This window comes from Sphaeramia orbicularis, chromosome 21 (genome assembly GCF_902148855.1).
Source record: "Sphaeramia orbicularis chromosome 21, fSphaOr1.1, whole genome shotgun sequence".
In the NCBI taxonomy this organism is placed as follows: domain Eukaryota; kingdom Metazoa; phylum Chordata; class Actinopteri; order Kurtiformes; family Apogonidae; genus Sphaeramia; species Sphaeramia orbicularis.
This window is the reverse complement of record NC_043977.1, coordinates 41,508,733-41,652,911: the sequence shown is the minus strand read 5'-3', so window position 1 is coordinate 41,652,911 and position 144,179 is coordinate 41,508,733. Positions and strand designations below refer to the sequence as shown.

The following is a 144,179-nucleotide window of genomic DNA, read 5'->3' as shown; positions in this document are numbered from 1 at the left end:
CTAAAGAGTAACTTTTCAGTGAGATATAAGAACTTTATGTTTATGTTTATGCATTTGGCAGACACTTTTTTCCAAAGCAACTTACAGGGGAAACCAATCAAATCACTCAATCAATCAAATTTTATTTATATAGTGCCAGATCACAACAAAAAAGTTATCTCATGACACTTTATATATAGAGCTGGTCAAAACCAGACTCTAAGCCAATTTACAGAAACCCAACAGAAACTTATTTTTAGACAATAGTTCTTGAAAATCTTATTTCAAGAAATCTTACCAAGATAATTTTCATTTGTTCCATTGGCAGATTTTCTGGTTTAATTATTATTATTTTTTTTTTTTGCTTAATTCAAGCAAAAAATCTGCCAAAGGAACAAGTGAAAATTATCTTGGTAAGATTTCTTGAGCTAAGATTTTTAAGATCTATTGTCTAAAAATAAGCTCTTATATCTCACTGAAATGTTACTTTTATTGTCTTATTTTTAGTGTGATGAGAAATTTTGACTGGAAATGAGAAAAATACACTTGATAAGATTTGGATTTTTGCAGTGTGGTCATAAGAGACTAAGACAAAGCTGAATCCTTTTTCTGTTATTTTCTTATTTCTACTGGTGGACACACACATATTTACAGTTCCTTATCATGAAGCCTTTCTAACACTGTCCTGTATGTGTTTGATGTGTTACGCTGATCCTGTGTCAGCTCATGGACATAGATGAGTCTTATCTCCAGACTGACTTTCCCAGCATGTGTTTGGCTGTAAATACTGCAGAACCTCACACTGACAGGGTTCCTCTGGTCTTTAAAATGGACTCTGACATACTGTTCCCATTATGAGGAGGGTGTTTGATCCCCCTCCAGGCCGAGAGCAAATGTGACTTTTTTCTATTTATCTGACAGTTTAAGATACATAGTGTATGGAAAATTACAGAATATTTGCTGGATGTTTGTTTCCATCTTTTAAAAGTGAAAGCTGCGATTTCACCCCTGATTTCCTGGTGGGTAGTCTTTTTCATTGTCATGTGCTGTGGGTGATCAGGACGCAACGGTTTTTCTGAACACCAACACAGCAGGACTATGGAGAGATATTTGTTTCTTTATTAATCAATCAAATAGAATAGATTTGCAACCAAAAAAGAGATTTGAGAGCAGAAGACAATGGGTCGGATCTACACTCATATGCCCCGTTTCCACTGCGTGGTATCGGCTCGACTTGACTCGGCTCGGCTTGGCCTTTTTGCGTTTCCATTACAAAAAAGGACCTGGAATCTGGGACCTGGGACCTGGGACCTGGGACCTGGGACCTGGTACTACTTTTTTGTTATCACCTCCGCCAAGGTTCCAGGACTGGGGACCAGATACTAAAACATGACGCGTAAACACTGCAGACCACTGATTGGTCAGAGAGTTTTCTCTGTGACCCGCCGTTTTACAAAAAACAGATGAGGAATTGGACAGTAAATATTACATTAATTCACATGATAACAGCCCAAAACTACACCATGGTTTGTCGAGGAGATTCAGTCTTTGGTGGCTGACATAAAAATTCAGACGAGACAACACGCAACGAGCGAGTTTATCAGCAACTCTATGAGCAGACGACACGGAAGTAACGCGCCACATCGCTATGACGACCAGGTACTGTAAAGTGGGTAGTATCTTGTAATGGAAACAGTCTCCAGGAATACTGAGTCGATCCGAGCCGAGCCGAGTCAAGCTAGTTCCATGGAGTGGAAACGCGGCAATAGTCAATGAAAACTTTGAGACAATATTTTTCGACATAATTTTTATTTTGAAACTCTAAACTTAAAATTTTTTCAAATGAATCATTTGTTTAGGATATTGGCATACAGAAATAAAAATCTAAAGTTTCAATAATAATTTCAAACCAAAAACTTAACAAAAGAAAATGGCACCTGCCAAACACAAAGTCACAACAGTAGCGGTCCTGGTCGGGAGTTGTCACTCTCTCTCTTGCCCTGGACGCGGTCTATCGTCAACAGAGCCTGTGGTGTTGTGGCGTTCAACCAGGTTTCTGATTGTGGGTTGGGAACAGCCCATACATACACCTGGCTATATCACTGTAGCTCAAACCGGCCTCCACCATACCCAGTGCCCGGAGACTTTGTTCACGTGATAGACGTGACATGATGCCATTCACTGGACTAACAATGGTGGCCTTTTTTGGGCCTTTATATAGGCCTTCAAAACCAATCCTCAAATTATGCAGATACCCACTGAGTATTGCTCAATGTGTATTTGGTCCACTTTTGCGAAGAGACCAACCCATGTGCAATGAACAACTCATCATTATCTGAACTACCAGAGCACTAAGTCATCAGTAAATCCACAATGAATAATTACAACCCCCCTACAAGTACAAATATGCATACATTTCTACCTCACAGTTTCTACTGACAGTCAGTATACTAAAATCCCAATTTGCATGCACTAATTTGCACGTGCAATCTAGAATTTTGCGTGACGGGGTTGAACCACGGTTTGCGGCAGTTTACTAAGATTGCTTGAGCAAACTACAACAGGTGCAAAGTCTTGGAGACCGCTCTGTTTAAAGGAAGATTTTGCGTGCGTTACTGGTTGTTGTCATGGAGACAGTACACTGGAAAAACTGCTTTGGGATATGAGACGGCCTGGGTGTGAAATATCTGGCAACCCGGGAAATGCCAGCACTAATAGCAACAGTGCGCTGGAATGATAAAGACACACGGGCAGCGGCGCTGAATTCATTTTACAGGTGGGGGGGCCGTGGGGGTTGTTGGATGGAATGACTGTCAGGCGCATATCATTTTGTCACACTGTAGCCTAATGTCCATAACTGAACTATAACTCACCCCAGTGCCATTTCATTTATGTGCAAAACAATAACACAGTGCAATATTCAGCCAGTTTTATCACAATTACAATGTGCAATAATATGTTTACATTTTCCAGTCACTTTCTCCTCACCATCTGTGCCCATTTATTTGTAGTTATCACTATCTGCAGTCTACTTTTGTTTTTCTATTTTGAAAAAAAAAAAAAATTGTATGTTTTTGTCTATTTAAATTGTAGATTTTTGTCTATTTAAATTGTGCATTTTTGTCTACTTATACTGCATGTTTTTGTCTATTAAAATTGTGTGTTTTTTGTCTATTAAAATTGTCGGTGTGTATTTTTAATCAGTCAGTACCATAAACACAAAGAAGGAGTGGGTTTAACGCTGAACGTGTAGCCAGCGCGGGAGCTAGGTCAAATCCACCAATAGAAACTCTTCTCTCATCCATCAGTGTAGGCCCCGCCCACTAAGTGCAGTTTAACTCGCAAGTAAAACTTTTGAACTTGCAAGCAAAGAGGAGTGATTTCCAAGCAAAAAAAAAATTTTTTTGATCGCCACTTATTGTCTTTTGCTCTCACATCTCTTCTTTGGTTGTGAATCTATTCTATTTGATTGATTAATAAAGAAACAAATGTCTCTCCATACAGGACAACATACCACACAACTTCATTTAGTGATAACCTTTATTTATGGAACACTTTTCGAAATCCAAGCCACAAAAAGTGACATAAAAAGACAATTCATGAATGAAAACACATTTTTAGAAAAGGTGTGATTGACTAGAGATACAAGTTAGTAGATAAAAAATAAATCCAATATCAGAAATGTCCATGCACTGATCAGCAAAAAAAAATTGGAAGTGAAACAGGGTTGTGAAAACTGCAAGATTAATAATATTAAAAGGAAATCACATAGAAACAGCCCAGGCATTTGTTTGTACATCGATGAAATGACAAAGCCACTTCTGCATATTGACGAAGGAGGAACCTTCGATCTACAGGCAGTTAGTGAGTCAAAGACGCCACTTTGGTTGGAGTTGCATTGAGTAACAAGATTTGTGGCTGCTGAGAAATTATGTTTGGTAATGTGCGCGATAGCATCTCTGAAACACAGCCAACCCAGGACACACCCACGCCATATCAATAACATAAAATGTACCTGGTGCTTTAGACGAAAATGTATAACAGTGACAGAAATAAATACATAAGGAGGAGAGTTGAAAGACAAGTAAATCCAACAGTAGATCTAAGTCTTCTAATGGGATTATATAAGAGTTTAACATGTAAAATCATTAAGGGTTTAGAACAGGGCCGTCAAACTCATTTTAGTTCAGGGGCCACATTCAGCCCAGTATGATCTCCAGAGGGCCGGACCAGTAAAATAATAAGTGAAAAAAGTAACATTATATAATGATCAGGTTTACATTTACAAAGTTTCCTTAAAATCTGAATAAGATGAACAACTTGGATTATCCTAAGAAAAATTTTAACAATGCCTCGGTTTATCAGTTTATCATTTACACATGTGCGTTACAATCGCACAAAACATTTAGAAACAGGCAGAATATTGGTAAAATTGCATTAACTTTTCTTGAGACATTTCCGTTTGTTCATATTTGTTCAGGTTATTCAAGTTTTTTGTAAAAGTATAGTTTGGTAATGTCAACATTTTCATGTAATTTCATTTTTTTACACCAAAAAAAACAAAGAAAGCATTTGGGGTTGTCATTATTATATGATATTTTACTGGTCTGACCCACTTGAAATCTAATTGGACTGTATATGTTTGTACATGGAATCTGAATTAAAATGATTTTGACACCAGTGATTGTTAATATCTTCAGTATAATTTTTGCATTTCACAAATCCATCCCGAGAGCCAGATTGGACGCTTTGGCGGGCCGGATTTGGCCCCAGTCTGCATGTTTGACACCTGTGGTTTAGAAGGACCACTCTGGGTTGTTGTGTTTTATTCCATCACAGTTCTTCAACTCCATGGTGCAGGATGAGCTTAGCATTACTAATTAGCTCAGCTATTCCCTAATTCCTAATGTGACTCTTTTCTTGCACAGTGTGTAACACAGAGCACACAGACTTCAAATGAGTTCAACAAAGAACCCTGCTTAAAACAGGTCTGAGTGAACCTGTGCTCACCTGGATTAGATAAAAGCAATGGCAACAAATGTAACTTATTAAGTCTAGATGTAGTTAATTAATGATGAGTGGAAACATCACCTTAACCCTCATATCAGCTGTTACCCAGACGCAATAAGACTATACAACTCAAACCATAATTAAACAATAACTCACCCTGGTGCCATTTCATTTATGTGTAATACAATAACACAGTGCAATATTCAGCCAGTTTTATCACAATTACAATGTGCAATAATAGGTTTACATTTTCCAGTCACTTTCTCCTCACTTTCTATGCCCATTTATTTGTAGTTATCACTATCTTACGGTGGCCCAGAGGTGCAACAGGCCAAAAAATTATCCACTAGACGAAAAAAATTATCTACTACAAGAAAAAAAAGAGAAAAGAGAACAGCCCAAAAAAATGATCCACTGTAAGAAAAAAAAGAGACCAGCCAAAAAAAAATATCCGCTAAAAGAAAAAAAAAGAGAACAGGCGAAAAAAATTATCTACTAGCCCAAAAAATTATTCACTGTAAGGAAAAAAAAAGAACAGGTGTAAAAAATTATCTACTATGAGAAAAAAAAAAGAGAGCAGCCCAAAAAAATATCCACTATAAGAAAAAAAAACATATCCACCTTTTCAATTACGGGGGCGCTGTTTTCCCGAAAGGTGTCTTGCTTTAAAATTAAGGCCACCACAAAAAATCCACAGCCACAGCTCGGTTCTAGGTACCCCAGCATGGCACCGCATACCATGGCTGACATCTTTATCTCCACAAAATGTCCTTCTTGAGCTAGTGTTAGTGAAGACACTCCGTTTGAGTTGAGGAGGAGAGGTCTACATGCAAACAAATGGGCAATGCCATGATAGTGGAGCTCCACAGGAAGCTCCTCTTCTCCTCCTCTCAAAATAAAATAATTTTAGAACTTCTTGTAGTGAATATTCATCAAAAATGATATTGAATGTCAGGCAGTTGAACAATTCAACACCGTAATCACACAATTGTTTACTCGCACTGGTAGTTCACAAAGTTGCTGTCAACTTTTCGCGTTAGCATTAGCTTAGCAACGAACCTTCACACAGTGCACACAAGGGCCATTTACCACTGAAAACTAACCCCAACCATACCCTAACCCTAACCTTAACCATTTAACGCCCATGCCTAACCTTGAGCAGACACTGGAACCGTATTTAATCATTTAACTGCTTTGCAAACTATATTAATGTAAATATCTATATTTTAAAATAACTTTATTTTTTAGCGCACAACCTCCACTTCCAGTGGGGTACTTCCTTAGCATTAGCCACATTAGCCAAAAGCCTTAAAATTTTTCATCCTATCCGTTTTTTTTTTTGTGGTGGCCTTAATTTTAAAGCAAGACACCTTTCGGGTAAACAGCACCCCATAATTGAAAAGGTGGATGATGTTTTTTTTTCTTATAGTGGATATTTTTTTGGGCTGCTCTTTTTTTTTCTCATAGTAGATAATTTTTTACACCTGTTCTTTTTTTTTTCCTTACAGTGAATAATTTTTTGGGCTAGTAGATAATTTTTTTCGCCTGTTCTCTTTTTTTTCTTTTTGTGGATAATTTTTTTGGCTGGTCTCTTTTCTTTATTATAGGGGATTTTTTTTTCATCTAGTGGATACTTTTTTTAGGCTGTTCTCTTCTTTTTCTTATTGTGGATAATTTTTTTGGGCTGTTCTCTTTTTTTTTTGCAGTAGATAATTTTTTCATCTAGTGGATAATTTTTTTAAGCTGTTCTCTTTTTTTTCTTGTAGTAGATAATTTTTTTCATCTTTTTCATCTTTTTCTTTCTTTCATCAGCACCTCTGGGCCACCGTACTATCTGCAGTCTACTTTTGTTGTTTTTTCTATTTTGAAAAAAAAAAATTGCATGTTTTTGTCTATTTAAATTGTATATTTTTGTCTATTTAAATTGTGCATTTTTGTCTATTTATATTGCATGTTTATTGTATATTGTATATTGATGTATATTAAAATTGTGTGTTTTGTCTATTTAAATTGTGTGTGGTTCTTTTTAAATGTCTGATTTGCTTCACTATCGATCCTTTGGATTGGAACTTTGTTCTACATGTCATAAATTGAATGACAATAAAGAATCTTGAATCGTGAAAACTGCTGACCAGGATATTCAGTCTGGATAGGGTACCTGCTTCTATTGCAGTTTTGTTACAACATGATCAATACAAATTTTTCCCCAAAGTCATTTAAAAGCAGGTCAGAAGTGAATGTCATATTAACTGTATAGTGCAGCGTTAGCCTGTCACGTGCCACAGTTTTAATTCCAGTTTCAGATTTTTCTGTTTGATTGGAACCAAAGTTACACAAGTGAAACCACTCCACGCCTCAGTGCCACAAAATTTTGAATCCTTAACCCTATAACGCTGAACGTATCATATTTGATACATGAGTTTTGAAGCCCTCTACATGATCAGTGTGAAATGTTTTTTTCTTGAAAAACCTGATGTATACAATTAGATACATGCAATACATGAATAATCCACCAGGGAAGAGGAATTCATTCACCAGAGGCCTTTCCAGTGACACTACAAGATTAAATTAATGAGGAAGGAGGAAGAACTTTGCCAATTTTATAAAGGAATTACCAATTTGTTAGAGAGGTTTGTGTTATATTATGTTTTTGTTTGTTCAAAAATAATAACATTTGAGCACTGAGACCTGATGTATCAAATATGGCACAAAATTGAAAGTCATACATGGAAAATGATATTGGAAAACATTTTTTTGGTTGTTCAGAAGGACCAATAAAGGCTCCAGTTTCAAAGAACTGGAATTTTCTGTCAATGATTTAATGGTTCAGGCTTTACAGGGTTAAGGCTCATTTATGTACATAAAATAGGTACGTCCGTTTCTAACATTGTCATGCATCACTGCCTTCATACTCCCGAGCATCCAGTGCATTAGAATGAGCGTTTCTCAATCAATCCACCAGAGGGAACCACTCTTAATTAACATACTGGGCAAATATCCCAAAGAAGAGTAAAGTTTTTTGAGAAAAAGGAGAAAGTTAATAATAACAAATGTGGCAACAACAGAGGAGGTTTTACTCATGTGGATACTAATGTTGATTCTCAGAAGGGTAGCTGTCGTAAATATGTTGGTAGTTTTTCACTAACTCACACAGTTACACTTTGAAAAGTTCCTCTATTTATGGAAATTATTCTCTTCAAGTTTCAACGCTGCCTTCATGGTTCCTGTGGTACTACTCCCTATTCTCCATCTGGGAACGCATCTGCAAGCTCCCGGAAAATGAACAGAATTACGTTTGGAATGTATGTGGAGGATGGACTGAACATATGATGATAATGGATTAGATTTCTATAGCACTTTACATTATTGATCCATTATTCATTCACTCTCACGTTCTCACTCTGGTGGTGGTAAACTACATTTGTATCCAGCTGGGGCTGCCAATTCACGCCAGACGATCCCTCTGACCACCACCAAACATTCACATTCAAACACCAGTGTCAGTGACTGGAGGCAAGGTGGGTGAAGTGTCTTGGCCAAGGACACAACGGCACATGACTAGGACACAGTGGGATTTGAACCACCAGCTCTTCAGTTATTGGACAACCCACTCTACCTTCTGAGCTTGTATCCATCTACGTCTGTAACGCAGAGCATAAATGAGCCCTTAGTTGGACCGAAAGGGGGTCTCTCAATGTGAATCAAACTGCACTGTGGTTTGTGTCATCAACAATGTGAAAACACTTTTTGGACACTTTGCACTTTGGATCAATTACAGGAAGTTACACAAGGCCCAAAATAATAAAAATAAAAAAGACAGAAGTGAAAAATGAGCCCAATTAAAAACATGCGGATGTCAAATACGCAGCTGTCTGTAAAATGAAACACAAATGGTGCATCATACTAAGTTGTTAAATCCACTCCCATGTTGCAATGTGAAAACTAACACGATAAAATATGTCGAGTACAATGTGAAAACCACAAACCTGGGTTCAGCCTTTCATGTGTCAAAATGCCCTAAAAACCTCATATTTAGATTGGATTTATAGACTTTAAAGACTTGAGCAGAAACCTTGTAGTGAAGTACAGAGGTGTGGAGTACTTGTGAGGACTGTGTTTGTAGTCGATGTTTTACAGCTGCTGATCAGTCACACTGTCTTCACACTTGATGAGTTTGTCACCACCAGTTAAATGGAACTAATTTCTGCGATAACTCATGTTGAAAATCGTTCGCCACTTCCTGTTTTCAGTCCAACTATGTATGGTCCTTGGGGTCTGGGCAGATTAGTTGGTGTTTGGCTGGATTTCCACTGAAGACCTCGGGCCTTTCCGTCCTGTGTTGGAGGTCCGTTAACGTGCGGCGACTGCCTGGACTTTGACCCGTAAAGGAAGCGTACTAGCATAAAAAAATCAAAACTATGAGAAGTCGAGCAGCTTGAATAAACTGTCCACGTTTCTCGGGCATTATAGACAAGCTGCACAAACACCCCTCCCCCTGCACGTACGCACCAAGGTCCTGAGAAACAGGTGGCGGCCGCTGAGTGGAATGTGAAGGAGGGTTGAGCAACCTGTGGCTGAAACAGAGAAAAGAGACAAGTCAGCATGTTCTCATGTACCCTTCAGTGCACTGGTGGTTTGTTTCCCAGAACGCCTTGCAATAAACTTCTTCCCCTCCTGCATCATCACCACCTCTGCACCACCTTCTACCTGTCAGTGTATGCTAAATATACACTCACACCTCCACATATCCTGCACCAAACAGGATGTACTGAACATGCCTGTAGTCCAGGGGTGTCAAACTCATTTTCTTTCAAGGGCCACATTCAGCCCAATTTGATCTGTAGTGGGCCAGACCAGTAAAATAATAACAGAATAGCCTATAAATAATGACAACTCCAAATTTTGTAGTCCAAAAAATAACATTAGATGATGAAACTATAAGTAAGTAAATAAGTAAGTAAGTAAATTTTATTTATAGAGCACTTTTCACAGACAAAGTCACAAAGTGCTTTATCAAATCAAATCAAAATCAAATCAAATTTACAGAAACCTAACAGAATCCTCCAGGAGCAAAGACTTGTGATTGGTGACACTATTTCTATCCAAAACAAAAAAGATGTGAATAACTGGAAAAAAAACTGACATTTCTGAAGAAAAACAAGTACAATTTTATCAATATTATGCCTCAACTTATGATTTCTACATGTGCATTACAGATCAGATCTACCAAGGCACAAAACAGGCAGGAAATTGTTAAAATTGCACTTATTTTTCTAGAGACATTCCAGGTTGTTCATATTTGTTCAGATTATTGACAGTTTATTGTTAAAGGATATCAGAATTTAATGTTCTTTACAATAAATCAAAGAGAAAAATTGATTTTGTAATTATTTAGAGGCATAATGTCATATTTTTTTCACATTAAACCAAGAAGAAAATTTGGAGTCATCATTTCTAGGTTATTATGCTGTTATTTTTCAGTTTGATCCTGTTGACTGGTAATATCTTCAGGGTAATTTTTGCATTTTGCACTTTGTAAATTCATCTTGTGGGCCAGATTGGAGCCTTTGGCAGGCCGGTTTTGGTCCCCAGGCCGCATGTTTGACACCTCTGCTATAGTCTGAGCATTTCACATATATGTTTTATACCATCAGACTCATTTTACATTACATATCTGAGTGCAGTATCCAGATAACTGAGGCCAGAGCAGCATATGTTTGGCTCTAAATGCTGGATATCTTTACACTGACAGCTTTCCTCTGCACTTTAAACCTTACTCTGACACACTGTTTCTATTATACTCCTTCCAGTGAACTCTCTTCTGTCACAGAGAATGTTTGATCCCCCTCCAGGCAGAGGAGAAAATCTTTTAACACCATGGCTCATCTGCAGAATAACTTACATAGGTTAGATTAACAGTGTCCCAAAATTCTTTTTCTCAGGACACTTTTTTTTTTTTTTTAAAGATAACAACCCATCATGATCTAAATGACAACAGTTCTTATCTATAAATCATGATGTATTCAAAGTGACTCTGCTCTAGTCAAGTCTGCAGACACTTAGCTGTATGAGGCCACAGGGGCTGAAATCAGGGGGAAAGTACAATTTAAAACAGAAGATATGGGTGACATAATATACATGTACAGTCTACTCTCATTAAACCGCCCGCCGTTATACCGCCATTTTTGCTCACCGCCGACCAAAACCATTGCACAAAAATCCCCAATGCATTATTCCATTAGCTACCGCCATTTCTGCCTATCGCCATCCGCCAGCCCAGTTCCATGCACAAACAACACTTATACCATTGATTTCCCGACCGTTATACCGCCAGCGTGATTGCCATCGAGTACACATAAATTTTAACAATAATAACAATAACAATAACAATAATTTTAATGGGGGGCACTGATCTGCCTTTGCGGAGGTCTGCGTTCTCCGAGTGCTCTTCTGGTATTTCCACTGTGGCTTTTGTTCCTAAAAATGATTATGAAAAATAACAATTTTAGAAATATTATGCCCCAGCTTCTCATTTATACATGTGTATGGCTACAGGAATAATATTGTTAAAAATTCAGGTCGTTCATATTTGTTCAGGTTATTCCCATTTTTTGTGAAAGGAAAGTTTGTAAATGTTTGGGAAGTTTCTAAACATTTTCACATAATTTTTATTTTTTACTCAAAAAAAAAAAGAGAAAATTTGGAGTTTTCATCATTTATAGGTTATTACCTCCGCCAAGGAGGTTATGTTTTAGCCTGCGTTGGTTTGTCTGTCTGTCTGTCTGTCTGTGTGCTAGATAACTCAAAAAGTTATGGACGGATTTGGATGAAAATTTCAGGAAATGTTGATACTGGCACAAGGAACAAACAATTAAATTTTGGTGGTGATTTTGGAGGGGGGGGCACTGATCTGCCTTGGTGGAGGTCTGCGCTCTCTGAGTGCTTCTAGTTATATATCTATCTCTGATCATTCTTCCTGCCATTTCTGCATCACTTTACAATATTATCTTGAGTTGGTAAATTGGAAGATCTGCATTTGATAAATCACATCTTTGTTTATGCAAGTGGTAGAAAAAACCTTAAATACATTTTAAATACTTTATAATCATTCCAAGATATATATATATATGAAGATATGACATAACAGATGTTATTGCTAGTTTTTCCTCTCATCTATGAAACAGTAAGAAGGCCTTTCATTCAAGATGGATCATCATCATCATCATCATCATCATCATCATCATCATCATCATCATCATCACAACACAGTCAGTCAGTACTGACAAAAACTTGTTACTTGAGGAAAATCTTGTGAAATACAGATTGAACCTGAATAAAATCTCCTGTGACCTTCTTCAGGGCCAACTCCCAGTGTTTAAGAAAGGATGGGTTAGGTCAGGCTTTCTCAAATAGGGGTACGCGTACCCCCAGGGGTACTTGGGGGAGGCTCAGGGCGTACTTGAAATCATCATGTACTGAATACAAAATAAATAATGAGAATTAATGCTGAAAAATATAACCCAAAAAATACATTCAGTTATAAAACTGACACTCCTGACCTGATTTCATTTTAATATTTTTAAAGCTTTAGTAACATTTTAAGAACATTTCTATTTTATTATTCAAGGTGAGTTTATTTGGGTAATCAAGCAATTATTCTTTGTTGATGAAAGGTTTATGTATTCATTAAGGACCAATTCATTTATTTTTCTTATCAATGAAAGAGGACACTTTTCAGTTTATATTTTGCACACAAAATTTACTTTTAAAGATTTGTTATTTCTAATCCATTTTTTCAATCGAAAATGCTGAAGTGACAGTTGGGGGTACTTGGCTAAAAATATATATGTATATTTCAGGGGGTGCTCCACTGTAAAAAGTTTGAGAACCACTGGTTTAGGTAATGTATCTGATGGCATCTCAGTGTAAAGTGTACATTGTAGTTTTCCTGTTTTATGTTCCAGAAGTGGATTTAGCTCTAAACTGAAGTCATGTAAGTTCAGCTGCACAGAAAAAAACATAAAATTTGACTTTTTGCTTCTTTAATAAAGAATGACATGCATCCAGACCAGTGTCCAAATTACTTACCTGTTTATGTTTTCATTACAGTTACATCTGCTCCAGTTTCACACAGGAAATATGATCAATCTGGAATCCATCGACTGGGTTTCATCTGCTCCCTGCAACGCCAAACCCAGAGGAAGGACATGTTTCACTGTTCATGAGTTTCTTTTCACCTCAGATGCCTGTGAGTTTTATTTGCATATTTTGAGTTTATAGCAGCCAGACTGTCAAGTTCATGATGTTCCAGGTTAAGCTGTTTAAATTTACATCCTCTAAGCTTTATGGCGAAATTTTCTTTCTGTTTCAATCCTCTCCACTGCTGTGTGTTTCAAGTAAAGAGATTGGATTCCTTCATTCAGTAAAAGCTTAGTATTAACTTCAGACTGCTGATTTTACGCTTCATCAGGAGCTTACACTAACTGGCATTTCAGTATTATTTTCCGACTGAAAAAAGATGAAAACATACACTTACCGATTCTCTTGTGTTCTTTCATTCATTTCATCAGTAACAATGAATTTTGAGCGATTTAATCACTGGTCAGGAGGTTAAAGCTGAATATTATTGATGTTCTACAGTTGAAACCCTTCATGTTAAAACCAGTTGAGGATTATTACTGTTGTGGTGTCATTGATTTAAGTGTTAAAGACCCAAACATCCACTGACGACCGCAACTATCTACTGATCTAAACTGTTTAATACCTGTTAATGCACTATGTCTATTAATCCATGTAAATAATTGGTGTAAAATACAGTTTGTCATCTTTTCATGGTCATCAGATATGACCCATTTGGATGTTCAGAGGCTCAATAGTGAACGTGGAAACACCGTCATCTTCTACAACATTGATTCACCAGTAAAACCCATAGAGTTTGATAAATGACAGTGGATGGACACACTTATTTTATGTTCAGGTAATCGTGTATTTTTCTGAAAAACTAACTTTTTCTTCAGTTTTCTGTGTTTCTGATATAATAAGGCTCAACTTTAACATGAGTGTTTATGAACATCTACAAGATCAGTAAATTAAATATAGGAAAATGCATGATTTGCTCTGAAACAATGCAAAACATAGAAGGTAGTATTACAACAAGTGGTGCCAGACACAACAAACCCCACCCATCGCACGTACTGCAGCTTATTTCGGCATCGATCCAGCTGATGTCATCTTGTCTATGCATGTGCTGATGTCAGTATAACAACTGCTTCTATATATGTGCCAAGTTTGAAGTAAATTGAAACAAAATGTATGTTTTTATAGACATGTGAAATCTCCAATTATAAATAAATGGGAGAAAAAAAAAAGATGTAAAAAATTTGAACTTTGACCTACTTTTCCGAAAATGTAATCACATCTGTTCTGGGTCACTTGTAATGTATAAACCAAATTTGTGAAATTCCGCCCATTATAAGTAAAGGGGGAAAAAAAAGATTTGAAAAATTCATAAAAAATTTGAACTTTGGCCTACAGTTCCCAAAATGTAATGAGATCTATTCCGAGTCACTGGCAATATATAAACTCAATGAGACTTTAAAATAACCAAGCACGTTATGTAGTTGAACTACACCCACTTTACAAACCACCGTAGAACACTTAAATCACTGTCACTTTATATCAATGCCCTGAAATGTGAAAATACAATTAGAAGTCTTTATTTACAGTACTGCACAGGAAGCCCTTTTAGCATAGTTTCTTTAGCAAATGTCTTTTAGAGTGTATATATTAATCTTTTAGTCAACCTGGTACTAACCCACTTTTGTGTTGTGTGTTGTATGTAAGCTGCTGAATACTTGAATTTCCCCCCGGGGACACAAGAGAAAATCACCGAAAATGAAGACTTGGTGCCAAAAAGAAAAGCAACGTCAGTTACCTGGAATTATTTCGGCTACAAGAAGGATGATATTGAAACACGTGGTCTGTCGATAGTGCCTTGCAATTGTTGCCACAATGAGAGGTAATGCAACTAATTTGTTTGACCATTTACGTCGACGGGTGACACAGTGGTGCAGTGGTTAGCACTTGTGCCTCACAGCAAGAAGGTCCTGGGTTCGATTCCAACACCAGTCGACGGGGGGTGGGACCTTTCTGTGTGGAGTTTGCATGTTCTCCCCGTGTCTGCGTGGGTTCTTTCTGGGTACTCCGGCTTCCTCCCACCATCCAAAGACATGCACTGATAGGTTAATTGGTTAATCTAAATTGTCCATAGGTGTGAATGTGAGAGTGATTGTTTGTCTCTATATGTTCAGCCCTGAGATGAACTGGAGACTTGTCCAGGGTGTACCCCGCCTTCGCCCCTATGTAGCTGGAATAGGCTCCAAGCGACCCCCGTGACCCTAGTGAGGATGAAGATGAAGGATGAGGGTTCAGAAAATGAATGAATGAATGCATTTATGTCGACACCACACAGCTATTATAAGTATTTTTTTTATATTGCAATATATATCACAGGGTTTAAAAAAATCGCAGTGTCAGTTTTTTCCAACATCATACAGCCCTACTGCTTTATTTTCTGTTTATAGTAGAACTGGACGACGCAGCCAAAAAATACAACTATATTATGGATGATTAAGAATTTAATTAATTGTTTGCGGATTATGAGGGAAACAAAGACAGAGTCAAAACTAGTCTCTTTACTAAAACTATATGACAGGTTTTCATGTTGATGACAAGAAATGACTACAGAAGAATGAGCTTCAGTTTGCATTTGAACTGTTTTTCATTATTTTCATGATGTGAAATATCAATTAATTAAATAAAGTCAATATACTGCCCAAGTCAAATGGTCATTCCTGGTCATAAACCTATTTTCACTCTGCACTTAAATCAATCAATCAATCAATCAATCAATCAATCAATCAATCAATCAATCAATCAATCAATCAGTCTGTCTGTCTGTCTGTCTGTCTGTCTGTCTGTCTGTCTATCTATCTATCTATCTATCTATCTATCTATCTATCTATCTATCTATCTATCTATCTATCTATCTATCTATCTATCTATCTATCTATCTATCTATCTATCTATCTATCTATCAACCCAATCTGGTTTGAATTCAACCAATAGTTTTGCTGCTAGGGTGTTGACAAACAAACAAAGAAACAAACAAAGGAACAAATTGAACCAAAAGCAATACCCCTTGCCTCACCTTCTCGGGGCGGGGTAATAAATGGTTATAAATCACTTCAGAAAGGTTCAGTTTAGAGGAAAAAGTCATATGGGAATTGCCAAAAAAGTAGCACTGGGTCTTTAGGGGTTAAAAATGACTGAAACAAGGAGCATCATTTGCGATCATTGTGACGTCTACAGTGTTGTTTTCCTTCTAGAGCCACATTCTTCTCTTGCATGTTGAGGTATTCCATTAACAATATCAGAACACATTTTTGCTGTTACTGTAAATGACCTTAAAATGAGAACATCCTGTCCCCTGAGACCCACCAAAAAAACCTCAGAAATTTACATAATGAGAAACAATACCTGAATGGTTTCTTACACTGATGAACACTGCATGGGGAAGTTTAAAGTTACAGGATCATTTTAGCAGCAGGAATATCATCCAAATGCATTAGTATGGCTCTTTAAATGTTTTAAATAAAAATGAGGTAATAGACAGATTCTTTCCTCATCTTCCACTCCTCAGACATGATTTATGTGGCCCTGCATACTCCAGGAAGTCACTTCCCAAATAATTTCATCATCTCCATAAATGAGGGACAAAAATGTTATGGAACTGGATGGGAAACATTTGGCTTCAGCTGATAAATGCTGCAACATGTATGCTATTAAGTTATTTTACATTATTTGGAGGCTGGTGAGTAGTATAAAAATGTACGGGGGATTTATTGATACTTCTTTGCTGAAAACAGCTTCTACGAGCGAGGTTACAGGCAATTTTTGACAGCAAAATGAAAACAATTATCCAACAGATGCTAGAACACAATCCAGGGAGTGAACAGTCCTTTCACAGGTTCTTAAGTTGGGAACACTGGGCAGTTGTTCAGTTCAGACAAAATGGAACCACACTCCTATAATTACATTTGAGACATCTAGGATCACATTTGTTCTACTCAGTGTATTCTTACTGGAGTAAGTCTTTTTTTCTGTAAGACAAATATTTACCACTCAGATTGTACATATTAAAACTATATTCAAGATGTCTAAAAATCAATAAAAAAGTAAAAGTGGGTTTTAAATATTTATTTGTGAGACTAGTGAGCTAGCTATCTTTAATTTCTCCTGATCAAAATGAACATTTCTGAATAACATTCTTCTATGGAAAATAAATTCACTTTTACTGTCCATAAATATTTTTTTTTTCTTTTTTTGGCATCAATGGGCAAAAATACAATACAATATATACTTAAGTATATTTAAGTATATTTCAGTTAAAGTGGCCTGTGGCCATGTCCACACGAAACCGTATCTTTTTCTTTGTCGTTTGCAAAAAAGTGCTCTGTAAACATGGAGTCATTTCAGGAAATATCTGCGTCCACATGAAACCACTGAAAACCACTGAAAATGATGTAGTACAAATGCCAGGCCTGTATGTGGCGCTGTAATGCTCTTGCAATAAATGGAGAAGAAGACGTGGAGCATGTGCATAAAGCTTACTTGGTTCTACCAGGTCTGATCCAATATGTCTTCCATGTTTCCCCTCGCCACGGTAGATCCAAGAGCATGTAGTGAAGATTGTTGCCATAGTTGTTTGTTGCTCATTGTAATGAAAGAGTAGCCGAAGATTTTGATTCAATATTTTCAATTAGCTCAATAGCTGTTGTAGCACGAGCACTGCTCTGTGGTCCGCCATTGTTGTTGTTGTTGTTGTTGTTGTTGTTGTTGTTGTTGTTGTTGTGAAGTGGTGTCTTGCTTCTGGGGTGAAAGGTTAGAGAGGTGGGGCTATGACATCATCATTTTAGAAAAGTTGTGGTTTGGTTGTACAGACAAAGACGCGAAACCGGCGTTTTCAAATGTATCCACTCTGGGACCCGGTTTCAAAAAGTTGCGGTTTCAGTGACTGAAAACATCGGTTTCATGTAAATGAAAGGCCTATCTGATACAACATTTTGGCAGATACGACTGAAACCGTCTTCGTATGGACAGGGCCTCAGTAGAAAGGGGACTTGTGCACATCCTATAGACTCTGTCTGTAATGGACAAAGATCTTGGAGCAATAATTCATAAATGAATCCCCAGAACACTAGTCAGAGGGTTCTAATACGATACATGAGAGTAGAATGACACAGAAAATTGGCTTTATTTTTAAAGCACAGTTCAGTGTAAATTCTGGGAGTTTGGGCTTTTTGTGGCCACCATCAATCAATCAATCAATCAATCAAATTTTATTTATATAGCGCCAAATCATAACAAAGGTCATCACATGACACTTTACATACAGAGCTGGTCAAAACCAGACTCAAGCCAATTAGTGGTCAAATAGTGGTAATTAGCTGTATTACAGTTTAGGATTCTTCAGAATTGGTTTCCTTTTGGGACCATGGTCCATGACCATTGGATTAATCACATTTAATCACACATAACGGGGAATCTGTGTCCTGCCCTGTCCTGTGTCCTGACCCCCTCCCCCACCTGTCCTGGATGGACATCCTCGGCCTCACCACTGTGGATGGGCCTCCTCGCTCCTGCCTGTCTCATCCAGCGGGATAGACCCCCCATGTGCCCACCCTACTGCATCCTTGCAGACTAGAACTACATCTGCAAATGGACGTCCATCAGTCCTGGTGCATCTATAGCCTGTCCGTCCATGGGAGTGGATCTCTCCTTCACTGTGGTTCTCCCCGAGGTTTCTCCCTTTTCCCACTGGGTTTTGAGTTTTTCCTTGCCGAGAAGGAGGGTCTAAGGACGGGGGATGCCCTGGACACTACTCATTTTCTTGCTGTTTATTTGACTGTTGTTTACTCCAACTGCCTCTGTAAAGCCCTTTGAGATAACCTTGTTGTGATATTGGGCTATACAAATAAAGTTGAATTGAATTGAATTGAATGAAATTTGTGATTCGACAGCTTTAGTTACCCAGATTCTCTCAGGTGTGATTCTACGGATTTACTCTATGACTCAACACAGAAGCAACATGGCAGCTCCCATCACCATGATAGTCTTTTATGTGGACAGAGCAGAGAACTGCAGAGGGGAAGTGTGTTTTCAGCTTTCAGTTGTGGATATCCACAGCTGCACTTCTGGATATCTGTAATAGAGAAGAAACTGTTTCAGAAAGTCACAATATCACTGATATGTTCACTTGTATTTTTACTACTCATAATAGTCAATAATGGAAAATTTTATATTATATTAAAACTTTTACAAGTAAAAGATGTGTTTTAGACATCTGAAATGGGAGTGTTTCTATTGCAGATATTCAGAAATGCAGTTATGGATTCTGAAAGATCAAGATGAAACACACCCAAAATAGAACTGGTTGTGTCTAAATATGTACTGGTCACATGATCACTCTTCATTTACAGCATGGTTTTATGGCCTTTGCACTATTTTTGTGACTTATTTTCCAACTAAAAAATACCTCAAATGCTTTGAGAAGCAGAGGAATTTCCTTCAGAACAGACCAGTCAGATTATGGAGGCCTTTCTGGTGTAAACTGTGTGAACAAGTAGGCGTTTCACTGTTCTGCCTGTTATCACGGTTTTAAGCTGCTTACAGTGTCTACAGTCGTCCTGTAATGTACACAGAAGTCATTCAAGTGTTCCAAATACATCGGCAGCAGATTCCTTGAAAACAGACACGAACAGAGATAATGTGTATGCACAGCTAATATCAACAAGTCACAGATGTTGGACTGGAGTTTCCATACAACCCATGACTTATCTGTACTATTGATCCAGCTGCAGTATCTGTGTGTACTGCAGCATGCCTCAGCCTCCTGAAACTACTGCACGGGAAATGTTAATAATAACAAAAACTAATAAATGATTGGATCAAGGTTGTCATATTAGAAAGACCAAGATGGCCAAAGAGCAAAACCTCCTGGAAAATACACTTTTTTCAGAAAACTAAAGAAAAAAAATCATGTTTGTTTCTTGCAGAATGCCATTTGCCAAATAGTAATAGAGTCCAAAAAATCTGGATAATTTATTAGGTATTTATTAGGGAAAATGTGTCAAATTTGTCAAATAGCATTTTGCTCACAAACAGATGTTTCGTTTTGGTTTGCGTGTGTGTGTGTGTGTGTGTGTGTGTGTGTGTGTGTGTGTGTGTGTGTGCATTTTTCAGATAGGAGGTTCTGCTCTTCAGACATCACAGCTGTTGCTCATATTTCTGTGTTTTATCCTTTGCTTTCACTCTCTTCACCTTATAGACATAAAGTCACTCTGATAAAGACACAACTATTTTAATAAGAAGTAGAATTTTGTGCGTTTTGCAGAAATGGCAATGTTGGAAATGTTTGAGGTTTGGAGGTTTGACCAGTAAAACTGAGCACTGTGAAGTTGACATATTCTGATCTGAGACATTATAAGAGATGTTTACTTTGCTTATTTTTGGAAATAATAGTTTATTCAGATCGATTTTACAACTGATTAAGAAAATGCAGATTAAAACTTCAATATGATGATTTAAAAGGATCCAGTTCCAGTGTTGGATTATAATATTTATGGTTATGTTTTCATTATTGTATAATCACATGAAAATGAGAATTGTGTTTTCATTACATTAGAATGAGTCATTTATCTCCACAGAGTGAGTGGGTTTTCACAGTATCACTGGACAGCCTCCCTCTTTTCTCCTCCTCTTCTTCTTATAATTTTTTCCATTTTATAGACAACATCCGGTGTCAAGATGCATTATTGTCACCTACTATGTGTGGACCAGAGTTAACCCCTTACTGGCCAAATATATTTAAAATTATACAAAAATAATAATTATGTGTGTTGGTGCTATCAAGCAAGTACTAAATTAAATGGAGACTGTCAATGTGAATATAGCACATAGAATATACAATAGCTATGATGCAAATTAGTGACATTAGGCATAATTGGCATAATAGTAATTAAACATATTTTCCAGTCTCAGGTATGTAGATTATTTTACTGATGCTGTTATTGATCAATCCTCCAGTCAGCAATACAAACAAACCAAAATTATTATTATTTTTTTTTTAATTAAAATTATCTGATATTATTAATACTGTTACTGGTTACTGGTGATATTTATGGTAATGTAAAGTTATATTAGATCATTTGTCATAATAATTTTGTTACTGATGAACAAAACATGAACATGAATCTTACCAAGTGTATTTTTCTCATTTCTTGTCAAAATATTTCATCACACTTAAAATAAGACATAATCACCTAAAGAGTAACTTTTCAGTGAGATATAAGAACTTATTTTTAGACAATAGATCTTGAAAATCGTATTTCAAGAAATCTTACCAAGATAATTTTCACTGGTTTCTTTGGCAGATTTTTTATTGTTATTATTATTATTTTTTTTTTTTGCTTAATTCAAGATTTTTTTTTTTTTTTTTTTTTGCTTAATTCATTATTTATTTTGGAATAATGTCCAGTATCAAATATTTGTTTATGGTAAAAAATAAAAAACATAAGTGAATCTATATCTTCAGTAACCTGAATATTTACAGTAAGTGTTTATCCTTATGCATCAGTTTGGAGGGATGTCAGCCCCTTCCCCCTGTTACTGCAGATTAAACTCACAGTGAAAGTCAAGACTGTGATTCAGCTGCACATGCTTTAACCATTTCATGATCATGTTCTGGACAGAAAAACACAACATTCACATTCAAACATACGTATAAACACCCCTGTAAGTGTATTTATCCCCCTGGTGGTCACAGCTCTGTACTGTGTTCTGACCCTTTTGTACCCTCCAGCATTACACAACATACAGACCTGCAGACCCACAACCATTTTAATCAAGCAAACATGCTGGGTTTGATACACTGCCACACTGTTGGCCTATGTGAAATAAGACTAAGTGGACACCTCAGTTCACCGAGACACACTGACACAATGCAAGATGCCAGCACAGAGTCAGTTAAACTCGTAGCTTCCTGCTCTGTGAAACTATTTTCTGCAAATATAAAATATTGCATCCAGATGCAGATTAAACACCATGTGTGTGGGTGATTTTTTTTCATTTTCACAAGCATTCTGTGTTTTGTGGCTTGCCAGGGTAGATTGTAGCATTAAGATCAGTTCATTTCAGGTCACGTTTATTATTTATGTTCAGTTTTACAACAGTCACTTGTGCAATGAAATGTGTTGGATGAGAAAAAAATCTAGTCAGCTTAGCAATGAGAGCAGTAAAACATAAAATATAAGATAAAAATAGAGAAAGATGGAATGAAATATAGTAAGTAAAATATAAAGAGGCAACTGCAAATTTCTTCAACTGAACCCCACTGGAAATCTCTAGAATATGTAGAGTATGATCACAAGAATGACAGATGGTAACACACTGTTAAACAAAGCTGAGGTTTTACATTTTACACAAGTCAGAATGAAGCCTGTTTTTGATGCATTTTTTCTCAAACAGCAACCATTTAAAATCCATTTGAAATCTGACAGGCAACATACACCAGCGGTGCAGTCCAGGGTTTACAGTGGTATATGGAGTAGACCTACTTATTTTTCAGTCAGCATTGGGTATACCCACTTCTAAATCCCCCTGATGTGCACCATTCAGTAGTATCTGAGCCAAACTGCCCATGTTTTCCCCTAGGATGGTGAAGCCATGACCCGCCCTACTCTGCCTCTAATTGGCTAGTACTTGGTACCTTCACTGATTAGATTGGTTAACTTTGGCATGAGGACTGATGAGCCAATCAGAGGCAGAGTAGGGCGGGTCATGCAGAGGAAAATATTGCTAATGTAGTGCCAGAGCCAGGGCTCTGCTTAGCACTGAACACCTCTGGAACCTGACTGGACACCTCAGGTGCCAGTTCCACCCCAGTTGATTGACAGGTCACTGCATGTCTCGTTGAAAGATGTGTGATTATTGGAAATGTGAACAAAAAAGGCAGAATAAACGGCTTTCAAATGAGTGACACATATCAAGAGAACCTAGTTTCATGGAATACATGATTCTAAGGGAAGTTTTAAGGTGGTTTCAGAATGATTTAGTGTTTTAAACTACTGACCATATGACTGCACATTTAGAGAAGAAGAGATTTTGTCGCCAAAGGTTAAACTGTGAGAGCAGGCTAACGTTATGAAAGGCTAACGTTATGAAAGGCTAACGTTATGAAAGGCTAATGTTATGAAAGGCTAATGTTATCCTGTGTTTGCCTCATACTGAATACATTTACATTCATGCAGCTGCTTGTGTGACTAGTAAAACCTACAAACTAAGTAAGTAAGTAAAGCTTTATTTATATAGCACTTTTTAAAACAACATGTTACAAAATGCTTCACATAAAGGAGAGACAGATCAAATCAAATTTTAAGCCAATTTACAGAAACCCAACAGAATCCTCCAGGAGCAAACACTTATGACTGGAGACAGTGGCGAGGAAGAACTTCCCTTTAACAGGCAGAAACCTCGAGCAGACCCAGACTCCTGAAGGATGGCCATCTGCCTAACTAAACTGTCCCTGATCAAGTCCTAATAACTTTATAATAGTCAACAAATACTACTGACGGATATTTGGGGTAAACTAGAGTAGTCTTATATGTTATTCTAGACTACTTAAAAAACAAAACAAAAAAAAGGTGGTGGTGGGGGGGCCCAATGCCTAATGACAGGACCACTGGTAATAATACTGATTATTTCACTATACTGTCCCTTTTGTTGGGTTGGTTTAATATATGAGGCAGTAAGTGACCATTTAGTCCTCAAAGCTGATGTATTGGAAGCAGCAAAATGAGCAACATAAGGAACTGAGTGACTTTGACCAGGTCCATATTGTAACAGTGATGACTGGGTCAGAACATCTCCACAACTGCAGGTCTTGTTGGGTGATCCTGGTCTGCAGTGGTTAGTGCAGAACAAAAATGGACTAAAGACGGACATCCCTATCTCATTTGATCATCTGTGGGAGGTTCTGGACAATTATCCTCTCTACTCCCAGGACTTCTGGGACATCCTGGTCCAGATCCCACAGCACACCTGCAGAGGTCTGGTTGAGTCTAGGCCTCACGTCAGAGGGGAACCTAGACACAGGTGGTGATAATATTCTGCTCCCACAGATGCTGGATTGTTTGAGATTCAGTTGTTGTTCTTTAGATACTTTTTGTAGGTACTAAACACTTTATTCTAGGAATGAACAAGAAGATGTGGAGATGATTATCGTAATTTCTTCTTTGTCAAAGTTGCTCAGATCCCTACTCTTTCCCATTTTACTCTTTCTAGCACATTGACTTTGAGGCTAAATATTCACTTGCTGCTTAACTCATAAAAACCCAAACATCCACTGTCAACCAAAACCATCTACTGATCTAAACTGTTGATACACTAATCTCATCAATCCATGTAAATAATTGGTGTAAAATGCAGTTTGTCATCTTTTCATGGTCATCAGATATGACCCATTTAGGCGTTCAGAGGCTCTGTAGTGAACACGGAAACACCGTCATCTTCTACAGCATTGATTCACCAGTAAAACCCATGGAGTTGGATCAATGACAGTGGATGGACACACTTGTTACCTCAGGAGGTATTGTGGTCACTTTGCTTTGTGTGTTTATGTGTTTGTTTATTTGTTTGTTTGTTTGTTTGTTTGTTTGTTTGTTTGTTAGCAAGATAACTCAAAAAGTTATGGACGGATTTTCATGAATATTTCAGGAAATGTTGATACTGCCACAAGGAAAAGCTGATCAAATTTTGGTGGTGATGGGGGGGGGGGGGGGGCAGATCTGTCTTGGCAGAGGTCTGCGCTCTCCGAGTGCTTCTCTTTTTTTTTTACATTAAGTTACTGCTATGCTTGCTGAAAAATCACTTTTTCCTCAGATTTCTCTGTTTCTGATATAATAACCCTCAACCTTAATTTGAGCTTGAACATGATCAGTAAATGAAATACAGAAAAATACCTGAATTTCACTGAAAAAAAAAAACGCAAACTACAGAGGATCATATTACAATCATTGATGACAAATCCCTTCAGAAAGGTTAAATAGAGAGAAAAATTCATTTGGGAAGTGACATAACAGTAGCACTGAGTCTGTATGGATTAAGCAGCAAATTTTGGAAAAATAAAACATCATTCTATCAAACCTTTGGCCCCAGCTGTAGAACAGCACCCTCAGAATGACCCGGTTCTCATTGAAGCTCTGTCCTTCTGCAGATGGTGCTGGTGGAACATCTTGGTTGGACTGTGCGTTCATTTGACCTCAAAGCGATAGAGCCCTTTGTGTCATTTATTGTCTGTGCTGAAGAGTGGGATTGACAAGTAAAAATGAGGTTTTTTCAGGCCTTTTTCAGTTCTTGTTCACAGGTTTAAAGAACCAAAATAAGTCTTTTTATTTTGTTCCTGCTCTTGTGTGTCCCCTCAGTATATGACACATCAGATTTTCCTCTGGTTTTTGTGCTATTTGCTTCTGTAGACACTTTTTTTGACTGTGTGTGCATTCTTCTCCTCCTTTATTTTATTGAACAGCAGACATCATTTATCAATCCAGACTACTGATGGGTCCAATGGGTCAGACTGTGGTTTGCGATGGTTAAAATGGACAAACCACTAGTTTGGATGGATGACAGTAAATAAAATCAACCAAAAGAAAATGAGTCATGCCTCTATGGTAGGGTTAGTGTTTAAACTGCACAAAAAACAGGCAAAAACATCAGCAGTGGAAAATGTAATAATCCACATCTTTCCCTCTGAGGTCTCATTAGTTCATCCACGATTTGTTTTTATTATTTCTTTTTAGTCTAACTGATTTTGACTGAGCACACATTTGTCAAACAGGTCAGAACATCACTGCTTACTCCTGCTTTCTTCTTTTGCTTTGTTTACTGCGACTAATTATTATTATGTGCGGATCTCTAGTTCAGATCAGGCCTTCTTTGATCAATCAGAGGTCACGAAACACACTGCCTCTTCAAAAGAAACCTCCTAATGGCTATGAGCACATGCTGGCCATCAGACGTCTGATTGTGTCCATACATGGATGCTGACTGCGTGGGGAGACGTTGATTATTTTTACTTTCACTGAACTATTGTACTGCAGTTTGTCTTTGATACAGGCGTTTAGTATAAGTAGTATGTCATTGGTTCATCTTTCATTCGGATGTGTATAAATGTGTGGACCTTCTGCTGCACTGCATGAATCACCCCGGTTCATGATCACTCATTAGTTGTGTGTTTTACTCCTTACAGGTGCTCCAGCTGGTGTGAGAAGGTGGAAGGAAACATTATCATGTGAAACAGCTGCATAACAATCCGGGCTGCGGTCGACCTCCAGGCCTGATCTGAGTCTTTGCCGAGCGTTTCCATGGTGATGACAGGACAAGCTGAGAAGGAAATTTCACACCTGTAGTTTTGCATCCGTCACTTGTCTGTAACCTGAAGAACAACCCATAATGCAGAGGTGGCTCGTCAATAGAGGCCACTAGGGCAGATGAAGAAGAAGACGATAGGAATCACATAAAATAATTTGACAAAAACATGAATATTTAAATATATGAGCCATTCATGATACAGTCTGTGGATACGGTGTATAATCTGCATTCAGGTGTAGTTTAAAATGTTCAAACATTCATGGGAAGGAATGCTTCTAGGACTAAAAGAGAGTTTTTTCAAGGTGCTGTTTGGAAAAAGGGATTCATAAAGTGGCTGACCAACTGGAAGAAAACTCCAAGGCACTCTCTTTAACCCTTTCATGCATGAATTATGAAAACCTTAGTCAAAATTTTTTTCTTGAGTGTTTTTATTCGTCCTTAGGCATGAAAAAAACAATGTGATCGAGGTTTTTTTTTTCTTTTCATGGAGTTACATAATGTCCATGCATTTAATTTTTGAAGTAAAGAAACATGTTTAAAACCCAATATCAGAAAGTGAGATGAAAACAACAAAATAAAAACATTTTAATGCTCCTAATCTGATGTTTTCTCACATTTTAACATATTCTAATGCTAGTTATTACTTCATGGAGATAATATGCAAAAAAAAAAAACCTTTTTGTCGAACAAATAACAATTGATTTACATTAAAACATGTCACTGCAGATCAGGTTTATCAAGAACAGCAAAGTTACAGTAATGGTCTGAATTGTAGTGTTTGGGATGGTGCTTAAGTGTCCACTGTGTTGGCTGATATGGAGCTAAAACAACAAAACCCATGAATATACAAGAGAATAGCTGTAGAATAACTGTCCACTGTAGTGACCACTATGCATGAAAGGGTTAAACATAAACCCTTTCATGCATAGTGGTCACTACAGTGGACAGTTATTCTACAGCTATTCTCTTGTACAGTCACAGAAAAAATTATTAGACCATCAAAAGTCATCAAAAACAATGGTTATGCAATCAAGTACTAACTCCTGTGTGTATCATGTGACTAAAACACACAGAAAAGAAAATATGGAATGCCTAAAAGCACTGTTTTTGTCAGTACAATGCCATAGATATTGATGGAAGAAATGAAGTGATTTTGGTTATTATCAAGAAAACATGTTAAATGGATAGATATCAGCTCTGAAATTAAACTACTATGAGCTATTTTTGTTGTTAGCATTATATTTGTTCAAACAAATGTACCTTTAGCTGTACCAGACATTAAAATGAACAAAAAATTGAAGAAAACAAGGGTGGTCTAATAATTTTTTCCACGACTGTATATTCATGGGTTTGGTTGTTTTAGTTCCATATCGACCAACACAGTGGACACTCATGCACCATCCCATACACTACAATTCAGACCATTACTGTAACTTTGTTGTTCTGGATAAACCTGATCTGCACTAACATTTTTTTTTTTTTTAAATCAACTGCTACTTGTTATAATTAATAGTTTTCTTAAACAATTTTTTTTTTTGCATATTATTTCCATGAAGTGAGTAATAACAAGTATTAGAGTATGTTAAAATGTGAGAAAACATCAGATTAGCTGAATAAGAAAAGTTTTTATTTCATAATTTTCACACTGTTCATCACTTTCTGATGATGGCTTTTAAATATATGTTTCTTTGCTGAGTGGACTCCATGAAAATAGGTTCATCAAAAAAATTCAATCGCATAGTTTTTTTTCATGCCTAATTAGGAATACAAACACTCAGGAGAAAAAAAAAAATCTACATTAAGGTTCTCATAATTCATGCATGAAAGGGTTAAAATGCCTTTTTTACCATGGCATGGTCATAGCTAGACCTTAAAAACACTACGCGTTTTGGCTTCAAACCTTCATCAGGAAGTCTGAAGTTTTTTGTTTTTTTGACTTCCTGATGAAGGTTTGAAGCCGAAACACAGTTTTTTAAGGTCTAGATATGACAGTGCCATGGTAATAAAGGCATTTTATGGTTTAAAGAGAGTGCCTTGGAGTTTTCTTCCAGTTTGTAATCTAGTTTAAAATGTTTTTGGTTGTTTAGTGAGCAGTTAAGTCATATGCTTTGTGTTTGGGGCGCAAAATTCTGCAACCGAGGCTCTCTCATTATAAATGGTGCATGTGCAGTGGACCCCCTTCAGTACAAGAGGTAGGAGAGCTCCAAAATTTGCGCCCAAGCACCACCTACAGGAGTAAACATCGCAACCCAAAAAGAATCAAGACCTTCCCCAGAAATGCAATGTAACAAGATCATCTAAACTGGGGGGGGGGGCGCACTTTATCCGCTTGTGAGCTACTTTTAAAATGACCAAGACAAAATGATGTACCTCCACGATATATTAACCCATACAGACCCAAACCTCCACCGGAGACCAAAACCATCATTCATTCATTTTCTGAACCTGCTTTATCCTCACTTGGGTCGCTGGAGCCTATCCCAGCTAATTATGGGCGAAGGCGGGGTACACCCTGGACATGTCGCCAGTTCATCGCAGGGCTGACATAGAGACAACCAATCACTCTTACATTCACACCTATGGGCAATTTAGTTTAACCGATTAACCTATCAGGTGCATGTCTTTGGATGGTGGGAGGAAGCTGGAGTACCCGGAGAGAACCCACGCAGACATGGGGAGAACATGTAAACTCCACACAGAAAGGTCCCACCCCAAAACCATCAACTGAACTAAAACGCTCCATAACGGTTGATCCATTAATCCTATCAATACATGTAAATAATTGGTGTAAAATGCAGTTTGTCTTCTTTTCATGGTCATCAGATATGACCTATTTGGACGTTCAGAGGCTCCATAATGAACGTGGAAACACCATCATCTTCTACAACATTGATTCATGGACTTTGATCAATGACAGTGGATGAGGATGCCTATTTTTACATTCAGTTATTGATGTATTTACCGACAAAGTCACTTTTTCTTCAGTTTGCTCTGTTTTGATATAATAACCTTTATTATTATTATTATTATTATTATTATTATTATTATTATTATTATTAGCAGTAGTAGTAGTAGTAGTAGTAGTAGTAATAGTATTATTATTATTATTATTATTATTAATAATAATAATAATAATAATAATAATAATGCCGACAAAGTCATTTTTTCTTCAGTTTGCTCTGTTTTGATATAATAACCTTTATTATTATTATTATTATTATTATTAGTAGTAGTAGTAGTAGTAGTAGTAGTAGTAGTAGTAGTAGTAATAATAATAATAATAATAATAATAATAATAATAATAATAATAACAATAAATTTCAATTATAATGCACTTTACATTTTTAGCTAAAAACCTCAAAGTGCTACAAGCAGGTACAATAAATATGATTAGAAGGGAAGTTAAGAAACAGAAAGCAAGTCAGACAGATAAAAACAGTTCAAACAGGTAAAGCATGCACAGACCAGGGAAGATTATGGATATGCTTTCCTGAAGAGAAAGGTCTTCAGACCTTTTTTTTTTTTAAAAATGTCCTCCGTCTGTGGGGCCCAGAGGTGGTCTGGTAGGACGTTCCACAGACGGGGAGCAGCGGCCTCGAAAGCCCTGTCACCCATGGTAACCTTTGAATTTACTCTGAGTTTACATTAACATCTAAATTAAATATCTAAAGTAAAATATCTAAAGTAAAATAAGTATAGGAAAATACATGATCTACAGTGAAAAATGCAAAATACAGAAGATAATATTATAATAAATGGTGATAAATCACTTAAGAAAGGTTGAACAGAGAGGAAAATTAATTTGGGAAGTGCCATCAAAGTATCACTGGGTCTTTATGGGTTAATATATATGAGCAGATAGGTCAGTAGGATCATCAGTGTCCCCCTTCCATCCATCCATCCATCCATCCATCCATCCATCCATCCATCCATCCATCCATCCATCCATCTATCTATCTATCTATCTATCTATCTATCTATCTATCTATCTATCTATCTATCTATCTATCTATCTATCTATCTATCTATCTATCTATCTATCTATCTATCTATCTATCTATCTATCTATGTCAGTGTCATTCCATTCCTTTTTCCTCAGTCTGTGAGCTGAAACGTGTCCAGAGGTGATGCACGATTTCCTGTTTTCTTCTGCTCTGTCTGCTTCATGCTTTGACCAGCTAATCCTTGCCTGTCACAGACTGGGGGCCATAAAAGATGGATTTGCTCCTCCGCTCACCACAGCTCTTCATTTACAGAACAGACAGCAGCATCCTTCCAACCACATCCCCTGCTCAGCACTTTAATCCACCTCGGACGAATAAAGAGATTAAAAAGGCGAAGATGAGACATGATGAAAGAGGGTCACGTTGGTCAGCAGGATGTGGGCAGCTGAACAGACAGGAGGTGTGGAGGACGGAGGGGAGAGGTGCATGCTGGGGGTTTTAATCAGCATGGGGCCACTTCTTCACTTCCTGGAACATGATGCTGTTTTCTGTGAAGAGGTGACACTGGTGGGAAAAAAAAAAAAAAAAAGAACACTCTTTAGGTGCAAACACCTGCTGTTTTATCCTTCTAAATCAGCCATTTGGAGGTGAAAAAAAACAAAAGGATTGATGGGTTTTGATGCCCGTCAAATCTTAACGGGTCAGTGTCTCACACCAGGTTCAACATCCTATAAAAGAAGAGATTACCTGCTTTTCAAGGACACTTTTATACAGACACGTGACAAATGGAAAAAAAGACTACGTAAAGTATCTTAATAGGATGCTGTGCCACTGCATGAACTTGAATCTGTGATTTGCATCATTTTCATTCTTAAAAATGCATTCATTCAGCCCTTGTTTCCTACAGATATGGTCATTTTCCTCCTACAAGTATCAAGACAGATTAAAGATATTTTAGCTCAAATATAAAAAAGAAAGAAAGAAAGAAAGAAAGAAAGAAAGAAAGAAAGAAAGAAAGAAAGAAAGAAAGAAAGAAAGAAAGAAAGAAAACACAAAATAAGAGTGGAGGAAGAGAATAAAACCTCCAAATTTCCCATAGTCAGGCTTTTCTATTGTGTTTATTATTATTATTATTATTATTATTATTATTATTATTATTATTATTATTATTATTACCTCTGCCAGGAGGTATTGTGATGCTTTGTGTGCATACGTGCGTGTTTGTTTGTTTGTTTGTTTGTTTGTTTGTTTGTTTGTTTGTTTGTTTGTTAGCAAGATAACTCAAAAAGTTATGTACAGATTTTCATGAAATTTTCAGGAAATGCTGATACTGGGACAAGGAACAAATGACTAAATTTTGGTGGTGGATGGGGGGGGGGCAGACCTGTCTTGGTGGAGGTCTGCGCTCTCTGAGTACTTTTCTTGTTGTTGTTATCATTATTATTTTTATTATTATTATTATTATTAGTAGTAGTAGTAGTAGTAGTAGTTGTTGTAGTAGTAGTTGTTGTAGTAGTAGTAGTAGTAGTAGTAGTAGTATCACTACCTCCGCCATAAAAATTTTTTAAAAAGTATCATTACCTCCGCCAAGGAACAACAGAGGTTATGTTTTCATTGGGGTTTTTCTGTCTGTTTGTCTGTCTGTTAGCAAGATAACTCAAAATGTTATGGATGGATTTTGATGAAATTTTCAGGAAATGTTGATACTGGCATGGGAACAAGTGATTAAATTTTGGTGGTGGTGGTGGTGGGGACTGATCTGCCTTGGCGGAGGTCTGTGCTCTCTGAGTGCTTTTCTAGTTATTATTATTTTACCTTGCATTTACTCATTCATTCCTTTTCAAAACTGCTTAATCTTCTGGAGGCCCATTCCAACTACCAATGGATGAAGGTCGAGTAAACCCTGGACATTTGTTGCTTTAATTTATCGTTTTCAATGTTTGGTTTGAGATCTAGATTCATTTGTTGAATCGTGTTTACATTTTCTCTTCGATTCTTGTTTTGCACTTCAGTCTTTGACTGAAGTGCGAACACTGAGTGTTTCTAAATGTGCTGTTTATTTTATTTTATTTTATTTTATTTTACCTGTATTTATGCAGGTAGTCCCACTGAGACATGCAGTTTTTTGTTTATTTATAACACTACAGTACATACAGGATATAAATTAGAGCTCATCTAAAAGTGCAAGGCATAAATAAACTTGCTACACCTTTAAATGCCTTTTAGATGTAAAGTTAATTCACATGCAACTCACCACAAATCCGTCTATCTCATCTTAAACCAGACTGATATGACTTTACTTTAGGACTTTACCTGTATATTTGTCCAATATGACTTCCTATTTATACAAGGGGGTTTTATGTGTGTGTGTGTGTGTGTGTGTGTGTGTTTCCCTGTAAATTTGCTGTGATTTTTCACAAAATAAGCCCTTTTTTTTTTTTTTTTTTTTTACTTTTAATCTTGAATGTATTGAGTTTCTTTCTTGAAATAACCCACCTCCAACTGCTTGAAATGTTTTTGTTGTTTTTTTTTTCAAAATTATATTTATTGTCATTTTTGCTTTATACACACACTTACAAAATGACAATAAACAAAACAAAGAACATATCAACAGAACAACTAAACAAAAACAAAAATTGGTCCATAAAAATTATGTTTTCATGTCAAAATACAAATGCCCTTTTAACAGTTGTCGAAGCTTCCAGTCCCATATAGGTAAGAAAAAGTTCCCAAGTCTTTAGAAAGACATCATCCTTATGGTGTAATCGACAAGTGAGATAGTCAAGGGAAACATAACTGAAAACTGTCTTATGCCATTGTGTCCGGATGGGAATCTGATCTGAGATCCAGTTTACAAGCAAACATTTTCTGGCACAAAAAGTAAGCATTCAATATAGTTTTTTGTGATATTTGTTGAAATGTTTGTTTTTAACATTTTATCTAAAATGAATCTATTACACCTTCATATAAGAAAGACCTTTTCATTTGTCACGTGTTTATATCTCCAACGTAAAGGTGATATTCTGTTATTACACCAAAACCAATGAGTCAGTACACTCACATGCAAACTAATATTACAGTAATATTACACTATTGTTACAATCAGCAGAGACAAAAGAGAAGAGGATACATGAGCTGCAGATGCATTTCCCCTTTTTACACAGGAAAACTCAACTGAGGAACTGCACAGCATCAGAAACATATCAACTTCCCCACTGTTGATATGTTTGGGGATTGTCACTGTTACACTGTTATTTGTGTGTCTGTAACTGTTATGTGACAGACATTGGATTTCACTTATTTTTAAAGCCCTCCCTTGCCTTTTGCCATCCTATATTAACTCTTTAGTGTCTTTTAATTTCAGACCTGAATTTTAAAAACCACATACAAACAATTACAAAGTCAGCTTACTATCACCTCAAGAACATTTCTAGGATTAAAGGACTGATGTCGCAGCAGGACCTTGAAAAACTTGTCCATGCATTTATCTTTAGTCGAGTTGACTACTGTAACAGTATCTTCTCTGGTCTGCCTAAAAAGTCTATTAGACGACTGCAACTGATCCAGAATGCTGCTGCTCGAGTCCTCACTAAGACCAAGAGAGTGGACCACATCAGTCCAGTTCTGAGGTCTCTACACTGGCTCCCTGTCTCTCAGAGAATAGACTTTAAAATTCTCTTACTAGCATATAAAGCACTGAATGGTTCAGGCCCAAAATACATCAGAGACCTTCTAGTCCAGTATGAACCATCCAGACCACTCAGGTGGTCTGGTGCAGGTCTGCTCTGTGTTCCAAAAGTCAGAACTGAAAATGGAGAATCAGCGTTCAGTTTCTATGCTCCGTATATCTGGAACAAACTACCAGAAAATATCAAGTCTGCTGAGAGTCTGAGTTCTTTTAAGTCAAGGTTAAAGACTCACCTGTTCACTGCTGCCTTTGACTAAAAGGATTTGACTTTTTAAACTTTATATTCTCTTTGAAACTCTGCACTGCAACTCTTACTTTAATATGTGTGTGTTTTTATTTTTATTTTATTCTTTTTTTTTTTTTTTTGATTTTATGTGTTGTTTTATTACTCGCTGTTTTTAATCACCTTTTACATGTTTCTTTTATAATGTTTTAAATGTGTTTCTTTTTGTTTAAGCACCTTGAATTGCCGTGTTGCTGAAATGTGCTATACAAATAAACTTGCCTTGCCTTTTAAAGCTCTACCGTATGATGTGGCATTTTTACACTTTTCTTTTGTCATCTTAAAATGCTCCTAATAAGTGTGTGTCAAACTAAAATGTAAAAGAAATCCACCAGGTATTGAAACTCAAAAATGTTTAATTCTCATATATTTCTGATAACAGTCTGACCAATCATTTTAGTCGGTCCGAATGAAATAATTGGCCGAACCTGGCTGAGCCTCCTGTCAATCATCCATTATGGCCGTCCAGCATCCGATCCATTATCGCCGCCTCACATCCGATATGTGTCCCTCTGAATCTGACGCTGCTTCTCCTGTCACTGACCACAGTCTACTGTCTAGGATGTGTTTGGATAGAACTGACATGCACATGTGGAAGGAAAAAACGGATTTATGAACAGAAACAACAACTGAGGGGCACAAACGGGAGTCTGATGAATGAAGGATGGAGATAAAAGTCCGGAAGTCAGCTGTACTGGACTGAACAGGTCTACATAAAGCTCAGCTTTTCTGACGGTGGGACTCATACAGGTACATGTACATGGTGTCACACATGTAAGATGATGTAGGATGATAATTGTATGGACTATGAAACTTCAAATGTCCACGGAAAATTTGCGGAGGCCGCGCGTTCACAGTGCGTGCGCCCATCCCCTGGGCACTGCAGTGAAGACACTGACCCAGTACTGCACAGACCAGGTCTACTGATGGAACAGGAGCCGCGGGCCCGCGGCAGGTGGATGATGCATCTGATTACTGAGGGAGGGGTCCGCGGACACGCCAAAACGGACCGGACCTCCACCTCTGCTTCCTCCTCTGTTTCCATCACGCATCAGGTGAGAGGAGGAGAGAGGAGGAGGAGCCTCAGAGCTCAGGCAGCGGGAAGGGGCTTTGGAGGGAGGCGGGTTGTTCATGTTCAAACTTTTACTAAGTGCTGTGAGAAATGCCACATCGGTAGGTATAGCTTTAAGGCAAGTTTCTATCATACACACTCAAAGGACTGGCTCACACTGCAGGTTCCATCAGTGCATACTGAATTCAGATGGTCCAGTTTTTAGTTTACCATTATAAGAGATAGGAAGTGGATTGATACAATAAATCAGTAAGTATCAATGACATCAAGTTGGAATCTGAGTTTTTTACAGATCTGATTGGAATATGACCAAAACATGGTAGACATATGCTAATTCGCTTGGCACCATTAAACTGGATTCAAATTTGCTGTTTTTGAGGTATCCAAATTCTTACATGTCCACATGTTTCAGACGCATGTGTTTGATTGTTTACAAATAACATCATTCAGGTAAAGAAATCCAGTCACGCTATTGTCAACAACCAATTGCCGACTGTACTTCCTTCGGGCATGCGCGGAGTGATCCTTCGCACATGATATTTGTTTAGAAATAACCTCGTTCACGTGATCAGAAGAGGATTCCCGGTGACATCATCGCCGGGAATCCTCCACATACACATAACTGGGCGAGAATAAATGGCATCTGGATACTTTTCCCAAAGCTTTTAATTTGGCCGGTAAGCTACAGGGCCATTGGTCCTAATTTTCTTACTGTGCACCTGCCGCCTGGAACACTGCAAAACCATCTAAAACTTACCACGCATTTATCATTCGGACAATTTAAATCCTTTATTTCATCTTATTGTACCTCCAGCTTCTCCTGTTTTAATTAGATTTATTTGTTTTCAGTTGATCTGTCATTTTTACTTTTTGATGAGTTTGTTGTATGTTTCAAATGTTTTGTGTTTGGTCTCGGCTAGATTGGAAATGAGGTTGCTTCCTAAATATATCTCGGAGTTTAAATAAAGGTTATGAATGAATGAATGAATGAATGAATGAATGTGTTTTATCTGTTCTTATGTTTGTGTACAGCACTTTTCGAGCCAAATGTGTTGTTTTTTAAAGTGCGTTATAAATAAAGTCGGATTGGATTGGCTCATGCAAAAGACATTTATATATACATTTTCTGTTTGGATATCATCACTTCATCCTCATTCCACACAAACCTTATGATAAAGACACGTGGAATACAATGAAATCGTTCACATTTTAGGGCATTCTTTAAACATCTCTACAGTGCCTCCAGAACATGCATCTCTGTTGAAGTTTTTACATAAAACAAGTTGCACAGAGTTTTTCAGGCTGGAGTCGAGATACCATCATTTCAGGTCAGAGGGAGAAACACACCTCCTTTTAACCATTATGAAATAGATGGATATCAACAGATTTTTGGATTTAAGAAACCATCATGATGCCAACTTTCCACAGGGTAGCTAAAGGAGTGAAAAAGGGAGTAAAACTGAGAGTTTTGCGCATGTAAACGTAATGATTGATCCCAATAACAGGTACTATTTGTGCATGATTATTTTAAATATACCGTTCACTATGATGCATACCTAACTGTCTCTGTACAATAGTGTAGTTCAAGATTTTATTTGTCACATGTAGATGTACAGGTACACTTACAGTGAAATGGAATTGGAACAAGCACCCCAGTACAAAAAAAAATATATTAAATATAATATAAAATATAAAATGTACATATGAATACACATGTACATAGTAAATTTAATCTCAAATAAATTTAACTCATGCAGACCCAAACATCCACCATCGACCAAAAACACTTACTGATCTAAACTGTTGATCCACTGATCCTATCAATCCATGTAAATACACTGAACAAAAATATAAACGCACCACTTTTGTTTTTGCTCCCATTTTTCATGAGCTGAACTCAAAGATCTAAAACTTTTTCTATGTACACAAAAGGCCTATTTCTCTCAAATATTGTTTATGAATTTGTCTAAATCTGTGTTAGTGAGGACTTCTCCTTTGTCCTTTGCTGAGATAATCCATCCACCTCACAGGTGTGGCATATCAAGATGCTGATTAGACAGCAGGATTTTTGCACAGGTGTGACTTAGGCTGGCCACAATAAAAGGCCACTCTAAAATGTGCAGTTTTACTGTATTGGGTGGTCCAGGGGGGTCAGAAAACCAGTCAGTATTTGGTGTGACCACCATTTTCCTCACACAGTCTTCTTCATGAATTCTCTGAAACAGCTTTGGAGATGGCTTATGGCAGAGAAATGAACATTCAATTCACAGGCAAAAGCTCTGGTGGACATTCCTGAAGTCAGCATGCCAATTGCATATTCCCTCAAAACTTGTGACATCTGTGGTATTGTGCTGTGTGATAAAACTGCACATTTTGGAGTGGCCTTTTATTGTGGCCAGCCTAAGGCACACCTGTGCAAAAATCCTGCTGTCTAATCAGCATCTTGATATGCCACACCTGTGAGGTGGATGGATTATCTCAGCAAAGAAGAAGTGTTCACTAACACAAATTTAGACAGATTTGTGAACAATATTTGAGAGAAATAAACCTTGTGTGTACACAGAAAAAGTTTTAGATCTTTGAGTTCAGCTCATGAAAAATGGGAGCAAAAACAAAAGTGGTGCGTTTATATTTTTGTTCAGTGTAATTGGTGTAAAATGCAGTTTGTCTTCTTTTCGTGGTCATCAGATATGACCCATTTGGACGTTCAGTGGCTCCGTAGTTACCGTGGAAACACTGTCATCTTCTACAACATTGATCCACCGGTAAAACCCATGGAGTTGGATCAATGACAGTGGACGGAGACACATGTTTGATGTTCAGTTAATGACATATTTTAACTGAAAAAGTCACTTTTTCTTCAGTTTTTTTCAGTTTTGATAAAATAACCTTTGAATTTACTCAGTGATTTCATAAACGTCTACATGATTAGTCAGTTAAGCATGAGAAAATAGATTATTTTCATTGGAAAAAAATGCAAAATTTAGAAGATAATATTATAACAAATGGTGATAAATCACTTACATAGTGATAACGGACTAGTGATGATAATGATGACTTCAATAGGTTAAACAGAGAGAAAAATTAATTTGGGAACTGACACAAAAGTCACACTGGGTCCTTATGGGTTAGGGAACTGTTAATTTCTTTAGAGAGTTAGTTACTGTATTGTATTTTCTATTTCGTGGTTTTACGGGAGAATCTGATATGAGTCTGTGGATTATAAACTGAAAAGACACGAGATGACAATGGAATTCATTCAAAATCTAAGAAAATAAACTTCTATTTTAATTTGTTTCACACAAATATTTTTTGTACAGTGAGCAGCATCTGCGGTGTTGGCTCCGTCTTTCTGACATGTTCCAGCAGACTGTCTCAGATCTGGAGCGTTCAGGGCGTACAGTATGTTATTCATCATCTGTGAGTGATTGGTCATTTTTTTCCCCTTTACGATAAAGGGCTGAGCCGTGTCAGGGCCAAGCACATGTTCTAGGGTAGAGTTTATTTACTAAATATATGCCTGGACGTGTTTCTGTACATGCAGACTTCACATCTTCTTCTCACCGCACGTGTAGATGTCACTTTAGTTCAGTTGGTTCAAAGCAGGTGAACTGGAATAAAGGAAGAGCTTAATATTTAAGCATCACCTCTGATACATTTACACTATAACAGAAAAAAAACCCAACAAAACACTTTTTCACTGTATTGGAACATAATTACGCAATTTCTCCACTGATCAAAGAGTGTGTGAATCTGTCTGAAAAGGGCATTTATAATAAAAGTTAAAGGCTAACTCACTTTTTTTTAATCCCCATAGGACAACTCTATGTATTTTACTTTTTTTTTTTTTTAATAACCTTTATTTAATTGAAGGTAGAAAGGTAGAAAGCATTACAAAACACAAACATACCTATCTATATTTAATAACCATACAGGGTGGGGAAGCAAAATTTACAATGAACATTTAGTTGTTTTTTCTCAGCAGGCAATTGTTTTGAAACCAAACATATATTGATGTCATAATCATACCTAACACTATTATCCATACCTTTTCAGAAACTTTTGCCCATATGAGTAATCAGGAAAGCAAACGTCAAAGAGTGTGTGATTTGCTGAATGCACTCGTCACACCAAAGGAGATTTCAAAAATAGTTGGAGTGTCCATAAAGACTGTTTATAATGTAAAGAAGAGAATGACTATGAGCAAAACTATTACGAGAAAGTCTGGAAGATACTATTAAAGAAGAATGGGAGAAGTTGTCACCCGAATATTTGAGGAACACTTGCACAAGTTTCAGGAAGCGTGTGAAGGCAGTTATTGAGAAAGAAGGACACATAGAATAAAAACATTTTCTATTATGTCAATTTTCTTGTGGCAAATAAATTCTCATGACTTTCAATAAACTAATTGGTCATACACTGTCTTTTAATCCCTGCCTCAAAATATCACAAATTTTGCTTCCCCACCCTGTATATATATTTCCCCACCCGTATATACATGGCTTGTACATGAAATGCGCTTTATGAATCAAGCTGAATTGAATTAAATAATACACACAGTACCTACTATCAGCATTAACATTACGGCCTGATCACAGTCAAGGTGTACAAGTATATTTGCATCAGTTATTAATCAGTATTGCAAAAAGATCCCCCCAAAACCATTCCCAAAATGTTTCTTTGGCCATCTTATTACTAGATCTTGCAATCCTCCAAATTTGAAGAAAATCGGATAAAAACTGATAAAATGGCGACCCAATGAGTGTGAAAACGTGCACAATTTTATTGTTATAAAAGAGCAAAATTCTTGTACATAATGTTTTGTAACACAATAAATAATTACTACTCAACTCCTGTGTCTTTTTTATTACAAAATACACACATGATTGCTTTTCATTTATTGATCATTTTTGTTGAACAGCTGTTTGATGATCAATTCTTATTTTCAGTATTAAGAAAATCAACCACTTTGTTGTGAAAACCCTTCTTTTACAGCCCTTTAATTGTAATAATAGAATGGGAACCTGTTATTTCAGTATTATTAGGACTAAATATGCACAACTACACAGATTTTGCTATGCTCCCTGGCTGCAGAAAATTTGGTAACAACGTGTCAAACGGATGTTTACATCGAACCGCTTGTTTTCAATGGTGCGTTGTTCACCAAAATTCATGTAGTGTCCGTACACCAATATACTTCCATCAATAATATCACTTATATGCCTCATAAATATATTGTTTTAACTTGTTCACAAATGTTTATTTCCTCCTGTACCAGGAAGACTTAGTTACAGATCTAACAGAGGTGCGACCATGTGGTAAGACAGATTTCCATTCCAGTCTTGTAGAGTCCGTACACCAAGTCGTGTCCGTACACCATATTCAAAATATGTGGGTCTAATTTTATTGTTTCTGTCAATATATGGAATTTTTCAGCACGCATGCTTTGGACACGACATCTATGCAATAAACAATGCATGATTCTCCTGAGTGCTGAAACATTTGTGTATCTTTGTAGGCATTAAATATGGAGGCGATTAGGCTGGAGTGTCCGTACACCCAATAATTTCTGATTTGACAGGGGCAAGCCTGAGAAATTTTTAGTAGACACAATAATACAAAAATATTTTGACTTTAAAAGAGAAAAATCAGACAAATAAAATGGCCTGTCTGATTTTTTGATAGAGCATTATTATTTTTTATCTATATGTGCACCCTTTCTGGTACCCTTGATTGTGATCAGACCGTTGGCACATTAGCTGCTGTTGAAGATGCTCAGGGACCAACTCCACATCTTTATCAGCATCAGCAACAGCACTGACAGGAGAATTAACCAACAGTATGGATACATATTTTTGATGAACTGGAGGAGACCTGGGTGGGGAGAACAGGCAAATTCAATACAAAAGCTCCAATCTGACTGAAAATCCAACACAGAACCTTCCACCTACACCACCACTGATGACGTACTGGACATTCTGATGAATTATCTATCCATATTCTTTCCTTATACAATAAATAATGTTTTTTCACATATCACTATAACTATTATTGGTCACTAGTGTTACTCTGAAGGGCTATACAGTTTGGTGAAGTCCGACTGCGATTACTGTGGGTAATATTGTGATTTCTGATAGGATTTAGGGTATCAAGGAAAACGGACTGGTTACTTTCTCAGTTTGGAATTTGTGTGTTTCACCTCAAACATCCAAAGTTAAAGAAAGGGACACAAATAAATCAGTAAAGTAGCATCTTTCCTTTTACACCAATATCTGCTCAGTGTTACTGATTCCAGAGTAACACCAAACAGATTGGGTTTATTTTCTTTCTCATTTCTGCATTCAGATCAAACCACTGCAGACACTGATAATACTACAACAATATGAGTCTCAACTCTATAAACTCTTTTTCTCTGTTGATTTTTGACGATTTATTGATGCAGTATCCTCTGCACTGTGTTGTGTGCATCTTTGTACCTGATGTAACTTGTGTGTAATCTATCTTTGTAGAATAAAACAAAAAAGGAAATTTCCTCTGCTTGTTGACAGCCAGCAGGGCTGTGCACTTTTTCATCTTTTCTGCTTATAAGCAGGACTTTCTAAATAAAGCATAGAACATGTTTCTTTCATTCTATGAACTCATTCAACTTCAGAAACAAAGTAAAACTACTACTGGAACCACCTAAAACACCATTGAAATATATAATACACAGAGTAACACGTGGCCAAGCCAACTAGTTCATCTCAAAACTCCTTGGATCATACATAACTTTTGGTCATAAAATAATTTACATCAGTGAGGGAAGAAAAATTCACCCCTGGACAGTTGTCATTAACAGGGAAAAATACTATGGAGGCCAAACTATTCACAGTGGGGGGGGGGGTTTGTTGTTACAGCCTTATCCCACAATAGATTAACTGATTTAGTTTTCTTTGTTGTTGTTGTTGTTTTTTGTGTAAAACAAAAAACAAAAAAATAACATGTACATAAGTATTCACTGCATTTGTTCAATACTTTGTTGATGCACCTTTGGCAGCAATTTCGGCTTCAAATCTGTTGGAGCACTTCTTTGCTTTTCATTACCCCACCCCCAAAGGGGAGGCAAGGGGTAAGGTTTTTGGTTTGGTTTGTTTGTTAACACTTTAGCAGCAAAACTGTTGGTTGAATTCATACCAAACTGGGTTTATAGATTACCAGTGACCCAGAAGAGATATCATTACATTTTAGGAAAAGTAGGTCAAAGTTAATCTTCGTTCATCTTTTTTTCCTCTCATTTACATCGAACAGGTGAAATTTGTAATGTTTAAGAAAACATCAATTTTGTTTCAATTTCCTTTAAACTTGGCACATAGAAGCAATTGATATGCTGACATCAGCACACGCACAGACATGATGACATCAGCTGGATCGATGCCAAAATAAGATACAACAAGTGCAAATTTTTTAAAATAATTTTTTAAAATCTCCCCATTTACTTATGATGGGCTAAATACATGTGAGGGGCGGGGTTTGTTGTGCCTGGCACCATTTGTTTTTAATAAATTAGTAAAAGTTTCAGAGAAACTTTTTTCTCTTTGTCATTATGAGGTATTGCGTGTAGAATTTAGAGGTAAAAATGAATTTAATCTACTTTGGAATAAGGCTGTAGCATAAAATGAACTTGGTAAAACAGCTTTTTCCTATGATGGACCTTGGTTATGGAACAATTTGCAAAACTCACTTCAGCTTCAGCATTTCATTACCTTGGGAGAATTCAAATCTCTTCTGTCAAACTGTCTAACAGAAGTGTGTAACTGCTATTCTTAAACTGGTTTTCAGCTTTTATGTTTTTAGCCATTTTATGTTGTCTTAATTGTATGTCAGTTTTATACTCTGTTAGTTTATGTGTATTGTACTGATGTGCCTGTTGGTCAGGTCTCCCTCAAAAAAGAGGTATCATCTCCAGAGACTTCCTGGTTAAATAAAGGTTAAAAAAAAAAAAAAAAAGATTGATAATAAAAAATGGTTGAGCTGTGAATATTTTCTGGATGCACTGTATATTTATTTGACTGTGACAATAAATGAATGAATGAATGGAGCTGGCCTCTAGTGTCTAATCCTGGCTGACACTTTGGCGTTGGATTCATTTTTCAGTCCTGGAGGTTTCCACTTTAAGAAATCCTGACCCAAATGGCAACCTTCTGAATACTTTGGATTACTTGTTGATGCATGTTATACATTAGAGGGACATATATATTATGTTAATAATATTTTAGGGAGAGGGGGTGGGATTAACCCTTTCATGCATGAATTATGAGAACCTTAGTCAAGATTTTTTTCTGGAGTGTTTTTATTCCTCCTTAGGCATAAAAAAAAAATGCAATCGAGTTTTTTTTTTTTCATGGAGTTACAAAAATGTCCATGCATTTAATTTTTTAAGTAAAGAAACATGTGTTTAAAACCCAATATCAGAAAGTAAAATGAAAACAATGAAATAAAAACATTTTTAAGGCTGTTAATTTGATGTTTTCTCAGATTTTAACATATTCTAATGCTAGTTATTACCTCATATAATATGCAAAAAACAACTCTTTTGTCTAACAAATAACTGATTCACACTTAAACATGTTAGTGCAGATCAGGTTTATCAAGAACAACAAAGTTATAGTAATGGTATGAATTGCAGTGTATGGGATGATGCATATTCGTCCACTGTGTTGGCTGACATGCAACTAAAACAACAAAACCTATGAATATACAAGAGAACAGCTGTAGAATAACTGTCCACTGGAGTGACCACTATGCATGAAGGGGTTAAATAAATTGCACTTCGTCCCACCCCTTTTCGGGCATGGAAATGGAACTATTGTGCTGTTCTTCTGTCTAAGATTGTTACAGCTGTTGATATTTGTATTAGTATGCATGTTTTGCTTGTTCGAATATATCCTAAATTTCATTGCATGTTCGGAATAAATCACTAAATCACAAAAAATCATACATTGTATGACTACTTTAAATAAATGTTATTTCATTATTTCTAGAGACTTAATGGGGATTTGCTTGAGCAGCTTCCAGTGTCAGTTACACAAAGACACAACGTCTACAGATTCCATCAGTGGTGATTTTGTGAATGACCATCTATGCCATGGGTGTCAAACTCATTTTAGTTCAGGGGCCACATTCAGCTAAATTAGATCTGCAGTGGGCTGAACCAGTAAAATAATAACATAATAATATATAAATAATGTCCACTCCAAACTTTTCTCTATGTTCTAGAGCAAAAAAAGTTGCTTTACATTATGAAAAGGTTTACATCTACAAAAATATCCTTTCAAACAATGTGAATAACATGAACAAACTGAAAAAAATAAGTGTAATTTTAACAATATTCAGCCTCGGTTTATCATTTACACATGTACATTATAACTTACAGATCCCAGTGGATCTACAAATACACAAAACATTTAGTAACAGGCAGAATATTGGAAAAACTGTACTGACTTCTCTTAGGACATTTCAGGTTATTCACATTTTTTGCGAAATGATACTTTGTTTTTAGTGTAAATACATGAAAATATTTACATTTACATTGAGAAAAATTTGGAGTTGTCATTACTTATATGTTCTTATGATAGTATTTTACTGAATCCTGCCCACTTGAGATTGAATTGGTCTGAATGTGGAACCTGAAATAAAATGATCGTTAATTTCTTAGTGTAATTTCTGCATTTCACACATTCATCCCAAGGGCCGGACTGGATCCTCTGGCGGGCCAGATTTGGCCCCCGGGCCGCATGTTTGACACCTGTGATCTATGCTGTATTTCGTGAGAATTAAAAACTTGCACAATGTGAAACCTTAAAACTACTGTACATTATCATGATTTTAACACATATTTCACAGATTTACCTTTAGTTTTGAATTTCCTTTTTCAAATCAGTCTCATCGTATAAAACATCTCAGATCAACAGGAAACATCAACAGAGGGAATACAAGTCAATCATTGTGTTAAAAAAAACAGTGACTTTATTGTGTTCACACCTCTTACTGACTTCCTCTCAGAAATCATGGACGACCAAAGCTTCATTACTCCAACATAAAAAAAAGATAATACATAATTACAGATAAACAAAATTTGGCTCATTATTTATATACATTCTGACACAATCACAGCTCAAAGTGTACACTAATGACATGAATGATCTGAAGATGATTTTCAGGTTTCTACAAGAGACAAACACTAGAGTTATGTTATATTATGACATTTTGGAATATTTAATTAAATCTTTACTTTTGTTAAAGCATGTGGAAAAATAAGCTGGAGGATCAGAGGAAGTTCATTTGAAATGCAATCTTAGGTCACAGAGTGCTTTCATGCACCGTTTTTTAGGAAATAATAAAGATTTAAAGACAGCTTTTCATTCTCTTTGTGTTTTAATGTGTGCATTTCTTCACGTGTTCCCAGCAAGATGATTGTTTATTGATTTACAGACCACAGAAATCACTGAAACATCCTTGAACATTCTTCTGTTTTGAGTCTGCATACCCAGCAACAGGCAAGTTAAACATAAGACGCTTCAGTTTTCATTTTAATCTGTATGACAGTATCACATGTTAGATGTGGAGGTCGCAAAGCGCTGATGTTTTCTCAGTAAGGACATTTAAGGACGATGAGGAGCTGTGAACTTGCCGTCAGAGTTGAAATGACGTACACATGTGCAGAAGTGTGTTGAATAGCTGTATCCAGAGCACTGGCTACAGAACAGCGGGTAAAATGTCCTCATATCAACAGTTCCAGACAATGGTAATAGTGTTAATGCGTCTCAGGTAAATAACGACCACTTGAACGTGTACAGAATCAGAGGAATGTTAACAAAGTTTGGTTCTTTATATTTCCTTTCAGTAACTCTGAGATTAAACCATTTGTGCACTGTGAAAACACCATATTTAGTGAAGCAACCTATGCTAAAGCAGACACGCAAACATCTAGTTTGACTGACAGCCATGGAGTTGAGACCTCAACTAATTATTATTTTCAATATTTACTCTGAAAAAAATCTAAATCTTACCAAGTGCATTTTTCTCATTTCTAATCAAAATATCTCATCACACTTAAAACAAGACATAATCACCTAAAGAGTAACTTTTCAGTGAGATATAAAAACTTATTTTTAGACAATAGATATTGAAAATCTTATTTCAAGAAATCTCACCAAGATAATTTTCACTTGTTCCATTGGCAGTTTTTTTTTTTACTTGAAAAAAGCAAAAAAAAAATCTTGAATTAAGCAAAAAAATCTGCCTATGGAACAAATGAAAACTATGTTGGTAAGATTTCTTGAAATAAGATTTTCAAGATCTATTGTCTAAAAATAAGTTCTTGTATCTCACTGGAAAGTTACACTTAAGGTGATTATGTCTTATTTTAAGTGTGATGAGATATTTGGACTAGAAATGAGAAAAATACACTTGGTAAGATTTCAATTTTTTTCCAGTGTAGCCACTTTTACGTCAGTGAAACACATGGAGTGCCAAAAGTGCAGTGTCTAAAACCCTCACTGATGTCTTCAAATTGTTTTTTATTGTATTAAATGCCAGAAGCATTCAATTTATCAGGATATGAAACAAAAAAAACAAAAAGTCATATTTCTGCTTAAAATTTGACAGATATCTGATGTTGCGTCATTGAGCTGCAAAACAAAATGCATGCTAATAGGCACGACACCAGCTTAAAGGATTGGTTCTAAACTCTTTAAGTCTGTCCTAAAACTCCCGTTGGGTTCTCACGCTGAGGTGTTTTTCATGCTGTAAACATTCTTCCTGCTCATAGTGGCTGTTAAATGATTCTCTCCTACCACAAAGTAAAGGATGGTATCAAGTATCAATCTGAGGCTAATGAGGCTTAAGTGCTTCAAGTTACTCCAGTCAAATGCATAACTTCCCAGAGTTGAAGTAGAAGTACACCATTTTGGTATAACATTTCCAGGTTTGTGTTTTCCTGTGGATGTGGACAAAGACAACGTGGTGTTAAAAACACTCCGGAAAAACCACTTGATTTGAGTAACTTGGACTCATTAGGTGTCAGTAACTTTCCAATGCTATTAATTTGTACTAATGCATTTCTATAAAAGTTTACAATTTTGATAGAGTGTAGGATGAAACTGCGGTTTTTGCATTGGTAAAATCTAATTTATTTATATTTAATTAGCAGTCAGGGGTCTATACCTTTATTTACTTTAGAAATGAGATCAATCATTTGTAAACAGTAATAATTAGGTTTTTTTTTTTAATCTTTTGTTTCTTTGGTTTTTTGTCTCTCTTCCTGCTGTCAGTGGTTCATTCTGGCTCATGCTTTCTTCTGCTACTGAAACTGAATCATGTAAAAATACATAACTGGAGATAGAGGAAGAAAAGAAGGACCAGTTATTACAGGGGTGTCACACTCACTTTAGTTCAGGGGCCACATCCTCCCAATATGACCTGAAGTGGGCCGGACCAGTAAATTAATAACATAATAATATATAAATAATGCCAACTCCAAACATTTCAATGTGTTTTATAGTGAAAAAAAGGAAAATTACATTATGGAAACGTTTACATCTATAAACTGTCCTTTTAAAAATGTGAACAACCATGAAAAAACTGAAATCTATTAAGAAAAATAAGTGCAATTTTAACTCTATTCTGGTTCTGCTTATTTATAAATGTGCATTACAACTCACACATCACAATGGATCTGCAAAATACACACAATATTTTTTGTAACTGGCAGAATGTTAGTAAAATTGCACTTACTTCTCTTAGGACATTTCTAATTTGTCATATTTTTTTGTGAAAGGATGGTTTGTAAATTTACACATTTTCATGTAATTTAACTTTTTTACACTAAAACAGAACAAAAATTTGGAATTGTCATTATTGTCATTATTTGGTTTTTATGATAATATTTTACTGATCTGACCCACTTGAGACTAAAGTAGGGCTTCATATGTCAAGGATTGACAGTTAATATAATTTTGGCATTTCACAAATTCATCCTGCGGGCCGGATTTGGCCCCCGGGCCTCATGTTTGACACCTGTGAGTTATTACTATTGTAGCTAACGTATGATTTTATCTTGAGTGTGTTTTTAATGTTGTCAGTGTGGAGAACAGCCTCAGTGATGGAGATGCAGGGTCTTATCAGTGTGAACAGAGTCAGTGATTAGTTAAAGAACATCAGAGTAAACACAACCATGTGACTGTTGTTTGAAGTCACGTTTTCCTGTGATCCTATCCTTTAAATCCACCACGACAGTTTCAGACGTACAGACTGTGTGTCACCAGTGTGCTAACACAGACCGACACAAGCTGCTGCTCGGAGAGTGGTGTTTTCTTTTTCCTCCCAGGCATCAATTTTACTTCCCTGGGGTTTTCCCCGAGTTTGACTGAAGAAGAACACAAAGTGTGTTATTACAGCCTACCAGGTGGAAATTGCCAACTTCCGGCTGAATGAAACCGCGGCACTGGTCTTTACTTCGTCTGGAGTTTCTGCAGTCCGGTGTGGCACAGCATAATAAAGAACGCAGCAGTGTGGGAGTCCAGACAGACGAAACCTTCCACAGCCCCCTCCAGCAAATCCAACACAATATTCTGAGACATGGTTGAAGGTGTCTGATGTGACCACACAACGGAAGTGATTTTAAGTGCTTGACATAATACTTCATATTTAGGGATGTTTGAAGAAACTGCCGAATAAGAACTCTCAGTGTAAGGCATTATCCAGAAACCATCGGAGGCCCATAAATAGTCCGTGGTGAGGGAGACGTGACTGCTCACTGCGGCCACATGCTGCTAAATGTGGCCTGTGAATGTTAATTTTGTCCTTTTGGCAGAGACAAAAAACACAAGGAGAGGTTCCCCAACTATGGTTCAGAGCCTCAGGAGGATGTCACGAGTTCAGTCCACAAAGGCAGCACCGCGTCCATAAAGGGCTTCGGCTTGACACCAGTACAGACGTCCCACTGGTCACAGACCGGAAGACTGGGAGGGATGGTGAGGTCCGTTCACCTGAGATGGAGAAGCAAAGTCGGATTAAGTCAAGTAAATGGAGTACAAGTCCCTGCCTTCATCATCTAGTCTGTTAAAAGCCTCTAAGACAGATTTACAAATCTGCCTTAAATCAACTGTCCGGTACCCAAACCAAGAGTGGAATCAGACTATTAAAGGGCTCATGTTTTGCTGACACACTGTTTAGGTTTTTGAGGATTAATCACTGCAAATTTGAAAATGCAAATTTAACACCCTCAGAGTTGAAATTAACACCAAGCCAGGGTTTATATGGGAACCACCAGTTAAGTGTTAAATTAACATTTTTCAAAGTGTTAAAATGATTAACACTATGACGGTGTTCAGACAAACTCTTTAAGTGTAAAATATTAACACCACAATAGATGAAAAGAACACTAGATTAGTATTCAAAGTTCATTAATTAGTGACACCAACAGAGTTAACTATTCAACACTGCACCAGTATTCAAGTAACATTCTATGGTGTTAAATGTAAATTTAACTAGTGTTTACTATACTTCTCATAAGGTGTACATTGTCCACTGGGATTAACACTATTAGAGTTAAAAATGTACAATCTGTCAGTGTTAAGTCTAACCATCCACCACACATGTACAATAATCACTCCAAAAAGTACTGCAATAAAAAAAAATAGTTATTTTTCTTTAACAGAGCTCCTAATGCAGATCTGCTCCAGGTGTGACAGGTGCCAGCAGGTGAAGTTGATAATGAGTCTGAGGGAGGGGTCTGTGGCAACGCAGGAGTGCACCATGACACTTACTATTTGTTCAATAGCTTTGCTCTCTACTCTTGTATGAATTGTTTGAATTACCTAAGACTACAATGCAAGAAGCCGTCGAGCTAAAATTAGCATGTTCGACGTTCTATATTTGCAGCATAATTTTAGCAGCTGGTTAGCAAGTTGGTCCAAACAGAAATATACACATTATGATACTGACAGAGCTGACAGACAAGTTACTTCAGCCTAATAAATAGCCTTGTTTCAGAAGTAAAATGGTACTTATACGACGACTCATATGTCGTCCATAAGCGCACTGGTCTTCTCTGTTGCTCTGTCCAGAAATCATCACCCATTATGGTGTTCAATCATGTTCCTCAACACCTGGTAAATGTACCCCAAAAAAGGACACCATCAAAGACACAAGCTGACTCTGCGAGTGCAAGTTTTTATGGATCAAACGTTATATTAACTCTGAATGGTGTTAAATACAAGTAACACTGGAAAATCAACACTGGCAGATTTGCTGTGATAGTCTGATATTTTTTCACTCAAAAGTTATAATAACCTGTGACTTTCTGATGAAAATGTACAAAGTAAACCATGGTGTGTCTGCAAAAAAAAAGTAAATAAATAATGAAATAAAGAATAGGACTATCTTTTTTCACGTTAAAAGGCTTTGAGGTCCAGAAGGACGCCTCTAGAGACCCTAATAGCTTCTATGTTCAATGATACTTGGAACTGAATTCATGTTGTTTGCATGTGTGTGAGATTGGGCCTAAACCCCAGAGTGGATCCACTGTGTTATTATAAATTAGGACATGATGTAACTGCTAATTTTGGACCTAATCTTTATTTCATTGAGAATCCCTAATTAAAAACACAAGATTAAAGCAATCTATGTCGAATCACAATGGGGGATGATGATCTCAAACCAAAATCTGCAGGTCTGTCCTGACATTAACTAGCACCGACAACAATGAAGATGAATTCAACATGTGGATTTGGAAATCTGTTTGCAACAATATTGTTCCCATTTGCCTGCGTGCAGTCCAAAAAACACCGAAGCTGATTCATTTCAAAGAGGCTGGTACGTGATTGTGGTTTTCACATCCCAATAACTTGCAGAAGCTTACTGTAATGTAGCTTTAAGGGCTTTTGAACTGTCAGTATTAAAATAAAACCCTGATCTGACATCTTGTCTTATTATAGAACTAAACTGAACTAACTGTCTGTGAGGATCCTGACATGAAAACTAAATGAGAGCTGAGGTGAACTAGACCAATCTCAGTCCTCATTCAAAGTGGTCTAAACATGGGGACAATGGGGTCATTATTATTATTCAGTGTTTGCTCTTTATCCAAATAAAAATTTCAGACTTCTTCCAGTCTTATTCAAAACTTTTCCCCAAGACCTTGACTTTATGTACTTTTATACTTACGTGCCTATGTTTTTGGTTGAGATTGTACCTGTTGTGTGTAGTAGAGAAGTTCATTTTAATAAATGTATGAATGAATGAATGCAGAATTCGCAGTAAATTATGTTTTACTGACAGAAATGTTTTCAAAACTTATGAAAATCACAAAAAGTGCATGGATATCACACAAACAAGTTTCACCAGAATCATTGCAGTACCAACCAGTTAGTGAACTCATATCAAGTTTTTTATGTTTTATAAGTGTTATCAGTTATATTTCCTCTAGCTCCCTAAAACAGACAGAAAACAAAACATGGAATGCCAAAAAGCACTGTTTTTGGCAGTACAATGCCATAGCTATTGATGTAAGAACTGAAGTGATTTTGGTTATTATCAAGAAAGCCAGGGAAAATAGATCTATCTATCTATCTATCTATCTATCTATCTATCTATCTATCTATCTATCTATCTATCTATCTATCTATCTATCTATCTATCTATCTATCTATCTATCTATCTATCTATCTATCTATCTATCTATCTATCTATCTATCTATCTATCCATCCATCCATCCATCCATCCATCCATCCATCCATCCATCCATCCATCCATCCATCCATCCATCCATCCATCCATCCATCCATTTTTCATGTTTTCTTGGAATCCGTTTAATTTCTGAAGACTAAAGTAGGATTACTTTGTTTTGTTGCACATTTGAAATAAACTAAAACTAACTACTATGCTTTCCTCATATATTTTCATTTATCCTATAAGATTATGTGCCTTTGACCATACTCTAAAATTCAACTACAAGAGAAACTTTTTTCCATACTTTAAGACTTTCATAGAAAATTTCACACTTTTCAAAGTCTAGAAAACAGTGTTTCAAAATTCTGTACTTTTTAAGACTTTCAAGACCTGCTCTATTACACTCTGAATGTCTGGACTATCTGGCACTGACATTAGTAGCAGGTCCTTTAATGTGCAACATGGGGTCTTCATGGATCGCATTTCTTCAGTTAGGTTGAGACCTGGGTGTGGTTCCGTTGACCACCGCAGAACGGGTGTTGTCATGGTACGCAATGAAGATGATCAGAGCAAACCGATCTGCTTAAGAAAGTCCTTAACTGAAGCGTTGAGGCAGAATTTTGGCGAGGTAGAGTGCAACACCAAGATTTTAACAACACATGCACATGGCTCAATGAAAAGCTTTATTAATCCACTCCCCGAAGGGAAGGGAAGGCAAGGGGTATCGTTTTTGGTTTGGCTTGTTTGTTTAACACTCTAGCAGCAACACTATTACTTCAATTCATACCAAATTGGGTTTATAGATTGTCAGTGACCCAGAAGAGTTCTAATTACATTTTGGGAACAGTAGGTCAAAGTTCAATTTTTTTTTATTAATTTAATTTTTTTTTTTTTGCCATTTACTTATAATGGGCAAAATTTCAAATGTCTGTAGCAGCAAAAATATTGGGTAAATTCATACCAAATTGGGTTTATAGAATGCCAGTGACCCAGATTAGACATGGTTACATTTTGGGAAAAGTAGGTCAACGTTAAATTTTTCTGTGAATTTTTAAAATACATTTTCTTCTCCCATTTACTTATAATGGGCAAAATTTCAAATGTCTATAAATGCATCAGTTTTGTTTCAATTTACTTCAAACTTAGCATGTACAGGGTGGGGAAGCAAAATTTACAATGAACATTTAGTTGTTTTTTCTCAGCAGGCACTACGTCAATTGTTTTGAAACCAAACATATATTGATGTCATAATCATACCTAACACTATTATCCATACCTTTTCAGAAACTTTTGCCCATACGAGTAATCAGGAAAGCAAACGTCAAAGAGTGTGTGATTTGCTGAATGCACTCGTCACACCAAAGGAGATTTCAAAAATAGTTGGAGTGTCCACAAAGACTGTTTATAATGTAAAGAAGAGAATGACTATAAGCAAAACTATTACGAGAAAGTCTGGAAGATACTATTAAAGAAGAATGGGAGAAGTTGTCACCCGAATATTTGAGGAACACTTGCGCAAGTTTCAGGAAGCGTGTGAAGGCAGTTATTGAGAAAGAAGGAGGACACATAGAATAAAAACATTTTCTATTATGTCAATTTTCTTGTGGCAAATAAATTCTCATGACTTTCAATAAACTAATTGGTCATACACTGTCTTTTAATCCCTGCCTCAAAATATCACAAATTTTGCTTCCCCACCTTGTATATAGAAGCGATTGATATGCTGACATTAGTACATGCATAGACATGATGACATCAGCTGGATCGATGCCAAAATAAGCTACAATACATGCAAGGGGCGGGGTTTGTTGTCACTGTCATGCAAATATATGGTAAAGTTCTGCTACCTCTGAAGAACAGAACAGCTGTGAGAATGCGCTTCCTTATATACTGTATATGTCTTGTGCTTCCACAGGAAAAGTGTATTTCAAAGTAAAGAATGATCTATGACCAGTCCAAAGACAAGTTGGGGTGTGTGTGTGTGTGTGTTCAGTGTCCATATGGAATACGGGTTATTTTGAGGATGGATATGAGTTACAGACATACGGGGTCATTCGGTCATCCATGTAGCGTCCTGACATCACTAGGACCACCCACAAACACCTGCAGTTGTGGAGATGCTCTGACCTGGTCATCACTGTTACAATATGGCCCTGGTCAGCGTCGCTCAGATCCTTACTCTGCCCATTTTACTGCTTTCAACAACTCAACTTTAAGGGCTAAAAACGCACATGTTACCTAATATATCCCATCAGCCATTGTAATGATAATCATTATCATTAATGCTTCACCTGCACGTGGTCAGACTGTTATGGCTGATCAGTGTCCACCAGAGATGTCTGATCTGATGTCCTCATTTGTCTTCCTCATATGGTCTAAATATTTTCAGCCACATTTTCTCTCTTTTCTTAGTGTCTCGGTGAAAAGTGAAAACAATAAACCAGTGATTGCCAATTTTACTCCTTTCCGTTACTCTTTTATATCCTCTAATCTGGTTTAAATCACTCACACAAGCAAAACCAAATGGAGATAAATGACCAGGTCTGTTTATTTCCCCCCACATTCCCTTTCTGCTTTTCCTCCTCTAAAAAATAGCAGATGAATAGTGCTAGGAGTAAAACACATATGGCTGTAAACATGATTTAGTGTTAATATTTGGAAAGGAGTGGGAGGCCAGGTTTTCATTAACACACATTAAGCTGCAGAGCGGATGTGTGGCCTTATGGTAAACAACCTTATGTGTTCAACTTGGCTAAATGTAGGGATTATATAGTCAATTTATGGCAAATATCTGAGCTAACATTAATTATTTTGCAAAAATGTGATAATAGCCATTTGTTACCACATTTCAGCCATGTATTATTAATCCCATTTACTAATAAATGACTCACTTTCATTTAATTCTGCTTATTTTCTGCCTTTTTAAAATTATTTTTGCAGTTGATATTTCTTTATCTAATGAGAGAATACTACAGACTTCTTAGGTGTTTCAACCTCACCTGCACAATCTATCATATTTTGATCCCAGATCTGTTATTCTGTTTCACTGTGCAGATAAAAAAAAAGAATAAAATAGGGTTGTCAAAATTAACACATTATCCATCATCATGATTAATCTGATTAAAAATTTTAACGCAATTAACCCATCTGCAGTGCAGAATGACTCTGAACGTCTCTGGCAACACATTTCGGGCAGTTTGTCCAAGTAGAGTGAACAAATGTGCAGTTGATCTGGTAGTGACAGGCAGCAGAACCAACCCATAAAGATGGAAGATGCCAAACAGCACGTTGGTCCTCTGGGTGGAAATATGAGATAAAAATACTCAAGACGGAACATTCAACTGACATAAAGTATTATACACACTCTGCAGGAAGGAGTTTTCTTTTTACCAAAGCACTTCCACTTTAAAGGTGCGGGAGACTTTCGTGACCAATTTTTCATCAAATCTGTAAAACCTCAGCCACAGCTTAAGTATCATGAATCTGTAAGTCTTTCTGTGATTACTCACCTGAATCTCTTACATTACGGTGAACAATTTCGTAGTGTCATCCACCACAAACAAACCATGTGTTTACAAACAGAGCTGGGAAATGGCTGGAGGAATATGCAGACGGAAGGGAGCTCCTGCCATTTCAGCATCGTGTCTGTAGCAGCTGCTGCTGCGCGAACCTCTACGTCCCACAATGCACATCGCGACAAAATTCCGAAGATGCCCGAGTTACCTCCCAGCTCTGTCTGTAAACACATGGTTTGTTTATGGTGGATGGCACTAAGAAATTGTTCACCGTAATGCAAGAGATTCAGGTGAGTAATCACAGAAAGACTTACAGATTAGTGATACTTAGGCTATGGCTGAGGTTTTACAGATTTGATGAAAAATTGGTTATGAAAGTCTCTCGCACCTTTAAAATACCACATTAACGCAAAGCATATGTTAGTCTGGGATTCTGCTGGCACTTCGGCTAACACGTCGCCCAGCTTGCGACAAACATGTTATGTGCATATATATTCCCTTCTTTCTAGAGTTTGTTTGTTCCTGCAAAATGAAACATGATTAAAATAGATTAAAAATGAATGATATTTAATTGTGATTAATCAAATTAATCCACAGCAACCCTGTGATTAATCTGATTAAAAATATGAATCGTTTGACAGCACTAGAATAAAATAAAACAGGTCACCAGCTGCATGAAAATAACAAAACTGTCATATATTATCACAATTTGCAAAGAATTAACTGCATATGATGAAGTCATTAAGTCAAACAGTGGACTTAATGACTTCATCATATGCAGTAAATTCTTTGCATATTTATGTTATTTATGTCAAACTTGCCTTGTGGAGTGTGAAGCGCAAACAGAACTGTAATTTTTATTTGTGTGTTCTAGCCAATAAATGGTTCTTCTTATGTGACAGCCATAGTCTCCCATATCCAGACCTCCAGACGTCCATATTTCATTATCTCTGTGCCAGTGCTGTAAATAAGTCTGGCACCATCCACTATCGTACTGGTCAAAGTCATCTGGGATGCTTGGTTAGTTTGTGGGTGGTACTGAGCGCTGGATACTGCACTAGTAAAAAAATAATGTCTGGAGAGAAGTTAAGGTGAACTTGACGCAACTTGGCATAAGAGACTGAATTGTGATATTAAAATTACAACATACCTACGTAAAAATACACCTGTCATTGTCCAAACCTGTCATTTTCATTGTGTAGTTACAGCTGGGATGTTGTCGTTCTTTCAAGTAGTAGGTGGGGCTTTCAAAATGATAACAGATAGGGGAACGAAAGAGAAGGACAACCCTGACACACGATGGAAATATTCACCCATCATTCCAACAGAATACTTTCAGCGAACAAGACTACGACAACAGTGACATAAAACTGATAATAAAGGCAGCTGCAATTATATGTAAGACCTTTAACCATCAACTAAACTGTCATTACTGTGACTTCCCTATTGCCACACGAGCTAAAATGCAAACTGGAAAGGTTAACCCACAGAAAATACGACCTCTTTTGTAATCATGTACACAAAGTCAGGTGTTAAACATATTTTCTGCTTCTAGAGGTACAGTGTCTCAGTCAAAATACCAGCAGATTATGATGCTCTACATTACAGATTCAACTCTTCTATTATCACCTTATGCAGTAAAATCAATAAACCTATAGACTGCATGACTAAATTTAATCACTCAGAGCATTTCACTAAGATGTAACTTCATAAATCAACTTATGCGTTCAGTCATGCAGGGTATATCCATGTTATGTTATTTGATTATAGTAAAACAGACCAGTAGCATTAAAAGTTACCAATAGGCTACTACAGGGGATATGATACTATTGTCATGTGACCAAATGGAATGGACTATTACAGTGAATAAACAGATTCCTCCACATTTGAATATTTTTGGAAAAATTTGATATAACATAAGTGTACAAGTCAAGAAAATACATATAATAGACCTAGCTGCATAGATTAAACATTTTAATCAGGATTTGATGCTGTGGGTTTAAAGCAGTGATTCCCAACCTTTTTTTGGCTCGTGACCCCATTTTAATATCACAAATTTCTGGCGACCCCGGGCATTCAAAAATGGAGACTTTTTTTTTTTTTGCTAAAATGAAAAATTTTTTGATCATGTAATAGTTTGCTATAATATGTTGCAAATAAACATTAATTTTAGATGACATTTAGTCTGTATAATGTATATTATTATGGACGGAGGCAGAAAAGCCAGGTGTAGATTACTGCACAAAGTGAGAATTTCCTTTTCCTTGGTCAGGATATGTACAGTCAGTCCAGCTTGGATTTACAAGGCTGACAATTAATACTGAACAAACAAGAACTGAAACTATGAATTATGAAAGAGCTGCAGCACCTGAAACCTACCACAATGAACATTTGAAAGATAAACAGTACCACAGTGCGTCAGTTTCAGATTCACAGTTTGTCATGTCTTTTATGGATTGGGATTGTCTCTGTCAACTCACCATATACTTTTTTTTAGTAAGTTTGGTTGTTTTTTTCTATCAATTACTAGAAATTTCAGGCGACCCCATTTGAATTCCAGGCGACCCCACGTGGGGTCCCGACCCGAAGGTTGAAAAACACTGGCTTTATATTTAAGCATCACCTCCAATACATTTACACTATAACTGTAAATACTAGTAAAAAAAAAAAAAAAAAAACTACAAAAAAAACCCCACTTTTTCACTGTATTGGAACATAATTACATAACTTCTCTACTGATCAAAGAGTGTGTGAATCTGTCTGAAAAGGACATTTATAATAAAGATTAAAGGTTGATTAACTTTTAGGTTATATAATGTAAATTTTTTGATAGTAAGTTTTAATTAAAAAAAAAAAATCTTATCAATTACTAGAAATTTCAGGCGATCCCATTTGAATTCCAGGCGATCCTACATGGGGTCTCGACCCTAAGGTTAAAAAAAACTGCATTAACTGCTCCCAATCCCCTTTTTAAGTTGTGTGGTACAGTCTGTTCTTTCTCAAACTGATAAAATCTTGCACCACAAACATCTGAAACCAGTGTTCAAGGGGTTAAACTGAAATGAAGAGGAAAGAGGGTCTTATTTAGAGGCTCACATGGGGTGTAAATCCACCAGCAACACCAAAGTTTGCATTGTAATAACATCGATCCTTTTACAGGGAAACCTTGCCACTTTAGTAAAGTTTTTTTTGTCTTTTTTATATCAATTACTAGAAATTTCAAGTGACCCCATTTGAATTTCAGGCGACCCCACCTGGTGTCCCTACCCCAAGGTTGAAAAACACTGGTTTAAAGGTTTTTTCTGGCTGAATGGGATCTACCTGTTCAGTCAGTTTTGTGGTGGTTTTACCAGAGCATATACTCGTAAAACAACTCAAATGATTTGTCTTAATTAAGCTTTGTCTAAACGTGATGATTTCATCGGGGAATGCGATTCCAAGGTGATGTTTGACTTTACACAGACTTTGAAAAGGTCCAGAAATCCTTTACAGGAACCAGATACAGCATTTCAATGTCATTTATCATTACAATAACTGAAAATGCTTTGTGTTAAACAGGCTGGAGGAATGATAAGAGGTGTGACGGTTAAACCACCTTCCAAGTAATGTGATACTAGTGAATTGCGGTCCAGTAAGTCAGTCAGTTTTTGTCTAAAACCTGGACTTTTCAGATTTCATGGGGGTTTGTAATGATTTTATAAACATACTTTAGATAAGATGGTAGTGTTTTTACTGTGATTGCTCGCTCTTATGCTTTACAATACATTGAATATTGAAGTTACATGCATTGTTTCACTGTATTCTCTTCACGGACAATAAAGATGATATATAGAAGCTATAACCTGTTGTTTGGCTCAGGACACAATGATAATAATAATTTATAGTGGTTTTCCAAATTTTTTGAATAATCCATTGAATTAGTTGGGTAGTCATGTGCACTTCAGAATTCACTTATTAAATTTCTTTATTTAATGGGTATACTTATGGTTAAATACTTGGTGTTAAGATTAGGAGTGTTTCCTTTCAACAGAAGCCATATCATCACTGCAATACTGAGTAATGTACACCTCTGTTAACATGCAGACCTGAAACAGCATGTTTTTGCTGATGAAATACACACGAGTACCCAGTCAATTTAGAGGAACATGAAAACACATGGAAAACAACTTAAATAACAAAATGTTTTTTCATATTCATTGTTTTTCAAGGAGTCTTTGTAAAAGGTTAAAGGTAAAGAAGGTCTCGCTTTAGTATCCCTGTAGGGAAATTTAGTCTGATAGTCCTAAAACCTTATTAATGGAGCGTTAATTCAATCAAGTACCACCAGATCACTTATTAGAGGGTCTGAATAAGATGAGACTGAGAAAATCCCTGTAAGTCTATAGGAATCAAAGGTTTGATCTCACCGGCCGACAGGCCATGAGCTATCTGTAAAGGTGCTGTGCCTGTCGTCGTCTTCATCATCGTTGTCTTTGTTGTTGTCGTCTTCCTTCGCAATTTCTTCAAACGTCTTCTTTGACTAAACTACTGGTCGGATTTAGTTCAAGTTTTATATGTAGCCGCCATGAGATAAGGTCTACAAAGTTTGCTCACAGTTTTAAGAAATTTAGATTTTTGACACATTTTTAAAAATATTGATAATTGGCTTTCACGTATAATGGTCCATGGATGGCTTATAACATTGAAATTGTTAGAGATATTAGTATAGTTACTATTGAGCACCGATAGGAAGTCATATATGGATTTCATTTAATTAGTTGAGTTCTCCTCCAGTCCACTTCTATTGGGAGATTGATCTCCTGCGTTAAGACCTCAGGACTCTAACATAGCAGCAGAACCAAATTCAAGTTATTATTGATTCTTGATAGAACATGGCAATGGGATACAGGGACAATGGTCCTTTTTTTAGAACCTACATCCAGTGGTCTTTGTGGTTTTGTGCTTCAACATACTGACCCACCCACCAGCACCAGTGTGAATCTCTGTATGTTATGGGCTAATCTGTCGTTTTGTGTATTTGTGCGTCCCTCTGCTTACCCGTGCATCATACTCCAGGACAAAAGGAGGGATGTCTATCTGCTCAGGTTTGATGCAGGTGAAGAGCTGCTGCAGGTTGTCCAGGTAACGGACTTTGTCCTTCATCCCCGACACGCTGAAGGTGGTGAAAAACCACGTTGAGACCTGGAGAGAGTTGACAACAGAGAGAAACAATCAGTTATAACTAGTGTTTGATCTGACTGTGTTGCTTAGATATTAACATGGTTTTAAGTGACAAAAGAAAATTGGACCCACATTATCAAAAAATCACAACAGAACTAGATTAGGTCTAATGAAGCTTTAATGATCCCTACGAGTATGTTTGGCCATCGGCATAAAAAGCACTGTAGTTCCAGTAAACCACAAAGAAACAGATATAAACCAGAAACCACTCAGTGCACATACTGATGCCAAGACTGTACAATTCTCTACCACTGTTATTTTAATAATGGACAAATATTTGGATACTTTGAATCTGGTTGTGGATTACCTCCAAATACTAAGTACCAGACATTCATGCTGATTTGTGGAAAATACCTGAAAGCCTTCGACAAAAACCTGGCGTTAATTATTAAAAATTCATGGGAGGCAGACTCATGATCACTGAGCTGTTTAACACAATCATGTTGTTGTAGCCTGGCAACATTTGGAGCATCACTGTTGCCATTAAAATTTGGCTGCAGTTGCACAAAACATCTAAGAGCATGCATGATATCTGCTAACTCATAGAGTGATCATCATGCCTCAGTTCACCTTAGCTGCCTTTCATTCTTTGTTTGTGCCTATTTACTGTATTAAAAGTACTGTTGTTTTGGCAGAAATATAGTGGAGACTGTTCAGTGCTCACATTTGTTCCAGAAGAAGAAGATAATTATTATAACCAAGTCCCAGTGATAATGAGGTTTACTTATTGTGAACTGTTGGTAGTGGAGCTTTTGGAGATTCTTTGATATCTATTAAACTCACAAATGAGGGTGATGATGTTGTTACTGTGAGAAATTCCCAATATTATTATTATTATAGTCCTAGAATCTGAAGAGAGATGGGTATTTCCCACTAGGCTGCTCAAAATAAATACTCAATGGATGTGACATAAATGTGGAATCAGCCTGAATATGTGATCACATCTTAAATATACAGGGGAAAAATTTTTCTCCATTGTTGGAATTTTCTTCTGGTTTACTTGGTAAATTTTGATATTTGGTAGAGTTTCTGTGTGTTGTGACCTCTTTACATGACATATGACCAGTGTTATATGTCTTAACTCTAGTTTCACGTCATGATGATGATTTTCTGGAGTCTAGATTTAATATTGATTTTAAAATAATGATCAGCCATGGTGTCCTTTTGATGGCCACTTCTACATTTTGGACTTCACTAATAGTAATTTAGATGGCCCCTGTGATTATTTATCTGTAATCAATACACTGGCCCTCCAAAAATAAAAACAAGTGGTGCCAGGCGCAACAAACCCTGACCATCGCATGTATTATAGCTTATTTTGGCATCGATCCAGCTAATGTCACCAGGTCTATGAGTGTGGTGATGTCAGCATATAAACTACCTCTATATATGTGACAAGTTTGAAGTAAGATGAAACAAAACAGATGGTTTTACATGCATTTGAAATTTTGCCCATTAAAAGTAAATGGGAGAAAAAAAATGTAAAAATTCATAAAAAAAATTTGAACTTTGATCTACTTTTCCCAAAATGTAACCACATCTATTCTGGGTCACTGGTAATCTATAAACCCAATTAGGTATGAATTCAACCAGTAGTTTTGCTGCTACAGTCAGGTGAAATTTTAATGGGAAAAAAACACAATTTTTAAAAAATTCATTCATTCATTCATTATCTGAACCTGCTTTATCCTCACTAGGATCATGGGGGTCGCTTGGAGCCTATCCCAGCTACTTACGGGCAAAGGCGATTTTTTTTTTTTTAAATTCATAAAAAACTTAAACTTTGATCTACTTTTCCCAAAATATAATCAGATCTTTTCTGGATCACTGACATAAACCCAGTTTGGTATGAATTCTACCAATAATTTTGCTGCTAGAGTAAAAAAAGAACTACAAAGTAACAAAAAAAGAAACAAACGAACCGAATCAAAAACAATACCCTTTGCCTCCCCTTTGGGGGGCGGGGTAAAAATTGCATTTGGGACAGTCCTAATGGGGTATTACTGCAAACCATGGCATGTTAACATGGTTGGCAACAATAGTCCATTAAACTCCAAACTTCCCATTTGATAAAGTTTGTGTATCAATGTCACACACGTTACCAAATGTGGGACTTGCCACGAACTAAGGGATGTAGGAAGTATTTTGCTTTTAGAAACAAACCTACAGTGTCTTTAAAAAAAAAGTAAAACTAAAAGGGAAAGACAAATTCATCTTCCTCTGGTCTGACAAGTGCTACTTCTATCATTACTATATCAACAGCCATTCATTTCTGTGTCTGCTGGTGAGAGCTATGTAAATATTGATACAATCCTCTAGGGTTGCACATACTGTATGCTCTGTTGACATTTTCTATTAATCATGTTAAATACATAAAACATAATCCTTACCTTTGAGCGAAATGTCGGGTGTACAAAGTAGAAGGCCTTCAAGTTCTTTTTATACCTGCGAGACATAAAATACAGAATAGAATGACGATAACGGTTATGTAAATTGCTCATCATTCCTCAAACAGATCGGTGAAGAATGTGAAATGGTGTGAAAATGATTGGTTTCTATTCTCATGAAGGGATTGTGGAATGCATCGACCCCAAGGATGAGGACACAGTCGGAAAAGGAAACTCGGCGTGTGTATTTGTATTCATGATGACTGAAACTCAGTACAGCTATTTACTTTTCGCCTGCAAAGTCCCTTCATTTCATTTCACAGCTCACTATTCCTGAATTTAAAAGAACATTTATTTACAGTATCATCCCTGTATCATCTGTGTTTGCTTAGATAGATTTATTCTGCGACTACATTTATGTTAATTTAAGTATCAACTAAAAATGAAGATACGTAATTGAAAAAAATAGACTTGGTGGAAAATAAAGTTTACTTTTCAATGTCTTAAAATGACTCTTTCTTATTACATATTATCAAATATTTCCATCATTGTTCATTCAAAGGAAATATGTAGTTATATTTGGCTGTCATTTGTGTCACACTACATTGTTGTACTAAGATATGTAGTTGGTCAATGACACAATATCAAATCATGATCTACCTTATTTTGTCAGATCCTTTTACTTTTCAGAGGGATCATACAGATAAATAAATGATGGTGCTTTTCTATTTATTTATTTATTAATTTGATCCCCATTAGCTGCTGCACACCACAGCAGCTACTCTTCCTGGGGTCATTAACAACATAAAAACAAAGCATCACAATTTCCCACAACTCGCTCAACAAACAGGATGTACATACACTCAACACAAAAACGTGCAAACCAAAATTCAACAAGCAAACAATGCAAAACAATTACAGTAACAATAATGATACCAACAACAACAGAAAAAAAGAATAAATAAATAAACCCAAAAACCAGAAACAAAAAACAAAACAAACAACAACAACAACAAAAATCAAGCTAACCTGTGCATGAAATGGCCTGATTACCAGTGTAATTACAGTACTTTGTTTTGCTACATCTTTGTAGCATTATTGTCAGTAGTACATGTTGCTAGTTTAGTGAGTGTATTTCAGTCTATTTATAGCAATATTTTAGTGTGTGTCTGTCCGCGGTAAACTGTTCATTTTTAGTCTACTCTAATTTGGAGACTTTGTGTAATGTGTTGTTGTGTTGCTGCGGAGGAAATAATGAACAATTACAATAAATCCATCAGCTGCAGGTATGGATGTGCAGTGAGTCCAATTTACACAGCTATGCTTATGTGAAAACACTTTTAATTCGTTATAAACCTACAGCCCAGGTAATGAATGGAAATACTAATGTATCACAGATGTACATACAGGAAATGTGGACTTAACTGTTTACCTCATAAATATTGTCTTTATTGTAATGATGTTAATCTGATGTGGAGAAAAAGCCATCACATAGAGCCTAAGCCTCCAGAAACTAGAGAAAGCAAAAGGAAAACTTATAACTGGGTTTAAGTCGCCTGTATTTTATAAGAGGGGACGACATTGCGATTTAGACCATGGATTGTGATTCTATCTCCAAAGATCCTCCCTCATATGATATGTTACAAGATAACTCAGCTCTACTGCATTCATATTTAAAAGCACTTACATATATTTCACTAAAATCACATTCAATAATATGAAAAAGCATGTGTCTGACAGCAGAAACGGCATATTGTGCATATAAACAACACCTTCCTGAGAATTCTAGTTTAGATTCATGCTTTGTTTACCAGCCTCTAGAAAACAATCAGCTGCTGTCAATTACCTCAGAATGGTTTTTAATCAACCTGATGAATCTCCTCGGTCTACCACTACTTCACAACAAACATCTGGTCCAGTGCAACAGAAAACCCACAGGTCCACAACCTGCCTCTAGATCTCACATTATACCCTCACCCAGACCACAAGACACTTGAACTCCTTCATTTGGGCTGCGACTAGCTCCGAACCAGCAGGGAGTCATCCATTATCTGGCAATGAACTCAGATTTGAAGGTGCTGACCCTGGTTCCGCCTCTTTAACTCTGGGCTGAAAACCTCCCCGCTGTGTGCTGGAGGTCACACTCCAGTTGTACTGTAAAACTACATAATTGGCCTAAAGCAGACAGGCCATTCAGGGGTCACCAAAACTGGTAGAAACTGCAAATTAACATTTTGTTGGAGCACATTTTCTCCCTCTCTCTCTCTTCTCCTCAAATTCATGTTCTCTACTGTCATATACAACAACCTTGATAATAATGATAAGTGGCGCCAGGCACAATAAACCCCACCCCTTGCACGTATTATAGCTTATTTTGGCATCGGTCCAGCTGATGTCATCATGTCTGTGCATGTGCTGATGTCAGTATAGGCATAGACAGCATACAGACATTTCTGCCATTCTAAGTAAATGGGGGAAAAAAAGATCTTAACAATTCATAAAAAAAATTGAACTTTGACCTACTTTTCCCAAAATGTAATCACATCTATTCTGCGTCACTGGCAATCTATAAACCCAATTTGGTATGAATTCAGTCAATAGTTTTGCTGCTGCAGACGTTTGAAATTTCACCCATTAAAGTAAATGGGAAAAAAAAAAAGATTGTAAAAAATTCATTAAAAAAATGGAACTTTGACCTACTGTTCCCAAAATGTAACATCTATTCTGGGTCACTGGCAATCTATAAATGCAATTTTGTATGAATTCAACCAGTAGTTCTGCTACTAGAGTGTTAACAAACAAAGAAACAAAGAAAGAACTTAACCGAACCAAAAACAATACCCGTTGCCTCCCCTTCGGAGGGTTGGGTAATAAAACATTATTATCAGTAATGAAATTATTCAACTTTGTATATGAATTAACACTAAAAAATCTTGCAAGAAAAATAACAAAGGGATAAAAACCATCTCCAAATTTGATGGTTCAGGTCCAGATGCTCTTAAAAAGCAAAATGCCTCAGAGATAGTCGTCAACACTTTATCCACAAAATTTGGACCAACCAGGACCTACATGTCTGTGAGCCGTCAATTATAACATCTTCAGACTGTATTCCAAGAACAGTCACTGTTCCTCATCTGTACATGATAAGGAAAAGGCACATCAGTGTGACAGGGGAAACACTACGGGTGCATCTTGTTTTCATCCGACACCTGCAAATCTAAACTAAATCTGACTTTGACACTCTGACAGTTATCATCATGAAAGTGTAGTGCATGTATCATTTTGCAAGACAGGAAAAATAAATTATTTGCTGTGAATTTACTGTAGAAACATTAACAGCTGAGGCAAATCATCAACTCACAGTGCATCATCTGTTTGCACTGTTTATGTATTAATTTACCCAGGATTCAGCTGCATTGATAAACCTTCTTATGTGGGTGAGACACCACACAGGCTTCATGTGTACGTGGATAGAGTACCTGCTCCAGCTGCCTCAACTTTTTGTTGACAAATCGGGTAAAATCTGTCCAAAGACATAAAATAATCTCACTTCTATTGAAAAATGCTGAAAAATGTTGACCCCAGGCCCCCACTAATGTACCAAAGGGAAAATGCTGATAGAAATAATAATATTCTTATTATGGATGCACTAATCCAATAGTGGTATCAAATACTGGTCTGATGTTGACCCAAGTAATTGGATCAAGTATCCAGGATGTTGGCTCTGATCCACAGGATCTACGCAACAGCCGTTTGTACCAAGATGCTGATGCTTTACTTATTTTAAGAGTCAATAATTATTTATTCATTTATTTATTTATTTATTTATTTATTTATTTATTTATTTACAGGGACAATGCAGTCTAACAGTTACAAGTTTGCAGCTGATTTGATGCATATAAAGTTTATAGTTGGTGCTAATTCTCAACTCCAGTCCCCAGTTGGGCTCTTCCACAACACTGCAGTACAAGTATAAAATATATATATCATTTAAAACGATCATACCATACATAAAAATATAATATAGAAATAAAATATACACAATTTAAAACAATCATACCATACAATTTGATAATCCAGTGTTGCATTTATATATGAGGCATTCATTCACTAATTCACTCTCCCACACAATATACACAATATTTACAGATGAGAACAGTTGTGTTTTGTCGTTAAGCAGGTTTTGGTTCTGTTGGTGAACATCTTAAACTCTGAGATGGATTTTATTTCTGATGGCAGTGAGTTCCAGAGTTTAATACTCAGTTCAGTAACTTGCATGCATTAATTGATTCATTCATTCATTCATTCTCCTTAGTCCTCAAGAGGGTCGTTGGGGTGTCGGATCCAATACCAGCTACCAATAGATGAAGGTGGAGTACAGCCTGGATGTGTCACCAGTTCATTGCAGGGCTTCAATAACTTTATTTACTGTATATGCATTATTTGTTGCATTTGTTTTTACAATGTTAGAGAGCAGTGTTTAATCATTTCTGACTTTGCTTTATACATTCTCTTCCACAAAGTGACGCACATGGTTAGTAATCAAACATTGATATTGGATAAACACTTGGTAAACAACACCCAAAAGTTTGGGAATTGGTGTTTCAATGGAAAAGTTTGGTTTGGTGCATTCCTATTTATTCCACAAAAACCAGAAGGATAATGGTTGACAACAATGTGAAAAAAGCTACAGAAACAAACTAATAATAACACAGAGCACATATGTTCTCCGACAACCTGGGGAAAACCTTAGAAGTTGGCAAGACTTCTTTTATTTACGTTAGCCGATATACACAACCGTGATATTATGATACAATTAAAGATATGGTGGAACTTGAGGAACGCTAAAGCATGAAAAGATCCACTGTATTGTCCAACACCAAACCATGTCGGGACAGAATAATCAACCTCACCGTCTCCTGGAGAAAACAATCCTAAACTCCCCACTTCAGTTTTGGAAACTTTTATTGCCATGTTTGGCTTCAGTTTGCTGGTTAAGTTGTCTGGAGCCAAAATGCATCTGCAGCAAATCAACAGTTCAATGGGCTGAACAATGCCAGGTCAGGGTTAGAGGCTCAACTTGTCTACCAAAAATGCCTGTCTGAGCCAAAAAAAAAGATGTATTCGTAAACTTATGAGACATGGGACTGCAGTAAATTAGTCACACAGTACAGTGTTGGGACATGAGCAAAAGCTGTAAACCTTTGCAAACATTTACAGATAAATGTTATGTTTGTATGAAATTTGATTCATAAACATGATCTGAAATCCATTAAGAGGTTATTGCTTCTTGCTGTGCAGGGGATAATATGCACAAAAAGTCCCAAAACAAAAGGGAGTAACATTCACTAGGGAGCTCTGCCATCACTGTGTTTTTAATCTGTTTTCATTTAACGATTTTAGATGAAGTATTTTTGATTGGGTTAACTTATTGAAATGGTCCACCAGTTTAATGTCCGTTCATCTGTTTGGGCAACATCGAGCTCTGTGTTAACATGTGCTTTATAAATACACCTTTTGTTGTTGGTGAGGTGCTTTATAGTTACTAATCTACCTACAACTTGTGTTAACAATCAATCATGGAATAAAGATCAAGCAATGACTGTAAAAGACAACATGGAAAGCTATGGAGTCTCCTGTAAATGGCAAAACTTTAAAAACAACAGACTGGATGTTTTGTCTGGTCAAACTATAACCTACAGGCAGCGAAACACAAATATGTTCTTGCAAATCAAACCAGCATTACTGCCTCATGAATGATAAATATCACTGTCTATCCACATTCATAACATCTGACTTCATGGAATTTAATAAAACCTATTGAGGGTTTTTTTCTGGTGAAATAGATGTTGTCACTTTATAGACTGCATGACAGAAAATTATTCTAATCAAATCTAATCTTTCAACTTAAGTTCAAATGTTTGTGCCAAATGTGGAGCAAGTCCCTCAAGGTCTTTCAGAGAAACATAAAAACATTCCTCTGGGTGAGCCTAAACACTTACGATGAGTCAAACCATCCATGTTTGAATTATTTTGACGTATTAAGGCAATGGCTGTTGACACCCGGAGCAATGAGTCTTAAATTAACACAGTGTACAATAATAACTCTGTATTTCACTGCATGGGGTTTCTCTGCACTGATAAAATGCCAACATCAATTAATGGTTATCACCTCTGTCTAATGTTTTAAAGGTCAAACACGAGGGAAAGGTTCCTATATTTTAAAGCCTCTTTTATCTCTACCAAACGCTTCAACTGTTGATCAAAATTTCAAGACAGAAAAGGTGAGGTGTGGTAAGGTGGTAAGGTGTGGTGAAACCAACTGAATGACCAGTCTCAGAAAGTAATGAATGGAGGGAACATGGGGGTTGAAAAGTACATAATGACTGTATGGACTTTCCCACTGACACAGGAAGTATGTTTAGTTTTGGTTACGAGACACCTGGCAAAAAAGCACTATGAGTCTTACTAAACAGTCACAGAAAAAATTATTAGACCACCCTTGTTTTCTTCAATTTCTTGTTTATTTTAATGCGTGGTGCAACTAAAGGTACATTTGTTTGGACAAATATAATGATAACAACAAAAATAGCTCATAACAGTTTAATTTCAGAGCTGATATCTAGCCATTTTCCGTGGTTTTCTTGATAATAACAAAAATCACTTCGGTTCTTACATCAATATCTATGGCATTGTACTGACAAAAACAGTGCTTTTAGGCATTCCATGTTTTCTTTTCTGTGTGTTTTAGTCACATCATACACACAGGAGTTAGTACTTGATTGCATAACCATGTTTTTGATGACTTTTGATTGTCTAATAAATTTTTCCATGACTAAGTACCCTTTTATGCATTTTTAATGTCAGGTAAATAGATTTTTCCCCACAATGTGAAATTTGCCACACTAGATTTATGTAGAGGGTGTTTATCATTAACTTTTTAGACTTCTTGGCTAAATTCTGAATTTATATAGAAATAAAATAAGTGAATAAATTAGGAAATCTGACAAGGGTGTCAGTTGTTTTTAAAGTGGGATTTCTCTCACACATTTGTCTCAGTAATATCTGCTTCAAACCACTGCTAAATGAGGTCGAATGGATTCTGGTTGCTGATGTACTCCTTAAAAAATTCTCAACAACAAAGAAAAGCCAACAGCAGAGTTGCTGAGGCTGATATTGTGACTTGGCCGAGCCAATCTGCTGATTGTGATGACATGGTTTGTCTGGGTTTCAGCACTACTGCAGCAAAATGGATGACTGCAGGGCTTCCCCGTGCTGTGAAGGCGGAGTGGAAAAGCATTTCATCTTAGGTCAGCGGGGTACAATGTGGCTAAAATGAGCCACCCCACTGCCACAGCTAATTCTGAAAGTCATCACACCTGAAATGCTATTTAAAAAAACTCATATTACACATATTGTTGTTGCTAATTGCAGCATCTGGTTTAAAGTGCTAAGTTTCCCTGACTTTCCGGGTTGACAGAAGCTACCGGTAACTTTTAAAGGAGTGATATTTAGCTTTTTTTTAAATGGAATTCTGCATTTTAAAACATTTCCCTACATAAACTGTAAATGCTCTGCTTGGGTCTGAATTCTTCATTAATTCAACTCCACAGGTCCATCTTCAATCCTATTTCTGAGTAATGACACCAGAAAGGTTGTTTTGAGCGCTGGCCCTTTAAATGCACATGAGCCACTTCACACCCCACCCCCTCCAGGTTGTTGGCTGTGCTGCTCTGTCCCATTCAACCAACAACTGAACATTTTAGGTAATCAGCTTGAAGTTTGGACATATTTTCAGCATGGACTACAACTGCTGTTGCTGACAAACAATTATGGCGTACTTGGAGAAACGTTCGTCGGAAGCCTTGACCTTATATATGCAAATGTCGTGACGTAACCAGTTCTAAGACGTAACAAATTAAGAAGGAATTGAAACAGGTTGTAGAAAGCCACTCTATTTTTGCCAAAATGCATATATAGATAACTTGGCAGCACCTGGAGGGTTCAAATTCAAACTATTTGAACTATTAGGGTCCAAATACACAAATAAATGTACCAAAGACTAATAAAAGTGGGTTTAGCAAAATATGACCCCTTTAAAGGTGGAGTGTGTTCTTGTCTGTGACTGCTAACCCATTGTGAATCACTAAATGTAACTGAAACACCAATATGACCTATCTGTTTTTACTGGCTCCTCTATGACACACGCTTTGGTTAAAAATGGTCTTGAATATAAAGTGGAAACTACACAGGATGCCCCCATGTCTCTCTGGGGTTTTCAAAAAATTTCTTGCAGGCAGCTCTTCAATGTGGTCCTGGACATAATTCTATTAACAGTGCATTGACATGGCTAACATTTGTGCCTCTCCTCTGCTTCTCTTCTACAGCGGTAACACTGGCTTCCATTAGCTTAAAAATGATGACTGTTAACATCAACAAACAACTGGCTCACAACTCCAACACATACTGATTTTACCAATTGTACTTTTAAACCATGTCTAAAGAAGTTTGGTTTTGGTTGGAACATTTTCCTTCAACCTTAATACGATGATGTATTCAAATATCTGTGGCAGGACAATACCCAGTTTTTCAGCAGTTCAACCCGATACATTTTGGTAAATACTGCACACTGTGTTAAAACAATAGACCCACGACCAGGTCCGAGGGGGTTGAGTAACATGATTATCACTATGCAAAACAGAACTGTGGGTCTCCTCTGATGTTTGAGAGTAAGCGTAAACTATTCTGGTTTTCATTTGGAGGATGTGGTTTCTATTTGGCATGATGAAAATATTCATCAATGGTGAACATCACAGGAGACCAGACCATTAGGCTGGTATTGATCCTGGTTATATGTGACTGATGGTTTTGGCGTTTCGGATGTGAGAAATGTTGCTCAGGAGAATCGCTAATTTCGATTCATGTTGGACTTCTGGACTACATCTGTGGGACCTCTGAGGCTGTGATGCTGACATGTCTATGACACACTGTAATCCATATGTTGATCTTAAGACAAAACCAACAGTTCAGAACAAGAATCAGCTTTCAAAACTTTGGAACCCTTGATTAACGCACAGTCACTGCCAATACATCATCCAGAGGACACAATCCAAGTTTGGGTTTCCTGGTCCAAATATGGCTGCAAGATTTCCAAAACCCACAATGAAACAAAAGAGTTTCACAGTTCATTTGGCTTTTGTAAAAGGCTATATACCGTGACCTTGGTGGTGTCATACAGTGGCCTGAGCAATGTGTTTGAACGTCTGCAGGAGTCAGCGCAGAGAGACGATGACCAAGGCTAACGGAAGGCCGAATGACAGACAAGGCACACAACAGATATCGATTCCAGCAAAACATCATGTCCAGCTACACATCGAACAGTGACGAGGCGAAAGATCATTCTCATATTGCACTTTTATATCTGAACATTCTGCACCTGTAGGAAATTTAACATGAACAACTAAAGGCCAGGAAGCTGTCACAGCATGTCAGACCTTTATTCCATTTGGATGAATTTTCTGAAGCCTATTGTTTATTTTCTTAAAAAGAAACAGACCTTCATGCTTCATGTTTAATATGCAGTTTTTTATATTAAATACCAGAGGCAGGGAAAGGACTGTATGATGAGGGTTTTTTTTTTTTTTTTTTTTAAATATGATCTGCTTTTAAGTGGAATTATGCAGATGCCATCAGTAAATGGACTTACATTCATATAGTGTGTTTCTACTATATACAGTCGGAGAAAAAATTATTAGACCATCAAATGCCATGAAAAACAATGGTTATGCAATCAAGTATTAACTCCTGTGTGTATCATGTGACTAAAACCGACAGAAAAGAAAACATGGAATGCCTAAAGGCACTGTTTTTGGCAGTACAATGCCATAGGTATTGATGCAAGAACTGAAGTGATTTTGGTTATTATCAAGAAAACCATGGAAAATGTCAAGATATCAGCTCTGAAATTAAACTCTTATGAGCTATTTTTGTTGTTATCATTATATTTGTCCAAACAAATGTACCTTTAGTTGTACCAGGCATTGAAATGCATAAGAAATTGAAGAAAACAAGGGTGGTCTAATAATTTTTTCCATGACTCTAGAAACTCAAAGTGCTTCACTCGCCTTTTGCATATACAGGCACACACAGATTCACCCACCAGTTAAGCAGCCTCTGGAGGAAACCTGGGCTTCATTGTCTTACTTGAGGACACTTTAGCAAGTTAAAAAAAAGTCAACTTTCTTTATTATCCCTGTAGGGTAATTCAGTGTCTGTATTTTACCCATTCTAATACACACAGTACCTGGCATTAGCAATTAACATTAGCACGTAGCACATTAGGAGCAGTGAGCTGCCATTGAAGGTGCTCAGGGACCAACTCCAGATCTTCATCAGCACCAAGGTCAAGAGCACCGACAGGAGAATTAACGTATAAGTACCTGTTTTTAATGTGGACAAGAGACCAGAGTCCAACAACCAACCTTTCCATTTATAGACAACCCAGTCTAAATAGATTAAAAAAACTGCCAAAACTTACCAAATTAATTTACATTCTGACAAGTACCAGTGTGATTTATGTATGCTACTGAGAGCCTTGCATCATGAGTTGTATGTAACATTAATGTTGCTAGGCTAGTGAGTGTACTTAAGATGGTTTATAGAGATTTAATCCACTTTAACCTGCAGGAGATTATAAAACGTGTTTCTTTGCTACTCCTGGGGACATGATGACATGACAGTACTAATTCTGAACTGCTGGTCTGGCTTTTGCACTCCAGTGTACAATAAGCCTGGTTTTATGCAGATTATTTGCTGTGGCAACAGCGTAAAACAGAAATTTAGAGATATTTTATGTTATTATGAAACTGCTGTGGAAGATGTGGACTAATGTTGACATTATAAATCAGAAAATCAGTTTGAGGTTTCAACTAGCTATTGTCTAAATACTTCACTCTTAAATGATGCCAAATTGCAGATGTTTTAGTCAAACAACAACAAAAATGCCACACCAAAGCCAATGAGTGTAGAAACCTATGGAAAATCTGTACTAGTTTGATTGAAACTAACCTACATTTAACAAGAGTGTAAGAGAAAAATTGTGGTTCAGATCATAGATGGTGATTCTACCTCAAAAGATGGTGATATGAACTATTGGCCTCATCACCCAGTCATAGTGAGGCAGAGGGATTAAAGCATTAGAGACTTAGGCTCTTTTTTAACTGGCCCTTCATTTGACTTCACATTAAGCAAATTTAACACACAACATGCTTTGATCCGCCATGAAAAATTATGGATTTACATTCATACTGGGCTTCTGGTCTGTATCACTGGGTGTTCGGTGCAGTGAGCTGACGTCTCTGTGACAAACTATAATCAAATAAAATAATAGGTGCTTTGATCCTGCATGAGGAGTCCAAAAACTGGAGAATGTGAAAATACCCAGTCTAATACAAATAAGAACACAGCGTATCCCAGCATATGGCATGGGTATGTGCATATGAATTTTTGATCTGTTAGTACAAGCTTCAAGGAGGCTGATCCTCACAGAAACAGTTCTAACAAAGAGTGTAAAAGGTCTCACATACTTGGCATCAACAATGTCGTAGAGGTTCTTGAGGAAGTCGGAGTCCAGATGGTTGTGCTCACCAGTCAGCGTATGGAAGTAAACCATCACATACTCCTTTACTGTGATGTGGTCCATTACATGGATGAAGTAGAGCAAGGCCTGCCACAAACACATACAGAAACAGGGCACATATAGTTATTAGGTTTATTTCACGTTGACATTTAGATGCAGCTTTAGGGTTAATTTTGCAGTTAATTTTCCCTTGTTTCAAATCCCTGGCAGAGGGGGTACGTTAAAAGTACAGGGAAATAACAGAGGTACTGAAGACACAGCAACATGGGGCATTCAATGATTTTTTTTTTAAAACTGATCTCTGTATTGGTCAGAATAGTTGTTTAACATATATTTTAACTGCAACAAAAGGTCAGAGTTTGAATTTGGTTGAAAAGTTGTATTTTACTTGGGTTTTATAAAACTTTCCCAGAAAAAGAACAATTCACACAAATAGTTTAACTCAATAAGGCTAAAGACGTTCATTTTGTCTTCTGTTTATGTAAATATACTATTTTCTTTTGTTCAGACAAAAACTATACTTTGTCTGAACAAAAGAAAATAGTATATTTAGTTTAACTCAATATATAGCATTTTTGGATTAAAATAACGAATAAAAATGCCTACACCTATGTTACATATTTTCCTGACATACTATGTTATATTGAATGTTTCCAGAAATCCTGAAATTTGTAATATAGTATATGTAAAGCTATGTTTCTTTTGGTTGCCGTTGATGCTGTTACATCCTGTTTTTAACCCATAAAGACCCAGTGCTACTTTTCTGGCAGTTCCAAAATGAAGTTTTCTCTAGATTTAACCTTTCTTAAGTGACTTGTCATCATTTATTATAATATTATCTTGTGTATTTTGCATTTTTCAGTGTAAATCATATGTATTTTCCGATATTTAATTTACTGATCATGTAGATCTTCATAAAAGCTCAGACTAAATTCAAAGGTTATTAGATCAAAAACAGAGAAAACTGAAGAAAAAGTGACTTTTTCAGTCAAATCTATCATTAACTCTTTCATGCATAGTGGTCACTCCAGTGGACAGCTGTTCTCTTGTATATTCATGGACTTTTTTTGCTCTTTTCGTTGTTTTTTTTTTTTTTTTTTTAAGTTTTAAGGTTTAAAGTTAAGTTTTAAAGTTTTAAGACACTACATATCTTTTCTGACATGAATTGGTAACATTATGTAGCTCTCTCCTGAGCATAAACCCTCAGAATCACCAGCCCTTCCCATAGTTTTCACACAATTTATCAGTAAATACATGTTTCTGTGTCAAAAATTAAACGTGTGGTATCCAGCTGAGTGGGCATTTTTTCAATTTCATGAAAAATAGAAAAATAGGTTCAAAAGAAAAAATTTTTCATTATTATTTTTTTTTATGTATTTAAAAAAAAATTTAAATTATTTTTATTATTTATTTATTTTTTATTTATTTTCAGAAGAAAATTTTCAATCGCATTGTTTTTTTCATGCCTAAAGAGGAATAAAAACACTCAGGAAAAAATTTTGATTAAGGTTCTCATAATTCGTGCATGAAAGGGTTAATTGAACATAAAATAAGCTCCTCCAGCCACTGTCATTGATCCAACTCCATGGGTTTTACTGGTGAATCGATGTTGTAGAAGATGACAGTGTTTCCATTTTAACTATGGAGCCTCTAAATGTCCAAATGGGTCATATCTGATGCATTTTACATACATTTTTTACAAATATTGATGGAATTAGTGGATCAATAGTTATGAAACAGTTTACATCAGTAGATGGTTTAGGTCGGTGCTGGATGTTTGGGTCTTTATGGTTAACATTACTCTGTGCTTTTATACTAGACTCAAATGATTTAGCATGAATACACACATACATGCACACGTATGATGTATGAAAATGCCTTTACAGACACAGTAGTTACAGTGCAGCGTGTTACCTTTTCAATGTCAATAAGCGTCACTGGGATGTTTCGTCCAACCACAACCATCACAGTCCTACCACACATGTCCACACCTGGGGTTAAAACAGACAGAGTAAAAGGTTGGACAGAAAGTTCAGACATCATACACTCAAGGTCAAACAGTGAAGGTGCAACATCTGCAGTGGATTACAGGTACACAACATATCAGTACAAAAAGTCAGATAAAGTAGATGAAATTATTTTTAACAATCAGCTTCCCAAGAGACTTATAGGGACGTATTCTTACTTCTAAAATACAAGGACTGTGTATTTCTCTGGTTTGTAAACTAATTAGCTTTAGAGCAGTTTTTGTCTCCCAATAATTGGCTCAATGTTCAACTTCTGTTTACAGTGTTGTAGACAATTGTAGACTTCCATCCAAATACCAAGCAAAGGTTAACCAGAAACCTGGAGAATGAAAATACAATTTGAAGTATGCTTCCATCTGCTGTTATACAGTCATTAGAGGCCGGATTTGTGATCATCATCATTATTATAAGAGGTTTTATAAGTTAGATGTGGTACCTCATATAATAACATTACTTACTACACGACCTTCATTAGTGACTGAGGAGCTTATAGACTTATATGTGTTTTGACAAAGGCCTGAAGCGGCTGACATCTGGACTGACACCAAAATGAACCAGTGTCCTATAACAGTCTTCCACAATTTGTCTAAAGTTTTGTTGTTTCTGTAACATTTCATACATCCTGTCATGACATTCCTATACAAACCACACACACACACACACACACACACACACACACACACACACACACAACTGTTCACTAAATCTGCATTTATGTTGTACTGACAAACCAACTTTCCCCCTCTCCCAAGTATAAAACATATGCCATACTGTATGTGTGTCAGGTTTTCAGTGACTTTTCAATCTTTCCACTTGTTTTTTTATGGGAACATGAATAAAAACATCTGGATGAAAATACATTAAGATATTTAGACAAACATCTGGAGACAGAGGTCAATGACGGATCAAACCTTCAGAATGTGTGAAAATGTCACAAATCTCTTTTGATAATATTTCTGTACTGTAGATGATGAGATATTCAGTGTTCCTGCAATTTCATATTGAGCAGCATTATTCTGAAATCACTCTGCAATTTGTAGACACAGTTTATGACAGACTGATGAACCTCTGTATATCTTTACTTCAATAATGCAGATATTTGGCTGAACGGATATTTATGTCTTCAGTTGAGACTCTCGTCCACATGTAAACATCATATTAGCAGTTTAGAAAACAATGGCATCACACCCCATTTTGCTCATGCCTGTCATTACTTTCTGTAATGAAGTTGCCCCTAAAACATCAAATCCAGGAGTGTAAATCAGTTGATGACCCGTAGGAGATTGAGGTCAGCAGTCAACATCTGGACTAATCCACACAATATAAATAATACACTTCACAATTTGTTACTGCTCACCTTCATGACAGACTAAAAGGTTGTAAAATATTGATTTGGTGTGAACAGGGCACAAGATGTTCTTTTTATATCCAACCAAGTTACTGCACTGTTGCCAGTTCATTTAATTAGTTGCAAAATGTTCCTCCAGTAATTTCTTTTTGATACCACTTACTTTTCCAGCCTTTTATTTATCCCAACTTATTGGAGACATAGTGGTGCAAATTAAAAAAAAAAAAATCACCTTTACCATACCATTATAATTTCTCTAATCATTTGATATGCTCTTTGTGTTCTATTGAAAAATATGGGTTCATGAGATTAGGTTTTTATGTACATTTTAAACACCTGTATCTTTAACTTGCACTAAGAAGTGTAAAATTGCTGTTGGATGTTACCTACCACTATAATACAGGGTATCCACAAAGTCTCTTAACAATTAAAAAAAAAAAAAAATTAAAAAAGCAATTGATGAGATATGTTAATCAGATTTGTTCTATGTACTCAGCAGTTATCAAAGTTTTTAATCTCATTGCCTTTGCATATTTCATGGTACCCTGTTGATGACCCTGTTAAATAAACCCCTAAAAAAGGCTGCTCCTCAAGAAAAGGCACCATGTGTACCATGGTTTATTGAAACACAATCACTTACGCAGACTCAGTGAAGCTACAGGATTAAACACCAATCACTCAGATGTGTGGGGTTATATTAAAGATACTGTGTATTGAACAAGGATACGGGACATCAATGACCTGAAGAAATAGATCCCTGATACCATTGATGAAGTTATGATATAGCCAACACAGCAAGAAATCCAGTACCGTCTGGATGTGCTTCATACAACTAATGGTGCCCATATAGAGGTGTATCAAATGAGACAAAAAACTTCAATTTCTATGTTTATTTTGTACTAATTTCCACAGATTTGTCTATTCATTTGCTGTTGAAATAAACATGTTAAATTTTAAAGAGACTTTATGGACACCCTATATCATCACTTGTCCCAGGTAGTGTAAAGTGCAATAGTTTCCAGAATGCCAGTGCATTAGCACATTGCACACACCCTCCTCAGACACAAACACTCTGCATAAAACCTCAAACACAGTGGAGCAGAGCAGATGCATTATCACCCACAGAACATGGTTCCACAATAGCTTCTTCCCTGCCACAGTGAGACTGATGGCGGGAGGAAAATACTGTTAGCATGTCCACCTATCTCTGTTCACGGACACTAGAGAAGGAAAGGGAATGTGCAATGTTCTCATGAGCAATATCCTTAAGTGCAATTTGTGGATAGTATTTATGTTTTCAAAGTGGCTATTGACACGGTACTGTGGCACGAAATATAGCTAGGTAAATCCGACATTGATATAAATCAGCCACTGGGACAACATTCAGAGTGCAGAATTCCACAGGACCACAGCACTCAACTGACACAGAACTGAGAAGGCACATGGAACACTACCACATCTAACATGTAGCTCTACCCACCTTCTCCAACCTCCAGAGCAAACAACACCATAAAACAACATTTAGAGTATTTAGAACAATAATTTCTATTCTATACTATATACTATCACCTATTTGTCATTTCTTCCATCAATTGCCACTGTGCTGTGGTAGCAAAATGCACAAAAGAATGCACTGAAGTATACTCCATATATCACCACAGTACTATGGCAACAAGAGGATAATGAGTTCATGACACACTATCTGTGATTGGCTCTAGTACAAATGCTAACATTTGATTGGTCTGCTGGCAATAGACAGACAGATATTTTGTACCAGAGTACTGTAGCAGTAACCATGGCCTTATTAATTTTTAAAGATATTTATTACAAGTCACTGTGCTAATGTCTTTTAACTGGTTTTACATTGGTTTTATGTTTGTATGTGTTTTTAATGCTTTTATACTGCTTATATCTTTGACTTTTATTTGATTGCATCTTTTAACCTTTATGCTTGCACTCTAAGAGACCAAAAAACTATCTATCTGTCTGTCTGTCTGTCTGTCCATCCGTCCAGCCACCCATCCACTCATCCATACTGCAGACATGACAGTATCATTGTAGAAGTCAGTGACAGTGGTTGATATTAAATCAGCTAAGCTACATTTCATATGCATTTGATGTTCTTGATTTGTTGTTTGTATTCTGTGGTGCATGTGATATTCTTTTGAGGGCTGTGCTTTGTTTAAACACTTTAATACTATCCTTTGTGTCCAAGTTAGTGGTTTTTATTCTGTATCTGGCCTCTTTCTAAACAAAGACAGGCCTTTCATTCTTGTAAAAAATCCATGAACATAAACAAACCTACATGAAAGAGCCACAAACTATCCATGTGTTATTAAACTTAGTCACAATCTGTCGCTGCATAAACAGACAACTTTAAACTCTTTATTTTTCATCCTTGTTTCTTCTCTGTTAATTTCATACACTAACCCTCTTTTTCCAACATAGCTAACATTAACAATAAACATGAAACTTATTATCAATAGGATCTGAATTTTCTAAAAACATAGAAGCCTAAAGAGATGACACAAGTTTACATACATACATTATATTAACTGATATCAAAACAGAAAAACAGTCCTGTGTTCTGGTGATACTGTGTTACAGAAATGTCAAGGGATCAGAAATATGAAGTGAAAAAGAAAGTTAAAACCTCTAGTCACTGTTTCTTCTTTCATTGTGATAATTATTGTTAGAACATTAAACTTAAATCAGACTGAAAAACTGTCAGTAAGTTCAGATGTTTAACCATTTACCTGCTTCCACATGTATTTAGGGATGGGGTTATAGTTTGAGATGTTCTGACCCATGATCACCAAAAACACATTAAAAAGACTGTAACAGCACTGCCTCCTATTGGTAATTATACTGAATTACACCGTAAACAGTTGGAAAACGGGAGATTTAATTTTCATTTGCTGCTTTTTTTTTTTTAAATGAGAAAATTAACATTTGTAGTCCAATATTTCCCCAGGCTCAAGAGAAGGGAAGGCAGGATTTCCCACTCTCACACTTCTGTAAATGTACTCCTGTTTCTCTGGTTTCTTTTCATATTTGTATAACAAGTATGTATTTGACACACACAAACTCACAATCACATACCGGTCTGATATAAGGCTTTTAGTGCAGCGATGTCTGACAGATCCTCTGCTCGTGCTCGACACAGCCAGCGATTATAACTGTAATAGGGGCAACACACAAAGAAATGGTTTTAATTCATGCTCTGTGTAATCTTTTATACAAAACTAAATAATCCTCCTTGATTACATTTTCACAGATGGGTAAGTGATGAATATGTGGCAATCCAATATAAAATATCAACCAAAACTGGTTAATCTGAAAACTTTAAATCCCCACGATCTTCATGTGCTCTTCTTTTCTGCATTTGAGGGGAAAAATACTAATTCCTGCTGCCTGTACTAATACTGAGGTTCATTGGAGGACACTGAGCTGATCACAACCAAGACCTGGAGCGATTTTTCAGATCATCTGTCCCCAAACAGACAGATTTTATTTGTGTCGACAAATGAATTTGCATTTCAAAAAAGATTTGACAAGATATATGTTCTTAATAGAACTTAATGTTAGTGTTGTGCTCATCAGTATCATCTAATACAATAATCTGGCATATATTATGTTTGTTTTGACAAAGAAGGGGAAAAAAAACCTTCAGTAACAGATGCATTTAAGTGCATCAAGTATTTAGCAATAACTGTATATTTCTTCTAAATGATTATATGGTAAAAGCTTTAAAGAACATTTGTGTATAAATTTGCTTCTCCTCTATTGTAATTTGTCATTTTAATTCAAGTCAGCAGCAAAAAAACACTTTTTAATGCTAAACGTCATCTTCCTGAGAGAATTTCCCAGGTATTTGCCAGTGTGGTTGGACTCTTACTTTCGCTGGTGCTGTTTCTGTGCGGCTGCCTCCGACATCTGACCTTGCAATATGAGTTTGCGTTGTTTGTCCACGTCACCCTCCATTCGAGCAAAAGCGTGATTCCCCACCTGACCCAGGTCCGACTCCAAGCTCTCCTCCTCTGAATCATCTACAAAACACATAAAACACAGTTTATGTTCTGTCACATTAACTACAATAGATATATTACAAATCTTTCAGTGAGACATCTGAAAGTCCGGAGCAAATGAGGTAGGTGTGAAAGAATCCTAAAAAAGAAAAAAAAAGGAAAAAAAAAAAGCTGCCTCACACTTTGCAATATGCATTTTTTTGTTTCAGGTTTGAGTCACACATGGAAAACTCTCCCAGAATGTTTCTGAATATATTGTTGTACTTAATTTTACTCACACATATTATGACATACATTTATTTTCAGTGTTGTACCTCTAGATTTGTGAAATGTTCCTCAATATTTGTCTGACTGTAACAAATCATTTAAAAGAACCAAACAAAAATAACCATCTGGCCTCTTCAACTTTCACTCACCACCAAAAATCAGCCTTTAAAGTTAAGATAATTCATGATTTAACATTCACCGGGATAGTTATTAACTGATATGAACATTCAACAAGACATTTTTGGCCACGCATATTTGCAACCATGACATCAACACTGAGGTTAAAAAACTAACTCCAGACTGAGGTTCACATCAGTTTCAGCTTGTTTCTCTTAAACCACATGCATCACTGTATGCATGTGCAGCCCCGTGTTTTAATCCCCATCCAAACGGGCATGTGTATCTGGCAGTGTCTATACACCAGACTGTTGTTATTGGGTTTCGCTCGCGGGCCGCTTGCTTGCTTACTTTGGATCAACAGCATGAAGCCACATCTCACGTCTTTGAAGCATCACGCCAGTAGACATCCGGCTGGAGGTCAGCGGAGAGGCAACACATTCAATGCATAACCGTAACCACAAACACTCTCCAACACACATGGCCTCGCTGTCACTTATGCAGCAACATTTACAAGAAATTCAACCCAATGCTGCAACTCCGAAGGACATAAAAATACTGTTTTATGGAGGTTTAATACGTACAAAACGAGTCAATAGTTCAAAATCAATTATGAAGCAGCGTCACGATAGAAACTGTCATAAATACTGGGATTCCCTCAGATTCTTCTTTTTTTATCTAAACATTCAAGGTTCAGTGTAAATTGGACATCATATCTCTACATATCTGAGGAAAAAGGTGCCGACAGTCATCGTTCATTTAACCTTCACTGTGTGATGAATATGGAGTTCAGTAAATTGCAGTGTAATGCAGCACTAATATGCAAATCTGATGTAGAAACATGAAGCTTCAATTGAACAAAACTGAGAATGTACATCTCCGGGGACGAGGGAAACATCTTGTGTCCAGCAGTTAAAATTCTCAACAATATTTACCCTAAACTCTAACAAAGCAGGGCATTGTTTTCACTCATGTCTGTCTGTGTGCGATCAGCGTAACTCAATAACAGATGTATTGATCTTTATCAAACTGATATTGTTTGTTGACCCAGTGAATATCTGGAATTATTTAAAGCTTAACGTATTTAACTGAAAATTTAATGAAATGATATGTGACAAATCATTTTGCCCATATACGAATCTGTGTTCCTGTGAATATTGTTTTTCTGCTCGTAGGTTTTATATCCCCTCTCTGTTGCATTTCATTAAAGGTGAAGGAAGAATTCAGACTTTACAGTATACTAAAGTCAAAGTAATAATACACTGCAAAAATCTAAATCTTACCAAGTGTATTTTTCTCATTTATAGTCAAAATATCTCATTACACTTAAAATAAGACATAATCACCTTAAGAGTAACTTTTCAGTGAGATACAAGAACTTATTTTTAGATAATAGATCTTGAAAATCTTATTTCAAGAAATCTTACCAACATCATTTTCACTTGTTCCATTGGCAGATTTTTTTGCTTGAATTGAGTAAAAAAAAAAATCTTGAATTAAGCCAAAAAAATCTGCCGATGGAACAAGTGAAAATTATCTTGGTAAGATTTCTTGAAATAAGATTTTCAAGATCTATTGTCTAAAAATAAGTTCTTATATCTCACTGAAAAGTTACTCTTAAGGTGATTATGTCTTATTTTAAGTGCGATGAGATATTTGGACTATAAATGAGAGAAATACACTTGGTAAGATTTTGACTTTCGCAGTGTACCATGCTGTGAAAACACTCCACTACAAGTAATGGTCCGCACTCACCACCTCACATAAGTACAAGTAATAAAGTGTAATCAGTAAAAAGTACATAAGGTACAGAAAGTGAAAATCCTAAGTAAAAATAAAATGATCCCTGTTTGTGTTTTAGCAGCAAACTGATGCTTTTGATTCATTTTACAGAGTTATTAACATATAATATATTAAGACTCAGGATAATTCAACTTAACCCATACAGATACTGTGTGTGTATTAAGATGGGTAAAATGCAAAGACCAGATAAAGCACATTAACCTATAACCTGTATATTAACACTTACAACACAAATATTTAAACTCATCACATTTAGAGATGTAGACATGTGTTGTACTGGAATATTTATTTACATTCCACCACTGCATTTCATTGCATAGTCCCTGGAGTAGAACAAATTCCAAAAATCTCTCAGCACAAAAAGAAAAAACTTGAATTCATTTTGGACACTCATAAAATATGTCCTGAAACAACCCCTCGCTTTGGAGAGACTGGTTATACCTGCTGGTCAACAACACTTTGTAATCTGCAGCAGACAGATGATACTCTTTGGTAATTATTTAGTCATCTATGAGTGCACGGCTCACTGAACACATCAAAACACCTCTGAATATGTGTGTGAGAGTTTGGCCGAGTAAGTGCGAATACAAGCTAAATATCCATGCAGCCACTGACCCAGTTAAAAAATTACTTCGCTACACTCGCTGACAGACTGACTTCACAAACAATGTTCTCACAAGTATTTCATCCTCATCCAGACCGCCACATTTGGAAACAATTGGATATGCTGACTGACAGAGTTTACTTATGGATTGTTTCAGTAATAGGCTGTCAGACTGGATGGGTTACTAACTGCCAGTTAACTCACTGTGTGTTCTATTCAGAATGTAAGAGCTTCAGTTCATTAATCTGACACTTAAGTTTGGACTGTAATTTGCAAGAAATTAGATTGAATTTGTGACCATATATTCCACAATCCGAAGATATTCAATTTAATTACTCACCTTAAATAGTTGGTGATTCATTTAATAGTTGACAACAGATGCAGTGTTTAATAGTTGTGGGATTAACAATAAGAATAACTGACAATAACAGCCTGTCAGAATGAGTTGCTATGGTCAAAACAGGTACTAAGGTACAAAGATAATTTGTGGCTTCCTGATGTGGAATTAGGGGCAGGCGATATGGCAAAAATATCATATCACAATTTTTAAAAAATAAAATCACAATCTCGATTTTATCACAATTCTTTACATTGATCCTTGAGACTAATTTGCAAGTTTCTGAACAGTGCAACCAAACAATTTCAAAATGTAAAACATAGCCCTGAAAGAAAAAACAGACAATTTAGCCCAAATAATCTTCCAGAACATTTTTCATTTAGCTAAACAGTTTGTGCAATTTTGCCAACATGTGCCAAGAACCTAAACATACTAAAATGTGAACAACACTCTGATTAAGTGCACTATTGCAACATAAAAACTAAACTGCACTTGGTTTTTGAGGTAGCTTTCAAAATACATGAAAAGTTAAAAAAGAAAAAAAAAAACGAACAGAATATCAGTGAGGAAATGCTCACTTCAAATAATACTCCAGGCTTACAGAATAGGTGGCTGGTAATTTTGAAAATTATTGTTGTTTGCGCTTTGTTGTTTGTGTAAAAGCCAAATCAATTCCATACGATGAAAGTGGAGTTCATTTTAGGAAGCAACTCTCCCATTTTGCTGTCAGCCATGACTCCCGCTACACACCGTTTGTGAAAAAAACATGACGTGGACGTGAACTGACGTGATGCGTCTGTGTGTCAGCATATAACTACATCCAGAGCTGTTGAATACTCTGTGGCTCTGACTACATCATATTATAGAGGATTCCATGATCTCTCTGCTTTGTCGCATCGTCAATACGTTCTAATCTTTCATGATCTAATATCGTCATATCACATATCCCTATGTGAAATCAATGCCAAAGTGTCATTAAACTATTTATTTTAGTGTCTGTCCGCCAACTGTTGCTCTCCAAGTTTAGCATAATGCTTTGCTAGTTGCAGCATTGATCGTACTCTGCACATTTTTTACTCTAGGCTTGAACAGTTATGCTACAGGTGACATACAGCACATGCAAAAGTATTCATCCCCTTTAACTTTTGCACATTTTGTCACATTTCAACCACAAACTTGAATGTATTTTATTGGGATAAGCATGCCACACTTTTCAGATTTTTATTTGTAAAAAATCTTGAACACCACATATCATTTATCATAGTCTATTACATGCAATCCCATGCATCAAATACATACAAGTTTGTGTTTGGAATGTGACAAAATCTGGAGAAGTTCAAGTAGGATGAATACTCTTGGAAGGCACTGTAAGAGATGCTTTAAATCTGTACGGAGCCTCTAAAGCATCCAGAGCCAAAACTATTCTGACTGGAATCACATCATTTGCACCACCTCCGTGTATGACTTTCATGTTTTTTTAAAAAAAAATTTCTGCTTTAAATCAATCTGGATGCAATCTGGATATGCCAAAAAACAGATCTGAGCTGGCAGCCTGAAGAAAGCCTAAATACTTCTGTGCTTTGTTGAGTCATTTGTGGACTGATTTCCAGGCTGATCGACTGTTTGACTTTCTGTTCACAGAGAAACAACAACTTGACAGACCAGAGGGTGAGAGGCAAATGATATGAAACACTCACAACCAAAGTGAGGCTCTGTTCAATTTACTTTCACTGTCCATTACTTATGTGATATCTGGATCTAACTGGATATCTGGAAATTGAACTATACACAGTTTAACAAATATCTCCCTGACTGTCACAGCCACAGATGTGTGTAGATCAAATTATATATTGACCATCTGGAAAAGAAAACCCCAAAACATCCTCATACAAATGTATGTGGTAGAATAGCATCTATTATACAGTTGTGTACCTTCCAGGCTGCCTGGTTTCTCTGCGATGCGGATCTGTCTCTCAGGGACCACAGGTTCACCCTCAGAGTTGCCAATGTCTGCTGGGATGAGCGGCAGGCAGGCTTTCTCCTCGTCCTCAGAGCGAGGGTAGTACAGACGCAATAACTTTTTGTACACCGGCTACAAAGGTTCACACACAAACAAATACACACAGTTATTTGCAAGGTTTATCTTCAAGTCCTGAAACTTTCAGAGGCATGATTCCAATCTGTTAATGTATACTGAACAAAGCACCATCTGCCTTTGACGGTCAGAGAGGAGCCCAAACTAAATGACTGAGCAGTGAAAAAACTAACACATAAAAACGAGGCTTATGTTTCCATCGGGGTTTGTTTGTTTGTCTGTCTCTTAGCAAGATAACTAAAAAGTTATGGACAGATTTTAATGAAATTTTCAGGAAATATTGATACTAGCACAAGGAACAAATTATTAAATTTTGGTGGTTATCGGGGAAAGGGGGATTTTTGTTTGTTTGTCTGTCTGTTAGCAAGATAACTCAAAAAGTTAAGGAAGGATTTTGATGAAATTTTCAGGAAATGTTGATACTGGTGGTGGTGGTGGTGGGGCAGGGGGGGGCCTGATCTGCCTTGCTGGAGGTCTGCGCTCTCAGAGTGCTTTTCTAGTCTTAAATTGAGATTACTTTACAAATGGAAAAACTTGCTTGACACTGTACTAGATGCAAATATTAATTCCCATCAAAAAGATCTTTTGAGTTAGCCTATTTCATAATGTACACATTTCCTGTAATCCATTCTGAAAAATACCGGGCACACGAACTGAGGCTGAAGTCGTACAAACCTCTTCTGTCTCTGACACTGCGAACACCACTGCTTCAATGCTGTTTCCATGACTCTCAAGGAACCTGCGCACAGTTCCTGTAAAAGAACACAAACACACACTTATCTTATACAGTAAATTAAAAGATGTCATAGGTTATATGATATATATAATGTCAGCAAACTTGAAAAATGGCTATTATAATTTCAAAGAAGTTTTCAAATTGTTTATTTTGTCTGAAAAACAGTGGTCCAATACTGCTGGAAAGGTAATTTGATAACTGAATGAATATGATCAGTCACAAAAAGCAATTCCTAAAACTTTTGGCCATGACTGCAGAGAAAGTCTGACATATTACCTCAAGTATGTCTATAAGTTGTATATTGTGCAATATTGTACATATCCAGAGGTTTTTATATTTATATTAGTGGTTTTTGTAGTAGTTTCTATTCTAGTGTATTCTATTCTATTGTTCTTGACTATTTTTATCCATTGCTGTCTAGTTTTTCTTATCCTGTAAATTGATGCTGCACACTGAGACCTGGGAAACTGTATTTTGTTTTGATCATGTATGGTGATTGAATGACAATAAAGCTGAGTCTGAGTATATATTGCATTGGCTGTGTTTGTGTAGTGTTTATCTTACTGAAAGCTATGTGAGTTGCTTCCTCCAGTGGGTAACCTCTTTTGGTTGTGTTCACCACACAAAAACCAACAGACACCATCGACTGCTCTCTGTAAGGAAACAAACATGTCACGGACCAAAAACCACATTTACACCTGAAAATGACTAATCATGATCACATGATTGAAAATAACCTGCTAGAAATCAACATCAAAACAATAAGTTTGTGTATTTTGGCACATATACAATGCTATTTTGTAATTTCTCATGTCCAAATATGCTGAATTTAATCTTTTTTGGTGTTACCAGCAGAGTGAGCAGCATGAGGCTTGTGATGGTCTCACACTGCGAAAAGTAACACTATTAATGAGTCAATCCTTTATTTCTTACTTCTAAAAGAATGTATTTTATAATTCTACAGCTCTGGTTATTTATCTGGAAAAGATTCAGATATTAAGTGTGAAAGCAGATGCTGATTTTCTTCAAGCAGCTTTTTGACATATTTGTTCGTCTTTCAAAAGCAATTTTAGAAATAACATTCAATAAACCTTGAAATATTGTTTATCAAAGTGAATTACATCAGACTTCTGGAGGAAAAAAAAAAAGACACATTCTGGACGAACAGTAAAGGACGTTGGTGTGTTGTGTGTTTGTCCATACATGACTAACTGCATGATGTTCCTGTAGCAGCTGAACAGTGAGCTCTCAGCCGCTGTCCTGTACTTTGCCTTGTACTTTGGTCCTACGGTGTGAATGATGAATCTTGCTGCCAGGTTGAAGCCTTTGGTCAGTTTTGCTTCCCCTGTTCGGCATCCTGAAAAAAAAGAAGTGAAATTTGCGGCTGTTGGGTGATGCAGTTAAAGCACAGCATAACATTTTTAAAGCAAGTAAAAAAAAAATAAAATGTGTTAGTCACTTGGATTTTTTATAAAGATTTTTTTCTTCACTTTATCACCACCAGGATGCAGCCATCATGAAGCAAGCTAGACAATGACATCAGAGGGTTGATTCATCTCTACTGTTAACTTGTTTACTGGTTAATGTGACAGGTCTGAGCAGGTCCAGTTCAGATTATCTAAAGCAACTGAACACTGTGTGATCACATTATAATCTGTTATTAGGATGATTATGTTAAAAAAAAAATCAATTCAGCCAGTGATAGAGCTGCACAAAACTCCTGAGAGAAGTGTAGCTGAGGAAGTTAAAAGGAAAAAAATGGATCTTTCATCATCTACAGTGATGCACTTTTATGATAGCTATGGTAATTAACCATGTGGAGTTGTGTGTGGGGTTTCTTCTCCTCAATGCAAACAAAAAAAAACAATGTAAACTAAACAGACAATGATTAAACACACAATATTATGACTTAAGGTTTCCAGGTATTCATTTGGGTTTGTTTAGGTTTAGACTGAGGAAAAACAAAAACTCACAAATGGCTAATTAGGCTAAAAAAAAAAAAAAAAAAAAAAAAAAAGCTAATTAGCATATATTAACATGGACAAGCAGCTAAGACTTAAGCTATACCCCAAACAGACATACTGTCTATACCTGGGATCTGTAACGAAACCCACTAGAGGTCCATTAAGTCAGCCGTCCTCTCCAGCTGAGGTCTGAACAGCCACAAATGCAACGATGAAGGCTTGAAGCTGAAACGCGTTGAAGGGATTTTTAGGTCTATACATGACCATGCCATAAGAATAAAGGCATTTTAATGCTTTAAGAGAGTGCCTTCGGTACAGATACAGACAACTTTATTAGTCCCCAAGTGGGCAATTCAGTTCAAGCAGTTCCTGAACACAGAAGAACACACCACAACAGCAGCAACAACAATGACATCAAGCAGAAGACAACAGACAGGAGTACAACATGTCAAAGACACCCCATCAGAACATAACCAAGGCCACAAGGGCCAAAGGACTAAGAAGAGAGAACTCACTGGCACTTAAACCACTGTCCACATGGTTGGTAGAGTGGCGGCACAATAAAGTAACTGAGAAGAAGATAAATAATTCTAGTAATAATAAATAAATTTAACTAGAAAAGCACTCGGACAGCGCAGACCTCCGCTAAGACAGCTCAGTCCCCCCCCACCCCTCAATCACCACCAAAATTTTATGATTTGTTCCTTGTGCCAGTGTCAACATTTCCTGACAATTTCATCCAAATCCATCCATAACTTTTTGAGTTATCTTGCTAACAGACAGATGAACAAACAACCCCCCCCCCAATCACCACCAAAATTTAATCATCTGTTCCTTGTGGCCAGTATCAACATTTCCTGAAAATTTCATGAAAATCCATCCATAACTTTTTGAGTTACTTGCTAACAAATAGACAAATCCCAATGAAAACATAACCTCCGCTGTTACACTTGGCGGAGCGTACAGAGATGCATTCAGCATTAAGTTACATAAGCAACGGTCCTCACTCCAAAGTATGACCATGGCTATCCCGGTTTAAGAGCCTGATGGCAGATAGGATGAAATATTTAGGGAACCTATTTGTCCTCCTGACAGGAGTGATGAAACAGCAGCCTGAAGGCATCACCATGAACTCCAAAGTCAGGATGTGGCCATGTTAAGAAGTTATTATCCCTTTAGCCTTGGTGTTTTCTTCCTGTTTTTCATCCACTTTATGAATCTCCTTTTCCAAATAACACTTCGAACAAACTCTTTTTTGGGTCCTGGAAGCATTCCTTCCCATGATTTTTTGAACCTTGCGTATCTGGTTTTGAACATTCATCTTGGGTCCTGTAGTCAGTGCGATCAAATGATTGATTGATCATCGTGATTATAAATAAAGTATCTGCATGTTTATACCATGTATGTTTGATAGTCTAGATACATTTTGCTGAAAGCTGCTGAAATGCTTTAAAATGGGCTGATAACCTCACAAACAGAAGAATAAACACCCAATATTATAACTAAAGTATTCTAGGTCCTTGTTGTTATTTAGGTTTGGATTAAGGAGAAACAAAACCCACCAAACCACTTATTACATTAGGGGTTACTTTACATCACTCTTCAGGAGGCACTCACAGCATCACTTTGCTTTTTTGTGGATCATAGAAGCTTTCTAAAACAATATACCTCAGATAAAATTAAAATTACAAATCTTTCTTATCAACTTCCAGATGAGCGACTTGTTCCTGTTTATGTTCATGTAAAACGTAAACCGATAAACAAATATTTTTCTTATTGACAGTCATATCCTCTTCCAAATCCATATCCTTTCCAAACCAACTTTGTTTTGGTGTTTCCAGTTTTTCTCTACCTTTCAGTTTGAGCAGCTCGTCTTTGAGCTCTGGTCCTGCCAGCTGATGGATGCTGTCAGACACTGGGTTCTTGTCGTTCAGCGACTCGTTGCTCGTGTTGATGATGGCGGTGCAGTTCAGCAGGGCCACATCACCAGTGCTGATGGAGAGAAAAAATATATGTTACTTTTGTAGAGAATGAAAAAAACAACAGGTATAATTACTTTTCGATTCTGTTTCAAATCTTGAATGAATGTCTAAGAAACAATTATTCTATTGTCACACCATGAAAATGTGACTATTCAGCATCATCTCTGATCATGTTCCTCTCATATAGACATTTTGAGTTTCACACCATCTCAAATGTGTTTTCCACACTCCTGTTATTAATGTACACACATGTGGACATTATCTAAATAAAAACAGGAAAATTACCAAAAATTCCACTTGCTACAGTGCAACAATTAGTGTCCTTTAGGGAAAGACCAAGTAACAGTGGTAAACTGTAAATGTATCAGTCCAAACAACTGAATGTGCTACAGAACAAAATCTACATTTTGCCTTTACTACATAAAAGGACACATATTAGTTTTTAATTGTTTTAGAAAATGTCTCATATTTGGTGTATTTTTACTTGAGTGATGAGTCTCCAAAACTGAGCAGAGAAGAGGTTTAAATTCATTAATGATTGATTAATGTACACATATTCAAACAAACCTTGAAAATAGATCATTGAGTTCATTTCAGATGTTTATTTGATTGGTTTGGTAATGTGTTTCCTCACTCTGAAGTCCTGTTTCTGGTTGTTTGGAAAGAACAATGAGGAACTACTCGAGCGTGTGTTGAAAGCATTTGGTCACAAGACATGTTCAGCCTCTAGAGCCATTATTTATTAATTTATTTATTTTATTTTTACATCATCCCTTTAAGGCTCATACTGTAAAAGATGAGTCACAAACTAAAGGGAGCCAGAATTTACATTTCTGAGAAATAAACTTCTGTGGCTATTGCAGCCTGTCAGAAACCATTTCACCAAGTTCTATGTTGAGCCATGACATGAAGAAAACAGCAAAAAGTATCTATCACACAGCTTATAGTTTACTACAGCTTATGTTTATGGTTTTATTTTCCTGTTGTTTAATGCTCATTTTGTTCATTTTGATCGAATGTTATGAAAGCAAGCATAGATGTAAATTTTTATTTTTTATGTTTCAATGCTTATTTTATTCTTTTTTTTTATTAAGTGCCTTTTCTGTTAACGCTCAAAATTGGGAAAAATTAAACTATTGGCGAGGCTTACAATACACATATGCAGAATCCCAAAAACAAAGTTAAAGAAAAAATTAACAAAGGATGATTTTTACAAAGTTCAATGGATTTAATAGAAGTTTTTACATGTTTTTTTTAACTGGAGGGGCCTTAGCGTTGGCACGAATGACCCTTGGTATAGAAATTCTGGGAAATACGTTTATTTACTTTGTTGTTTAAGACACGTTTCTAGGGTAAGTGAAATAAGAAAGTCGATTAATCATAGGACATGGATCTGTGGGGGACATACTTATCTTAGCATGGCATAAATGAGCAGCAAAATTAAGAAAAGCAAACTTCAATTCAGGAAAATCGTAGTCAAATAATTTTTTTTCACTCCATTTAAGTCAATTAATCGATTAATGGTTTCTGTTCTATTTCCTTCTGAAATACAGTTTGACTTCATGTAGCAGTGATTCTAACAAACATGTTGTAACAGAATTAGACAGATTACAGATCGCTTCATGTGCAGTGGTCACAAGTGAGAAAGGTGGCTCTGCCTGAGGGTCTCTGGCTCCTGAATCAGTCACATTAGTGCGGCAGGAATGTGTGTGTTCAATGTGAATGAGCCGAGCAGAGAGGGAACAACAACGGAGCTCTTATGAAGGAGCCGCCGCCAAGCTGAACTCCAGGTGGTCATGTGTTCCTCCACAAAGAGGATTTATGGAGTGAAATGGACTCCGGGCTACTTCTGCTGAGCACGTGGTGAAACACAGTCCAGCTTTCACACTATCGACTAGAGAGCTGCTCACACATGGATGGAACTCCAACCTTATCCTGTGACATACACGGCACTAATCTGAAACATACAGTACATGTGGAGGGTGGCAATAATCACTGACAGGACAGCTATTACGTACACATGGTACACATATCAGTAAACAGCTGAAGCCCAAACAATGACCTGAGCTGACCTGAGATCAGTTTAACTATGTCACAGGTGTCAAACATGCGGCCCGGGGGCCAAATCCGGCCCGCCGAACGGTCCAGTCCGGCCCTTGGGATGAATTTGTGAAATGCAAAAATTACACTAAAATATTAACAATCCTTTTAGTTCAGGTTCCACATTCAGACCAATTCAATCTCAAGTGGGTCAGACCAGTAAAATACTATCATAATAACATACAGTATAAATAACGACAACTCCAAATTTTTCTCTTTGTAAATATAAATATTTTCATGTATTTACACCAAAACGAAGTAGAATTTTGCCAAAAAATGTGAATAACCTGAAATGTCTTTAGAGAAGTAAGAACAATTTTACCAATATTCTGCCTGTTACTAAATGTTTTGTGTGTTTTGTAGATCCACTGTGATCTGTAAGTTATAATGTACATGTGTAAATTATAAACTGAGGCAGAATATTGTTAAAATTATACTTATTTTTTTAGTTTGTTCATGTTATTCACATCCTTTGAAAGGACAGTTTGGAGATTTAAACCTTTTCCTAATGTAAATTACCTTTTTTCGCTCTAGAATATAGAGAAAATTTTGGAGTTGACATTATTTATATATTATTATGTTGTTATTTTACTGGCTCGGCCCACTTCAGATTAAATTTAGCTGAATGTGGCCCCTGCACTAAAATGAGTTTGACACCCCTGAACTATGTGATAACCCCAGAGTATGCTCTCTCGCGCTGTCTGTGGGAGTTTATTTGTGCCTCCAGTCTCTCCTGCTCTCCTCCTGTTTCCGCCTCTTTCTCTCCTCCTCCTCACAGGTGGTTAACAATGTCAAAGATAAAACAATATTAAATTCCAATGCACACAAAGATCTCTAACACAAATCCAAATGCATTACACTGTAAAAAATTATAACATATAGTACTGCGCAAAAGTTTTAGTCCAACATTCGGTTTGTTGGTGTAGTGAAGTTCTAATGACCGCATATGCATTTCTCAGCCTCTCCAATCTGGACATATATGATGTACGTACAGCAGTAAAAACAGAAAGTTTCAGGGAGAAAACAGCTTTTATAAACCAAAGTGGTCATATTTAGTGTGACCTCCATTTTTCATTTAACATGTCTTTAACCCTTTTGTTGAATAAATGAATGAATGAGTGAATGATTTATGTTTTATTTCGTACATATAAAAAGTACAATACAACCACCAACAAACGCAAATGCATGAACCAAATTAACAACATAAGACAACCAAACAGAAAAAGAAATGCATACTATTATACAAAATAATAATGATAATAATAATAATAATAATAATAATAATAATAACAATAATAATTTATAAAGCACTTTTCATTCGGTGGAATCTCAAATTGTTACAGAGAGAAGACAGTCCAATAAAAAACAAACATATAAAACACAAAAGAAATCCTTAATCAAATTTTTGTTATTTACCCATCAGAAAAGGAGCGGGAAGAAGCAAACACTTATTTCAGACAATATGAGATTTACTGCATTCATTTTCTGATGTTTCATTCAACACGTCAGATGTTTTTAACTGTTTGTGCTGCTTCTTGTCATGGGGTCAGAGGTCACACCAAATGCTGACTTTAACCTTTAGAACCCAATTAGTTCAGTTTTGTGTGTCTTTTTGCTGTTTATGAAGAAAAGAGAATAAGAAATACATATGTAAGCTCATTTCAATCCTGCAAACAACAGAGTTAAAGGTGATCTAAGACTTTTACAAACTGTTGTATGTTTACCTCCTCTTTATGGGGAAAAAATTTCAATCGTCTTCTTCTCCCAAACTACAGTTCTGATTGACTTCAAACTTGGTATACAGCTTCTTTATGATGATGTCAACACAAGGTATTGAAATTATTTCAATCCGGATCTGATTCTGGATTTGGTGTGACTTTGAAAAATTTTCCCATTGTAAGAGATATAAAGTCGATTGATCCAATAAATCAGTAAGTATCAATGATATCAAGTTGGAATTTGAATTTTTTACAGATCTGATTGGAATATGACCAAAACATGGGCTATTTCTGTAATATAATAAATACACATAACTGGGTGATAATAAATGGCATCTGGATACATTTCCCAAAGCTTTTCATTTGGCCGGTAATTATTAGTTGGTGCCACTAGTTAGTGGAAGCGACTATGGTTCTAATCTAGTTATTAAATCAAGACATCATGTCCCACATCAGGTCCAAAGGTATTCACTTCTCTGTATAAAAACTGCTGCAGTTCTGTGTTCCTGAGTGCATAAAACACATCCAGTTGTCATAGTAACCCTTTACAAGTGATGACAAAGAACAGAGGAAGTGGATAAAGCTGATAAGTACAGTTACAAGTCTTAATCAAAGGGGAAAAAAAGGTTTGGTGAACGCTAACATCAGTGTATTAACTACCTTTAACTGCACTGATAACTGTATTCGATGTAAATAAATAGATCTAGCCTCTTCTGAACTCTGACTGGTACCTCATTTACAAAAGAAGTTGTATTAAAGGAGGATACAGAGTCCACTGGAAACTGACTGGACCAGGACATGAGTTTTACACATCCATGAATTCAGATTCAACCAGAAACAGCATAGAGAGAAGTCCAATTGCTTCCAATATCTTATTTGGGAAAAAAATTTAAGTACAAGCTTTGGATCCTGTATTTGTACTATAAACTAAACATATGAAATTTGTCTATTTAACACAGAATTTTACAAGTGCATGTTTGGCATGTTTGATCAAGAATCAATAATAATGGATTAGATTTATATAGCGGTTTTCTATGAATGCATACATATGTAGCCACAGCTGCCCTGGGGCAGAGTAACCAAACATTCAAACACTTTCATACACCAGTGTGAGTGACACTGGAGGCAAGGAGGGTGAAGTGTCTTGCCCAAGGACACAACAGCACATTTCTAGGACAGAGTGGGATTTGAATTGCCAACCGTTTGGTTAAATGGAAGCCCATATATGACTTCTATCAGTGCTCAAAAGTAACTATATTTTGACAGACATCACAATGTTGCCCATTATAACTAAAGGCAAATTTGTAATCATTCAAAAGTCTAAATTTCTGAAAACTGAACAAACTTTGTAGACATTGTCCCAAGGCAGCTACATAAAAAATTTGAGATAAATCCAACCAGTAGTTTTGGAGAAGAAGATTATTGAGATCTAGATACTGGTGACCTTGGGTTGGACCATTCAAGGTCAGTAGTCACAGACTCATATAAAAGTGCATATATGACTTCTTATTAGTCCTCAATAGTGACCATATTAACATCTCAAAACATTTCCATGTTATAAGCCATCACAATATAGTCCATTTTAAGTAAAGGATGTCCTTTAATATATAAAAAATTCATCAAAAACTCTAAAATCAAAATTTCTCAAAACTGTGAACAAACTTTGTAGGCATTGTCCCAAGGAAACTACATATACAATTTGAAATGTTTCATCAGAGAAGAAGTTTGAAGAAGTTGCTGATGAGGACGAAGACCCCGGGCACAGAGCCTTCACAGTAGCCACTTTTACACAGAGATCCCGGAAAAAAGGTGAAATGCTGATCCCACCTTTTTTCCACCATTGACTGATTTCCACATCCAAGCCAAAGGAGTAACAGAGGTGAGACAGGCTGGACTTTTACACAGTGGACCTGCATTCCGGAATCAAAGGTGTGGTGATGCAGCGCAGTGTATAATGTGACGAATAAATTGTGTGTTGGAAATACCGTGAGCATAGCGGTATTGCTAACCTCACCAGAGTCTTTCACTATTCCACAAATGTTAGCATTGGATAGAGTCCTCCACCCGAAGTGACAACAGCTCGTGGATCTCAGCGTCTCCCCAGTTCGACATCTTACTGGTTGCATTGATATGTTTGTTTACTGTACACGGCCCATGCTCATTTTTAAATCCCCCTGGCATAGGGCTCGCACACGCAATGCATCATCAAAACGATACCTTATGGAATGAGAGGTGTTCCTTTTACAGGGTGGGGAAGCAAAATTTTGTGTGATTTGCTGAATGCACTCGTCACACCAAAGGAGATTTCAAAAATAGTTGGAGTGTCCATAAAGACTGTTTATAATGGAAAGAAGAGAATGACTATGAGCAAAACTATTACGAGAAAGTCTGGAAGATACTATTAAAGAAGAATGGGAGAAGCTGTCACCTGAATATTTGAGGAACACTTGCGCAAGTTTCAGGAAGCGTGTGAAGGCAGTTATTGAGAAAGAAGGAGGACACATAGAATAAAAACATTTTCTATTATGTAAATTTTCTTGTGGCAAATGAATTCTCATGATTTTCAATAAGGTAATTGGTCATACACTGTCTTTCAATCCCTGCCTCAAAATATTGTAAATTTTGCTTCCCCACCCTGTACATAGTGTTTCAAAATCATGATTCCACCTTTATCATGGCTCTGTTATTACATCCAGAGGTGTCACAAAGCCGCGATAAAAGTGGGACTAAATAATCCCACCATTTCACTTACACAGATGTTGTTCCGGAATAAAGGTGAAATATTCCCGTAACAGAAGTGCTGTGTAAAAGGGGCTAATAACTCATGGCCAATCAGCTGGTGAGATAAAAATGGACTGAAATACCAACTGGAGTGACCACATACCTCCCTGGAAGCTGTGATTCTGTATTTCTCACTTATACTAGCCACTATCCTCCTGTTGTGAGTTTTTATCAAAGCAAACATGAAACAGATTGAGCTCAATTACAGGCAAAATCTAAGAATTAAAGGTTAAGGTTAGTTAATGTTACTGCAATAAAGTGACTCACAACAGGATGATCTTGCGGTTGAGATCTGGTCTGAAGGGAAAGGGCGAGGGGAAGCCCAACTGGCTGCCCGGGCTGTCACTCTGGTCCTGTCGAGGCTCCTCGCCGTCCTCATCGAGCTGCTGCTGCCACGTGGGCAGAGTCTGGATGTCCACGAACTGGGAGCGAGCACCCAGAGGATCCATCCCCTCTGGCACCGCGGATCACACCGGATCCACAAATATGATGGAAAAAAATAAGATATTAATAATGGATGTCTGTCACTGCTGAAATTACACACATCATTCATGAACCCAGAAAATTGATGAATTTAATGTATTTAGTTAATCTTTTTTAATGCAAAAATGTCACATACTTAATGCAAGTTTAAATAGTCTTTAAGAAAATACCGCTTCATTTCCTGATGCTGACTTTATAGTTTTTAGTATTATCTGCCTCATGGTTCCTATTTACTTCTAAGGGTCAGATAATATGATAAAACCTCTTCCTCTCTTGTACATTCTATTGGTTTTTAATTTGCACTGTGTCCTTTCATTTTGTTGTACAGTGGAAATGAATAAAAAAGAAGAAAAAATTTTATACTCTCACATAAAAAGTGGATCTATGTCTTAATCCAGTTTATTTTGCATTAGCCTTTTAAAAAATTAACTGCTGTTTGAGCAGACTGTGTGGACCCAAAAAAAAAAAAACCCAAAAAAACCCCAAACAAAAAAACCCAACAAATTAAGCATAAAACATTATATAACGAAGTGTCCCTAATCAAACCCATAATGCACTTGATATCCACAGGTCATAATAATTTACCCTGTATTCATTGAAGTCAGAACATCAGTGATTCTTTACATGTTAAGTGTGAAATAGGTCAAATAAAGCCTTAACCACAGGATTCACCACTGACTGAAGAACTGCAGCGAGCCTGGGATGATTCTGTGAGTATATGAAGAAGACGACTTTCATGCTTCATTAAAAAGAACAGAGCTCACTGTTCAGGTTGTAGCGGTGATGAATCTGTTATTTACGAGCGGAATAAAGTTCATAAATCTGATCATATCCGACTGATGTCAGGTGTGTGACAGATGGCTCTGTCAGTGGTAACAGTTTGCTAAAATATGAGTGTAGGTTATACAGTTCACAGGGTGACTATGGAACAGGAATTCCAGATTGATGAAACTTTGTAGTAATTCAATTCAACCCTCTGGTTAACCAACAGAACGCTTTGTTTCCAGTTTTTTTTTTTTTAAACTTTATGATGAAAACTTCAATATGAAACAGGAAGGAAACAGCGTGTGAACATCAGAGGGTGGAAGACCAACTGAAACATGGCCTCACACCAAAAGTGTGAAAATTTAGTTGAGTTAACCCTCCGGTATCCTGTCCAGCAAGGCCCTTACTAAGCACCAAGTGTGCCTTCATCACACACTTGTGGAATAATGTCCAAAAAAATTTCATAGTTTGTTTTTAATTCTTTTACACTTTTTTTCTATTTCATCAACTTGAGCCGTAAATAAAAATACCAAATTTTCAATAACGGTCACATTTTTTAACCCTTTAAATGCCATGTTTGTATTGTAAACAAACCATTTTTTTTAATGCAAAAAACAAAAAAAAAATATATATATATATATTTTTTTAATATACTACATAAAAAGTGGATCACATATTATTGGATTTTTGCAGCCTGGCATATATCAATAATTAACTCCAACACTGGTTAATTTGTATTACTATTTTTGGCGCTAGGTCAAATGTTCAAAAATACTAGCATCTGTCACCAAGTGTGCGTAAAATGCACACCTATAAATCAAACTATTAAATATTGATTTATTTTTCTGTTCTAATTTGATTTTATTTTAGTAAATCAAGGTCAGCCCTAATCATACATATCAAATGGAGGAAATAGTGTGTTTTAGGCACACTTGGGAGACAGATGCTAGTCTTGTAATTTTCTTTTGTTTACAATGTGCAAATTTTAGTTGGTGGCCAGAATTTTAAAGATCATACAAAAATGAACAACTTTTGAATTCTAACCTTATTTAAATTGTGAAACACAATATGAAGTTTTTTAAAACAAAGTGCAAAGTGTGCCTAAAAGGCGCACCCAGGTACCAGAGGGTTATTTGATTATTTAAAAAAAAAAAAATACCACAACAACCATGTTTACAAGGGGTTTGATCCTATAATGGGCTGTGGTTCAAGATGATTGCTGGATTCACATATCAAAGTGCCCTTGGGCAAGGCAATGAAACACAGCTTGCTTGTAGAAGCTGCTCTACAGGTGTGAGAGTGTGTTTGTGGTTGAATGAGACATAATGCAATGCACTTTGAGGATCAGCTAAACTAAACTATACCCTAGTTCCTGTTTAGAATATCAAACTCAGTTTGCCTTTACACTGTTATTACACTGTAAACCCGGATAAGTTGAGGTTACTTTAAAAAATTGAGACAAGTGGTTACTTTAAAAAAAAAAAAAAAAAATTACATAATGATTAATGAACTTTTGAATAGTTATTACACTTAAATAATTAAGTTCAATGCACAAAATTCTAAGTTGCTTTAACTAAAAATATTTAGTAATAATAACTATGCAAAGCAGTTGATACTGTAAAAGATTTTAAGTTAAATGTACTTAAAAAGTTCATTAATCATTACTTAATTTTTTAAGGCAAACACTTTTCTCAATTTCTTGAAGTAAACTCAACTTACAGTAGCCTCCCCCACTGAGAAAAATAGCTAGTCAGCTAGCGGACACCTAGCTAAGAGACAATGTCTGTGGAACAGGTCAATAGAACTGGTGGACAATAAAACAAAACACTCCTCTCATGGTTAAAACAAACAATCGTCAATAGCTGACAGCCGCTCAGAACTTTTTGAGTTGTGTGTTGTATGATAAGCACCAAAACTCTAGCAGCTACTCTTTGACCGAAAGCACTGATACTGACATGTGCAGACATACGTGGGCAGGTGACAGTTTACGTGGTCAAAGGAAAAAGAGGTGTGGTCATAACTAAAACATATTAATTTAAATCCATTTAACTTAAATTTATTCACACATTCGACTATATCTACACATGAGTTGACTACACTTAATATTTTCTAGTGATGTCAATAAACGTATATTTTTAAGTGCATTCTAATTAATTTTTGTAAGTATATTTGACATCCAGGTTTACATTGTACAAACAATTATATGTCCTTAAATATGACAGAATATATATTCCTACCCATATGAACAGAAACACTTGATAACATTTACAGGAGCATGTGACTTTGAATCACTATAATAATAATAATAATAATAATAATAATAATAATAATAATAATAATAATAATGGATTAGGTTTCTATAGTGCTTCTCAAGGCGCCCAAAGAACTTTACATTATTGATCCATTATTCATTCACTCTCACATTCTCACTCTGGTGGGGCTAAACTACACCTGTAGCCACAGCTGCCCTGGGGCAGACTGATGGAAGCCTGACTGCTAATCTGCACCCCCCTGACCACCCCCAACATTCACTACAGTAGTGTATGACACCTGTATAACAGACTGTGAAGGAGTCTGAGTTAATCTTTTGATCCTGTGACATGAACTTTGACCTTTTCACCAAAGCCGGTCATGGTAAGCCCAAAGAAATTTTAAACTGCCCTGATCACCCACTTTTTGGGGAGTTTAATTTGCTCCCCTCTGGTTGCCGTTTTAGGCTTCCTCAATTGAGAACCGGACAGGCTTGGGACTCCTTTATTCCTGTGGATATGAGGAATCTGAATTCACGTAGCTGATATATAGATGTTTTTTTTTTCTTCATGTGTCAGTTTTTAAAATCTTTTTATGTGATTATTTTTTAAGGCTAATGGCCATTATGGCAATTAACTTGTGTACTGCCCTATTAGACCTTTTTTTTACTTGTGTTGGGAAGGGGAGTGGCTCCATTGTGTGTTGTCCTGTATTGTGTAATTTTATTGGGGTGGCATCTGGGGGTGCTGTTTCTGTGTATGACTTTTTGCCTATGTGCTTATGTGTTTATGACCCCTGCTACACACTGACTTTCCTTTCCTAAGGATAAATAAAGTTGAAGTTGAAGCTGAAGTCAACATTATTTCCAAGTTTGATCATCTTGGCTCTTTGTTATCAAGTTATAGTGTGAGCACATGGTTAAATGGACTGACTCCCTCAAGGTCAAGGTCAAGGTTACTTTATTTATACCCGTAGGTAGATTTGTTTTGCAGTCTAGGTGATTGCCTTGGCATTACAACAACACTTACATTAAACATGCAAGACAGGTACTTGATCATGCTTACAGACAGGACAAAAACACAAGACAAAAAGTGCTCAGTGTTCCACCATTCATCTGTATAGCAGCATGGATAAGTAAAAAAAATAAAATAAAATAAATAAGATCCAATAAATAAAAACAAGATGCAATAAAACACCATAAAAACCAGTAAAGATAAAATAGAAACAATCTGGGATAAAAACCAGGATAAGAATAAGACCTTGTTATTCCCTCGACGTGAATAACAAGGTCTGAAAAAGGAACGTAACTGAGCTGCATTTACCTTTATAGATGTGAGGCTGCGTAGTCCACTCTTAGACTTACTAAATAGGCTATTTAGCTAATACTCTCCAAGAGGCAATGTAAGATACAAAAACAATCAGAATCATCTACAGCAGCCATGACACACATCATCACATCCTCAGCTGACATTTAAAGTACTTATTAGAGGCCAACTGATTATAGCGTATCACAGATTAATCAACAATGGTCAATATGTAACTGATGTATTAACTTTTTTACTGTGTGGAGATTCTGTCGCTCTGCTCCTGTGTGTCTGTGGTGCCAGAAGAGTTAGAGGAATAGTAAAGCGTGTTCAGTTTCACTTTCACAAACATAGACCACTACTACTACTCTCCCCCCGGACAATCACAGACAGATACCCCCCCCCCCCCCACACACACACACACAATATCATGGACCACCCCCCCCCACACACACACACACACACACACACACACAATATCACAGATCACTACCCCCCCCCCCCCCCCCCCCCCCATTTTACAAACTATTCATCCACCACCCCCGTCCATGCGCTTCCTGTGTCCCTCACAATTTCATTCTGCAGGTGTGACTGGGAATTAATACTGTATATTAACTGTCATTCACATTTTAAAGAATGATTTACCAAACAATTTTTATGTCACTACTTATAAAATATAGACTCACATCTTTTCCCAAAAGTCTGCTCTCCCCAGCATAAAAACTACCACATCTACAACCTGTGGTTCCCCACAGGTCACAAACTAGTCTAATATAAGACTACTATATCCGGTGTTTATCAATGTTCTTACTTCATATATCGGCTGATATATCGATTGTTTTGTTTTTGGGTTTTTTGCACCTAATATCGGTATCAGCACCAAAAATCCAATATCGGCCGGACTCTAGCACTTATTGATACTTCATGTCAATTATACAAGATACAAATAAAGGTAACAGTGTGTGTACTAACATCTCTTATATCCAAGACCACACACAACTTCCTGTAGAAATTCAATTCCCAGAGTCATATTTCTTTTCTCATCTTCTGAATGTTGACTATTTTTAGTAAATGTATCAAGCAGGAATGATGCGCATTTTTTCCCTTGAAGCCATGGACCCATTTGGACAATTCCTATATGTCCTAACTCCTATTAATTTAACATTTTATTTTTATTTTTTACATCCTATTGCAAAAATGCCTTTCATGTACTGTTGTTTTTTCATGTGCATTTTGACACACTTTCTTATTCTTTACCCGTCCAGCTTTGGGCAGTCTGAGCAGGACACCAAATTTGCATAAAATCTTTTATCTTATGTCTTGAACTCAAGTATGAAACATTGTAATATATAACACTGAAATCTGAGAAATTCACATGGTTATTTCTCTTCTATTTGTGATGATCAACTGAAGAAAATATGCCATACCTATTCGACTATAAGTGCTAGTTAAAGTTGGTTTCTGAGCTCTTTCAGTGCACAGATCTCCTTTAGATGACATAAATGGAAGTGATGACAGTGTGTCTTCTTCACTACTGTGGCCTCAGTCACACTCCAGCTGCAGAACATGACATTAACAGACAGATCCCTACTATGTCACCACCAACAGATGAATCCACACTTTTTAACTAAACGCCTTCATCTTCACAGCCACATTTATAAGAAACCACAAAAGGAATGTCATCCTCTTAACCTGGTTCAGGTTGTTTTTGAGTCTGTAAACATGAGCAGAAACAGTTGGGACACCTACCTACGGAGCCTCACACAGCTGATGTCCACGCCAAAAATGACAAATAATTATATAAATCTTAACACGACAATTTTCACGCTCAGAGGGTAACGTCGTTTAACCTGTTTCTCATAATAAAAAGTAAACTCATCGCCTAAGGTGTCGAAAATTAAGTTTTACAGCGACAAATAACCAGGTTTACTGATTAGCCATCATGCTAGGTGCTGTTTAAGGTAACGACAAGATAACAGAAACCAAAGCCAGCTACATCCGGTTAATAATTTCACAATAAAATACCTTTTTAATTTCAAATTTTACAGCTATTTCACTGTCCTTAATAATACCTATAATACATTTATCCTTTAAATATTAGCAGACAGAAATCAATAAATAAATCAATAAATTTGGCTTTCAACTTGTTTATGAAATCTTTATTTCGAGCATGTAAACAGTGAAATCAAAACAAAAATCAACCAACAAAATATAGGTGCTGGTACAAAAATGATTGATAACAAACAAACTACAAAATAAATAAATAAATAAATAATAATAGTAATAGTAAATAAATAAATACTACTACTACTACTACTAATAATAATAATAATAATAATAATAATAAAAACAAATGAAATGAAATTATACATGCTCGAAAAGGAGTAGGAAGAAGTAAAAACTTAGGTACTGCTACCCCCAATTTCTATTCCTTACGATCACTATATAACAATTATTGTTTTGTATGAATATTAATACAATAATAGTAATAATAGTAATAACAACAACAATACTAGTATAACAATATCACACATCCTTTTTCTTACCAGATATTAATAAAAACTAGAAAGCACAAAAACAAAAACAAAACAAGCAACAAAACAAACAAACAAAAACCCCTATACATATATGATATAAATTCATATAATATTCTATATTGTCTTATATAGTAATAATATTTTTATATATCCATATATAAACTAGATATTATTAGCACAAATGTGGCAAAGCCCCACTATGAAAAACAACTGGATTCCCCCCTCAGGCCCTTTCCTCTCTGTATTTTGTAAAAATCATTTGTTTGTATTTGTTTTTAAACTGTCTGATGTTTGGATACTGTTTCAGCTCCACACTCAGTCTGTTCCATAGTCTTACACCATTATTTGATAAACAGAATCTTTTCTTCGTGGTTCGGCATCATTGTATCTTAAAATTTGTCATTTCCCTTAAAGCTATACCTACTGATGTGGCATTTCTCACAGCACTTAGTAAAAGTTTGAACATGAACAACCCGCCTCCCTCCAAAGCCCCGCCCCCTTCCCTCTGCCTGAGCACTGAGGCTCCTCCTCCTCTCTCCTCCTCTCTCCTGATGCGCGATGGAAACGGAGGAGGAAGCAGAGGTGGAGGTCCGGTCCGTTTTGGCGTGTCCAAGGACCCCTCCCTCAGTAATCAGATGCATCATCCACCTGCCCGTGGCTCCTGTTCCATCAGTAGACCTGGTCTGTGCAGTACTGGGTCAGTGTCTTCACTGCAGTGCCCAGGGGATGGGCGCGCGCACTGTGAACGCGCGGCCTCCGCAAATTTTCCGTGGACATTTGAAGTTTCATAGTCCATACAATTATCATCCTACATCATCTTACATGTGTGACACCATGTACATGTACCTGTATGAGTCCCACCATCATAAAAGCTGAGCTTTATGCAGACCTGTTCAGTCCAGTACAGGTGACTTCCAGACTTTTATCTCCATCCTTCATTCATCAGACTCCCGTTTGTGCCCCTCAGTTGTTGTTTCTGTTCATAAATCTTTTTTTTCCCTTCCACATGTGCATGTCACTTCTATCCAAACACATCCTAGACAGTAGACTGTGGTCAGTGACAGGAGAAGCAGCGCCAGTGAAGCGTCAGATTCAGAGGGACACATTTCGGATGTGAGGTGGAGATAATGGATCGGATGCTGGATGGGCGTAATGGATGATTGACAGGAGGCTCAGTCATGTTCGGCAAATTATTTTATTTGGACCGACTAAAATGATTGGTCAGACTTTCATTAGAAATATATGAGAATTAAACATTTTTGAGTTTCAATACCTGGTGGATTTCTTTTACATTTTAGTTTGACACACACTTATTAGGAGCATTTTAAGATGACAAAAGAAAAGTGTAAAAATGCCACATCATACAGTATAGCTTTAATTTATACCCTCCCTCTCTTTCCTGAAACATTTTTTGTAAATGGTTTGGTAATAGATTATTTCTGGCTTTGTAAAGAAATTGTGCTGTGTGGAATTCAACCATATCATTAAATTTTATTATTTTAGACTTTAAAAATAGTGGATTGGTGTGTTCACGATAACCTACATTGTGAATTATTCTGATAGCTCTTTTTTGCAGTATGAAACGTGGATCTAGTGAGCTTTTGTATGTATTGCCCCACATCTCTGTGCAGTAATTAAGATAGGGTAAAACCAGGGAACAAAACAGTGCGTGAAGTGATTTGTTGTCTAAAAAGTGTCTTGCTTTGGCCATTACAGAGATGCTTCTAGATATTTGTTTTATTTTTTTTTGTATAGTTTTCACCCCGCAGTTGCAACATTCACAGTTTATTTATTACATTTCTCTATTTCATTGTTGCTATTCTTGTACTTGTTTTAAATACTTTCGATTACAGAAAAGGTGTTTTATTTATGTTCTTTGGGTTTTAATTTGTTTGCATGACTCCAAGAGAGCCCTGCACAAGAATTCATACGAGGGCTGTTCAATAAGTTCATGGCCTCACTCAGAAATACTGGTTGTTATAATACAGGATGTTACATTCTTTCGTGATGGGATAGTGATGCTTGAACATCGATGGACCAAGTGCATTGCTGTAAATGGAGATTATGTTGAAAAATAAAATATAAATTATCAGTCTGTGTTGTTCTGTTCTGGGTGAGGCCATGAACTTATTGAACGGCCCTCGTATGCACCCAGACTGTTTGTTTGTACAAAAATAGCAAATAAAAATCTCGAATCTTCAAAGTAAAAACACAAACTACTAAAAATACAAACATTTTACACAATTAAATATTATCAATCATACAAATAGTTTTAAGTTATTCTTCTGCAGGCCATAGTTTGGGACAAAAAATGAATATCAATACAGTATATAGCTGATCTGTAAGATAGATGAGGCGACGTAATTAACAGGTTGGTGTTTGTAAATACACATTATTTACAGCATACAAACATATATCATTTTGAATTCAATTTTACCACTGAAGACTATTTCTCAATGTACACTTCAGTCCCGAAGGAGTAATTTCATCTGTAAGTCACATATTCAGTGTTCTATCAAAAAGGAAGAAAGAAATCAGAAACTGTTCAAACAAGAATAAATGACACATAACTAATGTAAATTATAAGATAAATATAATACATTATTAACAGGAATGAAAAAATTCTAAAACAAAATAAAAACAAAACAAAAAAAGTAATATGAATGTTAAAATCATATAAAAATCTTAAGTTGCATAGTCCTGCTTGAATTAAAGGGAAAATGGCTCATATATTTTGAAATATGATGCCATATTTTACTGGCTTCACAAATAGTGGGTTTATTTTATTTTGTAACAACTATGTTAGTTTCCTGTCTCATCCTCATTCTTCAGATATATCTTGACGCATTATTTCCCGAGTTTCTGATCAGCTGACTAATGAGACATAAACACTTCCGCTGTGTGTCCACGGGGACAAGGAACAAGTCACCACTTCTCCATAAACCCTGAACCAATAAACGAGTCTCACCAACGACTACACACTGAAAATCATGAAAATAAATCAGCATTTGTTGATGATGGAGGAGTCAGTTTGGTAAAAGCTGCTGGTGGTCCAATTTCTTCTGTCATCGCAGACAAAAGCAACAGAAATCGAGTGAGGGAAATACAACTGTTCCAATGATATTAAAACAAAAGGCTATTTCTCTGATTTCAATACTTAGTCATATGTATTTAGGTATTTTCAACCTATATCTATGTATGTTATCACTTGTTTATACTTTTGTTTTTCTTTCGTTCTCTATATTCTTACCACCGATTTACTCAGTATCTGTTCCACGCGCTCTGTGATCCATTAGTTTGGTCTGAGGCACAGCCGTAGGCGCAACACAACTCTGACAACAGCCGCTTTTTACGGGTAAGAGACAAAAGTACTCAACTCACAAGCTTTTGTGTCAAACCAAGGAGTTTCTGACTATGTTTAAATATATTTAAAGAAATAAATGTGTTCTTTATCGGATTTTACGAGCTGTATTTGTAGCAGAACATCACCACGTGGGTACAGGAACGACGAGTGCGCTTGTTAGTAGTGCTCCATTTGTTGTACGGTGTCTCCCTAGAGGGCGGGACGAACTCATGTTGATTTGATCCTTCACATAAAAGACTTCAGCTCCGGACGGTCGGGCAACGTCATGCTTAAAAACAAACTGCCCTTCACTACTGTCTACTAGCTTGCTATACTTAGCTTCAAATGTGCAGACGAGTGGCTTTAAATGTTTTAAAAATCATTTTTTACAGACATTAAAGCAGTAGGTTTTTGTAATACACGTGTAGGGATACCGAAGGAACATAACAAGAAGTAAAAAGCATATGTAGCTCACCGTGTACCATCCAATAACAGCATAAGTTCTTCATGAAGTCATGTTAATAATAAACTGCTAAATAATATAAATGCTGATGAAATTACACAGTTTCACAAGGACATACCTTTTATAAAGTAATAGACTATATAAGAGTTTAGGCCTCACAGATAAGGCAGCTTCATTTACAGCTACTACTACACATTAGAACACTGCACATAAAAATAAAATACCATTAAACATACTGAAATATATGTAACACATAAATACATGCTCTACATGCATTCAGTATGCTACATATGACTTATTAGAATAAAATATATAAAATAGACATGGTTTTTAAGTGTGTAACAACATATAAATATAAACATAGTACATAATGTGCATGTACAATATAAGGATATTTATATTGAGGATATTCTATGCTAACGGTATGCAGAACATATGAGTATATTTTTTGCAGATACACTGATTCTTTAGACAAAATGTGAAGCAGTCAACATAACATCGTATCCATAACTAAAAGTTGAATTATAATTAACAAGTGGAATGTCTGCATCAACTTCTGACTTGAACCCCTATAAACCCATATTTAGTGTGTTCAAAACACTATATATTTTGTTTGTTTATTCTGTCATCTGTATTGTTATATCTTTATTTGTATTAAGTAAATACACTAAGTTGGATGTTTTTGTCAAATAGGATTGAGTGTCACCTGGAGGCTGCTGGTCATGGGGTTGACCAAGCAGTATCTGCGCTACGTTTCCAGTGCAGTGTTTGGAGTCATCGGTAGTCAGAAAGCCAACATAGCATATGTGACCCTTCGAGGGGGAGAGAAGGGGCGGTACGTTGCCGTGGCAGCATGTGAACACGTCTTCATCTGGGATGTCCGGAAAGCAGAGAAGGTGAGATGGAAGCACCTGAATGAACCAATCCAAACCCCTCAGAACACACTACCATGTGTTTAAGCATCTTTATGTCGGTGTCCCCAGGTCCTGATCCTGCAGGGCCAGAAACATGAAGTGACCTTCCTCTGCCCATCTCCTGATGGTGTCCACATCGCTGTGGGATATGAGGATGGAGCTGTGCGAATTTTTAGTCTGCTGAATGGAGAAAGCACTGTGTCTTTTAACGGCCACAAGTCTGCTGTCACTGTTATAAACTATGATGCACTTGGTGCACGGCTTGTCACAGGATCCAAGGTTAGTCACATGAGTTCACACCACAGTCTGCACTTTAAAGATGTTTATTATTAATTGCAGGGCTTTATTGACAAAGAACAAATGGTGCAACAGTGCAAACATTGGACACTAATGCCAAACACATAAAAGCAATGTTACTGCTCAGTATTCTATTTATACTAAAATGGCGTATGAGTGTGTGCATGAATGGGTGAATGTGAGGCTTTGTAAAGCACTTTGGGTGCCATGAAGGTGTGAAAATGTGCCATATAAGTGCAGTCCATTTACCATATTCATGCTAATGCATTGTTTGTATAATATGACTAATATGACCAACTGATATAGAAAGACAGTAAAATCTGGAAATGGTTCAGATCTTATTTCTCATTTGAGACACTAGGATAGAGTGTTTGGAGACAGTAGATATATCTGCCTTGCAAAGTGCAACAGCTGTTAGTATCAGCAGGATGGAAAACTTATATGTTCATTGTTTCTGGTCATGAAAGTTCTTACAGTATTACTAGAGGTGTGTGCAATCCATTTTTTATTTTGTGTTTGGGTCCCAGAGGTAGTAAAACTGATGGGCCTTTTACAGATAGAGAGGAAAGAAATATATCAGAACATCCCTGGTGGTTGGAGTGTTTTTTTGTGTGTTTACATTTACCAGTGTTTCCTGAAAAAGTCTGAAATCAAAGAGAGGTAAATATCTCTTTGCCAATATCAGCAACAAATAAAACCTTTTTCATAATTCATCTCTGTTTTTAATGAGCCTTTGTGGACAATGTAGGACAGGCTGATGTCTGTACACAAGAACAGTGTGTTGAGGCATGAGAAATGAAGATGAGAATGCCTCAGCACAAACATAGTTTGACCTGAGAAGCACATGAGTTATGATCTGTAAAAGCATATTGGTTGTTATATGGTCAAGGCTTTGTTTGTCACATCAGTCTGAAGTGAAATAGTCCCTCTGTCAGTTCTGTTGGGTCATGTATAGGACATGTTATGACTGTTCCTTCCCCATGCAGGACACTGATGTGATCGTGTGGGACGTCATCAATGAGTGTGGGTTGTACAGACTGAAAGGTCATAAAGACGTCATCACACAGGCCTTATTCCTCAAGAAGAAGAACCTCCTGGTCACCAGGTAACAAAGATTTTCCATTTATCGTAGCTTAGAAGCAGATTTATTAAAGCATCCAGTACATCACGATAATTACTACATTTATTGATTATAGGTTTTATTAAGTAAGACAAAAAAGTGTTGAAGAGGACATGACTGACAGTAGTTTAACTGGCTTTTGAAGTGGATACTAAATTATGTATTATTTTTTTATTGTAACTGTTTGGTTCAGTTTGCATAAATATAAGAAAGACGGCATCACAGAGGTACTTTTGGAGATACTCCACTAATTTTATACACTAATTATTTGACATCATGAAAGTTCTTTGCTATTATTATTGGTGAGTAAAAGTATGATTTTATAATCTATGTGAAAGTATGATTTTATAATCTATGTAAAATTGTATTTGTTGGTTTAATTTTGCATGTAGTATTTGATTTAAGTCATTGACAACTAACCTTTACCATGTCTTTACTAATGTTTAACCTCCCAGAGCTCTAGCCCCATCAGCAGTGTGTTTCTGTGTGTTCTGCTCCTTCACAGCTCCAAAGACAGCTTCGTGAAATGGTGGGACTTGGACACACAGCACTGCTTTAAGACCATGGTGGGCCATCGCAGTGAGGTGAGAGGCTTCAGCATCAAACACTGAGTTATTCATCTAACACTTCTATGAATTAAAACACTTAGACAAAGAAGCTGGAGAAATTATATCCACTCTGTGTTTTCAGTAAATTCTAATAAAATAATGTAAAGAGTGTGTACATTATTAGTGAAGAGACTTGAAGCTGCGGGAGACTTTCGTGACCAATTTTTCATCAGATCTGTAAAACCCCAGTCATAGCCTAAGTATCATGAATCTGTAAGTCTTTCTGTGATTACTCAGCTGAATCTCTTCCCTTACGGTGAACAATTTCGAAGTGCCATCCACCATAAACAAACCATGTGATTACAAACAGAACCGGGAGGTAACTCGGGCATCTTCGGAATTTTGTTGCAACATGCATTGTGGGAAACGGAGGCACCTGACAGCGGCAGCTGCTACAGACACGATGCGGAAACGGCAGGAGCTCCCTTCCCTTTATGCATATTCCTCCAGCCGTTTCCACATTTCAGCCGTTTCCGCGTCATGTTTATTTCATCCATATAATATCATATGGTTGCGCTGCTGCTGCCGCTGCCAGGTGGCTGCGCGAACCTCCCTTTCCCACAATGCACGTTGCGACAAAATTCCGAAGATGCCTGAGTTACCTCCTGGCTCCGTTTGTAAATATATGGCTTGTTTATGGTGGATGGCACTTTGAAATTGTTCACCATAATCCAAGAGATTCAGGTGAGTAATCACAGAAAGACTTACAGATTCGTGATACTGAGGATATGACTGAGGTTTTACAGATTTGATGAAAAATGGGTCATGAAAGTCTCCCACACCTTTAAATGTAACCAATTTACTAAGTATCCGCAAATACAATCCATTCCCCTGCTTTTCCAATCATTACAGTTAAAGCAATCCTATAATAGTCTCAGCCTCCTAAAATAGTATCGGGATTCTTTAATTGAATAAAAGCTCATGATGGAATTATGCTTTTCAGTAAGTTTCCAATTAATAAAACTAACAAAGTTAAAGCTAACAGTTGTAAGTTTCTTTTTTTTTTCAGCTGGACTAGTGGATGTAGATGTGTTTTTTTAATAACCTCAAATGTCGACTATGTTTAAATTTTTTATTGTCACGATTCAGTGCATATTCCCACATTTTACACTTATGAGGAGGGAAAGGTGTCATGTGCACTGACATTCATATAAAAAAAGTCTGAATAAAATGAACTCTCAACAGTTTACTTGGCTTATATTTGTTAAAGCTGCAGACTAAATCAAAAGACTAAATATACATATGGATGATTTGATGTTTTGATGTTGATCGTATATTTAATCCCCTATGTCAGGGGCCTCAAACATGTGGCCCGGGGGCCAGAACCGGCCTGCCAAAGGGTCCAGCCTGGCCTGCAGGATGAATTAGTGGAATACAAAATGTACATTGAAGATATTAAAATCAAGGATGTTAAAATAATTTTAGGTCAATTTAATGTAAAGTGGGTCAGACCAGTAAAATAGTATCATAACAAGAAAATCACTCAGAGAGCGCAGATCTCTGCAAAGGCAGATCAGTGCCCCCACCACCACCACCATCGATCACCACCAAAATGTAATCATTTCTTCGTTGTGCCAGTATCAACATTTCCTGAAAATTTCCTGAAAATCCATACATAACTTTTTGAGTTATCTTGCTAACAAACACGCACGCAAATGCACAAAGTAAAGTGATCACAATTCATTATTCATTTCCTTTCCAATTCATTATTCAAACCGCAAATTGTTGTCTTTGTTTTAGTGTACAAAAAGTTAAATTACACAAAAATGTTTACACTTACAGAAAAGCCTTTTACAAAAAATGTGAATAACCTAAACAAATACGAGGGCCATTCAATAAGTTCATGGCCTCACCCAGAACAGAACAACACAGACTGATAATTTATATTTTATTTTTCAACATAATCTCCATTTACAGCAATGCACTTGGTCCATCGATGTTCAAGCATCACTATCCCATCACGAAAGAATGTAACATCCTGTATTATAACAACCAGTTTTTCTGGGTGAGGCCATGAACTTATTGAACAGCCCTCGTATGAACAACCTGAAATGTCTTAAGAGAATTAAGTGCAATTTTAACAATATTCTGCCTGTAATTAAATGTTTTGTGTATTTGTAGATCCACTGTGATCTGTAAGTTGTAATGAACATGTGAAAATGAGAAGCTGAGGCAAAATAATGGCATACATTTTTAAAATTGCCTTTTTTCTTTTAATAAATTTGATTTTGTTCATGGTTGTTCATGTTTTTCAAAGTTTTATGAACAGATAGTTTCTAGATGTAAACATTTTGATGATATAAATTTACTTTTTTCAGTCTAAAACACAGAAGTTAGACATACAATTTTTGGAATTGACATTATTTTTATATTATTATTTTAATGATCCGGCCCACTTTAGATACTATGAGGCTGTATGTGACCCCTGAAGTAACATGAGTTTGACAACCCTGTCCTATATTTAAGAAAACACCAGTGAGCAGCCAAAAGCCCATGTCACAGAGTCCATAGATGTGGGTATCTAACTACCTCTTAGATACTTAGTTCAGCTCAGGTTTCTGTTCCCTTTTCTTATAAGATTTGGAGATATTACTGAATATTACTGTGTCACAACAACTTTTAGTTCAATCAGTCACATTATGTCTTACCAGTGACTGAGTAACATCCAAGGTTATTATCGTTAACGAAAACGAACGAAATGACGAAAACTAAAATTGAAAAAACATTTTCGTTAACTGAAATTAATAAAAACTCTAATTAAAAGAAAAAAACGATAACTAACTGAAACTGTATTGTGAGCTTACAAAACTAACTAAAACGTATAAAAATTATGGATACAATTCCCTTCGTTTTCGTCTTTGTCAATGTCAGATTGATATCAAATTGATTTATTTCGCTCCAGCAGTTTGAGCTGGTGACACCATACAACACTTCACAGTCTGTCATGTCTGGTCACTGGTGGTTTGCAGTCGTCTTCTGGTCCCCACTCTACCTGGAACATACAGACTAAAGCTGGGACACAGCAGCACAGTCCTGTCTGGGGTTTACTGTAGTGATACATGGGTCGGGTTTTTTTTTTTTTTTGGCGTACCGTGTGTGTGCGCGTGAGTGACAGAGACAGAGCAGAGCTAAATGACAGTCAGTGTTGAACTAGCATCCAGGTAAAAACTGGAGAGTTTATCACCATGAAAAGGCCTTCCAAGCCCTGAACTGCACAGTTTAGAAGAGGAGAAAAGAGGAGGAGGAAAACTAATCCAATTACAGAGGTATGGAACCTGTTAGAATGGTAAAAAAACGTTTGATGTTACAGCTACAGCTAGCTGAACTGAACTGAAGCAAAGTTAGCTAATAATGGAACTGGAGATGATTAAGAGATGAGATATCTGCTAAGGAGTGGTTTACTGCTGATGGACTGGGTTATATATGTTTATAAGTGGTTTATATATGTTCCTATCTGCTTTAACTGCTGGTTAGCTGGTTTATAATAGGTTCCTATCTGCTTTAACTGCTGGTTAGCTGGTTTGTTTCTATCTGCTTTAACTGCTGGTTAGCTGGTTTGTAATAGGTTCCTATCTGCTTTAACTGCTGGTTAGCTGGTTTATAATAGGTTCCTATCTGCTTTAACTGCTGGTTAGCTGGTTTATAATATGTTCCTATCTGCTTTAACTGCTGGTTAGCTGGTTTGTAATAGGTTCCTATCTGCTTTAACTGCTGGTTAGCTGGTTTATAATATGTTCCTATCTGCTTTAACTGCTGGTTGGCTGGTTTATATATGTTTCTATCTGCTTTAACTGCTGGTTAGCTGGTTATATATGTTTCTATCTGCTTTAACTGCTGGTTAGCTGGTTATATATGTTTCTATCTGCTTTAACTGCTGGCTGCTTTGTGCATCTCCTCTCATGCTTTGCACATCTTCGCATTGTTTCACGCAAGTGATGTTGTGTATGGATTGCACCCCCCCTCAACCTGCTATAGGGAATTTATACATTGTACGGTACATTGTGTCTCTGCTCAGTCCATGAGCTGCCCTAACCCGACCCCCAAATAAAGTGTCCAGGGTAACCCATATCCACGCCTCACTAATTTCTTTGAATAGGATGATGAGGAAGATAAAATATATAAAATAACTAAAACTAATACTAAAACTAAACTAAACTAAACTAAAACTAAGCATTCAGAAAAAAACGATAACTAATAAAAACTAACAAACCTGCTCTAAAAACTAATTAAAACTAACTGAATAAGAGAAAAAAAAGTCAAAACTAATTAAAACTAAACTACAATTAAAAATCCAAAACTATTATAACCTTGGTAACATCCCAGTTTGGAAGCTTTAACGTCAAAAGGAGTAGAATGACGAGGAGGCACCGTTTGAGAATGAAAGGCATTTTTTCTGATTCAGACAGGTGGATTTAAGGTCTAAATGTTGTCCAAATGGGATTGGCAATTAAATGAAAGAGACCCTGATATGGGATTAAATAGTTTCATGCAGCATTTTCCTGAAAATAAGCCTTATCTTTTTTAGAAGTTATCTTTTGGAGACGATGTCACCTGAATAGTGTTTTCATTTTCATGTATGTGCATTAGGTGTGGGGCATGTTGCTGCTGAATCAGGAGGACAGGCTGCTCACGGGCTCAGCTGACAGCGAACTGAGAGCCTGGAACATCAGCTACCTGGAGGAGGTGAGGACATACAAGACTGTACAAAAGTCCTGGGCCACCTTTAGTTTTGCTGTTTCATCTGGGTTGAAATGAGCATACATATTTATTTCTCGTTCTCTTTTCTTCAGATGCAACTAGAACAGACAGGAAATATGTGCACAGTCTTATAAGACACACAAAAACCGAACGAAATGGGTTGTAAAGGTTAAAGATGCTATTTAGTGTGATCCCTTTCCTCATGACAGAAAGCAGCAAAAGCAGATAGAAACATCTGACGTGGTTGAATGAAACCTGGAACAAAACAGAGGAAAATTTATACAGTAAATCTCATATTGTCGAAACAAAACAGTTACTGAACAAAGGCGTGTTAAGTGCAATGTTAGGTCACACTAAATACGACCACTTTGGTTTATAGATGCTGTTTTTTCCCTGAAATTTTAGTTTTTCCTGCTGTACATACTTCACATATAGTAGAACTGAATACAGAGACTGAGAAATGAATGTGTGTGATTAGAACTTTACTTAAGGTGCTTGCGCAGGTCTTGAAAGTCTTAAAAAGTATGGAATTTTGAAACACATGTTTTCCAGACCTTGAAAAGTCTGAAATTTTGTGTGAAAGTCTTAATAACAGGGTTCATACGGGTGCTTGAAATCCTTGAAAGTGCTTGAATTTCAATGTTGTGATTTCAAGGTCTGAAAAGTGTTTGAATTTTAGTTTAAGTGCTTGAAAGTGCTTGCAATTCAAACTCTGTGGTGTGATTTATTTATTTATTTATTTATAATATTAATTCTGCCAGGTTAGATGTCAAGCCAAAGCTTGAAAGAGGTGATACATTTTGAAAAATAAAGCTTTTTGATGAAAAAGAAAATTCCCAGGTGCTCTCAGGTCGACTCCATGTACATTTTTATCCTAATCTTTGGTTCGGTGTGAGTGTATCTGAACAACACCAGTGGCTTCCCTTTTTTGGGATAAAACTTTGTTCTCATTTAATTTTTATTTTATTTTTTAACTTTTTTTAAAGATGTTTATAACATAATACAATGTACATTATTGTGATAAAAAGTGAAAAAAATAATCATGAGTACATGTAACCCCATAGATTAGATTAGATAGATTTTACCCCAGTGATAAGGTGCTGTGCTGGAAAAAATTGAAAATGACCCTTAAAAGTACTTGAGTTTGACCTTGAAAAATGTGTACGAACCCTGAATAAAGTATGGAAAAAAGTTTCTCTCAGTCACATTTTAGAGTATGCTCAAAGGCACATAATCTTGTAAGATAAGAAATACATGAGGAAAGCATATAAAAAACTGGATATGATTTCACTAATCGGTCGGTACTGGAATGATTCTAGTGAAACTTGTTTGTGTGATATCCATGCACTTGCACTGCACACAACAGGTACAATCTCAACCAAAAATGTAGGAACACAAGTATAGAAGTACATAAAGTCGAGGGCTTGGGGAAAAAAAATAGCTGTTTTGAAAAAGTCTGGAATTTTTATTTGGATAAAGAGCAAACACCCTGTTCAGTAAACCAACAAATCTGATAACTTTTGCACAGTCCTGTACATGACTGTTTTTTTTTTTTTTCACCTTAACTGATGAATACTTTTCACTCAACAAATACAGGGTGGGGAAGCAAAATTTACAATGAACATTTAGTTGTTTTTTCTCAGCAGGCACTACGTCAATTGTTTTGAAACCAAACACATATTGATGTCATAATCATACCTAACACTATTATCCATACCTTTTCAGAAACTTTTGCCCATATGAGTAATCAGGAAAGCAAACATCAAAGAGTGTGTGATTTGCTGAATGCACTCGTCACACCAAAGGAGATTTCAAAAATAGTTGGAGTGTCCATAAAGACTGTTTATAATGGAAAGAAGAGAATGACTATGAGCAAAACTATTACGAGAAAGTCTGGAAGATACTATTAAAGAAGAATGGGAGAAGTTGTCACCCCAATATTTGAGGAACACTTGCGCAAGTTTCAGGAAGCGTGTGAAGGCAGTTATTGAGAAAGAAGGAGGACACATAGAATAAAAACATTTTCTATTATGTCAATTTTCTTGTGGCAAAGAAATTCTCATGACTTTCAATAAACTAATTGGTCATACACTATCTTTCAATCCCTGCCTCAAAATATTGTAAATTTTGCTTCCCCACCCTGTATATTAAATACTTGAGCAGGAGCCACAGTGGAAGAGTAAAGACAGAAAAGACCTCATTAAAAACACTGCTGATGAAGTTAGTTATTTTGATCGTCAGTGGTTCTCTGAAGACATTTTTTGCCAAATGACTGATTCACATAAATTAGGGGGAAAACCTCCACTTACATCACAGCCCAATTTGTCATTATTTCATGTGACATTTATATCGTTTGCCAGTGGATTCAAAGCAGAAAAATCCCCCAAGTTCTACAGCAAATATTTGTGCTTGTCTTTTAATGTGGAGATTTAGTTATCGTTTGTTAGTCACGATGTGGGTTGACTAATTCCCCTTCTCCCACTGAGGCAGTCTGAGCCATGTATAATCTCAAAGTGGTTCTCTGCCAGGAAGACTGTTTCCAGACTGGCACCCACGCCAAAGAGTATAGAAAAAGAGGCCAAACTCTTTTAACAGCATTTTTCATTCCAACATGGCATCTGACATTGCCACGGAGTAGAAAATTAACCTTAAATTTTTATCAGTGTGGATTGTTTATAGATGAGTATAGATGGAGAGAGAGGAAGAAGATAAAACTGACAACAAGTTTCAGTCCAAAATGGTAGAAAAGTGTCTATGTTGAAATGAAAGAGATTATTAGGGTTTTTGCAACTATCAATTATTTTCAGTGACATTTTTTAAATTAATTGTTAGGTCTGTACAGTTTTAGTAAATGGTGAAAAACAAAACATCCTGAAATGCATTATTTGGTCAAAAGCACAAAGATATTCAGTTTAAAGCTATACCGTATGATGTGGCATTTTTACACTTTTCTTTTGTCATCTTAAAATGCTCCTAATAAGCGTGTGTCAAACTAAAATGTAAAAGAAATCCACCAGGTAGTGAAACTCAAAAATGTTTAATTCTCATATATTTCTAATAACAGTCTGACCAATCATTTTAGTCGGTCCGAATGAAATAATTTGCCGAACATGACTGAGCCTCCTGTCAATCATCCATTACGCCCATCCAGCATCCGATTCATTATCCCCACCTCACATCCGAAATGTGTCCCTCTGAATCTGACGCTTCACTGGCGCTGCTTCTCCTGTCACTGACCACAGTCTACTGCCTAGGATGTGTTTGGATAGAACTGACATGCACATGTGGAAGGGGAAAAACTGATTTATGAACAGAAACAACAACTGAGGGGCACAAACGGGAGTCTGATGAATGAAGGATGGAGATAAAAGTCCGGAAGTCATCTGTACTGGACTGAACAGGTCTGCATAAAGCTCAGCTTTTCTGACGGTGGGACTCATACAGGTACATGTACATGGTGTCACACAATGTAAGATGATGTAGGATGATAATTGTATGGACTATGAAATTTCAAATGTCCACAGAAAATTCGCGGAGGCCGCGCGTTCACAGTGCGCGCGCCCATCCCCTGGGCACTGCAGTGAAGACACTGACCCAGTACTGCACAGACCAGGTCTACTGATGGAACAGGAGCCGCGGGCCCGCGGCAGGTGGATGATGCATCTGATTACTGAGGGAGGGGTCCGCGGACACGCCAAAACGGACCGGACCTCCACCTCTGCTTCCTCCTCTGTTTCCATCGCGCTTCAGGAGAGAGGAGGAGAGAGGAGGAGGAGCCTCAGAGCTCAGGCAGAGGGAAGGGGGTGGGGCTTTGGAGGGAGGCGGGTTGTTCATGTTCAAACTAAGTGCTGTGAGAAATGCCACATCGGTAGGTATAGCTTTAATATCACAGAAGTGGGGAAAAAAAGTAGAACGTATTTACATTTAAAGGAGTGATATTTTGCTTATAAAATGGAATTCTGCATTTTAAAATATTTCCCTGTGGTCTACATAAACTGTAAATGCTCTGCTTGGGTCTGAACTCTTCATTAATTCAACTCCACAGGTCCATCTTCAACCTTATTTCTGAGTAATGACACCAGAAAGATCGTTTTGAGCGCTGGCCCTTTAAATGCAAATGAGCCACTTCATGCCCCACCCCCTCTGTGCTGCTCTGTCCCAATCAACAACGGAACATTTTAGGTAATTAGCTCGAAGTTTGGACATATTTTCAGTATGGACTACAACCACTACTGCTGACAAACAGTTATGTCATACTCAGAGACATGTTCACCGGAAGTCTTGACCTTATATGTGCAAATGTCATGATGTAGCTAGTTATAGACATAACAAATTAAGCAGGAATCAAAACAGGTTGTAGAAATCCACTTGATTTTTGCCAGAATGAATATAAAGATAGCTTTGCAGCACCTGGAGGGTTCAAATTCAAACTTTTTGAACTATTAGGGCCCAATACACAAATAAATGAACTAAAGACTAATAAAAGTGGGTTTAGCAAAATATGACCCCTTTAAGAAGAGTTTTAGCTTTTTTCTCAGACAAAAATGACTCGTATTGAATATCAATTATCAATAGTAATAAGTATTATTTGATTGAATGACTTAACCATAAGAGCTCTAGGTCTTATCAGTCATTTACCAACAATGAACTCATCTAGAACTAAGACCTAGCTTATCTGGTGTCTAGTTTTCCCCTGATCCAAAGAAGAGAAAACAGAGCTTGTGGTCTGTTATTGCTGTTTTGTCTTAACCCATAAAGACCCAGTGCTTCTCTTGTGGCAGTTCCCAATTTAATTTTTCTCTCTATTTAACCTTTCTTAAGAAATGTATTACTATTTATCATAATATTTTCCACTGTATTTTGGGTTTTTTCAGTGAAAATCATGTATTTTCGGATATTTAATTCACTGATCATGTAGATGTTCATAAAAGCTCAGATTAAAGTTGAAGATTATTGTATCAAAAAGAGAGAGAACTGAAGAAAAAGGGACTTTTTCAGAAAAATATATCAGTAACAAAATAATGAAAAGTGTCTCCATCCACTGTTATTGATCAGGCTCCATGGATGATAGAAGATGACGGTGTTTCCATGGTAACTTCGGAGCCTCTGAACATCCAGATGGGTCATATCTGATGACCATGAAAAGATGACAAACTGTATTTTACACCAATTATTTACATGCATTGATAGGATGAATGAATTAGAAGTTATTAAACATCATAGATCAGTAGATGGTTTTGGTTGCCAGTGGCTGTTTGGGCCTTGATGGGTTAAAGTTGGCTCTAGTGTTACTAAGAAAGCAGGTGCATATGCAGACAAATACAGTGGCTTAAAGACCTGTGTCTAAGGTGGCGGTCCAACGTGAAAATGTACAGTCGCAGAAAAAAATTATTAGACCACCCTTGTTTTCTTCAATTTCTTGGTCATTTTAATGCCTGGTAAAACTAAAGGTACATTTGTTTGGACAAATATAATGATAATAACAAAAATAGATCATTAGAGCTTAATTTCAGAGCTAATATCTATTTGTTTTCCATGTTTTCTTGATAATAACCAAAATCACTTCAGTTCTTCCATCAATATCTATGGCATTGTATTCCCAAAAACAGTGCTTTTAGGCATTCCATGTTTTCTTTTCTGTCTGGTTTAGTCACATGATACACACAGGAGTTAGTACTTGATTGCATAACCATGTTTTTGATGACTTTTGATGGTCTAATATTTTTTTCCATGATTATATTGGTTCTTCGAAGGTTCACAAGTGGAACTGATTGGTTCCAGCACCAGCCTCCAACTAGCACCATATTCACCATATTCACATTGATGGACAGGACTAATGATAATGGATAATGAGTTGAGGCAAAAACTAAAGAAAATGACTAATTTGCTTGGTTTACTGAAAGGCTTTATCTGTGTTGACCTGCTAAAATAATGATTTAAAACATGGTTCTCAGACTCTGCAGTTTATTTTTCAGTCTAACCATAAAGTGAGGTGATTCGTGAAAGCTGACTCCGTTCTCAGACTGATATTATAAATGTATATTGTAGTTGCTGAGCTCTGTCTGTCGGTGTTCATGTATCCTCAGGGAAAAGCAGACGGTGAGCCCAGAGTGAAGAAAGAGAAAACTCTGCTGGAAGATGATGAAGACGAGGATGAGGAAGTGGATGAGAGTCCTGAAGAGGTACGACAAGAGTCAGTCACTGTTGGAAATTGATTTATATTTCAATTCTTCAGTAAATAAACAGTCTGTTTCATCAGTTGGGGTTGTGCAGGTCACTTGTACATTCATACAACTTTAACATTGTGTCTCTCAGCGCATTTTGAGTTGCAAGAAATTCGGATCGATCCTGAGAGAAGCCAGAGACAGGGTTGTCTCACTGACAGCAGATAACAAGGCCAGAGTCATCGCCTGCCACGTGAGTAATGAAACATCTCCAGGTTCTATCAAACTGTCCAGAATACATGATAAAATGTCAGCGTGGTATTAATAATGAGAAAAATCTGGAAATGTGGATTTTTTTTTTTTTACTGTACACTTTTGTGTAAATGCAAAACATTAATAAAACCACAACACAAGCATCACAGTCATAATCAGAAAATGGAAAGGTCACTATTTTCTCCAATTTCCACTGTTTTCTTTTGTATTACATCCAGGAGCTTTGAGTTCCTCTTCAAGTCATATGTTTTATTTGGGCTGAAGCATAGATTAGATTAGATTAGATTAGATTAAAATGCTAATGCAAATATACAAGATAAAAAATACCCTCTTACACCTAATACTATGTACAGTCACGGAAAAAATTATTAGACCCCCTTATTTTCTTCAGTTTCTTGTTCATTTTAATGCCTGGTACAACTAAAGGTACATTTGTTTGGACAAATATTATAATAACAACAAAATTAGATCATTAGAGTTTAATTTCAGAGCTAATATCTATTTGTTTTCCATGTTTTCTTGATAATAACCAAAATCACTTCAGTTCTTCCATCAATAGCTATGGCATTGTATTGACAAAAACAGTGCTTTTAGGCATTCCATGTTTTCTTTTCTGTCTGTTTTAGTCACATGATACACACAGGAGTTAGTACTTGATTGCATAACCATTGTTTTTGATGACTTTTCATGGTCTAATAATTTTTTCCTCAACTGTATACAAAGTCAGTGCTGCCCATCTTGGCCAGGACACTCTTGAAAAAGAGATTCTTAATCTCAGTGAGGTTTTCCTGGTTAAATAAAGGTAAAATAAAAATAAAGACTAATAAACTTCAAGTTCAGGTAATGCTAAAATAAAATAAAATAAAATAATGCCACACAGACCCAGTGTGGGCATCTATCGATAATAACCTTGGAGTATACCACATGAAACACACATGTGCATGGTTCATTTCCAGATCACCAGAGGCCTCCAGGTTTATTCTAGTCATGTGTGAATAAGGCTTAAGTCTGTCCTTGACCTTGAACTCAACACAGTCAGTGCAGAGGACCAGAAAAGACTTTCAGTGAGAGACACTGAAAAGATGAAACTGCCCCAACACTCTACAGACCATAACAGCATAACTAAATGTCCGATGTATCACCTGTTAGTGTGTTTAAGGATACTGAGATCTCCAATGGCATGAAAACTAGCTGCTGCAAACTAAAAACTGATGTTGGCTAGTTTGTTTTTTTCCTTTTCAATTCTTTTTGACCGAGAAACAGTTTTACCATCAGTGATTTCTTCTAATGTGAGCCCAGACACAAAGCCTGTATTCAGATGGCTGCCAGCTATAGCCTTCGTGATGCATTCAAGTGCAGCTTTTAACAAAGAGGTGGAATTAGGCAATGTGAACTGACAGTATAAAACTTTAGCATATGGATGCTAAAGTTGCAATTGGACAGATTGACATTTTACGCACAGGCTTTTGATGCTTTTATGTATGTGTGTATTTCTGTGTCTCTCAACAGGGCAATGATTCAGCCCTGGAGCTGTTCACTGTCCTGTCAGAAGAGGAAGTACAGAAGAAGATGAATAAGAAGTTGAAGAAAGCCAAGAAGAAGGCAGCCAAGTATGTAAATTAGAGCCCGACTGATATGGGATTTTTGGGCCTGACACTGATATTGGGGGCTAAAAAAAAGCTAATATCTGATAAATCGGCCGATATCTGATATACTGGCTGATAACCAATATATCGGCCAATATATGAAATAAGGACATTGATATACACAGGATATAATAGTCTTATATTAGATAGTGACCCCTGATTGTGTGTGTGTGTCTAATATGATCTAATGTAGTCAGGCTCTAATGTAAATGATGATTATTTGTGCCTTTGTTCACGCAGAGGCTGAGCAGTTTTTCTCCTTGTTTTGCCACTGTACAATTAACACTACATTACTGATCACTGCTGCTTTAATTTTGTGTAACCATGAGCACTAAATGTTATTAACATGTTTTTTTGTTTGTTCGTTTGTTTTGTTTTTTTTACATACTAACACTGGTAATTTTATCTTTTGCTGTTAGTGTTGATATTACTACTGCATCACTTCTCACAAATGCTGCTGCTTCTCCTTACTTGTCTATTTTAAGTACTTTCTATACCTTAACACCTACTCGTACAGCTCTCATGTTGTGTATGTACAGTAGCTGTTGTACTGTCTAAGCTGGTTGTGTGGTTCCCTCTGCTGCAGAGCTCAGGAGGCAGAGGAGCCGGTGGTGGAGAGGATGCTGAAGGATGAGATCATCAGGCTGACCAACATCAAGGCGTCCGCCAAGATCAGGTCAGTGTGGAGTAGAATATAACAGGCGTTTTTGTGACCTGCAGGATATTGTGAGGTCACATGTTCACAGAAGAAGACAAAATGAGGCATCTATAAGCACAATTATTCATCTAAAGTAATGCTCATGCCAGATCAGAGATGTAGAAGAGTTGCATCAAACCCACTGTATCTGATGAACAGGTTTTTTGCAATAATAACAGATTGTGGAGCTTCACCTTTATACTATAAAAATACTGAAATATTATATATACTGTAACTCAAAAAAGAGGATGCAGCCTCTGTATGTTCCTTCAAAGAAGCTGCATTAGACATTGGCCTGAAGTTCATCTCAAAAAGGAAATATTCTGTTTTATTTAAATAAAACTACTTTTCCACAAAGCAAATTAAAGATGCAGTTGGGTTTTCATTGGACAGTAGTGTTTACACCCCAGTACAGTTACTTCTGTACCCCAATGCCAAAAATTTTTTACCTCTGCCAGGAGCTATTGTGATCACTTTGCTTTGTGTTTGTTTGTTTGTTTGCATGTTTGTTTGATGTTAGCAACTTTACAAGAAAACTATTCCAACCATCTTTATCAAATTTTACCCACAGATAGGCCTAGGCCCTGGGATGAACCCATTAAATTTTGGGCCAAGGAGGCCAAAGTTCAAGGTCACAGCAAGGTCACAAAATCTCAAATTTTCCTCTCTCTCATCATTGAGCAATTTTCAAAAATTCATAAGAAATTCAAAACCACTCCGATTAGCCTCCAATTTGATACACCCATAGCTTATAACAATATCTTGTATCTGGCACAAAACTGTCTACATCCACTGTGGAATGTGGACTCTGTGGACGTTTCAATTTAACATTGATAATCCCATTTACCACACATTTTTCATAATAGCTCAACAAATATTGATTGGAATTTCATATAATTTGACATACACATGACTGGTACCAAGCTTAAACTTTTTCTGCTGTATGGAACAACCTTGAAACTATTTAATTTAAAAAGAAATCGTCGATCCACACATGCACACTGCTCGGGGTGCTTGGCGAAGGTTTGCGTTCTCTGAACACTTGTTAATTTTATTTCTGCTTTTCAGAAACAAACCTTAATTCCTTTGTATACTAATATGTGCTTGTTGTGTGTTGTAAGAAGATTTTATTAAATAGGTGTATTTACTGATTAACAATGGCCAAACATTGTAGACCTGGCATTCACATCGACTGTAAAGAATTTCAGGGAACTACAATCAGGTCCATAAGTATTTGGACAGTGACACACATGTACTGTTGACTCTCTACACCACCACAGTGGATCTGAAATGAGGATCAGGATGTGACTGACATGACGACTTTCAGCTAATTCAAGGGGTTTACCAAAATATTACATTAACTGTTTAGGAATTACAACCATTAAAACAAGTCCCTTCATTTTCAGAGGCTCAAAAGTAACCAGACAACTGACTGACAAGTAGATTCATGTCCAGATGGGTCCTGTTCCCTGGTTGTTCTATGATAAATTAGGCAGATAAATGTTCTGGAGTTTATTCCTGATGTTGAATTTCCATCTGGGATTCTCGACATGAGGTCCACAGAGGTGTCAGTGGAAGTAAAGATGTTATTTGACTGAAAACACAAAAAACAGCGGCAGTGAAAACTTTAAGCGTGGAGAGAATTTGGTGCATTCTCAAAAAGAAAGAATCTACTGCAACCCCAAAACACCTGGAAGAACATCCACTATGGTCAGGTACAGACACAAAATTAAAACATTTGTGTCACTTATCAGAATATTTATGTACTTTACTGTATTTGCTGTCTTTGACCCTTGTGAAAATCCATAGACCCAGATCTGCTCTTCAGTTTAGTACCAGTATACTGTATATACAGGTACCAACACTCCTCCCTAACCATTCGTTAATGTCTTTGTCCCGTCTCAGATGGGTGGACTGCCTGTCCTGTGCCGGTGGTGAGCTGAAGGTGGCGCTGCTGCTACAGAACAACACCATTGAGACCTACAGTCTGAGGACATTAAACAACACCCCCACAGCCAATAAGACAGCCCGCCTCACGCTCGGCGGCCACCGCACTGACGTCCGCACACTGGCCTTCAGCTCAGACAACCTGGCTGTCCTCTCTGCATCTGGAGACACAGTCAAAGTGTGGAACAGGTGAAAGAAGGAGGCATTTCCTGAAAATGTCTGTGAAAGTGTATCGGACCACCACCTAACAGAACCACCATCTGTCCACAGGTCCACTCTACAGGTGATCCGCACCATGGCCTGTGAATACGCCCTGTGCTCCCTGTTTGTACCTGGAGACAGACAGATCATCCTGGGCACCAAGGTACTCACACACTGATGCATCAGTCAGCAGGGGTGTGTTCATCACTGAAAAGGTTTTCTTTAGCTAATGAATTTATCCATGTAGAAACAACATTTTTTCCTGACCTCTGTGCTTTTTAAACATTTATTTGGTATTTCAGTCTGAACACTCAAGACAAGTGAGAAGCTAACTCTTTAGAATTGGTCTGTCACAGATACAATATCATCTGATTGTCATTTTTTGACACAACTATGAGTATTTTGGAGAATTGTTTACATTGATCTGTGTGGAAACAACTGTGTGAAACTACACACATACACAGTATAATAAATAAGTAAATATAGAAAATGATAACATATAACTGATAATGAAATAGGTGTATTGGATCTAAAACATCCTAAAATATTATCACACAATGTAATAAGAAACATAATTTAATTTAAAAGTTAGGTGTACAGTAACCAAGGTTACACAATTAAGATGCACAGTGTTCTTGTGGTTTTGTTGAGAGCAAAATTATACTTTAAATTCAATGTCGTCTATTAGAGCCATGTTGTATATCACCGTATATAGATTTTTTATATCCAAACCATGATTATTTTTTTTTAGAAATTCAACAAGTAGTTTTGTACCTAACCTAACAGTGACTGAAAATTGATTAGAATGTGTGAATTTCATATGAACCCAGATGACGTTCTTCTATAAAACCGATTCACCCACATGAACCTGCTTCTGTAATGGACTATACTCTTCATCCTGCCTCATCTGACCTCTTAAAGCTTTATGCCAGAAGGGCCTGAAGGCTAATTTCTTCCTGTAATGACTTAACGGCACCTCAGTGGAAAATGAGCACCTAAAACTGTTTACCTCAAAGTGCTTAATGCCTCTTATTTTACTGACCACATCCTGATGAGCATCTGTTGATATTAAGTCGGATTTATTGAAGTTATTTATGTAACATCTGTCCCATGTAGTCTTATTTAGTTACTCCAGTGCTCAGTATCAGTAAATGACTTTTAACCTTCATAATGTTTGTATATTGTTATTGAGCTATTATTAGTCTCATTATGCACAAACAGTACCAGCCTAATAGAACCTGTACAAAGAGGAATTAAATCAGTAATGGCAATGATTTGTTTGACAGTTGTAACTAAAGTGTGATAATCAGGACAACCTTATTAGACAAGGAAAGGCTTACATAATGAGACGTCCACTGGTGGCTGTGTTTCATGACAGAGTGGGAAGCTGCAGATCTTTGAGCTGGCCTCAGGAAGCCTCCTGGAGACCGTAGACGCCCATGATGGAGCTGTGTGGTCCCTTTGCCTGGCCCCAGACCAGGTATTGTCCACCTGAACACCTGCAGTATTTCCTACTGTCACACGTGGTCTACTCTGTGTGTGTTTTCACTGTTTCACTGTGACTCCACTTCACATGAAGCCTACTGGTTTTCTTGTTGTTTGTGTGTGATTCGTAGAGAGGGATTGTAACAGGAAGTGCAGACAAGACTGTGAAGTTCTGGGAGTTTGAGCTGATCAAGGACCAGGGGACGGCTCAGAAGTAAGTCAGCTCGTCCTTCACTGTTCAGGAATCAGAGTGGTCCATTCAGGGTGATCTCATATAATCTCTGCAGCTTCATGAAAGTATATTAAATCGGTGTTTCATGAATTGGAACCAGGGGTTTCACTATCTCAAGACGTCAGAGATGTTTTGTGATATTGTTGCCTAGCAGAAAAAACCTTTAGTAAATATTGACATTGCTGACTCTGGACACTGAGCCCATGAACTCAAAACAGTTTCCTCTTGATTTAGTTTCACACAGGCTAAAATCAAGGTCAACCAAAATGCTCTAGTGCTCAAATAATGTTAAGGTGATGTTATGTTGAATGCTGGTCTTTCTAACCATCAGATAAAAAAAGTCTGATATGTAATCCAATGCTCAGGTAACATTCAGTTTGTTTGTTCTGCAGGAGGTTGACAGTTAAACACTCCCGTTCTCTGCAGTTGGAGGAAGACGTTCTCTGTGTGAAGTTTTCTCCAGATCACAGACTGCTGGCTGTGTCTTTGTTAGACTGCACCGTCAAAGTCTTCTACACAGACACACTGAAGGTACAGATGTAGATATTTAATTCCACAGTATTATGAATGATAGAAGATCCTGCTTGAATACTGCATACCCCAGAGCTGACCTTTGATCTGCTTCTGCTTTAGTTCTTCCTGTCTCTGTATGGACACAAGCTGCCGGTTCTGTGCCTGGACATCTCACATGTGAGTCAACCTGCAAATGAAATCTACTCAGCTACTTAAACCTGTTCTACTAATCCATGATTTCCAGGTGGATTTAATCATAAGTACTGTGTTTTGTTTTAAAGCAGAGCTGAAAGTAGTTTATTTTGGTTTTTTTGCTGTTTACTAGCTACATTTATTTATTTATTTATTTATTTATTTATTTATTATTATTATTATTATTATTATTATTATTATTATTATTATTATTATTATTATTATCATTATTATTATTATTTTAATAGCTGCATTTACTGTGAAACAGTACATGTGATAATGACTCGGCCACTTCTGCATCAATCTCACAGGTGTTACTTTTTTGAAACAAGATTTATTGAGAAAAACATTTGCAAACTATACTCCATTCACTCGGGGGTTATCATTTTCAGCTGGTAGGTTGAGAAATGGGTTTAGGGCTGAACAGGTTATGGCATCAATGTTGAAGGTGAAGGGTACTTCACAAGCTGATTAGTAACATATGTGGAGGATTATATGTATTAATGTAAACATACAAGCATGTGCCAATGTTACATGTACCTTAGAGTAGAGTTAAATAAAAGAGTAAAACTCATTTCCATTATTTGATGCCAAGATTTTGTAAAGACAGTTTCTTATATGATTATTTGACTATTCTCAACATGTCTGTACTCCATTAAGAACATCCTCAGTAAAATTTAACTGGAGTGACATCGGCAGTATTTCTTTAAAGTCATTTGACATCATTCTGAGTAGAGATGCCAACTTAACAGATTAAATTAATGTTGAATAAAAGAATAGCAGGTTGATAAATTATTTAACACATGCAATGTATATCTGCTATTGCAAAACATTTAATCTACCAGAAATGTTACAGAAGTTGTTTTTTTTTTATCTTTCCCTGGGGTTTTTGATATTTGTTTGAGGAACTCCTTCTGGACCAACATTCCTCAAATGTTTTTAGGTCTCCAACACAAAGTTGGAAGAGCTGCAGATATGACTGGATATCAATCAAGAATTTTTGGTACTAGATACAACTGATGCCTTGGCTTTGAATCTATTTCCCGTAATGTTGGAATAAAATATCTTTTACCTCTTCTCATGAAATGATTGTGACAATATGATTTATTGTTTCTAGATAAAGTGTAACTGGGACTCTGTGTGTAATCATTGGACTGAGTCAAAGGGGATACTGATGTGTATAAATAGGAATAAAAAGAGAAATGGGTTTGAAAACAACACTATTCCAACTTTATGCATAACAGTGCATATTTGTCCCTGAAACTGACACTAAAACTTTACATTATGATATAAACCTTTAGTTTTATTTTTCAGCTTCTCTGTATATTTATAGACTCAGAGCTTCTTTACCACAACTAAAAGTTTTCCATTAATATCATTTTTAAAATTATATAAATTCAGTGCATGGTGTATGTGCTAACTTTTAACAAGATTTGACACTATTGATATGTTGAAATTTGGTATCAAATGACAGTACATTTTTGATGCTTGATAGTACCTCTGCAGTTTGGTTTGTGGAATAAAAGTATAGTATGCTCCTTGTGGAGACTCACCACATCATCTAATGCAGTGTTTTTCAACGTTGGGGTCGGGACCCCACGTGGGGTCGCCTGAAATTCAAATGGGGGCGCCTGAAATTCCTAGTAAATTTTAAAAAAAGAAAAACTTACTAATAAAAAAAATCTTTTTTGAGTTGAGAGAGACAATCCCAATACATAAAAGACATGACAAACTGTGAAGCTGAAACTGAAGCACTGTGGTACTGTTTATCTTTCAAATGTTCGTTGTGGTCGGTGTCAGATGCTGCAGCTCTTTCATAATTCATAGTTTGAGTTCTTGTTTGTTCAGTATTAATTGTCAGCCTTGTGAATCCAAGCTGGACCGACTGTACATATCCTGACCAAGGAAAATCAAATTCTCACTTTGTGCAGTAATCTACACCTGGCTTTTCTACCTCCGTCCATAATAATATACATTATATAGACTAAGTGTCATCTAAAATAAATGTTTATTTGCAATGTAGTATAGCAAACTATTACATGATCAAAAACAAATTAATTGTGGCAAAAACAATTTCTCTGTTTTGAATGTCTGGGGTCGCCAGAAATTTGTGATATTAAAATGGGGTCACAAGCCAAAAAAGGTTGGGAACCACTGATCTAATGTTACCCACATGTGGGGCAAACATGTTCAGAAAAATATTTTCATTCCAACCTTGAAAGAAATGTTCAGATTAAGCTTTTACATGGTTATTATGAGTTAATACTTTCCCGTTGAGAGGATTATTAAATGTTTACACCACCCCTCTCAACTGGAAAGCAGTCTCTTCTAATCAAGGTGTTTACATAAGACATTTTTATTCTAATTGGACTGTTTTTTTATTTTTATTTGTGGAATGTTTGACTCCAGGTAAAGGCAGCCACTCAGACATGACAGAACACAAACTCTGCCGTTACTGACTTTGACTCCTCGTTTCTGTAGCTGCTCCTGTCGTTGACCTTGTGTTTCCGTTAAACCAGGACAGTACACTCATCGCCACTGGCTCTGCTGACAGAAACGTCAAGATCTGGGGTTTGGACTTTGGCGACTGTCACCGCTCCATGTTTGCTCACGACGACAGGTAACGCCCAGCGACACGGACCCAAACCGAGTAGACTGTGTTCATTCTAAGAAAAAAGACTTTTTGGCCAAATAAGTAGAGATTAAATCTTTTTGTGAGTTGTTGAGTTTCCAGCTCTGACCTCATCTGTTGTGATCACAGACTCTGATCCGTATCCTGTTAACTCTGCCTGCCCTGTGACTTCACATCAGCTGCTCTTTTATCTCCACACTCATCTGTTTTTCCACTAGACTTTCTCAGTCCTTTTTTTTTTTTTTAAATGATTTTTGGTCATTGTTTTTGTCATTTTCTTCCTTTTGGTGTCTCTTTTTTTGGGTGCAAATTTCTGTTACAGATTTATGATTCTTTACTTGCTTATCCTCTTATCCTTCTTCTGTCATTTTCTTGTCTACAGTGTCATGTTCCTCCAGTTTGTCCCCAAGACTCATCTGTTCTTCACAGCGGGGAAGGACAAGAAGATCAAACAGTGGGACGCCGATAAGTTTGAGCACATCCAAACACTAGAGGTGACACAATTTCTGAAGCTCCAGCCACAGCTTGGCTAAAAATCTCAACTTTTGTGTTAAAAATGTTGGCATTTATGTTATAGTTAATTGCTATAGCAGAGTTTTTCTTCCTGCCAGTAGCATATTTTTTGCACTATAGCTCCTGACTGATGTTCGTCCTCTCTGTTTTTAAGGGTCACCATCGGGAAGTTTGGTGTCTGACCATCAGCCCAAGCGGTGACTACATTGTGTCGTCGGGCCACGACAAGTCCCTGCGCCTCTGGGAGAGGACCAGGGAGCCCATCATCCTGGAGGAGGAGAGGGAGATGGTAAGATGGAGGATGATCTGACCAGCTCTCACTCAGGCAGAGACATACTTTTCCGTCAGATGTTCACTGATGTTGGTTTTGTTTTGTTTTGACAGGAGCGAGAAGCAGAGGTTGAGGAGAGCATGGCTAAAGGAGACGTACCCGTGGTGAGCTCAGTTTCCTGCTTCTCAGCCTCATCGATTCTCAATTTTTCACCACTGTGAACAATTTAGCGTTAACACTGACCAATATTAGACAAATATGTTAGATTTAGATGGTGATGACAGTCCTGATGATGTGAGGATTAGGTGTTGTTACACGCCAAAGAAATTCCCAGATTACCAAGTAAAAATGTACATGTGCAATTACACCACAATCACAGATAAATCCAAGATATTGTAACTGTATCTCATAGATGTTTATCTATTAAATGTCATTTTTCCTGTAGAACTCAAACATCATCAGCTCTATGAAATGTCAGAAACTCAAAACACAACAAAATGACTGAATTTTTCATACAGAAAGCAACTGAATAAAGCACTGATAGGACTTTTTTCCCCATGTTATTTATGACACGTAGTCATGTTCATGTAGGAAAGACATTTATTTGTTTCAGAAGTAAATAGTTTCTGGAAATTTGCTTGATTTTCCTCAAAATGTCCTCTTTCCCTGTACTTTGTTATCCATCATTTACTATGTATGTTTATATATCTGATGATGTGACAAACAAATGTCTTCGCTAAGCTTCTTTAAGGGGTTAGGGTCTTCTAATTTACATTAAATACTCAGTGGTATATCACATTATCATGTTTACTGAATATTCAGATGCAGTATCTTGATGTGTACTTTGCATCATATGACCCTTCTATTAATATTATAATGTTATATAAACATATCGGCACAAGAGGTTGATCACATATTACTACAACTATTTAAAAATAAATCAGAAGAGCACGTTTTATGGTGTGTCAAAGATAGCTGCTACTACTTGTCTGAGAAGATAGAGATGCTGTTGCTAAAGTGAAAAGAACTATTTGCTGTACAGAAAAGCCTTCCCTCTAGGCACACATTTTACAAACAACACAAATGCCAGTAGAATGATACATTAACATAAAAATAACCTGTACCTCCAAGAACTTCTGTAATAGCGTACCTTTATTTATAGCCTAACTTTATTTGGCCATTTTATCAGTATATGTCAGTAATACATATTCAATTTTTCACAAATGGAAGAAAAAAATGACCATCTTACTGAGAGGGCCAAGGTCGATCCTCAGATGTATTATGTGTCGTCTGGGTTCAGTTTCCGTACGCCTGTATGGATTCAATAAAGTTCTAAGATGAAAGATCCTATTTTCAGGTCACAGTATCATTTCTTGTGTAGATACAAAGTTGGCATCTTTCCTCTGATTGGTTTGGTTGTAGCACCTTCAGCAGACAGATGTCCCACCTTTTCAGACCAGACAACACTGCTTATATCGACATTAAAATGAGGCTGGTAGATAATATTTTTTTCTGTGCTCTGACAGATATTTTATTACTGCATTGTTTGACATATGGATGTTTGTGTGAACAGGTTCCTGGGGAGACTCAAGGAGAGGCTGCCCCGGCCGGCAAGAAGACTGTGGAGACAGTCAAAGCTGTGAGTTCAGTCACTTTATGGACGGCGTTATTCATTATGCTGTGGACATTTCTTTATAAATAATAAAGTAACCCAGATCATTCCTTCCTGTAAAAACTCAAATCCTCTGTGCTGATGTTGTTCCTTTGTGTTTTTCTTTTCAGGCAGAGAGAATCATGGAGGTTCTGGAGCTTTACAGAGAGGAAACAAGGAAGATGGAAGAGCATAAATATGCTTGTGAGAAAGCTGGCAAAGAGGTAAAGACATGCTTTATCCATTAATCTTCTATTTATACAACCTCTACACTATTATAATGCTGAACCTATCACAAAGGAGTGGCGTAACCCAGGGTTTATTTATACATCTTACATCTAACAAATGGCTTATTTTGTTTTGTAGCTGCCTCCGCCACAGTCCAACCCAATCCTAGTGGCCTTTGGAAATGTTTCAGTAAGTTAAACATCATCAAAAGTATAAACATAAATGTAAAGACCAAAATATATTGTTATACAGCTGTGAATTAACCATAACTTACAAAGTGTGTTTATGTTGCAGCCATCCCGCTATGTGTTAGACGTCATAAAGAAGGTCAGATCCAGGTAAGACGTCCAGTCCATGTCTCTTCATTAAAATACACAGTGTCTGTTTTTTTCTTGTCTGTTTACCTGCTTGTGTTGTGATCCTCAGTGAACTGGAGGTTTCTCTGCTGGTGTTACCGTTCCCTTACATCCCAGAGCTGCTAACGCTCTTCAACAGCTACATCCAACAGGGTCTGGAGGTGGAGCTGGTCTGCCGCTGCCTTTTCTTCCTGCTTAAGTACGTGCCTGACCGGAAAATACAGAGAAAAATATGTTGCATTTGGAGGGAAAAAACATGACGCGTTATTGAATACAGCTTTAGTCATGATTTAAAGGAGTGATATTTTGCTCTTTTTAAATGGAATTCTGCACTTTAAAACATTTCCATTGTGGTCTACATAAACTGTAAATGCTACACTTGGGTCTGAACTCTTCATTAATTCAACTCCACAGGTCCATCTTCAATGCTATTTCTGCGTAATGACACCAGAAAGGTTGTTTTGAGCGCTGGCCCTTTAAATGCAAATGCCCCACTTCCTCCAGGTTTTTGGCTGTGCTGCTCTGTCCTGTTCAGCCGCTTGTGTTTGTTTATACAACCAACAACTGAACATTTTAAGTAATCGGCTCAAAGTTTGGACACATGTTGTACTCGGAGAAATGTTCGTCGGAAGTCTTGACCTTATATGTGCAAATGTCGTGACATATCGACATAAGTTATAGATGTCACAAATTAAGAAGGAATTAAAACAGGCTGTAGAAATCCACTCGATTTTTACCTAAAATGAATGTAAAGATAGCTTTGCAGCACCTGGAGGGTTCTAATTCAAACCTTTTGAACTGTTAGGGTCCAAATACACAAATAAATGTACCAAAGACAAATAAAGTGGGTTTAGGAAAATATGACCCCTTTAAGTAATAAGTGAGCCATGTTTTGAACTTATTTATTGTGATAAGGATGTACAGTAGACACAGTATTTGGCTTCCCATCAGAATGTATCGCACATTTGAACAGATTTTTCAGAACAAAATGGTCAATGAAAAATTCTTTGCATTTCCATCAAGCAGCAACTTCTACCTTTAACTTAAATACAATACATCTAATATGGTATTTACATCTGCCATTGGCAGATTTTTTTGCTTGAATTAAACAAAAAAAAAATCAGCCAATGGAACAAGTGAAATTTATCTTGGTAAGATTTCTTGAAATAAGATTTTCAAGATCTGTTGTCTAAAAAATAAGTTCTTATATCTCACTGAAAAGTTACTCTTTTGGTGATTATGTCTTATTTTAAGTGTGATGAGATATTTTGACTAGAAATGAGAAAAATACACTTAGCAAGATTTGGATTTTTGCAAAATGATAGGAAAGTGTTGGTGTATAGAATGTAATTGGTGAAACCACTAATATTTTCTATGTCACACTGTATCTATCATACTGCATCTCTTTTTCTGATCAGTCAGTAAACAGCACTAACGTGAGGTAATATTGTTTGTTACTTTCTAGGATTCATTTCGGTCAGATCTCCAGTAACCAGATGCTGCTGTCTGTCATAGATGAGTTACGGACCAACACTCTGTCCAAAGTGTGTGAAATCAGAGTAAGTAACATCCAATGGAGTCGCAGAGAACAGAGTCTCAGAGTCTTATCCTCATTAAGTCTTTTCCTCTCTGATTTCATTTCTCTGCTCGTGTTTCAGAACATGATGGGCTTCAACAGCGCAGCGCTTCAGTTCCTTCAACGGGAAATCGAAAGCAAAGAAGACGTGATGTTTTTTGCCGATGCCACCGGCCGGTTGGACGAGAAGAAGAAGAAGAAGAGGAAGAGGGAGCGAGCCGTCCTCACTATTGCTTGAATTAATTTGGACAATTTTTGTACACACTGAGAAGACTATTTTCCAGGGACATGATTCATTTCTCAAATAAATAACATTTATTCCGAGTTTTCTCACAGTTCACTTGAAGTTTTATACGAACCTCTCAAAACAAATAAATCCGTGGCTGCACAGAGATAGAGTTGTATCCACAGCGACTCCCTCTGCAGCTTTATAAAAGATATGTAAACGTCCGTACTTGTACTCCCACCGTGATCACTGCACATGGAGGACTAGTGTGATTTAAGCTTGTTTTTATCCCACAGGCCTAAAGGGAGTGACTCAGCCATAGAGCCAAGACATTTCTAGAGAAAGTTAAGACATAACTTGAGACCACCTGAGCTCTAGACCACCTGGGTGCAGCCACACTGTCAGAGGAGTAAGTCTCAAGCTGGTCTGATTTATACATATATATTAAAAAAAAACAAAAAAAAACTCCCACTTGGCTTTGCTGCCACTGAAATCAGGGGGATGTGACTTGACTTTACAGCGCTTGTAACTAAGCCTTAATTTATGGTCCTGAGCTAGTAGATGTGGTAAAAATATTTCAGAGGCGGGAGAAAAGCATTTTACAATCGTGCACTCTCAGTTTTCAGCTGTGCTTAAATGTGGATCACGGATTGAATACGTCTCGGTGTCCAGCCCTGTAATCCCATGACCTTCAGGAAAGTTTCACACCCACATCAGACACTTCATTTTCCACAAGTGTGTTTATTTCCTGACCGTAGGGCGCTGTGGAATAATGAAATGAACCCTTTAAAACACCTCTCGCTCACTGTTCATGTTTTAATCTCACTGAGGACCTAAAAACAAATTAACTCTATATTTACAAGACTGTAAAAAAAAAAAAAAAAAAAAAAAACCTGGGCCAACAGCTCTTTATGGGGCTGGATTTGGTCTCAGCGTTGTAAATGTCACACCTACCAAAATTAAAAATTCTCAAGGCAAATCCCAGACCGCACTCACACACTCATAACACCGACTGACTATTTGCACCAAACAACAGCTGAGCTTAATCATCACAAACTGCTTAAAAGAGGAAAAATGCAACAGTGAAGAAAAGGCCAGAAATATGTTCTGTTAAGATAAGTGGATTTGCAGAACGAGGAGTTTTCATTTGCTTCCTGAAAACCTCATATGTGTTGTTTTTAATGTTGCTGATAAACTGAAGAATGAAGATTTTTCTTTTTACAAGTTCAGTCTAAAATTCTTCGTAGTATATAATGCTTGAGAAAAACTCTATGTATCTATCTCTATTTTGCTGTGTTTACTTGTAACAAAGATTTTTTGATGGAATACTTAACTCCAATTTAAAAGTTAGAAGTAATTGCTGCTTAATAGAAAGATATTTTATTGGAGATTAAGTATAAACAGTATAAACATGCAACTTAATACTAGTTCTACTACATCTCAGAGGCAAATATTATACTCATTAAAATATCTAATATGACAAAGGAGCCAAAGCAATCAGACAAATAGAGGGGAACCATTTCTCTTGCATCTTTCGCTGCTTTATCATATTACAATTTTTCATTGCCTTCTCATACAGATTGATTTTTGTCTTTTTTGTCTCTTGGATTCAGTGGAAATTGTGTTGTCACAGCTGAATTTTTTTTGAGGTCATCAAAAGTTGCCATTTTAGAGATACGTGATTCTCACAGGACAGCGACGCTACAAACATGTCCTGATCCAACATAATATGATGTATTGGTGTTGATTATACTACCAACAGTATAGAAAGTAAAGTTAAATGAGCTCAACCTTTAATATACAGTAAAATGTACCATACACATAAATGCAGCAGTAAAATAAATCCAAAGTCATCACATATAATAGTAAAGCACAGAGAAGAACCATTTTACTTTTTGTATTTTAATGTGTAGTAAGTACTCTGCAAAAATCACCTTTAGGTCACCTTAAGCTTTGTAGTTTTTTTGGGGTTGTAAATAGTATATTGGCTAAAATTTACTTAGGGGGTCAAATGAGAGGCCATTTTTGTCAAAAAAAAAAAGTAAGAAATACATAGAGCTGTGTTGAAATAATGCTAATACATTTGTGCACAGACTACTGATATTATTTGACAGTGGAAGCTATATTTTCAGAAATATTGGATTTTGAATAGCACATGTATGTGAAAACTTTAGCTGGTGGATGGACGTGACATTACCCATGATTATCCTCTTATTCATAAATGTTAGTATTGTGGATCTACAACAATAACAGCTGACACAAAAACACAAAATGTGGCAGTGGACGGATGTGACAAGGTTGTTACAGATCCCATCATACTGATGCTCGGCAGCCATGTCACCGTTTCCACAAATGATCCCTGTGCAAAAACTAGGATCAGAATTATTTATTGTATAGTTTATCATCATACTAAAGAGTAAATAACAATATAGAATTGTTATTTCTTTATTAAAAATGCTTATTATTAGAAAACTGTTGATTTTAAAAGTGACGTGTGACATTCTTAATGTATGTATTGGCGTAACATAAGCAGGATGGATCAGCACCATACTCCATATTGCAACCTGTAAAAATGAAACATGATATTTAGTATATAATCTTGTAAGAAAAATTGGGGAATCTAAAAGAATGGAATATTTGTTTTTCAGGTAAATTCAGTTCAAATATAACTTGTCCATTTGTGACATGAAAATATAGCATTAATTGTGATGAAATTGGACATTTTTGAGCTGAAAACATAGTTCATATGACCATCAACATGTTACGACAGAACTGAAATCCTGTAAATTTGCAGAACTTGCATTTACCAACACACAGTTCCTTTGGGGATTCACTTATATTGATTTCTTATGCACAAAGACATAAATAAGACCTCTAAGCAAATTTTAGCCGATACATACATTATTTATGTGTATGTAGGAAAATATGTTCACATCATACACAAAAAAATTTAGTTAATTAGATTCAGTATGTCAGTATTTATTGTGGCCTTTGTTCAAATGAAGAATCAACCATCAAATATGAAACATGTCGAATGAAACTTTGGGTAAAACTGCTTAAAATGAGTGCTTTAAATCTCAAATGTAAAGTCCCACTTAATACTTGAAATGTTTCCTGATTTTTTTCCCTCAGCATATTTTAAAACAAATTTCCTGTATATTGTTCATCTAGACACAGTAACGCATTTATGTACTTATTGAACTTGATAAAACAACAGACCTAATGATAGCCTAAGACTTTCACACAGTAAATTTTGGTGTATATTCATATATATTTAATTAAAATGGGGTTAGAATGCAGAATCTGGATTCTTATTCCACCACTGGTTGCATTGCTGTGACCAGAAAAGGTCACTAAAGCAGCGTTTTTGCAGAGAATAAACATGTTCGGTCCTACAGCAGTGCAGTAAAGTTCTAATAACCACACATATGCATTTCTCAGTCTCTGTATTAAGATCCAATCTGGACATATGTACAGTGTGTACAGCAGGAAAAATAAAAGTATCACAGAAAAAACAGCTTCTATAAACCAGAGGTTGTATTTAGTGTGACCTCCCTTTGCATTTAACATGTCTTTAACCCATTTGTTCAGACAATATGAGGTTTATTGCAATAATTTTCTGATATTTTACACCAGGTTTCATTTAACACATCTGATGTTTGTGTTTGTGCTGCTTCTTGTCATGGGGTAAATAAATAAATAATGACATAAACCCATAAAGACCCAAATATCCACTGGTGACCAACAACATCTAAGGATATAAACTGTTTAATACCTGTTGATCCATGATTCCTATCAATTCATGTAAATAATTGGTGTAAAATATAGTTTATTATCTTTTCATGGTCATCAGATAGGACCCATTTGGACATTCAGAGGCTCCGTAGTTACCGTGGAAACACTGTCATCTTCTACAACATTGATTCACCAGTAAAACCCATGTGGATACAGACACTTGTTTTATGTTCTGTCATTGATATATTTGCTGAAAAACGCACTTTTTCTTCAGTTTTCTCTGTTTTGATATAATAACATTGAATTTACTCATGAACATTCAAATAAAAATATAGGAAATTAAATATAGGAAAATGCACGGTTTACTGTGAAAAATGCTAACTACAGAGGATAATATGATAATAAATGATGAATTATCACTTAAGAAAGTTTAAATAGAGAAAAAAATTCATAGCAGCACTGGGTTTTTCTGGGTTAACCCTTAGAACCCAGTTAGTTCTGTTTTTTGTGTCTTTTAACCCTTTATAGGGCAAGTGACTATTTTTGGGAATTTACGCATACATTACAAAACAGTGACAGCAACAGTTCCAGTGAGGACAGTGAGTCAACATTCTCAGGTCCAATGTGGTCTACAGGGTCTGTAAGGTCCACCTCTGCATGAACAGTGAGTGGACCTGCTTTGTTAGGTACCATGAAGTAATGGTACTAATGTAAGGAATGATGTTCAAAGGGAGAATGTGGATGTGGACAGGGGTCTGGGTCAGCACTGATGTTGTAATGTTCTAAAAGTGATGCATTTTTCTTGTAATTTTTATATTTACTTCTTGGATTTTTATTTATTTACTTATTTATTTATTTTGCCACTTATGGGTAAGGAACCAAATATGGTAACTTCATTCAATAAAAGCATTTGAAAAATTTCACAAAAGTAGTATCGGCTTGTTATGTCCTCCAATAACACAGTAAGGTTGTTGTCAACACTTGTTGGTCTAATGTTCTAAAAGTAATGTTCTAATGTTAAAAAAATACACCGTAAAAAAAAAAAAAAAAAAAAAGTTAACATTTCGGCAGCAGGGGCGCCGAAAAAATACTGTAAAATAACGGAAAATAACCATCTCATAAAAATGCTGTAATTTTCCATAATTAAAATACCGTTTTTTGTCCTAACATTACATGAGATTTTCCATGTTTTTTGCCTTTTTAATGTTTAATAAAGAATATTTACATGCATTAAAACAATCAAATTACCTGTAAATAAATGTATAAATAATTTTCAATGAGACTCAGTTGTACAATCCACTGATAAAAACTGTATTTGGACAGTTTATCAGTGCTTATACATGTTATACATTCACAAAAATACATTTATTCAACATTTTTGTTGTGAAACTTCCCGTAATTACACAAAATATTTGTCAATTAACAAACAAGTCTTGTTAAACTTACAGAACAAATACTTCTTTCACGGTTAATTGTCAGTAATTTTAACTCATTTTATTATTGTTTTACAGTATTAAATTTTAAATTAACAGTTTAATCTCATAAATAGAAAAGAAATATTTGTGAAATTACGATACATTTGCAAATGTATTTTAACTGTATTTTTCTGTGAAAAAAGAAAAAATTTCTTTTTAAAAATGGAAATTTTATGGTTTTTCATAGTTACAGTTTTTTTTTTTATGTTATTTTACATTTGACATGTAAAATCATAGTCTATTTTTGTCATTTCACTGATATTTTCCTGTATCTTAAAAATACAGGAAAAATCTGTAAAATAAACAGTGAAAATTCTGTTAAATTACAGATTTTTTTTTTACAGTGTACATATTCCTTTTACCTTACATGTGTTTTTCTTGTATTTTTTATGTTTACTTCTTCAATTATTTATTTTTTTATATATGTATATATGGTAGCTTCATTTATCTTGATTTTCTTACATAACAATAATACATTTTTAAAAATTTCACAAAAGTAATAAAGTCTAGTTAGGTAATGAGGCTGAAATTTTGAATTTCAGAG

At 36.5% G+C, this 144,179-nt stretch overlaps 2 protein-coding genes across 2 annotated transcripts; one reads left to right on the top strand and one right to left on the bottom strand.

Annotated features, from left to right (window-relative positions):
• Positions 1–48,821: 48,821 nt before the first annotated feature.
• On the bottom strand, positions 48,822–105,610 carry gdap2 (ganglioside induced differentiation associated protein 2). The gene is made up of 14 exons (XM_030124812.1): positions 105,392–105,610; positions 99,108–99,292; positions 92,112–92,251; positions 89,499–89,652; positions 88,860–88,948; positions 88,235–88,311; positions 87,397–87,556; positions 82,207–82,357; positions 81,411–81,487; positions 76,848–76,924; positions 74,881–75,020; positions 63,299–63,353; positions 60,726–60,869; positions 48,822–49,489 (listed from the first exon to the last, which is right to left on the bottom strand). The coding sequence occupies exons 2-14, from the start codon at positions 99,287–99,289 to the stop codon at positions 49,448–49,450; spliced, it is 1,488 nt and encodes a 495-aa protein (XP_029980672.1). The 5' UTR covers positions 99,290–99,292; positions 105,392–105,610; the 3' UTR covers positions 48,822–49,447.
• A 3,829-nt stretch (positions 105,611–109,439) lies between these two features.
• On the top strand, positions 109,440–139,347 carry wdr3 (WD repeat domain 3). Its single transcript, XM_030124811.1, has 27 exons — positions 109,440–109,534; positions 110,679–110,881; positions 110,969–111,178; positions 112,183–112,301; positions 112,822–112,900; positions 117,512–117,607; positions 123,709–123,804; positions 123,938–124,039; positions 125,569–125,669; positions 126,292–126,381; positions 128,308–128,538; positions 128,620–128,713; positions 129,929–130,030; positions 130,167–130,249; positions 130,660–130,798; positions 130,901–130,957; positions 133,492–133,592; positions 133,987–134,098; positions 134,272–134,406; positions 134,502–134,552; positions 135,962–136,027; positions 136,171–136,263; positions 136,406–136,456; positions 136,562–136,605; positions 136,694–136,822; positions 138,089–138,182; positions 138,282–139,347. The coding sequence occupies exons 2-27, from the start codon at positions 110,708–110,710 to the stop codon at positions 138,435–138,437; spliced, it is 2,805 nt and encodes a 934-aa protein (XP_029980671.1). The 5' UTR covers positions 109,440–109,534; positions 110,679–110,707; the 3' UTR covers positions 138,438–139,347.
• Positions 139,348–144,179: the final 4,832 nt, after the last annotated feature.

Excerpts from the sequence above, each read along its gene's own strand:
- gdap2 (XM_030124812.1), bottom strand. The coding sequence starts at position 99,289 with ATGGATCCTCTGGGTGCTCGCTCCCAGTTCGTGGACATCCAGACTCTG. Across the intron at positions 88,949-89,498 it reads AACATCATGCAGTTAGTCAT|AGAGCAGTCGATGGTGTCTG; the intron begins GTATGGACAAAC and ends GTTTCCTTACAG. Across the intron at positions 49,490-60,725 it reads TCCTGGAGTATGATGCACGG|GTGAACGGACCTCACCATCC; the intron begins GTAAGCAGAGGG and ends TCTCCATCTCAG.
- wdr3 (XM_030124811.1), top strand. The coding sequence starts at position 110,708 with ATGGGGTTGACCAAGCAGTATCTGCGCTACGTTTCCAGTGCAGTGTTT. Across the intron at positions 111,179-112,182 it reads GGCTTGTCACAGGATCCAAG|GACACTGATGTGATCGTGTG; the intron begins GTTAGTCACATG and ends TTCCCCATGCAG. Across the intron at positions 138,183-138,281 it reads CCAAAGTGTGTGAAATCAGA|AACATGATGGGCTTCAACAG; the intron begins GTAAGTAACATC and ends CTCGTGTTTCAG.